Raw genomic sequence first — 144,179 nt, forward strand, 5'->3', positions numbered from 1 at the left:
CTTATTTCTGCAACCACTTGAGACCTTGATTTGGCACAATTTTTCCCAGTCAAAATGCAAAGGCCATCAGGGCATGGGTGTGCTCAGCGTGTGCTGCAGAATTGGGTGAACAGGAAAGACACTCATTTCTAGTCTGTGTCCCAAATTATGCTGCAGAAGCTGGAGTTGTTTCCATCAGCAAGAGCCTTGCGTTTCAGAGAAGCTCTGTGGTAAGTGAAGGATGCAAATGGAAGAATTGGAATATTCCTTGACTCTGTCTTAGCCTTTAAATTACCTGTACTGCCTGTCCATGTCTCTTTCGGTGGGACATGAACAACAATGCAGCTTAAACTGCAGCTTAAGCCTTGACCTCTTCTTCTCTCCTCTGAAAAGCAATAAGAAATGCATATCACTTCATTAAGTGGGGTGCACAAGCAGGCTGGTCCATGCATCCCCAAATTGTTGAGCCACCTTTCAGAAAGCAGGTGCTCTTTGAAAAGGAAGCTGTCCCTCTTGGATGTGAGTTTGATTTGCCTATCAAAAAGGCGTTCATATCTGGGGATTGTCACTCTGCAGCAATACAAATAATAAATCAGGTTAGAGAGGAGATGAAGCCCAGAGAAGAGAGAGGCTTTCCTAGGAGGTCTTGGGAGGGAAAGAGCCAAAGCTTTGTGTCCTGATTCCTAGTTCCCCATGAAATATTGCCTGTCATTGAAAAGTTCCCAATGGGAATGTGTGGCTGTGTGGCGATTCACTGAGTTACATCTGCTCAAGTTTCTGCCCATGTGGAGAAAATTATGCTCAGAAGAATAACTGTGTCTATGACCAGTTGCTGAGCTTCATTGCATCATCCCCTAGCATGGGGAGATCTCTGAGCCAGTATTTGTTTCTGTCTGGAGTGAGCCACATTAATCACCTTGGGAAGCAGCAGCGCATACAGCATCTTTCAAGGGTGTTGTGGCTGTGTCCTTCAATCTTGCTTTACAGTCCTGTGCTTGTGCTGGACCTGCTGCCAGCGCTTATCCAGAGCATCCCTGTGTGCCTGGCCTTGGACCTCAGCCTTGTGCTGGGCACCTCTGCCAGAATGGGGGTAATGGCCACGCTGCATGGCCTGCCATGGGGCTTTTGGTCAAGGGAAGCCACCTGCACCCAACTCTGGGGAGAGAGGGTTTCAGCTACAGCACCTTCTGGCCACCCTGATAACAAATTTCATATTGCTCCTGTATTTGCAGATGAATAGTTACGTATGAAAAAACTGAAGTTTGCCAAGGTTTGGATTCCTGCCAGGAGTGTGGCATGGCTGGAGGGTGTGAGTGGAAAGGCATTGGTAAGAGGAAAATCATGTCTGCTATTGTGAAAAGAAAACCCAACCCCAAAACAAAGAGAATTCTACTTTTCCATAGGCTAGCAGTAGGAGCTGCAAGTCTCTAATAACAAACCTACCTGTCACATGTATGGTCTTCTAATACATGGTGAAATCACCTTATTTTGGTTTGTACACACACACACAGAATAGCAAAGTGTTAGGAGGGATCTGGAAATCTGGGTGAATGAGAGGCTGCTGCTGAAGCTGAATTAATCACTTTGACTGAGTTGAACTCTGGAATAAAAGAAATAGCTGGAATCAGCCAGGGGTGAGGAAACGCACTCCATCTGTCAAAATCTGGCAGAGACATGATAAAATGCAATCAACCAAAACCAAAAAAGCCTTCCCCAAATCAGTTTTAACCTTCAAAATGGAGGTGCTGGTGAATCTGTTGTGTGGTATTTGTGAGAACTTGTATGTCCGTAAGTCACCACCTTGGTAAAAACCGTTTCAGCAATTGCTCAGTGCAGGCTGCCTGGAAAACGTGTGTTTTTCTCGTATTCACTTTTAGAATAGGCAGCATTCTCTCCTCTCATAAATATCATAAGCCATAATCTCACTTTGAGTGACTGTATCTGAAGTGAGGTTCATGTTGGGAATGGGGCTTGGGAAGACTTATGGTGCTCTTTTTGGATCCTGTGGAAATTTCCTGAAAGCTTTCACACCCTCAAGACACATCCATCCTCTGCTGGAGTCACAAATTTTTTCATTTTAGTTCCCTTTTTGTGGGACATGAACAACCATACAGCTTAAGCCTTGACCTCTCCTCCCCCCCAACTTTTTTTCATACTACAAATATGAAAAAACAAGGGTGGCTTCTTTTTCACACTGTGGGTGAAGTAGGATGAGTCAGCACAGACCCCCAGGCTGTTTAGCTGGGGATTTGTGCCAGCTCTGTGCCACGTCCCCGGCACTTGGCAACCAGCCGCATTGGCATACCCTGAGTCTGCAAACAGGCATTCAGTTCATCATAATCACACCAGAACAAAGGTCTCGCTGCTCAAATAACAATGAGGCAATGCTGTGCTGGTGGTGTAAATTATGCAGTCCAATCTTGGGCAGGCTGCGGGAAAGACAGTCTATCAAAATGCCATTACACGGCGTGCACGGCTTGCTGCTGCTGGTGGCCAGGTGGCCAGGTAGCTGCAGACTGTTAAATGACAAATTTAATGATAGACTCCCGAAGAATTACTGTTGATTACTCTTCTTGTATTTGTTTCAACCTTTCTCTCTGTGGACACAGACAGGCACAGAGCAAGCTTGTTTTAAATCACCCTCTAGCCCTGTATGAAACAATTCTGAGGGCCAGCTGGAATAGTCAAGTGTGGCTTTAAAGAAAATCTTTTTAAAAAGAAGATAAAGAGTATATATCTTAAAGAGCCAGATTGCCTCTCAGGAGAAGAGGATGGTTTGTGGTTGCAGCCCCTCCCTGCCTAGGGCTTCATCCAGGGCTGGGGAAATGGAGGAGGCTGGGATCACTGGCTTGAGGAGCCCCAGGCACTTTTATATAACATATAATGGAAAAACACACATGCACACATACATGTGGTAATAATATCCAGAGCATCATGTCTATGGGAGAGAGAGAAATTGGAGCCATTGCATTTTAAGTGACAACATGGCTATTAAAAATTGAAGCTTTATTTAATCCTATCAGATGACAAACAGGTTTTCTCTTGTGGGAGAATCCTCCTCACGCATCTGAAGAAACTCTTGTTTGTGCTGTGCTCTGTGCTTTTGGTGGGACATGAGCAGCAATGCAGCTTAAGCCTTGACCTCTCCTACTCCCCTCTGAAAAAGGATAAGAAAAATGTATAATTTCATTAAGATGGTTTGATCCCAACAGGACTGCAGTCTGCAGAGCAGCCCACTTGAAATTACATCGTCACCCACCACAAGGCGAGTACCCTTGAAACTTTGTCATAGCTTTTCCCAGTGCAAAGTGTGGTTCTTTCACATCTCCTCTGACTGCTTCAGCTACTAAAAATAAACTTGTCCATGTTATCAGGGAATAAAAGCAGCTGAAGTATCCAGGTAGCTTTTTCCCAGAAAAGCACGGAGTTAGAAACTGCCTTTTTTAAGGCATATTTTTGTTACGATCCATTTTGGACCATGTATTTGTTAATTTCAAGACCACAAATCCTAAAAGCACGTGTAGGACGTGGGGGCACGATGGGATGGGAGGCTCGAATGATGTGGGGCTCTAAGTGTTTGCACAGGGATGTCTGACCAGGGTGTGAGAGGGTAGGTTTGGGCAGAAGTCATGTACTGGTGGGTCTGATCCCATCTTGGTAAGATCCTGCGGACTCAAAACAAACTTTGGATGAGGTCCAGGAGCCTGTGTTTCACTGAGTCCAGCAGGCCAATCATTCAGGGTGACTGGCAACTAGTCTACTAAGTACTAGTACTAACTTAGTAGACTAACTTGGACTAACTTAGTCTAGTAGACTAACTTAGGCAAAGTTAGTCTACTTTCCTTCTGATCGATTACTGATACACTGAGATTATTAGTAAGACACCATTAGGAACATAGACTTGAAAATGTCATCATCAGTGCTGCCAGGGTTGTTGGGTTTAGATATTTTTGGGGAACAGGCTTCTGCTGTAATGTTGTTTTATGGATTTTATTTTATTTTTCCCCCTCATTTTGCCTTTTTCTGAAATGATTTATGAATGTCTCTGTCATCGTTTCATTCCTTCTGAAAAAGCTTTGTTTTCTGAAGAAGCTGTGGCATGTCAGATTAAAGTGCAAATACCCACTTCAAGGCTTTAACAAGTTCTGTGATACTAGGAGCCTTTGATTTCTGCATTTAATTATGTCTCATTAGATTATAATAATCCTGTTCTTCCTTGTTTCTTGAGCTCAGCTTTCCATACTTGTCTTGCGCTTGATTAAAAATGCCTCCTTTGCTGCTAGACTGGTAGTGAAATGAAGGCTGACACACGAGGGAACTTTGCATCTGGAGGAGTCTTATTTTTAACCTCTCAAACTCAGCACTCATGGGGCTCCAGGTGGCTTAGAACTTTTGTTCTAATATTGTGAAATCTGAAAACAAAACAGTCCCATCTGTTGGGGTAAGGTTCCCTGGAGACCCATCCCAGATGGTGCCCACCTTCCAACATGATTAAATTCTACAGTGCTGTATAGCATTTACCTGGGGTTTGCTGTTTAGACTTGTAATTACTCAACCCATAGCTTGTTGCCATTGTACTAATCTTAAATCCTTTATTTTATTTCTGTAAATGTAAATCCCATCTATTTGCCATTGCTCGGTAGAAAGGCATCAGGCAATAAATGGTATACAATAACATGGATGCAGTCAAGACGTCTTGAAAGTTATCTACTCACGACATGTCAGGAGGCACAGATGACCTTCACTTTCCTTTGTCTGTTTTTTTTTTTTCCCAGTCCTTGGTGTGCTTCAGACATGCCTCTCTCAAATGGCAATGGTTGAAATTCTCAAAATTGACTAGTAGGTTTTTAAGTACCTCAAGGGAAAGCAGCTTTTTGGAAGTCTAGTGTGCCTGAAGCTGCTCTCACACACATACAGAAAGGGCCATTTTGGGATTTGGCTCCCTGTTTTGTTTTCTATGAGCAAAAATAGATACGTTTATACCAGTTTCCATTCTTCCTTTGCATAAAGAAATACTTATCACCAGTCTGAAAAAGAGAAAAGTTAATCTGGAAATCTGCTGTTAAACATTTGCAACATATTTAGAGTTGCAAAGGAAGAAGTTGAATATGTGCTAATTTCTAGCTAAATTTGGCTAAATTCTAGTTAATGTCTTGGCAAAGCTTTCCCCACCTCCCCTTTTCTTTTAATAGCAGCAGTTTGAGTAGTGATGAGTTTGGTTTTGGCCTTTTATTTTTATTTTTTTTATTCCATTGTGGAAGCAGCTTTGTTGGCAGAGATGGAAGTAGCAGCACTTGACCCTCTCTCCTGAGAGCTGGGTGTCTGGGCGAGAAGGGCAGATCTGCTGGCCTTAATGTAAAGCAAAAAAAATGGTGTGTGGATAAGAAAAATTATTTTTGGACAAGCGAAAGAACTGCTGTGTGCAAACCAGTATTGGATTATGGAGAGGTCTTTGTGCTGAGGAGGGAGAAGCAGGTGTTTCCATGGGATGCTACAGTGGGTAAGACAATCTCAGTTTCAGAAACCCTGGGCCAAATATGTGGATTGTGCAGCTCTATTGCCGCCAAATAGAGTTACAGCAAGGAAAAAGTTTGCCTGGGGCCTAAATTCAGTGCTTTGTGGAAAATAATTTATTATGACCGACAATGCTATGAAATCCCTTGTGTTAAGTGCAGATGAGGTTGATAGTTACCTGATTTGTGTGTCTTGTCAATGCACTGTTACCAGGATTTTTTTCCAACCTGCAGATTTAAGGGAGATTTTTATTCAGTTATTTCACAAACTCAAATGAAAAAGTTCAGAATGCTATCTTCAGAAAAAGAAGAGCTAATGAGGTGTAATAAGTAGCTAATGCAGTGTAATAAGTAATAGGAGAAGTACTTGCAAAGAGTTTTTATCAAAAGAGCTATATGGTAGGTTCTGTTTTAGTATGTAAAATTAGTTATGTGATTAAAATACGGTTCTTGAGTTACCCACCAACATACAAAGCTGCAAGGAGACTAAGCAAAGAAACTGTTTTTTTTGGCATTATATATATATATGTCTATAAAATTACATTTTGAGTTGGTGCTTTGAGCACAATATCTGACTTTGAGGTCTGTGCTTTTCCTATCTGGTAACTGTCAGCTGAGGCAGTTGAGAAAGCTCCTGAAAATTTTCCAAGTGCATGCAGTTAATTCCAGTTCTAATCACCTTATTTCGGTTTTATTCCATTCAGCTCTGTTCAGCAGAGTGCATTTTCCTGCATGGTCTATGACTCAAGACCCTTGAATCATCCTGGATTCTTGGGATCATCCAAAAGATTTCAGATCTTATTCCTGAAGTGGTGATTTGGGATTTTTGAGATGAATGAAGCTTTTTCCTTGATCCCTATTTTCTTCTTCCCATAATGCTGTAAATGCATATCTGACTGTGGTCCTCCTCTGCCCTGGCTGTACCCACAGCCACACAGCTGGCTTTCCAGGAGGCTCCTCCAGAGTATTTCCAGCCCACTCCAACTCCTGTGCTGAAGGGATTCGATCACAGTGCTTGCTGTCATCTTTGGTCTGGCGGATAAAGGAAAGCGTTTCAATTCTGTCACTGTTAATAGGGTTATGCTTTTATACCCCAAGTGTTTCCAGCTTCAGAGAAGTGTTTTTGAAATCAGATTTAGATTCCTGTGGGGTTCAATTATTATTGGAAGCTGGTGAGTGATGGTGCAATTCATTGAGCTAATTACAATGAGGCATACATGGTGTAGGTCACAATGGAAGTAGAGCTTCCTGGAGTAAACTTGGCTTTCTCAGGAAGTCTTAAATGAAAAAAAAAAAAAGTCTTGCAAGATGTCAAAAGGGTCAGGACCTCTCGGTTGTTCCTTGTTCCCAGCTCCAGGGGTGATGCAAGGGGTAGACCCCAGGAGCTCCTGCAGCAATGGAAATTCCTGGTGGAACTCTGCCCAGCTGGTTTATGCCTGAAACCAGCTCCCTCCTCCAATGCTGCTGAAGCATTTAATAATATGGAGTATTTAAACACTGCAGTCACTCCTCTGCTCTAGTCCCTGTGGAAGTACCTCTTAAGGTAAGACATCTAATTTGTTTGCCACTAAATTCCCTTTGTTGAGGACTCGTACTTCATGCTGCCACCAAGTTTTTCCTACTCTCTTATTGTAATAATACATTTCATGCGCCTCTCACATTAGGCACAAGCTTAACCCTCTGACAAAGTTCACAAAGCCCATTTGCTGTGAGTATGGGCTTGAATAGGCTTTTTTGATTGGGAAATGACACACATCACATGAAAGCCACCTGACAGACCTGATACAAACAGAGTTGGGAAGGATTAAATTATTAATGTAATTAATCAACAGGTGGCAAATGAAAAAGGCAACCACAAGGAAATTAATTGCCTGTGGACAAACAAGTCACTTTAAACTGGCTCTAAGCTTTGTAATTGAAGTTTCAGGAGTGCATAACTTTGCATGGGAAGAAAACCAGAAAATGGATGTAAATGGTCGGGCATTTATGAAAGTAGTTTATGCATTACCAAATTTTATAATGTCTTCACTGTGTCACTGTTAAGTGTCCAGAATTATTCTTGTTTAATGAGTAAAATAAAAATGTTTAATGTGCCAGTATTTAATTTAAATAGATCAATGGGAATGACAAGTGTCTAAAGTATGTTTCTACTGTAGTAGCCAATACTTTGTCAGGTGTTGTCTTATGGAAGATATGGAACTAGAGAGCAAAAAGTAGGCTGTGGGTAAATGCTTCAGTTAATTCCCCTTGGAGCTTATGTCTCCGAAGTGGTCTTTGTGCAGGAGGACAGGAATTCCTTTTTCCTTTGCGAAAGAACAGTGTACTGACTGTCACAGAGGTAGCACAGGCAGGCCCATATTTCTGACTTCTGCTTCTGTCCTAAGCTCAGTTACCGACTCAGCCTTTGAAACCCAACAGTGATGCTGGAACAGAGGACCAGCTGCACCACCTCTGGAGCTCCTCTGTGCGTGAACACATTTAGGTTTGGGGTTCAGAGAGTGTGCATAGCTTTCTCTGATTGGGTGCTGTGACTGGATCCTTTTTTCAGTGGCAGGGATGCCCCTTTTTCCTGTGGCATCACTGCTTGACCGTTGTGCACACCTCTCCTACAGGGCTGGAGTGGATGCAGTGATCAGTGTGTGATTAGCATGTGGGTGTTAGCGTGAGACTGATTTTTTGGATGCTTTTTCTTATTGCACAATTGACCTCATTGCTCAGTTAGTGGCTGGCTCTGTCATGTGAATGTGCAAAGACTTCAGAAAAAGTACTTGGGGTTTATGAAAATGTAGAGCTATTCTGAAATAAAACCCTGCAGCACTACAGAAATGGTGATTTAGGATCTGTTACTAAAACCTTGAGCTGTTGAGCAGGCTCTTGTGCTCATAAAAATTCTCCATTATACAGATGTTTTCCACACCAGAGCAAAGACACTGGAGCCCGATGTCACGAAAATAAAACATGTCAAAATTCTGTACCTCAGCTTGTCTCACATGGAGCTGGGGGCGGGGAGGGGAGGAAATTTGCTTCTCATGAAATTGGCGTTAGAAGGATCACAACAACATGGTCTGTGGTATAGCACTTACGCTATGGCTTCCTGCAGTGATCCAGGCAAGCCTTGAAATATTTCTTCTTCAGCCAGCTCTTCTAACACAGAGGGAAAGAAGAGAGGTGGCTTCCTGGCTATTCCTCTGAGCTTTGGAGAAATGAGGTTTAGTGTTGTGCAAAGGGGCTTGTCTCTCCTGATTGTCCTGGCTGCTTTGGATTGCTTCCCTGTGTCTTCCTAAGCTGGTAGTGTTTTTTTATCTTTAGGTATTGGATCATATCTTTTAAGAAGATTGAAGGGAATTAAGTCTCCAGGCTCAATTCTCTCCTCTTCCAAGCAGCTGACAAATTTTAGTGTGTTCTGTGTAGCAGTTACTGGAAATAGCTGAACTCTGCAGAGGATGAACCAGGATCCATAAAAATGTTCTTCCTACTTAAGATGACAATTTATAATTTCACTGCAGCTCCCAACTTAACGGTAGCAGATTTACACAGGGTGCCATCCAGCTCTGCCTGGCTTTATAACCGAATAGCTTCACTGAATGGTGCTGGGCATCTGAAGAGGGTACAGAGTGTGGCAGTAATGTAGAAAGCCTCCGCATGCTTCTAGAACATATCGTCTTAATCAACTAGAATGTTTAATTAAAGTGAGCATGGCTTAGGAAATGAAAGATGATGCTTGCTTGGGAGATTTGCTTTTTTTTTTTTTTTTCCCTAAAAGGTAGAAGCAGAAGAAATTAGTACAGAAAGGCAGGCAGTTGGTATTGAAATGTAGAGGTAAAATAATCGATCTTGAAGATGAGAAGTAGTCCCAAGGAGGGTGGGTAGGGGGGAAGGAATGGAAGGGGAAGCATGCTACAGTATAGCAAGGAAGAAGGCCCTTCAGGAGGACACTAAACCACAAATATTTAAGACGGAAAACTTTCTCCTTAAACAAAAAAATTGAGCCTTGTATATCTATATAATAAATAAATTTAAGTGAAGACTATTTCAATACATATTTTTATTTTTCTATATAAAAAGTCTTTGGTTCAGTTAATACTCATTTTTACTGCCAAGTGCAGTATAGAAATCTCATGTGGTTGTGGATATGGTAACACTCAGGGACTTGGTAGGATTTAGTCTCCTTCCCAATCCCATAGGGCAGATTAGAGGTCCCCTTGCAGCAGGGATCCACCTTCAGTTTGTAGATTTTGACATGAGTGTTCAGCAGCTGCTCGGGTGACTTTCACATCTGGGAACTGTGGGGGAATAGAGATACAGGGTGCCACATATAGCGTGATCACTGGATGCAGGCCCTCCTCAACCATGAGTTCATGGTGTGCTGTTTTAGATGTGTCTCAGGCTGCTGGAAGGCATGGCTTGGTTTCCTGCCTAGCACAGAACCTGAGCAATAGAGAATTTGGCTTTAGGTCTTGATATGGGGTCTCTTCAGCTACATAGTACATGGTGAGTTTCATATCAATAAAACCACTGGGTTCCTTCAATTCTTAGTCATGATGGGGTACCCAAAAGGTGGTGTTTGCTTCCTCCTTTTTTAAAAACAGATTGCCTATGAAATTTTATATGCTTAACATCGCAGAACAATTTTTCTTTGCTTACTTGGTGTGACTACACAAAGTTTTGCAGGAAAATGTGCTGTGTAACTACAGTGTTATGAAATAGCAATTTCCTTTGGTGGGTTTATTCTCTCCTTCATAAGAATATTTAATCATCATTGATGCTAATGGGAATTGCCTCTTTTCGGAGAGTGTGCGGATTAATACTGAGATGACTCCCTCGCTGAGGCAAACACAGTGAAAAAAAAAAAAAAAAAGAAAAATTCTGTAAATAAGTATCTGCCTCACAGTAAGTTCTGTAGAAACTCATCCCCTCATATGTCCAGCTCTTTCTTGATATTTTGATCATACTATGAAGGAATGTCTTATAGATATGTCCTGCAAGACGCAGAGCATACACCACAGTTAGAAGAGTAGCAAGTACAAAGTCAGTTGAATGTCGTGCAATTATCTCCCAAATTATAAAGCACATTTTTCAACCACCATAGACTTTATAGAATTGCATTTTACATGAAAGAATCCCACTCCACCCACTGCTGACCTTCCTCTGGCTGAAAATAACCTCTGAAAAAACCCAGGACAATTCTAACTTACAGCTCATAACACTGGTTGACCTTCTGTGATGAAAACAGATCTGTGCATCAAAGTGTCACGTTCCTTTTCCCAAAGAAATAGGAGTACTGTGAAACTAGTCTATGTTTGGTTACAGTTAGCTGTATCGGGACAAACAGCTTTGTAAACCCAAAGTGGCAGATATGGGTCTATTTAGATATTTTAAATGGTTTTCTCCCCACCTAACAGCTGCAGCTGACTGAAATGCAAATAGCAATCTGGTTTCCCTAGGAAGTCTTTAACTCTTCATTGATGCAAACAGGAGTATAAATTACATGTAGAATTCACTTCTGTAGCTCTATAAATCAGTTTCTAACTGGAATTTGGATATTTACATGCTTAAAAAAAAAAAAAAAAAATCGGTTTTTCTCCTCTCTCAAAAACTGCACATAGAAGAAACCCTTTTTCACAAACAGATGAGCTCAGAAGTGTATTTAGTGCTTCCAGGTTTCCAGTGGTCTGGGGGTGCAGAATAGTCTGATTCCAGAAGCTAGAAGGGAATATGCAAACCTTAATGAACTTAATAGAACTGGTAAATTTTGTTAAGAACTCAACTATTCTTTGACTGAATAACTCGGGCATGAAGCTTGATGGAGCCTGGAAAGATTCCTGATTTAGGCAAAACGCATTTGGGTTTGTTAGCGGCTTTCAGATGCAATTTCCTCATGTCTTCCTTCCCGCTCAGGGAATAGTAAAGAAATGCATGAGGTGGCCAAGAAAAGGCAGGGACCTCACAGTGACAGTGGGAAAAAAATTGCCTTTTTTTTCCCCCTTTTTTTTTCTTTCTCCAGTAATCTGCTAATTTAGATGTATAAAAGCATTTGGGATCCAGAGCAGCAGACAGACGAATGTCTGTGAGGGCTTTTAAAATTGCCGGTCTGACCCTGTTGATACCAAATAATTATGATAAAAAGCTGATTGCTTTTTAGATTCTAAGGGCCTACAAGTGATTTTATTTATTTATTTATTTTTAGGAACATACTTAAAGTCCTAAAATATTTTGAAAATTTTACCTACAATGTCGCCTTTGTCTGAAAACATCAAGCACATCCAGAAAAAAGCCAAAGCAGGTATTAAGATACTGTCGTGTCATTTCTGATTTGCTTAATGATAAAAGCTCTAGTGAGGCATGCTTTGCTATTTTGTAAGGTTTGTACTAAGAATCCTTGACTCTGGTATGATTTAACCTGATTGTGACATAGATCTGTAAAGCAAATGAATATTTTACAGTAGAAAGTAAATGCATTATGGTATCGGGGTGTGTGTGTGTGTGTGTGCGTTGGAAATCACTCTCATCATTCTGAGCGCATAGTTTGAGCCACCTTCAAGGGGTTTTGCATCAGCTGAAATTGGGTGATATTCAGATTCCTTAAACAGAGCAGAGGAAAAAAACCTGGTGTGGTAATTAGAGAAAAAGCCTACACAGGGCTGTGAGAATATCCACACCTCTCACTGAAGAGAGGTGGGTCACAGTTTTGAAAGGCAGGCCCATAACGGGGTCTTATGCAGCGTAACAAACATCTGAATGTCAGACTTGCCTGAATTCATATTCCCTGCCTGGGAGATGGAAGGAGGAGGGAGGCAGAGGACACAGGCAATGGCACTCTCAGTGCTGGTTTTGTAAATCCCGTGGTATTGGGGCTGCTGTGTTGAGAAGGGGTGAAAGTCTTATGAGCTGGTGAGGCAGGAGAAGCTGAGTTAGTGCACCACTTAAAGTATATGGCAGGGATTACTGAAGAGTAGATTTTGGCTCAGAAAATGGGAGAGAGGATTTGAAGAAAGAAGAAAAGCTCTCTCTATAAGACATCTTCAGAAGTGTTTATTCTGCAGCAGTGAGAAGAACCAATAATAAGGTGTGTGCACATCAAGTATTTTAAACAATTCTAGCAAACACGATCTTTGACCTCCCTCATGGCCCCACCCCACCTACCCTCACCCCATCCCTCCCCCAAAAAAAGATGCTTCATGTGATCCAAATGTCTTTTGGTATCCTTTCTCTTCAACACCAAATACTTGCTCAACTGAATTTGCTGTTGTCGCATAGGAGGATAAAGAAAAAAAAAAAAAAAAGAAAAGGCAAAGAAAAGAGCTTGGGCAGGACAGAGGAGTTTTTCCTCAGCTCTATCAAGATGTCTTTTGTACTGAAATAGTACAGAAATTACAAGAAGTCTTAGAAAAATTATCCAGTCACTGGAGCACTTAATACTTCAGAATCTGCATTGCTTGCAAATCCTTGTTTAGTTTTGGCAGCTTTTCTAGATGGGATAGTGATGGAGGAACCGAATCCATAGGCAGGTCCACACCTTTGCAGTCACACTAAAAGGATAAACTGGAAGGGAAGAAAGGAAAAATAAAAAGAATGTAAGAAATGTTGTCTGACAGAGAAATTCCTGTCCCAAGAACATACACTTAAACAAAAGTCTCTGAGGCAAGAATTCCTGGCAGATTTATACAGAGATATATGAACTAATGTAATGGTAGACAGAGTAAACTGTTAAAGCTTAATTGCATTATCTGATATCAATGAGGGTAAAGACAGTGAGGTGATCATATGACATTTCAACTCTTAGAGAAAGAGCGTCTGCTAGTAAGAGAGAGATGGCACTGCAATCAGAGAGCTAAAATGGGAAAGCTGAATTGCATGTGCAACAAGAGCTTCTGACACCAGCAGTGATCTTAATCTTACTTAACTACAATAAAACTAGACACTTGGTCCCTCCTGATTTATATACCTGTGTTGTACCTCTTTCACACAGTTGTCACATGTTCACAGTACAGTTATAAACATCAGTTGGAAACCCATTAGAAACACATAATTTGCTACTGATAGAAACTAAATGATTTGATGTCTAAATAAAGTTGGCCCAGCTTAGGGGAAAGGAGCACCCTACATCTAACTTATTCTCAGCCGGTTGCTTTGGAGATGAATAATGTCCCCCTGTCTCATGGGCTCTGCCCATTGTGTTCCTTTCAGGTGCACTACACTGGTCAAAGTTTAATACAAATAAGAAGGTAGAGGAGGAGGGGGAAGGAAGAGGAGAGAACGTTCAGCTTCTGCTTCTGTGTTCAGGACACGTCCCCACCGCCTTATTATCACATCAGAGAGTCTGGACCTATCAGTACTTTGATTATGCAAAATATTCCTCCCCTAGGAATTTATTATTCCGCCATCTTAATTTGTTCTGGGGGCATTCATCAGTCTGATTCCCTATCAGAGAGAAAATTTGTTTTATTAGAAAACATTTATGAGCAGTTAATCCATCAACTTTATTTTGACCTTGAGAGGTCAATGCATAATTAGAAGGGTTTGGATTCCATTCTGATTGCTTCTTGCTCAAAGACAGCCTTGATCATATAAGCTTGGTTTTCCGAGGGCTGCAGTCCTCCTTTAATCTTCAAATGTGCTGCTGTAGACCCTGATAACTCTATCTGGCCCATAGAGTTTTCTCATAGTCAGGGAGGATGGAGCAGAGGGGGACCTGCAGGGTATGGCAATTTCATTACTGAGCATCAGCTGAAAATATCGGTGTTTTCAGCGCTGTTCCCAGGCTGAAAGTCAAAAACACAGCACTGCACCAGCTACTAAGAAGGAGAAAATATGACTGCCACTGCTGAACCCAGGACACTGTGGTTTGCTGGAACTAATAGACACCCACCAATCTGCACAGGCAGTAGGTCAGGTCCTCAGTGTGGCAAGGTGCCTGCAGACCTCTTCAGGAACGTGTATTTCCAGGGGAATGGGAGCAAACTGCAGCTGCAGCCCTCCTCAAAGTAAAACTCATTGATTTACAGCCTGCATCCCATGGAGGAATTGTGGAGACGGGTCCTGTAGCTTATGAATAGCAAAGAAGGGCCAGCATTATCTTTCCTACCTACAGGCCCCCTGCCATGAATAACTGTTTCATTTTTATTGCGTTTGTTTTTCTGGTCTTTAAGAATCCCAGCAATTATTACGTGGTCAGCAATATGAAAGGCATAAAAGAAATCGAGATCATTTACAGTGGGTTCACAAAGGCTCCTCTATAAAACAGTGGTCCAGAGAAATTCTGTGTTGATGGGTTCTATTACAAGTGGAAGGAATGAAACTTTGAAATACTGTTATTTCATCTTTATGTGACACATAATGAACTCAATTCAAATGTTGGTTTTCAATGGAGCATGAGATCTCTCGGAAATGTGGTGCCCATTCAAACTGAAAAAATAACAATGTGGTATAGAAATATCCAGTGTATTCTAAGGACATGATGCTATTACAGAGCTGAGAGATGGAAACAATTATTTTTTCTTTTAGATGAAAAGCCAAGAACAAGAAGTAATTTCCCACATTTTATGGTGTTTGTCTCATTTCCTTGAAAAACTTCTGAAACTAATTTCATGTTTATTTAGATTTTAATCCAGAAGTTATGAAGTCATCTTAATTAATGATGAGCTAATTCTAAGGCATTTTAGCAGCTAAAATGGTTGATTTAGCTATTCTTCTCTGACCAAGCTTTACTTATCAAAAACTCTCATCAGACTAGTCACCTCTGGCATTATCAGCGCTAAGAGTGTGAATTTGCAACAGGTATGTAACTGGCACCCCACCCTCCCCAATAAAAATAATATTAGAAAAAGAAAAGCCAGCCCAAGCCCCCTTCCCACCCCCCACCCCCCCACCCCCCCCGAGGTTCCTTTTATTTGACTCTTGGTTTGCCCCAGCTCTTTTTGAAGAGTTCTCCTGCTCAAAATATAAGAACTAGAAAAATTACTTCAGGAAATAAAATTCAAAACCTTCCCTCAGACCCTCACAGCTCCCTCTCATCTTCATTTGTGAGATCAAATACCATCTTCTTTTCAGACCACCTCGTTTTAGACTTACACAGCTGAGCTCTTCCTCCAAATGAGTTGTCTATTGTCCTTTTACAATCAATAGAAAGAAGCAAGATTAATCTCACTCATTTAAGAAGCCTGCTTTGTGATGAGATGAATGGTGCCCTAGAAGTGCTATTTCCCTTCATCACCTATAAAATAAAGTAGATGTCTCAATTATGTGAGATAAATCCCATATCAGTATTTAAAAGGAAATGTAAAACTGTCTTTGAGGCTTTCCTGGATGTTTGTGTATGTTCTTGGTGCTGGTTGCACCTCAGCCCCTCCTCCACAGACCAAGGAGGGCAGTGCCAGCTCCTCACATGGGAGAGGAACCTGGACCAAGGCTGTGCTGGGACTGAGAAAGGAATTGGAATGGTGTGAAGGGAGGAAGCAGGCAAGCATGTTAAGGTGGCCAGTGGTGGAGGAAAGTGAGAGAGGCCAGGTGAGAGGAAACACTGTGGGAGGAAGGAGGAGCCACTGTCAAGCTGGGAGTGTGATGGGTGGCAGCAGGATAGCTGTGCCAATCCAGAGCAAACAAGTGTCATGATCTTGGTAGACAGTCTCATGATTTAGGAATCTGGAAAATTTAAGTTGAATATCTGTATGTATCAACTGGTTTGAAGCAGGAATTATTTCATTTACATGCTCTTGAATATGACAGCCTGTGATTTGTACTGGTTTGTGCTCCCTGAGGCTAGCTTTCACTAGGCTGAATTCCTGGTGCGACCCCAAGTCCAATTCTGTCTCCTGAGTTAGGAGTTAGGGGTCATGTTCGTGCAGAGGAGAAAGCACAAAGCCTCTGCAGCACCTGAAATGGCTTATGCCTAGGAAGACAGGGAAGTCTGAAAACTAAAACCTGTTCTGTTTTGTGCTGCATAAAGAACATGTAGCAAAGCTTTGCCAGCTTTGGTATTCTTGAGAAAAAGTGTTACAATGCTAAAATGTCTAAATGGTATTTGTTCCCTCGACTTAAATTTCCCAGCAAGTTTGTGCCCAGTCTTGTCAACCTTGCCACACATATCTGGGAAAAAAACACAGTTCTTAATACTGTATTTTTGGTAAACCACCCTTTCATCGGCACAAAGCGCAGATGTGTATAAGCATATGTCTGATCTAGAGATACTGTAGGTAGATATGCAGACATAAAAATGAAGTGTCATATATGTGATATATATATAGTGGATATGCTTGTCCTTTCAACTCCATTAAAGTCTGTAGAAGGCATTTGTTCTTTGACAGACTGTAGGTTTTTTCAAAAACTTAACATACACTTTGGTCATTAAAGTTTGTTTTCTGTGATAGCTTGCAGACTGAGACCCTAGCTGGCTAACCTAATTGCTTACTTTGAAAGCTTCAGAGCAAACCCACAGCTTTCCAGATAGATAGAAAAAAAAATTGTTGGTATTAGATTATTGTCAGTACACTGCTTGCATGGCCTGCTTAGACTTTAAAAGGTTTTGGAGTGTTTTGAGTAGTCCCTTGGCATTGCAACAAAACATTTGATATGATCTCACATCTCGGAGCTTTGTCACAGCTGCTGTAGGAAGCCAACAGGTGTGATGAAAAACCTCTGGGTGGCAAAGCAGCCCTGCCCAAGAGGCAGGAATAGATTTCAGTGAGATCTGGGAGGACATCCCCTCTCTGCTTTGCACCTCAACCACCCATACAACTCCAGTAAATCAGGATATAACTTCTTGTGAAGGGGGGAAAAAATCCCAGAGCAACATAAGAAAGAACACAGACTGTCATCAGTTATTAAAGGAATCCCAGGGAAGCAGGTTAGGTGAGAATTTAGCCCACCTTTTGCTGTAGAGAAAGCAATGATGGTGCATTGACACTACATATGGCAGGACCATTAGGGATCCCAACTGCAAACTGCTGAATATCCCCCCATAAAATGATAAGAAAATATGCAGGGTTGGGATTAAACCCATCAGAAGCAAACACGGAAAAATCCCAGTGGATGACCAACCTCACAGTCCAGTGGGAGATGTTCCCATCCTTTGCTCAGGTCCTGACAGACTGCAGCTTGTCATGTACGCTGAAGTCAATCCATCCTACACAGAGTTTCTGGTACTTCCTGGTGTATAGAGGGACTAAGCTATGCACAAATTCTGGTCTGGATAAAGAGTAATGCCGTGTAGCTCTCTATTATTTCCTGGAAGCTGACAAAAGGGTTTGATGCTTGTATCTGTCAGCACGTGCATATCTGTCAAAAGCTGACAGAAGGGGTCGATGCTTGTATCTGTCAGCACTATCAGAGGGTGGGGTGGGTGTTATTCTTCTGTGGGTTTTGGTTTTTTTTTGATAGAGTGTTACTCATGAGGTCCTCTACTGATGATCACAAGTGAGTTGGAGAAGCAAGGGGTTTGACGGTGAAGGAAATTGTCCTTATTTGGGTCCCTTGCCCTTGCGTGCTACCTGACTTTCTGCAGCTCCTGTCTCAGCCAGGAGGGCAGGGGCTGCCCCAGCCTGTGCAACAGCTTGGACAACTCCACGTTGTGGTCTCTGTAGTAGCTCGACAGAAACTCTCGAGACTGAGGAGGATGGGGAAAAAAGAAAAAAAAACAACAGTCAAAGAAGGAAACGCACCCAGGAGCTAAGCACTGCTCCCAGCAAGGGGCTCAGTGTGGCTAGTTTTGGAGTCAAACAGAAGGTCAATATTCAAACACATTGAATCTCTGAAAGCCCTTACCTCTTGGTCCATTGGTGGGTATTTCCGACCTTTGCTTTTTCCCAGGCACTTTGTTTTCCCTCCTTCCAGTAACTGGCACCAAAAGCCTTTCTGAGGGTCAAACCTGTAGAGGATCATATTTTTTAAAGACCTCACTACCGAATAATCGTCCAGCTACTAAGGCATCAGTGTTAGCCAACAAGTGTTGCTGCCCACATCTCTCTAGATGACGGAAATACTGAGGACAGAGTGGGAAACAGCTTTCCTGTCTTGTGAAAGCTCCGGGAATTTGTTTTTTCCCACAAATTTTCTTTAGATGTGGCTCAAGATCAGAGGTTTTTCACAGTGTGCTTTACCTACACTAGTTAATTTAGCTAGTTTTTATTCTTCTTGTCCAGCATATAGGGTACAAGTTTTAAGTGTTGATCTGTAGGATGCCAGTCAAGGTCCTGAGCCTCAGTCTCAAGGATCTTACACAACCCAGTCCAGACTGTAACTCGTATTTTGTTGTCTGGTTTTGTTCAGCGATTTTATTAGTGTCAAACTGCTCCATGTATCCCTGTGGGATGGTAATGTTTTGATCAACTGACACTTGAAAAGAACTTTTTGCTTAAAAAAATTAATCTGCTCTTTCGCTGGAATTAGATGTGCTGTATTCTCAGGACATCATCAGCTGTGCTAAAGGACAGCTGTCCATCCTTCAGCTGGTGCTGATCCTGTCACTGGTCAGCACTGTCAAGGTGAGAGGGGTTAAAAAGGGCAAGCATCTATTTGCTGGTTCAGGCATGGGCTCAGTCCCTAAGTCTACTTGTACAGAAAAGTAACTGTTGTGTGACTACCACATGATGAGAAATATAACATTGTCAGGTTTTATGTTGATTTTTGAGTGAAGGAAGCAGTGTTCAGGTCTCCTGAAAGAACTGTGGTTTGATTGGTGATAATTTACCTGCACCTGAGAAGCTGGTGGTTCCATATCATTAGATCTAAATATAATTTTCATTCCAAAGATGGCATTAGAGCATAAACACTGTCTTAGCAGCCTTATCTGAAATACGCAATTTGATTTGGATGTCAAAAATTCAAAGATACAGGAATTTTAGATTAAGGCTTTAAAGCACATACTCACTAAGGAATGAACATGCAGCGTTAAGTATTGAATTTATTGCTGCGGGACTTGCAGCATGCATAAAACATTGGCAAGGTCTGGGTTTCTGCTATTCAGCAGATGTTTGAAAAGGATGAAGTAAAATTGGCTGGAATAGATTGTTAATGAGTTACAGACTACCTTCTTGCCTTAGGTCTAGCCGTACAACATGGGTGCACTTGCAATTTGCAACTGTACGTAAGTGAACTGATTTCTGGAGAAGGGTGAACCTTCTGCACATTTTCTTGCCCAGCCTTTTGTGGCAGGCCTGACCCTTGTTTCCTAATTTTTTTCAGTAGCTGTATCAATTAAAAATAAATAAATAATTTATTAAATAGATATATCGATGATAAATTCATTTCTGCTTTGGCCTTTTCCATCTGCTTGTTGTATGGTGAAGTACTTGAGCTGGCTTGCACTAATTTCCCAAAAGAAGCAGCAATACAGTGTGCTGGGAAAGGAAAACTGCAAAACTGTGCCCTAAACAATATTTCTGCCTCAGAAGAAACATATTGAACGAATTTGGGTAGGGGAAAAGAGGGTAAGGCAGCTAGGGCTGAATTCAATCAATGCATTCAGGCATTATGAAACTCTCAGAACCCTGAAAATGTAATTGGGCACAATGGAAGTATTTATTTTAAAATAGTGATAGTTTTAAGGCTGAAGTTACAAGTGAGCTCTTTAAAGCAGCCAGCAGAAGCCTCTCCTACAGGCCTGGTTACCTTTTCCTCCCTTACAGAGCGAGGCTGTGGGAGGTGCAGGGCTGAACTGGGACACTTGTATGCTCACCCTGCCTCTTGGGAAGTCAATACCTGATGCTAGAGGCAGGGTGGGTGCCTGTGAGGGCAGAGATAAACAATGCCACCACGAGGATCCTTCTCTTACCCTCTGACAAAATGTTGCAGTGCTCCAAGAGAAAACATTTTCTTAAGCACACTCCTCTAATCCTGCCTTTTCCTTTCCTTCCTGTTCTTCACAGCAGAGGAAACAAAGGAAATCTCCCCTGCGAGGCTGATGGATGTGGAGCTGCCTCCCTAGCCAGAGCATGGTGTGAGGAGCCAGGCTAGAGGAAAAGGCATTTTGTCCTAGGCTTCTGTTCATTACGTTCAGACACTTTAAAATTTTAAGCTATCAATCACTCCCTGTGAAAATGAGTTTGGTGGTTGGAGAGGTGGGAAACATCTCTTCAGTGCCATAGTGGGAACTTCATGCAGACAACTGACTAGTTTCCCTGTCCTAGCACTTTGTTGGTTACGCTAACGTCTACTGATGGCATTGCATGTAAAAGCCTTGCAACATTAGTTGATTTTCCTCATTTCTTTTCACTACTCTAATCTCTCAGGTCATAGAATCATAGAATCATAGACGGATTAGAAGGGACATTTAAAGGGCATCTCGTTCCAGCCTCACTGCAATGAGCCAGGGAAACCTTCCGCTAGAGCAGGTTGCTCAAAGCTCCACCCAACCTGACCTTGAACACTTCCAGGGATGGAGGAACCTACCACCTCTCTGGGCAGCCTGTGCCAGTGTCTTACCACCCTCATTGTAAAGAATGTCTTCCTTGTGTCTAGTCTGAATCTAGGTCCTCTTTAGCAGTGTGCATAAGAAGCAATGACCTAGTTGCCCATCTCAGCTGTGGCTCTTGCTAACCTGAGATGATGTGCAATTCTCTCCAGATGCCTGAGCCCTTCGTCTGTCTTCCCTCTGCTGTCTTCTTCCGCTGGCTCTGATTAGTACTTTCCTTCTGCCTGGGTTGATTTTACTCTCCTATAAAACGTTCACATAATTACTCAGGATGATGAACTTGTTGCTCCCTAGTGTTTGCAGTTCTGGGTCCTCAGGCTACTTTGTGACAACTTTAAAAATCTGTGGTGTACAGTTATTAGGCAATAATGACAAGGAGCGATCTATGCAATCTTTTTTACTGTGACAGTCCTACCGTAAAGCAACTACATTGTTCAGTGCATTTTTCAATTCCGTCCTAAATCTGTACGGAAGTGTGTGCTCCCACAGCACATTTGCATTCTTGGTGCCTCTAAAAAGTGATTGCATAATTTCATAGTTGTGTTTACAATCCATTTTTCCTGTCCAAACAAATAGGAGGCCGAAGTTTATTCCTGGTGTGTGACGCTGCTGGCTTTAATTTAGTTACAGAAAAGAAGATATATGTATGTGGGTGTGTATTTAAAAACCCAAGCAGAAGGCACTGCAGATGTGAGGAAGCAGTTATTCAAAGATCAGTAGTTCAGCTGTGTACTCAAACTCCTCCTCTATTTCATCTGCTTTGGAAAACAATGACTTCAAAAATGACATTGTCAAATCTAAAATCTTTCCTTTAGAAAAAGATTTTGGCAGAGCAACATTCTTAAGGTCCAAAGACCAGCAAGCACTCAACTCTCTCTTTAAACCTGCTGTCTAAATAACCAGAACCCTCCTGGTGAAAGAAACATTAAACAATCATGAGCAGAGGGGAGGCTGTGTTGGGTTGCTGGAAAGCCTGTGGTCTCCTTTCCCCCTCACTTTTCCTGACACCAGCCTTCAGGGAAGGTAAGGTACAGGCTTTGCTATTTCCTACCCCACATGCAGGCTCATGCTTTCTGCTTGCACACTGATTTGGCAAAACTCCCTACTGTAGTGCCAGGCTTCTCAACGCATAGATGTTCCAGGGCTCTCTGAGCCCAGCACTTTGGCTGTAATGGGATGATGCTTCTCCTGTGTAGAAGCTCAGTATAAAAGCTACTTACAATTTTCTGCCAGCTTAAGAGGGGAGAAAGTAATTCAGCCCACCTCCCACCCCTGCAGAGACTCTGCCTTCCTGTGGGGAACTGAGAAGAGTCAGAGCATGACACAGGCCATTAATCCCCTTGCATGGGGAAAGCTTCACCCTCCACGTAATGAGGGTGAGAAATGTGATCAGGCTCCTCATAGCTGCCTTTGCTAGATCTGAACCAAAGGCTGTGGGAAAGTCAATCAAAGTGCTTTCCATATATGAAAATGGGATTAGAAATGATATATTTGGTCCATGTTAAAAGGAAATTATTAAGAAACTATATGACCAGACAAATCTTCTCATACTGGGCAATTCCAACCCAGTGTCTGTCATTAGACTCCAACAAGAATATGGTAACAACCTTTAAGCCAAATTTTTCACACCTGACCCTGGGTCTTCAGGTTCTGGAGACTAACATAATGTTCAACACTCTGACGTGCAAATGTGTGCTGAGTTCTTACGTGCACAGCTCACCGCAGCAGAATGTACATTTTAAATGGTCCAGTGATGAAAGCAAAACAGATACCCATAGCAAAGAAGCACTGGGCGCCTCAGATCGGACACTCAGACTTAGCAGATGTGTTTTTACATAAAACTGTATGTTTGTTCTGCATCTGGTACAACAGATTGTGTAGGTATTTGTTCTGGATGTCGTGCAAAGTAGAGTTTGCATATGGGAATGTATGCAGTCATCAATTCACAAATGTGTTACATATGTTCAAATTAAAGGAAAACTGGAGGGGTGTTAAACAGACAACCCCAAGCTTTGCAAAATTAGTGTTTTTATCATTTTTTTTTGTTTAATTGTAATTAATGATCAAGTGGGGATGTACAGCGTGATCCCGTAAGGCAGAGAGTAAAGGAACAGACTCACGTGAGAGCTTCAGAGTAATTATAATGAGGAGAGACTCCAAGAAACTTCTGCACTTCATCCATCACAGTAGCTGGGTCACTTCTTAGCTGCTGTCCATCAATAATAAGCAACTGTAGGGGTAAAAATGCTAGTTATTTAGAACCAAGACTAAGGCTAACAGCATGGGGTTAAATTAGCATGTGACTCTGTACAGTTTTATTACAGATGAACTTCCTTTTAGATAGACTTTATTCTGTTGAATTTGTATAGATGGCAACTTTTTAACTCTGTGTGCACATTGTTCAAATGCAACAATTAAATCTCAGAAGCCAATCCTCAGTCTCAGAAAATTCTGAGAAAAAGAGATAAAGAAGGAATGTAAAATTATGATTGAGATTTATATTGTGTCTTTAGGAGACCTGGCATGGAAAGTAAGTAACAGAAAGCTTGTGTATATCTTAGAATAAAATGTTCAGAAGCTACTCAATTTCATGTTCAAAAGTGATATTGTGGCAATTTATTTAAAACTTGCCACCAGCCTCTCAGCCATGCAGCTTTGCAAAATTGTTAGCAAAGGGTTCTTTTTGTTTTGTTTTTAATTGAAGAGGAGTGTAGCATAAAGGTACATTGACCTCCATAAGCAGATGTTCAGACAGTGTATCAAAAGTGTCATGGAGTACCAATCAGTATTGCTAATAACTATTTCAGGCAGATGTAGTTTATATTTATTTTGAAGGCTTATTATGAATTATTAAGGTTTTGAGTGCACAGGCCAAGAGAATGAACATTACTGAGACCCATTAGTAAGCCCTGTGAGTGCTCTCCCTCTATCTGTGCATCTTACTGAGAATGAGTGCTTTTTGTTGTGCATCTTGTAAAATTAATCACTGTAACCATGAAACATGAGTGGTTACCAGTTTTACAAAGAAGATGTCGGTGTGCCCCTGAATGTTTAATAAGAGAGCTGCAGTCACTCTTCATTGGAAGAGAAGAAGAGAAATCTTCATGAGAGGGACAGCAGCAGGGCGAAGGCAAAGAAGGAGTACAGGTAACAGGGCATGGGATGTTTGGCATCTTTTACATGCCCCGAGTTCATCAGAACAGCCCCTTCTTCAATGGAAGAAGCTGATCTGTGCTGGAGATGAGGAGACATACCCTGTTTGCTCCTAGGGCCATACTGCCTGGGGACAGCCTTTGCTGCTCTAGGCAGTACTGCTTCCCTGTTACGAAGGAGTAGGAAGGCCAGAGATGAAAGAAGAAAGTATTTTCTCCTTTCTCCTGGAAATGGGATTGGCCTGCTTCTCGTCTTTGTAGTGCAGCTGAGACTGTATAATAGGAAAAGGGAGGACTGCAAAAAGACAAAGCTTCTATTTTCTTTTTGGATTTTCAGGTCCCTGACTAAACAGGCAACACTCAGTTCCACCTCCTTTCAGCAAAATTCTGTCCCACATAATGTAATCTCTGGAGATACTTGTTCATTATACTTGCTTATTAAACACCCTTTTACAACTTCTTACAGTAGGTAGACTTATGAACTGAGCTGTGGACAACATCCATGGGTCAAGAGTGCCCAAGTGTATATTTTGTAGTACTAAAATTTTGCTTTAGGTTTATATTTGTAAGCAATATTTTTAGTAATGGGAATATTCTTTAGATCTATGTGTTTACATACATTTTTTCATGGGAAAGATTATAAAAGACAGTTCAGTAAGAAATCTGAAGGAAGATGGGGGCAAAAGAAGGTATTGCTGCTCTAACACTGAGGCTAATTCCAGATCAGGATCAAACAAATGTGGAATTTTTTATGAAAGGAGTGAATAGGAAGTGAAGTGAAATTTCTAAAGCCCTGCCATTTTCTAAATGAATTTGTCAAAACTTCCCACAATGTCTCATGCTGCAGCTGCTTGTTTCTTGGGACCTGGAAGCCTTGTCAGCCTTGGCTGATGCTGGAAGGAATCCCCAAAGTCCCTCAGCAGGCTCATGTAGCCGCAGTTCATAGCATTTTCCTTTTGCATCTTTTCTGTCAGAAAACAGAAAAATCAACACACTTCTGCCAAATAGCCTGGTCATGTTATAACTGCATTTCCTATCAGCTCAGAGTTGCAGTGGGAAATATCCCAGCACCTCTAGTGATGAGGCCATGCTCATTATTGGGACTTTGATGAGCTTGGTTAAACAACAAGATGAAAATTACCTGTGAAGCAGGGTAATGAGTTAACCATCGTTCAATGTGGACAGCATACCAGCCGGGTGTCAGGCATCTCTTCTGGAGGGTCCTTATTTCTGAGGACGCCCACTGGCTGGATGTAATGACTTCATAAAAATTGAATTTCAAGGCAGCAGGGTCCTCATGGGATCGCTGGTGCTAATGGGAGATATTAGTCAGGTATCACAAGGATGCTGAAGATGAAGCCATGAGCCTCCCAAGATCTGTTGGGAGGGCTGTGCTGGCACAGTGGGAGGGGGCTAGAAAGCCAAATTTTGCCAAAATAGACACATTTTTTTGCTGTTTTGCATCTCTCACATTGACGATTGTAAAGGTGCAAGTGAGCTATTAAAAATGGTGCAGACTGCGGCCCTAGGCCATGTTTTATTCCTTGCATAACTCATAACACTAGTATCAGAAATGGTGTATTTTATGCTGATTGCAACATTAGTGTCTGTTTTAACTCTGTTTTCAATATGCCCTTTATCTGTATGATTACACCATATTTTACAGATATGTTTTTTAAGTAGAGTAGATTTTCTTATGCAAAGACATAGGCTTGGTGTCGTGGTTTAAGCCCAGCTGGTAACTCAGGACCATGCAGTTGCTCTCTCACTCCCCCCACTCCTTTCTCCCCTCTGCTCCTGGAGGGATGGGGAGGAGAATTGAAAGAATGTAACTCCCACGGGTTGAGATAAGAACAGTCCAGTAACTAAGGTATAACACAAATCACTACTGCTACTACCAATAATGATAATGCTAAGCGAAATAACAAGGGAAGAAAATACAACTGCTCACCACCCGCCTACTGATACCCAGCCCGACCCAAGCAGTTATTTAGCCCTTCCAGGTAACTCCCCCCAGTTTATATACTGGGCATGACGTGCTGTGGTATGGAATACCCCTTTGGCTGGTTTGGATCAGGTGTCCTGTTTCTGCTTCCTCCTGACTTCCCCTCTTCCCTGGCAGAGCATGAGACTGAGGAAGTCCTTGGTCAGCGTAAACATTACTTAGCAACAATTAAAAACATTGGTGTTTGTTGTTCTGAGGCAGAAAGTAAAAAACACAGCTGAACCCAGGACACTTGGTAAAAGATAAAGTGCTTCCTAGAGTTTCCTCAGAAAAACAACAGGCTTTCTTTTTTTTCCAAGGAGAGGAAAAACCCCCAGTTCTCCAGGCACAGCCCTTTTTAACTCCATGGAAACTTTAGGAGGCGCTGCATACACATGTACACCACCCCATGTAGCTTGGCTTACATGCTGGAGGATGGGATGAGGTACCAGATTCTCAGCATCAAGAGAAGAGCTCTGATTTTCTAGCTAGGCTATGCTCATTTCCCCCGTGTATTCCCCTGGGCGAGGCGCACTGCTTTTCCTCGATGCAGTGTCAGTTATAATTGAGATTAAACTGTTTGTTTACAGCTGGTAGCAGCTCTGTGCTGAGAAGTTTCATCATTTATGACATCGGTGTCACAGATGCCAACTGCAATAGCTGGCACTCAGCATCCTTCCACTTCTACAGAGTTCAAATTAGGTAACCCTAATTCTTCCTCAAGGGGTTGCTCAAATTCCCACAAATGTTGGCCATCATCCCCTGCCTCTAATTTCTCAAAGGCAAGGTCCGTACCTGGTACCAGGAATATGCCCGATCAGATGGGTCGATGAGGATGGTGATGATCTTCGCCTTGGGGATGAGGGAAGCAGCTCGCTTAGGGGCATCCTCAGAGTGGAAATAGTTGGCACTTTTCTCAAAGACGAGGTCAGTGGTGGTGTTGGAAGGAGTGGGGAAGAAATCCATGTACCTGGGAGGCGAAGGAACTCATTAGAATTAGCGAAAATGACAAAAGGGTCATATCTATCTGCTTCCTATTTCCTTGTAGGTGAAAAGGTGGGTTTTCAGACATAATGCTCAAGAAGCAAAGTTGAATTTCTCAGCTCATTCCAGAACTGGAACAGGGGGAACACATCTTGGCTCTTACATGGTACTGGTAATTGCTAAAGTTTGCATGAAGTCAGGTAATTAGGTTTCTCCTTTGATGGATGTGATTTTTGCATGTTCAGTGTTCAATGTTCAATGTCAAAGGGATAGCTTTCACCAGTTTGGAATGAGTTTGGTTTTAGCTGCATAAGAAAATGGGAAAAGCTTCAAAATATCAACCATTTAATTTTAACATTGTTAAAATACTTCATTTTGGAGCCAGCAAATCTTTCCTTTTAGACATTTTCAGAATGTAAAATTTGAATTTTGGCTTTGAATAGTCTTTTCCACTTAAAATTGATTAGAATTAAAAGTAGAAGAGAAGGTTCAACTGAAAGGGTGAAAAATTCAAATGAAGCAAAAGGTGAAATTTTTTTGGAGGTATTTTTGGGTCCCTTTGATTTCACTGAGCACCCTGGGGCTTCCAGTTTTGGTGGGACTCACATTTTTTTGTCCTTTCTATGGAAACAAAGTATGCAAGGTTCACCCTCTGCCCAGGACCCCACTGACTTTGGAACCTGCAGGCCAGTTTTGGTGACACCTGGCAAAAAGAGTCTCCGAGAGGCTGGCCTCTTCCTCTACGTGTTACACGGGGTTGCAGAGGAGAGACACCCCCCTGCCCCACCGCCACTCCTTCTTCGCCACGTGTATTACACATGTAATGTAGGATGGCCATGGTGAGCTTCCTCTTTATGTAGTACGGAACAACAAACACCAAGCATTTCTTTCCCTTTACGGTTTGTGCCACCTTAACCTGCGGCTGGGGCACAGCCTGCTTATATCAGTCAGACATGTTCACTCTGCACACTCTCCATGCTGTATGCCAGCAAGGAAACCACTCCAGATTAACCTGTGGAGTGTGATATTTATCTTACATTTAGGCTTACACACAAGGATGAGAACTGCTGTTCCCTGTGGAAAAAAAAGCCTTACACAAATGCTTTTCTTAGAAATAAATAGTAAGAGCAATATTTAAAAGTATGATAGGGATACCAGCTGAAATGCTCTACACTGTTTTTTTTCTCAAGAAGAGACAAATCAAATGTTACTTCATGAAAAGCCACTTTTGAAAAAAGTATAATTCAGTATAGAAACAGTTATGAAAAGATAGAGTTGCTATTCAGCATGAAGACAGCCATCATAACTGAGGTGTCGATTGTGTTCATTGATGAAAAAATAAGAAAATTGTGACTGTGATATCTAAACAAAATTAAGGACTTAATTAAATGCCCCATTGTTACAAATTAGTTTCTTTTTGTTTGATAATGTCAAGCATAACAAATTCATCTGGTAATTATGCTGATCACAGAATCACAGAATCACAGAATCCCAAGGGTTGGAAGGGACCTAAAAAGATCATCTAGTCCAACCCCCCTGCAAGAGCAGGGTAACCTACAGCACAGGAACTTGTCCAGGCGGGCCTTGAATATCTCCAGTGTAGGAGACTCCACAACCCCCCTGGGCAACCTGTTCCAGTGCTCTGTCACTCTTACAGTAAAGAAGTTCTTCCTGATGTTAACGTGGAACTTCCTATGTTCCAGTTTACACCCACTGCCCCTTGTCCTACATGCTTCTGTAATTGTTCCATTGTGGTTTACCCTGTATTAATAATGAATGCTTCTATTTTGTTATTCTTCTTACCAGTCAATTCCCTTGTGATAGTTGTTTCCATTGAAGAACTGAACTTCTTCAAAAGTTTTTGGACTAGGAAGATTGCTGATAATGGAAGGATGCATCAGAAGAAATAAATAAAGGGCTGTTGTTCCTATGACAACAAAAATATGCCATTAGGAAATAGTAAAAAAATCCCCACCTTTGACTTTATTCATTCAAGAAAGTACTTTAAATCAATGCATACTGAGATATACAGGAAAATTAGATTACCTTTTATAAGGAAGTTGCCTGTTGATGAAAGGCCTGTGTAAGCACAAGGGGCTTTCAGAGGGATGGGGGGGATACGTGCAGGCTCTTCCTCTTCTTGAGCTTTTGTCATTTCCAAACCCTGAATTCTGCTCTGTGATACAAGCCTGTATTGCTGCTGAAGGCATTGCTTGCTTGACTCTATTTAAACCTCTGACGCGATTTGGCCTGAACACCTTTGTTTTCAAAACCAAAGGCATTAACTGTGGGACTATGTTTTTGTTGCTCCCAGAACTGTCCTTTTGCCCTCTGTGCATTTGTCCTGGGGGTCTGCTACTGAGGAATAAAAATTCTGTTCCAATGCTACCAAGCCTGTATGTAGTAAGTATGCTTTCAAATCCCAGTAACAGTACTTATTCATTATTTGTTTGAGAAAAACAACTGGAAATGTTATATGGTGGTAACAAAAGTTTGGAGAATGTCTCTTTAAAATTGCACTTCAATGTTTTTATGCCATGCAAGCTGTCATTGGACTATGGATCAAAACCTGCTGTCTCTGTCACTGTCACAGTATTTCTGTATGATCTTGGATTAGTCAATTATTACCCTGCCTCATCATCCTCTTTGTGTAGTATGTCCACAGCAGTAATAACTATCTTGGGAAAGGAATTGGTGGCTTAATTTAAATAATGCAGACCCTCAGAGGTCTGCGGGGTGTTAAGTACATTTATTGCCAGTTAGGTTCTTAAACAATGTTGAAATAATTTGTCAAGGAAGTTAATAGCAATTCTAACACAGGGCAGCCTGACAGCAGCATTTTGTTGTACCAAGTGGGTGCAATTTTACTATACAAACAGTCGTCCCTGTCAGTTGGCAGTGAAGGAGTTACTGTCTGAATCTCACAGGGATTGGGAGTGAACCCTTTCTAAGGCAGGGAGTTGGTTTCAATTTACAGGACATACACAGATGCAAAACTGGGTGGCCAGCTTTGATTACAGATTCATTATTTCTTACCTGTTTTCTGGGGTCCTATCACCAGAAATTTGGGTAGGTGGTCACAAGTTTTGTCTCTGGACCAAATATCCCTATGTCGTTTATCATCACACGGGTTCTGAAGAAGAAAAGGCAGTTGTGTACATCATGCTGGGGTATTCTAAATGTTTGCATGTCTTTGCAGGTGGGAAGTGTTAGGGACTAATGCCAGAGCCTTATACTAAGTAGTAAAATCCCATATTTCCTCATGAGAGTTTACTCATGGCAGATATTGAGTGCTCTGGTACTGATCCATCGGAGCATTCAGGTACACAGGGACCAAACTCTCCGGTGTCTTCCAGGACCAGCCCTTCCAGGGGTCCCAGAGAAGTCAGTAAGGCTACACAGTTGTGCAAATCCTGGAAGGACTGGTGTCAAAATCCACACCCTGTGAGACTACTGCATTTCCTACTCTCCATTAGCTAGGCTCATTTCATGAACTCAGAGTTTGTAGGCACCTAGGTGGTCTCTGAGTAAAAATCAATGTGTATGTAATGGTTTTGTATGACTGAGGATTAAGTTCACTCATTAGAAAAAAAAGAAAATAAGAAAAAAGATTAAAAGATTGATTTAATCAAGTTTTTATTTGAGGTTAAAATGGAAACCTCTGAATAGCTTCAAGGCATTACTTTCTTAGGTGACAAAATGGTTTCAGATATATGGAACTTAGTGCCAATTTTAATTTACATAAACACCCAAAAGGAAGAACAAAATAGAAATGTGGAATATTATTCATCTCCTTATCTTCCTACTACCTATGAATGCAAAATAAAAATGTGTGAACAAAGGATGCCACAGAAAATGTTAGGATTGACTGCTTCTTAAAGCAGTTATCACACACATACTGTTTTTGCATAGTATCGGCTGGTAAAAGATACTTTTTGCTAGTGAATAAAGTTAACAAAATACAATGGAGAAAATCATTTACTGATTTGAATTGCTGCTGCTCCACTGATGCCAGTGGAAATATTATAGATTTAGACTTCTTTTGTGTCTGGACCAAAAATAACAGGGAAAATTTCTGCTCCTTTCTACTAGCATAAGCCCAGAATAACTGCCCAGATCTCTATGGCGTCACTCTGGATTTATACCAGCATAGTTGAAAGCACAGCTTGGCATATCATATTCTGAATAAGTGAAGAGGCAGACATCTGTAACAATGATCAGGTAATTACAGTGCTGAAGGAGGTTACAAGGAGGTTACAAGCATCACATTTGAAACAGTCTATACAGAAACCCTCTTCATTCTTAAACAGAACTGCCCATTCTGTGTTTGCTGCTGACCCCTCCGGCTCTCCCTTTTCCTTGCTGTTCCACTGAAGGGGTTCCAGGTGGTAGGAAACCCTCCTGGTAGCTACCGTGATCCCATGTTAGTGATTTCCCATTGAGGGGTCCAATGACTCTGCATCTCTTACACCTGGCTGGCTGAGAGCGTCTTATGGGTAGTGCAACATAATTAGTGAACACAAGGCAATGCATCAGCAGAACTACAAATGGGGAGGATGGGAAGGGAAGCTTCCTCACATATAAGTGGCAATTAGGGGCTTTTACCATGCCTGAGTTAGGGGGAGTGGCAGCTAATCCATTTCTGGTCAAAAGCAGTGGTGTCTCAAGAATATGTAAATAATCTAAGGCAGCGTGCAGGAAGACATAACGTACCTGAATGTGAAGGGGGATTATTTTATTTTTTTATAGGAAAAGATTCTTATTTCAACAAGTGGCTTGTAATTGGAGGAGGAAGAAGATGTGACATTACCTGCCAAAGAGGGTCTGTCTGCTCTGGAAAGAGCTCAAAGTACTTTTGAGCCAGTTGAATGGGGGGCAGTGTCTGCAGGTTCAGGTTAGTTGAGCTTTTAACAAAGTTGGCCAGGTTGACAAAGGTGTATAAGCCCAGGCGGTCGTTCCCATAATTAGACAAATGGGTCATGAAGATGCTGATCTGGGAGGCAAGAGAAACTTTTCAGTTACAGGGTATCAGGAGATAGCAGCATCTGGATGGAAGGGTGGGCACAGGGGCTCCAAGAGGTTTGCTAAACCCTGTACACACCCCACAACCCCCCAAACCAAAAGACAATGAAAATGCTAAACTAGTTGCACTTCCTGTCCTCTCTGTGCCTGTCACATCTCCAAACATGTCACATGTGTACTTGGAGATATTTTTGTCAATATTATGTTTTGAGTTCTTGTTACAAACAACATAGAAACTGTTTATTGCATGCTTTAAGTTTACTTTGCTGTTCCTCATCCCTGGGCAGGTGTCTGGGAGGTGCTGGCAAATGTGAGCACTCAGTCAGGAATCCCCAGCACTCTGGAACATCTGAGGGAGACAGTTCACCTCTCTTCAGACATGTAGGCAAAGCTTAATTTCAGGGCTGCTATTTATGGAATTAACCTGAAAATCTGACTAATACGATGTCTCCTATGAATGCAGGTTGGCTAATTTGTTTAAATTGGCATAGCTGGAAGTAGGTAAGTTCTGAAATGTAAAGATTTCAAGCCTTTGTGAATGATGGTATCTCAGCTAAATACCGTCACTGTTTTCTCCTTAAAGCCAGTAAGGCTGCCTTTTTGTCAGCCTTACTCTGGTTCTCCTGTATGTGGCCACTGCTTTGTAGATCTTATTTCTTTCAGAAGGATAAAGATAATTTGTAAGAATAACATGAAGAATTTATTTCCCAGTATTTTCTTTACATGGGGTGATTAAACTCAGTTTTGCAGCTGCAAAGGCTTTGTTTCTCTGTAGATGGTAATTTTTCAGCTTTACGAAGATACTATCAGACTGAAGTGTTGTTACTTGACTCTTCTACTCAGTGAACTGGCCTAAGATAGGATGCGCAATGACAGTGCAATTTAATTACGCTGTTATCAAGAAATAACATCATAGTGGTAATGTTGCACACACAACGCAGGTTGTTGCACACTTTTGCTGATGTGCGGTCCCAGGGTTTTGCTCTGGCAGAAGAAAGGGCTGATGATAAAAATACTATGTCCTGACTTTCAAAATAACCATGGAATGCAAAACCACATGCTTTCCACTTTCACCATCTTGCTCTGCCAAAGTGGCGCTTCTTTGAGCATTAGCCCACAATGTTTAAAATCATGACCATTAGTTTGTTAAATTATTGATAAGGCTTTTAATTCTTCTATAAAGTGAATATGGATGGAGCTTAGGACAAAGTGTTCCTTATGGCCCATCTCCAGTGTGTTTACCCTGTGCCCACTTTATTCCACAAAAGGTAATTTGTTCCTCACTTTCATTCTGTACTGAGCCTCTATTAAGCAAAGATTGTCAGCTGTGCAAGATCTGTGTTCTGTAGGCTTCACTTAACAAGAGTGAACACTGAAATTTCCCTAGACTTTGGGCAGGTCCATATGTAGTACCCCAGAAACAGAAGGAAGGCTGTGAATCTTCTTTGCGCTTGCAGTCTACTGACCTTCTCCATCACCCCCCAAAATATGCCAATACAAACATATCCTTTTTAATTTAGAGTTCAGCTTCTTCGCAATATGACAAATGCTTCCTGCAACCCAGTTTTAAAATTGTGGAAAACACAGGAAATGTTGATAGAGAATATTATCAGAGTGTTTTTTTATAAGTACTAGAGGGTCTGTCAATGACATTTAATATTATTGCAGCAATTTGATATTACTGCAGCAAATAAAGTATTCAAGTAGATGTACTTGCTCTTTTTGCTTTCTTTACACTTGAATTAGAATGATTTTTTTTAATGTTAAAAGGCACTTATAGAAGATGTATATTAGCTTATTTTCAGAGTTTCATTAGGCTGCAGCCCAATACAAAGGATCCAATTGATCACTCTTTATGGAGTCAAAAGATCTGGGACATCTCTCTTGACTTCTTTTATTTCATTGATTTTTTTTTTTTATTTTTTTTTAAGTGAAAATCCCCCAGATGTGGTGCATAATAGATGGGATAAAACCACAGCTAATTCTTTGCCATCTGTCTTCGAATCAGTTGAGACAAAGGAGATGGGTATTAACTGTTGATGTTTACAGCATGGAGGGACACAAAAGTTAGTTTTCATGCCAATGCCTCAATCCATAGAAAATGCAATAGTCTAGAAATGTGTTGAGCTAGCACAGTGCTGCTGTGGCGTGCCTTGTGGGTGGTGCTGGGCTGCACAGTGCCAGTGCACTGCTTTACTGGGCTATTTTGGTGTGCCCAAAAGGTCTTCAGAACCAGGCTTAGGGGCAAGAGTGAGGAGACCAGTGAAAATGAGTGACTGTCCCCTCTTGCAGTGCTCTATGTAAAATAGGCAAATAAAAGAGAATGAGCTTGCTTTTATACTTTCTGTGACAAAAAGCACACAGGCAGGCAGCACTTCATCAGGTGGGACAATGCTTTCAGGAGGGAGTCAGGATCCCGCTCTGTACAACAGTGCACTACAGAGGAAATAAATTGTTTCAGGTTCCTGAGGCTGGGGACAGGGCTCTGTCTGCCTGCTTTGCATTACTCTTGAGGTTAAACTAGCATAAGCAATCTGTGTTACACAAATGTGCAGAAAGATACTGAATAAAACCCCTTGCAGTTACTACACAGGCTATAGCAAACACATTATGGGAAGCGACGTCAATTCTGTGTTAGTTTGTTCCCCGACTGGGGCCAGCCCAGACACCCTGCAGGACAGCAGTGTTCAAGTAATGCTGTAGTTTGTTCTGATGTAGTATCTCATCAGCTTTGGCAGTTGGTCTCTGTGACATGAGGTTGTCTGTAAGCTAATGACAGGGTCGTCACACAATTTTACTATCTAGTTCTTTCTTCCAGGGCTTTTTAGAATCAGTTATATCCAGAAATTACAGATATACAGGGAATTTTCTATATGTAATATTTGTATTTGCATGCTTGAGTCATATACATGAAATGAAATCTAGGTTATCTCAGTAGAGGAAAATAAAAAGCTTGCTTCAAAATTATTTGAATATAAACAATGCTAGATCTGCTTGAAGTGTGCCAAAACTGCCTTCCCTACTCAGAGTTAGTGCACTTTCTCCAGATCCGTAGCTGCATGTACCTATTAATGCAGAATATAAAGGTTTATTTGCTCCTATAAGTGCCAAATTCGATACAGTCTTAACTAAAAGCACTCATTTTTGGACAAAAGTTAGTTAACGGACTCTGGAGGGCACTAGGATGCTGGTCTCCTCTAAGACTGGAAATCATATTTGTCTTTGTGTGTGGTAATCCCTCCAGCCTGAGGGAAATCTGCAGTTGTGTGTGTACAGGAGCTGATACTAAACAAGACTGTTTAATCTATGATCCCAGGAGTCTATGCTCCATAGCCACCAATGTCCTTGCCATTTATCCTAGTGAATTAAAACAACTATGAAATTCGCACAGAGCTTCTGGCTTCTCCTTGAGAATACCATATGGCTACGTTCCAGAGCAGAAATTCCTGGAAAAAGGACTGTTAGAGCTCCAGCTTTCAGCTGAAGTGTAACCCAACTAAGCTCACTGGTGTACCTGGCCAGTCTGAAGGATCACTAAGATGACCCAATATGTGATACTGGGAATCAAATATTGGCTCATATATGTTGATATTTGAACTTACGCCTTTCCATTGATCTAGCACTTGCGGTAGAAAACTCAGTTACAAAACTTATGTATAGATTTGCTCTACCTCACTCAGCCTTCAATAATTAAATAGGAGCATTGTTCCCTTTTATGTCCTTTCCTTCTGCTCATCCTTTGGCCCTTCCCCATTGCTGGAAAAGGCCAGGAACAGAGGTAAGTCTTATGTGTGAATCCTGCTTCTCTGAGAGGAACTTGTTGTTCACTGTCTTTAACAACTTTTTTCCTCGCTTCTGCACCTCTTAAATAACATTTGCAAGAAGGGACGAATTAACACATACAAAGTAAATCAGGAGTGTAGCTCAACTTTGTGCAAACCCAAGACACTGAAAAATACATGGTGCAGGATCCTGTTTTTGTAGAAATGTGGTAGCGTATTTCTTGCTCTTCTCTGCTCCTCTCTTGCATGAATGTCTCTCAGAAAAATGGATTTTGCTATTCCATCTTTTTCCATTGTGCTCAGAAATTGCTGTTGCACAGTTGCTCCAAGAGCAACCTCTAATAACTGGATCTAGATGGCAGCATGTTGTGTTTCTGAATGTGTAAATGGGATGTCATGGCTAAGAAATGCAAAACTGTCAAGTGTTCATTTACTAATACCAAGCAGCTTTATTGTAGGCTGACCACAGAAATACCTCTTTCTGTTTCAGGTGTTTAATATATCTCACATCTTGAACAGCATCCTGTTATGGATTACAGACTTGTCTGGTACCTTATGATTCAGAGCCCCATTCACTGATAATGAATCCCAGAACACTTCAGCCTTTAATGCAGCTGGTTGCGCAGCAGCACAAAAAGCAAGCTGGAAGTTAGATTTTTGTGTTGACAGAGCACTAATTTTAATAATGACAAATTCTTTTTCTAGAATTCAGCACTATTCATATTCATGGCTCTTCTGCTACTGGAGCAAAATAATTTATATGCCTGAAAACCACTTTTTTTTTACTTTTACTCTATTTCCACTCTGAACATATTTTTTTATATTTTGGTATTCTTGACAGGATAATCAAATATTTTTGAAACATGATATCTCTACAGGAAGCAAAAAAAACCACAGTGTTTGGAAAGAAACACTTTTGTCTTAGATTGAAGGGGAAACAAAAATGTTGAATGGCATTATATTTCCTGTGCCCATATTCATTACAGTGTCTACACTGGGAATATCCCAGTCTACATCTGTCTGCATTTCCTGGGAATCTAGTGATGGGAGGGGAAGCTGCGGTCAATCAGCAATATTATGTGTCATTGAGACATCCATACAATGTAATATGTCTATGTTGTTTAAACATTCCTTATTCAAAGAGCAGAATTGTTTCTCATTTACCCAGGAACACTCTCCTTCTATATTATTTAGTTGGTATGATTAAATGAATTCTTTTTTTATTGACAGGAAAATCCTGTGTGTTGCACCTTTCCCTATGAGACTAAAGTTGCTATGTTCATTATTTATTTTTATTTTCTAATATTTACCCAAGTCTCACTTCTGAAATAAAGGCTAAATCAAGACCACATTCCAACACAGTAACTGTTTCCCATGATACATACATCTTTGATACCCCTGGTGCAGAAGGTCCTAGATGAAGAAAGCCAGATAGGAGGTTCCATTCCATTAAATATAAATATATATATATTTTTTTTTTAACCTGAATTTAAGAAAAGTGGGGTTTTTTTTACTATTAGGCCATAATTTCAGAGTCTGTGAAAAACTAACTGCTGTTGATGAAGACATTATGCAGTCAGTGAGTGGCTGCACTAGGGAGGAAAAACAAAATGGATTTTTTTATGCCTGTTAATTTGTTGCACTGGTATAAGTGGTCAGTGGTACATCCAATTGTGACCGAAGTATAATGAGTTATATGCAAAGACAGCACTGCCAGTTACATCTGTGGGCCCCAAGAAAGCTTTGCAGAAATCTAGAGCAAGTCAGTCCTCCTGTTATAGCCACATATTTGCATTTTTAAGTGAAGTTCATGACATGAGAGTCTGGTTTGTTGCCATCTGTGTTTTCCCATTGAAGAGACTTCCTTAGACTATAAAATTCCTCTGAAACAACAAAAAATTTCAGACTTGAGAATAATCCCAATTTCACATTACACAAATGAACCAGATGAGAAAGGATTTGGGCACTATTGCCTGAAGTCAGATCTGTATGCCAATTGTTTCTGACAGAATAATAAAAGTATCTTCAAAGATCCAGCTCTGAGAAGTCTCAGATGGTTTTGGTCTTCAGTTTTCAAAGATTATCAAAGCAGTTTGCATGAGGAGGTAGCTATCAATACCCCATTTCCTTGATGGTACATGTTGCCTGCTCCCTTTTAATGTCTATTGAGCAACTATGAAACATTGGTTGAGGCTGTCAACCTCTTTGGTTATAGTCCTCTACAAATAAAAATCAGTTCAGCTTCAATTATTTTGTGCCAGTGCATAATGTGAGTAGTCCTTGTCACCAGTTTATTGTGCCAAATTAAATTCCACTCTGGCTGCATCCACAGCAAATGATGAAGCTTTCTCTATTCCTGCACTGCAATAAGGATAGGTGTCCCTTGCTGTTCTTCATGTGGCAGATACTGTGCTGAGAGTACCACCAGCACAGCAGGAGAAGATCTGGCCTGAGCTGGCCGGTGAGTGGCCACCACAGGCCAGCATTAGCCTACACCCTCTGCAGTGCCTGGAGTGGTGCGCCATGGGCAGTGCCTGTGTATCACTGTCTTACCTGCTGCTCTCTTATTTATGTGTGTTTGTTCATAAATGCCTGATATCTAATTAAACAAGAACATGGTTTAGTAGCATGTAGATGTTGCAGATAATACAGGAGGGGTCACTTTTTAGCATAGAATAGATATCTTTGCAGCAAAATTAATTACTTTTCCAGAATTTCCAAAACAATCTTAAGGGGCCTTTTATTTGTATGAGAGGAAAAGATGAAATTTCTTCCTGCTTGAATTGTATTTTAATGGACAGCGTTCTCTTTACTTGAAGAAATCTAGATACGATGTGCATGTATTTTAAGCAATATTAAACCTTAGTTATGTAGACCATAGAGGATATGATGAGATACAATTAAGGGCTTGCTCTACACATGTAGTACCTGTATGGCTGTGATTCCTGGATAAGAAGAGGAGACTCTTCCACTCTGCAATCTGTAAGCTACCAGACAGCATTAAACCAGGGGAGCCAGCTGTGGCCAGGCTGCCAAAGAGCTATTAACTATAGTGATAAATATTTATGAATGCTGCTTTTGAGCCAAGCTGCATGCTTGATTTGAGCCTCCCTGCATATGTACTGTGGTTCACGTGGGAATGGCCTGTCAAATTGCTCTCACCCGCTATGACCAGGGATTAAATTTTGTCATCTTGCACCTTGGAGATGTCCCCTGGCTACTCTGGGGGGTTCTAGGGAAGGCAATATTTCTAGGCAGAATGAAGCCAATCCTGATGTAAACATGGACTTCAAGGTTGGCAGAATGACCAAGTTCAGGAATAAAACATTTGTTTTAGTGCTGCAGGTGTCTAATGTGTTGCTGGGGGGCTGGCTGTGTTAATACCCAGAGAGGAAGCACAGTATTTCACAGATTAGAGTTCAATACAATTCACTTCAGTAGGACTTAAATAAGTCTGTATTTTCAGCTGGATCTTCAGTCATTGTTCTCTCTATTTACCCTTCTAATCAGTGAATTAAAACATAATCCTCTGAGCTGACTGAACTGTGGGAGAAATATGCTCACGTGTCTGCTGATGGCAAATAATGGTCAAAATGATAATTAATTTGGATAGGCAGACATAAACTACTTTCTGTGATGTTCCTTTTTATAGATGTGCTGAAATAAGGTCTGTTTCTAACTGTTTTGAATAATGGAGTGAATTATGTCTATTATCATTAACGTGGCACTTCATAGTCTCCAGGTAGAGGGAGGTAAAGTGTCTTGGAGCAATATTGATATTCCTTGTGGGCATTACTGCCCAGGGCCCAGCACAGCACACAGAATTGTAGAATTTAAGTCATTCCACTCAAACTAACCTCTCTTATACATACTAAATAAGAGTTTTCAGCAGGATACTTCCTTTCAGATGGCAAAGAAATGCCAGGCAAGCTGATATAGATTGGAGCTACAGGAAATTTATCATTTGCTTTTATAAGTGTTCTACTGTCATGTTGCTATTCTAGCAGTTTTATGAAGAGCTGACTGCTCTATGCTATAGAGTGTTCATAAATGATGATTAATTAATCAATCCATTTTGGTGGCCTACTCTGAGCAAACAATCCTCAGAGTTAATTTAATTCTTTGCTCTTGTTTTTTTTTTTTTGGGGAAAAAAAACCCTGCAGCATTCTCAGTTCACTAGAGGATATAATATTCTCAAATCAGCCATTTTCCAATTAATTTTGAATAGCAGACACAGCAAGGAGATTTTGTTCTTGCCCATTTACTTCTATTAAGGATTCGTTTTCAATAATCAGAGAATTCTGAGTCAGCTCATTTTTACCTTTAAGGCTTGCTCCTGACACTTTAATAAATTATCCTGCGGTGTGTGCTTGAAGGTAACAGATTCTTTTTCCCTTTACCCAGTAACCCTCTTGTTGACACACAGCCATTTATTACTATTTCTGCCATCATCTAACTTGCTGGGAAGTAATTCTGGTAAAGTACCAAAACTCATGGTGTGGGGTATCAGCTTTCATAAAGAAGAAAAATATAATTGAAGAGGGAAGGGAGATGTGTTATCCTTGAAATATTTTATTAATGCTCATAGTTTCAAGCTAAGTAGTTTCTAAATATGCTGCTGAAGGCTTGAGTTTCCATGGGATAATATTTTCCTCTGCCAGCTCTTTGCAGTTGGGATAGCCATGTAGGATGAAAGAAAAAAGAATTATTTTCAAAGATTTAAAAGCCTGAGCGAGGTTGAAGCGGATTTAATCATACACCTGCATTTGGAAGATAAAAGTGGCTTCAACTTTTATGATTGTATTATATTTCTATCATGTTATCAGTTACAGGACCTTCAGCTGCAAAAGGAAATATCTATAGGGGAAAGGCTGACTGTGCTGTAGATACAGGACTTTTGTAGTGTGTGCCTGCTTTCAAAACAAATGTATGTTGATCATATTGAACCTTACTATATGCTGTGGCAGGAGTAAAACAAGTGTTTATGATGCCAAACCCACATGAAATGTGGGTTTTTTTGGAATAAAGAGATTGTCCCTTCCTCCTCAGGCAGAAGCTAATGACTGCATCATGCAGGTATACAGCCTGCTCAAGCAGCTTCCCCTGGGATGCCCCTGGGATGGCACCCCCCTGTTCCTCTCTACAGCGAATTAGCATCTGGCCACTCTTGTGCTCCACTGCAATGTTCATTTCATGCAGTGAAACAGTTCTTTACGTTGGCCCAGCAGGCTAATGGGCCCCAATACAGAGAAGAATCAGGCCCAACTCTCTCTCCTTTTTCATTTGATTTGGTATGTTTGTGACCATTTAGACAAATTCTGACACAGCTGGTTAATAACAAAACTCCCTTTTAATTTGGTAGAATGAAGACATCCCTCTTGTCATGCTGAGGAGGAGCATGCCTGTCCCTGTAGGCCTGCTAATGGTGGCTCAACCAGTATTGACAGTTTTGTCGTGGGGAGGTTGCATTTTCCTGTTCCTGAAATATGCTGAGATGCTCTGTTCACAGAGGCCTTAGCAGCACAGCGTTATGAATTACTTTTGTATTGCAGCATATTTCCTACAATACCCAAGGTTATTTTTTATTCTTTCTACAGCTATGCTCAGAGAAACAAAGCAAATAAAAGGAAAAATATTATTAACAGTCAAGATGTTTCATAATAACACTCCCAAATCTCTGGTGGAAGGTACAAATTAACCCCTCTCTGCATTTACTTTTAATATTCTGAAGCAATAACATGTGGTTCTCATCTGTTTTTGTGGTGAGTGGGAGCAGGAAACAAGAACAAAATCTTCAAAGTATGGCACATGTGGGACATGCAGAACCTAGATCTGACAGGCTGGATATGAAAAATAACCCTTTAGTTATGGTGAGAGTTTAAAAATGTAGATGCGTTTAAGTGGCCTTCGAAATTAAAAGTATCCCCATGACACTGACAAAGAACAAAGAAATGCACCTTATTATGGCCTGTCTGTAGCTGTTACTAAAGTTGAGTTCGAACTTATTTTTTAACCACCAGTCCGATTTCACTCTCAACAACCAAATTCCTGCAAAAGAAGCTGATCTTCTGAAAGTCATATTCCACTTTTCATCTCAGATTAAAGCTTCTTAGGGATGTTTGATTGAAATAGGAAAAGGAGATTTTTTTTAAAAAGTGCTTAACTTTTCCCTTTTTCTGCTACTATTCTTTTTTAAACTTTAAAAATGGCTTGGTCTGTCAACTGCAAGTGTCTTATTTTGTTGGCTTTGTGGACAAAACCATTTTGTACAGGGTATGCTTGTGTCTCTAGATAATCTGTGGTGATGCAGGTATAAATCTAGGTTAAAGAGATTTTTATACATGTATGTATATATAAATAAAATGCAGGAATGACCTGTGCAAGCTCTTTATGGTAGAATTAATAAAAGGAGACAGTGGGAGTCTGAATTAAAACACCCCTTGAAAAGAAGAGGAAGGGAGGAGTTAGCCCAGACATGTTTATGTGTGTAACAAGGAGGACAAGGAAGGAGGGAATAGGAAAAGAGAATCATCTCATGAATTAGGACACTGGATATAAGTAAAAAGCTGATTTTTGATGGAGATCTGAAGTTTAACTACCTCTCTGTGGATATCTGGCCTTGTTGATTTAGGCTGCAAAAAATCTTAATTGACTGTGTTCAACTGTGACCAGGACAGATATGGGAATGGCTTGATATGGTGGGGGTCTTATGTGGGATTTAATTTCCTGTGAGGTTTTCTACTGTTCAGTTGTTGCCAAACATTTGGTCATATTTTCTCCATGCAAGGTCTACATCTACTTTGGTTTCAGCATTAACTGGACACTGTCTTGTAGAAGGGGTTGGTGGCTGCAGACCTGAAATGGGGCTGGAGTAGAGCAGAAAATAGGGAGGGCACTGCAGGAAAGGGATGGCAGGAGTAAAGGTTATCCTTTAGCTTTTCCAGGTGAACAGCGAATGAGAAGAACACACACCAGGCTGGTGAGTACATCCAATTACCTAGTACATCTTGCTGGTTCTTCTAAAGCCTGGTACACTTGTGTTTGTGTTTGACTGAGGTTCCTTTTGTGCTGTCGCTTGCTGGCTTAAAAAGCTCTCTGGTTTAAAAAGGTGGGGTTTTTTTGTATTTTGTTTTGTGGGTTTTCTTAGGAGAAATGACTCACTCTTGTTTGTAGGGGCAATAATATTGAGGGCTGTATTTAATAGCTTATCTTGGCTATTAAACCTTTATGGCTGTTCTTTATTGTCTGTGAAGCAGGGGAGTAAAGGAGATGAAGTAGAAAAGAGATACTGGAAGACCTTGGGGATGCTGAGGATGTGATATATGAAACAATTTGTAAGAGCATGCTTTAAATATATCAGAGCATTTCTCAGGAGACTGAACAAAGGGCAATGGTCAGAGAACATGGACTGAACCCACTTAGTCTTGAGCTTAACATCTGGATGTGGAAAATCCTCCTTAAATTTAAAATCCGGTGGAGTTCCCTAACCTTTCATATGAGAAATCTGATTTTTCTGATGAAAGGATTTCAGTTTAGGAGCTCTATGTTCTGAACATTTTGGGGTTCCTTAATTATAAATTTTCATGTGTTTCATTTTGAATCAAAGGAAAGGATTTGCCTTGTTCATCCCTTTTGCTCACTTCACCTCATGTTCCCTGTTTGTTCCTGGTAAGGGGCAAAGAAAAGAAATATTGCACAGCCCTTGTGAAGTGAACAAAGAGGAAGGGACATTTTACAATTACATTCTGGGAATGGAGACACTTATTCTAAAGGACAGCTAAGTTAAGAAAATAGTGAGAAGCGGAATTTTAAACCTGCTGAACATGACTGACATGCTGAAGTCCTTGAGGTGCTATACAATTTTTTAGAGTTATATAACCCAAGGAAGTAAACATTAAAAAAAATAACTTTGGAAGCAGCTCAGAGCACTGCAAAAAGCTTGTAAAGAACTGGCAAGCTTCAAGGAGAGAGAGAAAGAAATAATGCAGTTCAAAATGGTTTAAAAAGCAAATAAATTTTGCAAGTCTTAAGCTGGATCTGTTTTATCTTTGGAAGCAGTAGAATGCTGCACAGCTGCAGAAAACCTAAATATTTTTTTCACAAGGGATTGGGTTGCTGAATGCTGGTCAGAGACAGAGCATTTTTGCTCGCATTTCTGTGGCTGGGTAGTGTCACCTTCAGACTGAGGACATGGTATTCTTCCTGTCTGATGTGCTTTGGTATTAAATTCCTGAAGATATGTCTTAAGTAACAACATACTTTCTTAAGTAGAGTGTAGTGTCTGGTTTTAATATCCAACTACAATTTACGCAGGCATTAATGCTGGTGCAGCACAGGGGTAACAGTCTTGCAAAAAGTTTTATTTTAGTATCAGAATTAGATAAGGCACAAAGCAGTTTGATGCAAGTTATTTTACATTTATGATTGATTTAAGTTTGAGATCTTTATCTTTTTTCTTCTCTTCCCTTGCTTGTTTCTACTGAAGGTGATAATTTTTATGATTTATTTTCACGACTGACAGGGCAGTGCTAACGCTATGACCTTTAGGAGTTCTGTCCTAATTAGAATTTAGTGATGTTGTTTGTCAAACTACAAAGTAAATAAAGTCTATGATATATAATAATATATAATAACATAGCACTGACTGAACATCTGGCTTTGATCAGGCAAGGAGAAAAAGTATTTCAGTTGAACATTTCATTGTAGTTTTTTTTTAATAAAATAGTATATACATATATATAGTATATATATATATATATTATATAAAATAGTAAATGAAAACTCCAAGAGTACAGTAATGCCTCATTTTCTGCCCCAAACTGTACAAGTATTGCTTATCTGTAAATACATTTGAAGCTCCTTGTTACTGTTCTAAACCACCAAATGAACAGGGAGAGCTAGACTGATACCTTTTCAAGGAGTTGCACTATTTAGGTTTATTTCAAACCCACTCTGTTGAGACATTTTCCACTAACTTTAATGAGTTTTGCTTTGAAGTGTTTATGCAAAGAATAAGCCCCAAACTATAGACTTGAACAGCTTTCTGCATTAGCTGGGTCCTGGAGAGGGCTGTCTGGGATTCCTCTAACCCTCATTAAAACTCAAAGAAAAGATGGTCTGTTTTCTTTCTGTCTTGGTGGAATTTATCCCTCCTATGCATACTACTAAATCATCTCTGCCAGACATGACTCATTGTCGTGGTTTAAACTGATCCACACAGCTTGTCCGCTCACCACCCCCCCCCCCCGGAGGGATGGAGAGGAGAATCAAGAGAATGTAACTCCCACAGGTTGAGATAAGAACAGCCCAGTAACTAAGGTATAACACAAATCACTGCTGCTACCACCAATGATAATATTGATAAGAGAAAATAACAAGAGAATACGATACCACCGCTGTACGAGTTCGACCCCCCCAAAGAGACAGCGTGCCCTTCCGGGTAACTCCCAGTTACCTCCCTGGGCATGACGTGCTGTGGTATGGAATACCTCTTTGGCTAGCTTGGGTCAGGTGTCCTGTCTCTGCTTCTTCCCGGCCTCCCCTCGTCCCCGGCAGAGCATAAGACTCACAAAGTCCTTGGCCAGAATAAACATTACTTAACAACAATTAAAAACAATCGGTGTTATCAGCTCTCTGCCCAGGCTGGAAGCCAAAACACAGAGCTCGCACCAGTTACTAAGAAGGAGCAAAACGGCTCCTGGTAAACCCAGGACACTCATCTTTAGGATTCATGAATAAGAAAGTGAAACTATCTTGCTCAGCCACAGGGGATTCAGTAGAAGCCATTTAAAACAAAAAAGCATTGGAGGATCCCCTTGACAGTCTTTCTGCAAACTCTTTATCCTAATGTAGTGTCACTTGGGATTTCCTAATATAACCATCTATGTAGTATTGCTTCATGGAAGTGCAGACATTTTTGGTATATGAGCTTGATATTTATTTGTAATACAGTTGCTGAAATTGCTAACTCAAGCCTGAGTAGGGTTTGTGTAAACCACCTGTTTGCTAAGGCACAGGAGAGGAAAAAAGAGAATTTGCCAGTAGCTTTCATTGGTGGCATGATTTACAGTCCAGAAAAGCTAGCAGACTTAGTTGCAGGTTCCTTACCTGATGCAAAATCTTCATTATCTCCCGCATGCTCCCTGCCGAGGCCACTTTGTGAACTTCCACATATGAAGTACATGGAATACGCATACTCATGGAAGAAATAACGTTGCAATTGATGTACTGCAATATCCCTGTTACTGCTTGCCATTATTGTCAGGAGTTGCAGTCTGAGCCTATATTAGTCTGACCCTACATTAGTTGTGAATAAATTCTTCTTATCTGATACATTATTCCTATTTGGCAAATTTGCTTCCCCACATTTAATTATTCTTGAAATGTGCTCCAGTAATCAAACTAGTTGAAAAAAAGGTTAATCAAAACTAGATTATTTAAGTTGCACTCCTACTTGCATTTGTTTGGGGGGATGGGATAAAAGACTATAAATGGATGTCATAACAGCCTGAGGAAACATAAACTTCTCTGTGCTGCCATTTGCAACCCATCTCCGTTGCTCAAATTCTGTTATAAACACAACTACAAATCATGTCCCTGCTTTGCGCCTGGAAACCCTCAGCTACATCATTCAGGCGAGTCTTTTTCATTCATGTGATGAAAGGAACCATGATGTATTACTTGGTTGTTTAACTCTGCTGGGGGATGGTTCAGTTGAATGTGATTGACTTATTAAATGTATTGATGCCAATGCAGAGAACGCCTTAGGCTGGGAGTTGTAGGGCTGAACAGCTGGCACTAGTCTTGCTGCAAATTAGAGTTGTTCTTGACTTTGGTTCTGTTGTGCTTTAGTTGTCAGGGTTTTCTTGGGCTTTTTGGTGGTGGGGTGGTTTTTTTTGTTTTTTTTTTTTTATTTTTATTTTTGGGGAGAGGGGTTTGTTGTTGTTGTTTTAGTTCATTTTTCACTCTTTGTGCTAAAGTTTGCTCATCAGCTTGTGTCACCACTTATTCACAACCTTTCAAGTTTCTGTTTCTTTGCCCATGACATCTTAAGCTAGAAGACCAGAAATAGCTGACTTTTAGTTTGCTTTTAGACAACTGAAGAGCTGGAATCCACAGCAAATGGTGATGGTGTAGTGATTTTAATCAAGGCACCATGATTGTTTTTAAAATTTGAAACAGTCTAAAGACTGTGTTGGAGTGTGTGTGTGTTTTCTCTCTGCTCTATTTAGCAGAAGGTAAATATGGCGCCTCTTTGTACATTTTTTTAGCTAGTGTTGTTAGTTTGCTTCTTAATAAGCAACAGGTTCATGTAAATGTCTCTTCAATGAGGCAAACTGAAAGTGAGAGAAGACTTTTGGTTTTAGTGCTCCAACAGCTTTGGTCACTTCCATGTGGCAGTAGGAGATGCCTTGCAGCAATGATGCTCTGTGTGTAGGTGGGGATATGAGATGTGGAGTGTGCTACTCCTCTTCATCCATTCGTGGAGTAAGTTCATGCCTACATTGCTTCAACAACATGGTGTTTCTGGACTTATGTCTCAAAAATATACCAATTATTTTGCATGTCTGCTTCTAAGTATCTGAAATAGTGAGAGAGCTGTCTTGTTGGTTTTGAGGGATCTTTTTATGCATGACACTAGTAACAACATGTTGCACACTCAAGGTCATGGATTGAAAGAATGGGAAAACATGAGAATTGATAGCTTGCTGCAAATGGTGTTGGAGGTCTGCAGAGACTCAAAGCCAAAGCACCCTTGTCCAGACTGGCTTTTGGGAGCAGACCCTAAAGTAAACCACTCTCTAAATCCAGGTCCAGGGTTTTGATTTGGAGGAAACTAGGCAGCTGCCTACAAAAGAGAAGCCAGGAACAAAGAGGCAGTTGTGCAATGTGTGGGAGAACAGCCCTTACTTTAGCTGCTTTGGGAAAATGTCACTGAACTGCACAGCTCACTTTATTTCTGGTTTATAAAGTGTATTAGGAATTATTTATGAGTTAGCTCATTTTTATGGGGAAACCATCTACATCTAGTTGTAGAAAAGGTTCTGTGAAACCAGATACTCCTTTTGTTTGGTTGTTTTTTTTGTTGTTGCACCTGTGCTTTTCAAAACAGGCAGGGTAGTGAACAGCATTGCACACCACAGGGCAGGTAATGAGCTGCATAAGTTGATATCTAACACAATCTTGGACTCTGGAACATGATCTTTTATGGTAATAACACACCTAATTTGTATGTCACTTCAGCTGTCGTGGTAGCCTGGCAGCTCTGTGGGTGTGTGGAGGGGTTCCCTTTGCCCCAGCTTGTGTGCACAGAACTCACGCTGATGCCGGTGACAAGTGCACACACCCACTTGACACCAGAGCCAGTGAGCAGGAGAGCTTGTGCAACTGCGTGGCAGTAGAATTAATAGAAGCTATTTCTGCAAATCTCCTCCACACCAGGACACTGGTCTGTGTTTTTAAAGAGTAAATGAAAAATATTTTTCAACAACATCAGTAATGCAAAAATAAACAATGTTACAGGCAATCCCTGTACTGCAAAACATGAAGTAGGATAACTGCAACAATGTATAAAGCAGCCTTTATGGTGGGGGTATGGCGCATTCTGGTTAAGATTTTATTTTACGGATATGGTTTCTATCCATGGACTACATTAGGCATCTTGTTCAATAGGACTCAACAACAACATTTTAAATTATGGTTTTGAAAAAGCCTTTTTGTTCCTGACAATTGTTCTTTTCCATAATCCATTTGGAGAGCACACACTGGCTTATGTTGGACTGCTCGCGGTAATCCCTGGAACTGCACAGGTTGATATCCAAATACTAAGGAAGCTTATTAATGAGTGAAAAGCTTCTAGGGTTATAAGATGGGAAGTTTCCTGTTGCTTTTGCAGTATGTACTGCTGCCAAATGGGAGACCACATAGCATTCAAAGCATACTGTTTTATTTAACTGAATTTGTAATTGGCCAATGGAATCGGCACTCTATTGATCCTTTTCAGAAGATACCATAGATTTTAGACACTGATCTGTAAGCTTCTTCAAATTAACCACCAAAACACTCCACCTTTTCTTACACTGAATAGAAGTCTTCCCATTTGCTTGTTGTGTGCTCTCCAAACTTGGTATTTAACAAAAGAAAAAGGGTGTCTGAATGTAGATGATTTTGGTTCCTACTTACACCAGTTTCCATCTGAGATAAGGCTAGATTTTGCTTTTACTGTTGTCAGTCAGTGCATATTTCATAGGATAGTGTGCCAGCCTGACTTGAATGATGGTGGGGTTTTGTGGTATTTCTTACTTCAGCTCACACAGGATTAAATTGTTTCTTCCTGTTTGAATAAGCACTCATGTTAGAACAGATTCGTGCTTAACTCTGAGTTAGGGAAGCATGTGTCAGTATTTCACTTGTGTCTCTTATCTCAGTAAAATATTAGGTTTGACGAGGTAAAGGTAGAAAATCGTAAAAGTGGGAAGAGGGAATCAAACATTAACAGTGTAGAAAAGCTGTTCAAGTACCACCCCATAATATATATTGTACTCGCAAGTTATTGGAACCTAGCTTGGTCAAAGCAATGACTTAATGTACTAAAGAAAATCAAAGAAAATCTTCCTCCCTGTGCTGCCCCTCCCCCCCCCCCCCTTTCTTTGGAAGATAACTCTGTTGTGAACATCACAGATGCATGATTAAATCTGGCATGCTTTGCTGGCTGTTATGTATTGCCTTCCTAAGAAAGGTCCTGGTTTTGCTGCATCACTCCTGAAAACTAAAATGCAGATGGTAGAGCTGCTTTTCTCAAGCATTCTTTGTGCCATGCTCAGCAGGACAACAAAAGCACCCACCTGCTCTGCAAGACCTGCCTAGGGAGGGATTTGGCTCTTTTTTGGGGGAAGCAATTGGGCCTGGCTGAAGGAAACCTCCTGTGGGGCAGGCACAAGGAGCTGGAGCTATTAGAGCTCCCAGAAGGAAGGTGCTCCAGCACCTCTGAGCTTGGTCCTGCTGGGGAGCTGCCCGGAGTGCCCAGGCTAATGGACTGTGGAAAGTGTAATAAATGATGGCAGAGGCTATGTGATTTGTTCAGAGTTCAGTAGTAGCCTTTAAATTTTAGACTAATTGAAGGGCTACCCTTCTCCATAGCCTCATCCTGGCTTTGGTAAGAACATTTGGACAGAATTGTTTAAAAGTTTGAAAAGCTGAGATTTCTAATAAGCAATTGTGAGATTGTGACTATCAGGAAGAAAAACCTGACATGAGAGAAACAGCAAGCTGGAGGGAAAGAAGTCAGCATGCTTACAGGCTTAGACATGGTGAGTGATTGAGGAACTGTGGCTACTCAAAGTATCTCTTGTGGAGTAAGAACATACTCTGCTACAGACTGCTGCCCTGCCTAAGTCTGAGGAAAAAAATGGATAAGTGAAAGGTACACAGCTATTGGTCAAAGATGATGATAATGTGATAAAGGTAAGGATAAATTCCAGCAGCATTCCAGGACAGAGATGAGCCAAGTTGCACTTAAGAAAACTATGGGAAGAAAAGCCAGTCTGAGAGGACTGCAGGTCATGGAAAGACAGGATAAAGAACAGAGACAGGTTTTATTCTCAAATTAGTTGTCATGTGTATGGTACAGAAAAATTCCTAATTGAAATGTCTCATTTCTTAAAGCTCACTGGATCTTTGACTCAGAAACCAACTTGGCTCCCCAGCTAAAGTTTGCCTATAAGCATTTAATTATATAATACTGAAATCTATATTTAGATCTCTAAATAAAAGTGACCTGGATTTGAGAGTCAGCTTCACCTGAAGTTTCTTTAACTCTGCAGAGAAGTCCACGAGTACAGCAATTTATAACCACTGAAAATTAGGCCACCTGGCAAGACACAGGGTGTTTTGTGAGTGGTACAGCTTATTAGGGTGCGACAGGATGAAGGCAGGACAATGAAAAAAAATAATAGATACATAATTTTTTTTGTTCTCATCCTTTGTCCTTCCACCTCTATGGTGCTGTTTTAAATGGCACCAGACTGTTGTTCACATCAAGAGAACTGTGACTTCAAAGTATAGCATTTATATATCAAAATATAGCATTAGCTTTCCTCCTTGATCCTTGATAAGCCCAACTACATCATGTTGTCATATTTGTGTGTGCATGTTTATATTAACATTGCACAGTTCAGATTGCTTTGTTAGTTGTGACTAAATTGAGTGATAGCTCTGAAAATCATCCATAAAGTCTGTGGCACTTTTCATTAAACCTTTTATATATATATATATATATATATATATATACACACAAACATATGTGGGTGCTTGTACATACATAGGTTTTTTTAACGTGCACATATACATACATATATATAGTTTAGGGATCATGTAATGTTGACAGAGCAAAAGACATGCTGCACTGAGCAAAGCAAAAAAGTTCCTTAGAAGGTTATGTGCTGTTGGGGTGTTTTTTAGCTTCACAAAACCTATTTTGAAGTGCCAGTGGTGGGGAAATGGTATCAGGCCTGAGCCCAGGGGTTTCTATGGCTTTCTGTCAGGAGTGCCTGAAGACCCAAGCATATGGGAAAAAGGAAAATCAGAATAAAATCACTGAGTTTTTTCTACGCTCATTGTTTTTTTTTCTGTCTCAGACAAGTCAGTACACTCTTCTCTCACAGGGACCTGGTTTCAGGCTGGGAAACAGGATGGAGCTGAAATTAATACATTTTCCAGTAACTTATTGCATACAAGTGTAGTTAGAAATTAGCAGAACACATTTCACTCCTTTCCTCTTAAATTGCTCGTTACCTCTGAGCAAGTGATCTTGGTTTTTATTTCCCAAATGAGATCAAAGAAAACTGATCTCCTTCCCTTTCTCCCTCTTTCTCTCCCTCCTCCCCGTTTGTCACCTTGTCCAAAAAATAGCAAAAGAAGGTACCTACAGGATTCAGGAGAACGGTGAGAAAGAGTTCACCTCCTTGGATACTTTTGTCCAGCTCCTGAGGACCCCCAGGATATTCCTTGTAAAAAATGGTATGAGTGAAAAGGCCACAGGTCTGTCGAGGGAGCACCTGAGAACAAAATAACAGCGCCATTTTGACATTAACTTCTTTTGCAAACTTAACCTGGCACAGCCACCCAAATCCCTCCATCAACTCAAGGAAACAAAGCTGCAACCCTTTCTGCCTCTGTACTCTGATGTGGCTATTCGAGGTCTCCTCTGGGCCTTCTGTGCTCTTGTGGTAAACAAGCATGTCCCTGCAGATGTGGAGGTTTCCAGATGCCAGGTCTGAAAAGTTGTGACACACGTGTTGAGCGTTCATACAGACTCTTTTATTGAGCTCATGAACTCATCGTGTTTGTTTACTGGCTTGTTCAAGAGGAAGAAAACAAAAAGCCAAACCTTTCTTTCCCTCAGCAAGGTTAGTTTATTTGCAGATAAATAGTGCTTCCTGGTCATCTTTGCTATCTCAGACCACTCATCTTACTGTTCTTGAGACAATGAACTGAATTTGTACTCAGGGCTTCAGACCACAAAAGACCTGTTGCTTCATACTTTCCTCAGTCCTGGAAACCATACTGAGCCCTCATTCCTGTTTGTGAAATGTCTACAGGAATGGGGGGATGCTTGTGTGAGAGCACAGGCCAGATCCAGGCCAGCTTCCCATCACCTCAGGAGCTGAGAGGCTGCGTGTCTCTGAAAACAAATTTGTCTTGGAGAGCTAGATAGGTTGGTTACATTAGTACCCAGGTACTATCAAAGGGTTGTGGTCAAGTAAAGATAGCAACTGTCAGGGCTTACAGGTATTGCCTAATCCCTGCAGAGACGTAATTCACCTGGGGAAGGCCTTTGGTTTCCCTCCAGTCAGTGTTTTCATTTTTCTAGTCAGTTAAAAGGACAAAAACCCCTACTCTGAGCAGAGCATTTTCATATGTGTGTAAATGCACAGCTGAATTTGAGTCCACTCCAACAGTAATGGGGCTCTTTGCAGTAACTTCTTGGTTTTGATTAAGACATTCCTTTTGTCTTGTTCAGGGAATCATAATTTTGACTTTGGATGCATAGGCAATACTCAAATCAGCCAGGAATATAAGCATCCTGGGACTGCAGTTATGCATGTTCAGTTCTTGTGTTTTACCAGCTATAGGGCTGCAGTTGGCTGGTAAGTCAGGCCAAATAGTTTTGTACATTTTCCTGCCTTTCATGCAGTTGAAGCATGTATGTGAGGAGCCTTTTCTCTTCTCACACAAATGGATGGCCTGGAGGAGTCAATCGTGTCTCTGGCCCCTGGCTCTGGGAGTTTCCAAGGCAAAGCGCAGAAGGAATTCTCAGCCTTGGAGAAGTGTTATACTTGCTGGAGGAGATTGCTCACAACTGCTCACCTTCCTTCCCAGCTGGTGGGTTCCTAATCCTTTCATGCATAAAGATGAACCAGAGCTTGAAACATAGGTCTTAGGCAGTTTAATGAATTTCAAAATATGCATTTATAACTCGGTTGGCAGTTGATGGAACTACAAGTACATTCACTTTCTGAGGTTTACATTTGCAGTTGCCCGAGTTATGTGATTTTTTTTTTTTTTAAGTGGCTGCATAATAAATACACTATTTTGCATCCTTACAAATCCTTGGTCACAGAGAATTTTAATGATTGCTGTAAAACTTGAAGCATTTGGTAAAAATAGCATACTTTTGAGTCACTTAAAGTACTATTGCTATGAAGCATGGAAATGCAGTGTACCATGATGCCATTGTGGATGAAGCCCCGTCTGTACCGTGCAGGCTTCAGGTGCGGGTATTCTTCTGTGCTGGTCACTTGGATGTGCCAAACCTTCTTCCAGGCCTCGTAGAGTTGGATGTGAACTGGGTAAACCCCAGAGTGGTGCGGAGCCACCGCGTATCCCATGCCAGTTGGTATGCCATGCTCCTGCAACACAGGAGAGAGAGGAATACATTTTGGAACAGAAAAGGAACATGTAATTATTCAAAGCTTACTTCCTGCAGACAGCTGGAAAGCTCTTGTCCTTGGGCAAACTTGTATCTGTTAATATGTAGCACAAGCTAAAAATGGGAGAGAGATGAAGGGAACTGGAATTACAGTTCGATAGCTGTGGAGTGAGAAATAATCCTTTTGGATTTTGTTGCGTTGCTGTTACATGGGATAGGTTTGCCTGCCTGTTCATTATATACTGTTACTAAGGTATCAAACAGCATTAGAGGAGTTAACAGATGGAAAAAATAGTTGCAGTAACATACAGGATTTTTTGTTTCCTGTTTCTGGAATATAAGCAAGATTCTTTCCTGATTCAATTAATAAATAGATAAATATCCCTCGTAGCTTCTGAATCCGGTTATATTTTTCCTATGATATTAAGATAGTAGCAAAAAAAAGCTGGACTTTGACTGACATATTTTTCATTTCATAAATATTTCACTCCATTTCTATGAGGAAACATGGGCATTCTCATGAATATAATCTATAGGTTATCTTGAAAATATCTTCCAATGGCACAAAGACATAGTTAATATGCAGGCAGAGAGAATTAGGGAAGAAGCTTAACTGTGGGCATGCTGAGCATGTTTCTTTCACTGCTGATGTTCTCTTGTTCTTTGTTCTGTTCCTCATCCCTTCTGCTCCCAAGTCAGTGTGGGCTCTCTGAAAAACCCCATCTGATGAAGAGGGCTGATTACATCTATAGACCAGGATATATTTAAAAGTGAGCAGAGTATTTCAAGTTTAAGCTTCATATGAAAATGAGGTAATTAGTTTAATTGAGTTGAGTGACTGTTCAGAGATGCATCTAGTGTCTCTTACCAGCTACTGGCATGAAGGACGATTGCGGTCTGCCTCTTCTGCCAAGGCTGGTTTCCAGCAGGTCCAGCCAAAGCCCTTTTCCACTTTCTCACAGCATTTCCAGGTTGCAAGAGGGTCCCACAGCTGTGGCTCTTACAGGATCCCTTCCCACACTCTGGGTGTTAACTGAATTAATTTTACTCCCAGTACTACAGGATACCTCAGCTGTTTCCTATTCATGTAAAATTGATGTTCAGAAGGAAATAGCTAAAATGAGAGATTATGATTTTTTATGTTTTTTTTTCTGTCCTTCCTCTTGCCCACATTATCCAAGAACCATTGATTAATTCCAGGAACAGCAGGTGCTGCTGGGCATCTTCAAGTACTTTGCAAGGAAAGCATTGTGGTTCTTTGACAAAAAAAAAGTTAAACCTGTAAGCCACACTTGTTTGTCCATCACATAATGCAACCAACTTAAAATTATCTGTTCCTTATTAATAAAGATCTTAGGTTACTGTCTGATCTTGAAAAAAAAAAAAAAAGACACCCAAACTCATGATTTTTAATTTACTGAGAACAAAATGTAATTTCTGCTTATTAATGTTGTTAACTGCCTGAAAGGCATGAGTCAGTTTAAGGGTGAAATGAGATGTGTTAATCACTCTTTTCTCTATTGTTTTTCTACGAATGTATATAAGGGAAAAAACTGTATCTAAACGTTTCTGACAAATCTAGCTATTTATTACTCTGCCCAAGTAACTGATGATGGTCATGCTGTCAAATACACTGTGCTAACTGAAGTATACTGTATTAACTGGAATCTCCAAACCTTAACCAAGCCTGTGTTAGGGATATACAGACACATAATGTAAGGCAGATGTGTTCTGAGCTAGAGAATGAACACTGCTCTGAATGATATGTCTGTTTTGCATGGACCAAAACGTGAAAAATCCTGTGTTTCTACTTCCTTTTTGCTGCTGGTATTGCCATAGCAACAGAATGGTGACATGGTAATCTGCCATTCACAAATATATTAAGGCACCTTTTCATAAGTTCTTAATAGAAAGAGCTAATTAGCCTCTGAATAACACTTACACACTACATAGTTCAGCATACAAATCTGTATCAGTCACTCAGATACTCAATGTGACCTTAAGAAGAAACAACTACCAAATAATCAGATTTTCTTCGGTCAGTTCTGTGTTCAGTTTACTCAGGTAAATGAAATATTTTGTGTCCTCTTTTAGTGATTTCTGTTGCTTTCTCTCCTTTCTTCCTCTCATTTTGTTATTAAATTTAGTTTGGGATTGAGACCTAACATGTTACAGGAGGAGTGTACATTGGAATCTAAGCCATTGAGCAGAAACAGGAGATACTTATACGAAGTATGTTTTCTTATCTATTCTACTGAACAAGATTTTACATTAAAGACTTCCTTTAAAAAAAATAAAAAATTCAAAAGTTTTGTGCATGTATTTGTCTACTTTGGAAAATTTCTGAACCATTCTGTCAATGAAAGCAGCAGTGTTATGTATGTTCCTTTACATGCTTAAGCTGGGACCACAGAGCCAATGATTTTGGACAGCCTAAATTTGTATTCCCATTTCACTTGTGCATGGGAATTTAAATGACAGTATAAGCTGAAGCTGCAGCAGTGTATTGGACAAGTTCAACATTAGAGAAGAATCTCTGTTGCAACCAGTGGGATGCAGGGACATAGATAGTTAAAAGAGTTATTGCATTTTTAGCAGGAAATTCCCCAAGTTGTCTCTACTTCCCATGCATTGGTTTGTTTTGTGATGCAGTCTGGGAGCACACCACCTGCCTTCTTTTAAGGGCTAGACAGACTAGAGTATGCTCTTCATGAGTACACCTCATGTCCTCAGGCACCAGTGAGATTGTGGTAGGTGGATCAGACTAAAACCCACTCGAAACAATCTTCTCCTGATGCCTGCATGTGGCCACACTTCTGGCCAGTGCAATCATACTGATGCACCCAAACCAGAGAAGCTAGAATTGGAAACTCATACTGCTGCCAAGGCAGCCTGGATCATCTTTGCTCCCTTCAAAGTTCCCATGAGTAGGACTGGTACTTTTATGGGGGATCTAAATGGCTGAAGCAATCTGCCAAGACTGCTTCTCTCTCTCAATTATCAGCTTGGTTCAAGCAAGTGAAGATTTACTTGAAACTCCTAACCTGTTTTGACCTCTTTCTTGTTTATACAGCAATGAGCTGTGATTGCCATGAGTCAGCATGTGCTGTGTGTGCTTTTGTGTTTGTGGAAAACCCCCTCTGCTAGGGAAAAGGCAGGTAATGCAGAATGAACACTGGTCTCCAGAAGGAGATATATCCTCAGTAAGTAAGTTTGCATTCCTGTAGCAGTTTTTCTGTGAGCGCATGTTGGAAATGTGAATAAAAAGCATCCTGTGTAAGACTGACTATTTATATTACCAGGAACATGCCTTAGTCGTCGTGGGGGACTTTAATTACCCCGATATTTGCTGGAAGACTCACACAGCCAGTCATTCACAGTCTAGGAGGTTCCTCGAGTGCATTGATGATAATTTCTTAATGCAAATGGTGGACGTACCAACTAGGGGAGCAGCGCTGCTAGATTTAGTACTCGCCAACAAGGAGGGTTTGGTCGAAGTGGTGACGGTCAATGGCAGCCTTGGCTGCAGTGACCATGAGATGGTGGAGTTTAGGATCCTGTGTGGGAGGAATAGAATACCTAGCAAAGCCACAGTTCTGGATTTCCGAAGGGCCAACTTTGGCCTCTTCAGTCAACTGCTAAGGGAAGTCTCATGGGAAAGTGTACTAGGCGGTAAAGGGGCTCAAGATAGTTGGTTAGCATTCAAGGACCGCTTCTTCCAAGCTCAGGATCGGAGCGTCCCAATAAGTAGGAAGTCAAGTAAGGGATCTAGGAGACCGGCGTGGTTAAACAAGGAGCTGCTGGGCAAACTCAAGTGGAAAAGGAGAATCTATGGATTATGGAAGGAGGGGCTGGCCGCTTGGGAGGAATATAGGACAGTTGTTAGAGGATGTAGGGAGGCAATTAGGACAGCTAAGGCCTCCTTGGAACTCAATCTTGCTAGTCGGGTTAAAGACAATAGAAAGGGCTTCTTCAAATACATAGCAAATAAAACTAAAACAAGAGGCAATATAGGCCCACTGCTGAACGAAGTGGGTACCCTGGAGACAGAGGATATAAAGAAGGCAGAGGTGCTGAATGCCTTCTTTGCCTCTGTCTTTACTCCTGCAGACTCTCCCCGAGGGCCCCGGATTTCTATAGCCCCAGAAGGAGTCAGGACAAAGGAGGAGTTTGCTTTGGTAGATGAGGATTGGGTTAGGGATCAGCTATGCAAACTGGACATCTGTAAATCGATGGGTCCGGATGGAATGCACCCACGGGTGCTGAGGGAGCTGGCGGAGGTCATTGCTAGGCCACTTTCCATCATCTTTGGTAAGTCATGGGAAATGGGCGAGGTGCCTGAGGATTGGCGGATGGCAAAGGTCACACCAATCTATAAGAAGGGCAAGAAGGAGGACCCGGGTAATTATAGACCGGTCAGCCTTACCTCCATCCCTGGAAAGATGATGGAACAACTTATTCTTGACTCCATCACTAGGCATATCAAGGATGAGGGGGTCATTAAGAACAGCCAACATGGTTTTATGAGGGGGAAGTCATGTATGACCAACCTTATAGCCTTCTATGAGGAAGTGACTAGGTGGAGGGATGATGGTAGAGCGGTAGATGTGGTTTTTCTTGATTTCAGTAAGGCATTTGATACTGTCTCCCACAGCATCCTCATAGATAAGCTGAGGAAGTGTGGGCTTGACGATCAAGTAGTGAGGTGGATCGAGAACTGGTTGAAAGGAAGAAGGCAGAGAGTTGTGGTCAATGGCGCAGAATCTAGCTGGAGGTCTGTGACTAGTGGAGTTCCTCAGGGGTCGGTGCTGGGACCGGTGCTGTTTAATATTTTCATCAATGACCTGGATGAGGGAACTGAGTGCACCCTCAGCAAGTTTGCTGATGACACAAAACTGGGAGGAGTGGCTGACACACCAGAGGACTGTGCTGCCATTCAGCGAGACCTGGACAGGCTGGAGAGTTGGGCGGGGAGAAACTTGATGAAATTTAACAAGGGCAAGTGTAGAGTCTTGCATCTGGGGAAGAACAACCCCATGTACCAGTACAGGTTGGGGGTTGACCTGCTGGAAAGTAGTGAAGGGGAAAGGGACCTGGGGGTCCTGGTGGATAGGAGGATGACCATGAGCCAGCAATGTGCTCTTGTGGCCAAGAAGGCAAATGGCATCTTAGGGTGCATTAGAAAGGGAGTGGTTAGTAGGTCAAGAGAGGTTCTCCTCCCCCTCTACTCAGCCTTGGTGAGGCCGCATCTGGAATATTGCGTCCAGTTCTGGGCCCCTCTGTTCAAGAAGGACAGGGAATTGCTTGAAGGAGTCCAGCGCAGAGCCACAAAGATGATTAAGGGAGTGGAACATCTCCCTTATGAGGAGAGGCTGAGGGAGCTGGGTCTCTTTAGCTTGGAGAAGAGGAGACTGAGGGGTGACCTCATCAATGTTTACAAATATGTGAAGGGTAGGTGTCAGGATGATGGAGCTAGGCTTTTTTCAGTGATATCCAGTGATAGGACAAGGGGCAATGGGTGTAAACTGGAACATAGGAAGTTCCACGTTAACATCAGGAAGAACTTCTTTACTGTAAGAGTGACAGAGCACTGGAACAGGCTGCCCAGGGGGGTTGTGGAGTCTCCTACACTGGAGATATTCAAGGCCCGCCTGGACAAGTTCCTGTGTGATGTACTGTAGGTTACCCTGCTCTTGCAGGGGGGTTGGACTAGATGATCTTTTTAGGTCCCTTCCAACCCTTGGGATTCTGTGATTCTGTGATTCTGTGAACTTGTCTGACACAAAACCCCCAGCTTATGATTGCATCAAGTATTACAAGTCCCTGTTGAAATGCAGTGACAAATAAAAGGAAACAAAACCTCAACCTGTTATAACACAGCTGGCATTCTTGTTCTTAAAGGTCGATGCTTTACAGAAACATCTAGCATTGGCCATTGTCAGAGAAAAAATAAAACGGCAAGCTTTTACAGTTCCATGATTCTATGATTTTAATTTCTTAAATCTCATGACTACTGTAGATCTTTTCCCACAGCCAGTTGAACTGCAGGATTTCCCTTGGTGTAAAGACTTTTATTAGATGAAAGAGTTACCAATAGAAACTCAGATAAATTTGCTAAAACTTTTGATTTTGTCCAACAACAGGGGGTAGAGTAAATGCAGTACTTAAAAGATGTTACCTTCTGAAGTTAAAAGCTTTGTATAAGCTTTGCATATTTTTAGTACTGGAATTTATTTCTAATATTGATGCACATGGGTGAGATTTCCTATAAGAAATACTGTATTACTCTGCCAGTTTAAAATACTTTTTAAAGTTTTTCTCATTTGGTAAATAAATTTGCTACTTTCTTGCTTGTCAACACTCACAATGTTGTATTTTATCCTTTATGGATGTATGTCTTTTGTTCTCAAGGGCTACATTTCTGGGTAATTTTTATTGAATAAATATTACAGCCTTCAATTCCTTTTAAATCAATTCTAATCCCTAAAAATGTGTTGAAAAGCTCTCTAAGCTAGACAAGATGGTTCAGCAAACGTGGTGATTGCTATTGAGATGACGGGGCTCTGTGTGTTGTTGGTATTTGCTTTCACCTAGCAGACAGTACAAGGGATCTTAACTATACAGGCTTTCTGGTGTTGGTGCTGGATCCAGGATTGCCTTGAACATGAGAAAAGCCATCTTTTCATTCTTTTCATTAGTCTTACATAGAAGCCTCCCAGATATTGCCATGATTCCTGTTCTAGACTTGCTTTGCACAGCAGCAGACTACCAAGAGGCAGGGAAGATGCTGGGGTTTAAGATCTTAGGTTTCTGAGGATGTGAAATGAAGAAAGGCAGTCCAGCATGGCAGAAGCTTTACATGGCTCAGAAACACATAGACTCTGCATCCCTCTGGTACCAAATGAATCTGGAAGGTAAAGGCAGTCTTAGAGATATGCTGTCAGAGCACGCTCTTGATAAGGAAAAAAGTACTAATGGACTATTTCAGAAGTATCTTAAGGTTAGGCAAAATAAATCTCATCCTGCCTGCAAAGTACGGTGTTATCCTATATATGCAGACAATTTACAAAACATTTTTAGAAGCAATCTCTAGTGGGCATATCTCCTTCCCAACATTAACTACAGATATTATTGATGGGACAAATTGGACTCTCTTTTCATCACATGTAAATACTTTGCCTTTGCTATGTGGTCACTGGTCTTCATATTCTTGGTATTTAACTGGTATATTAAAAGCTTATTTCTTTGTGGTTGGGGCAGCTCAAAAGGAAGGGAAGAGGAAGTTCTTCCTTTTAGGCAGAGGAAGTGCTGATGTGCATCAGTAGTTGGTTTATAAACAGACGATTGAAGCCAAGGAGGGTTACTAGGCAAGTTCCAAATTAATTTGTTTTGTATATGTCTTTCATTACTTCCTATCAGATCACAGCTGTCTTTTTAGTCGACGATAGTTTTTGTCTATTTCTGCCATGCTTTGGGCACATGTGGGCCCAAATGGGCGCAGAAGATAATCATGTAGCAAGCAAATCGAGGGACAAAATAATGAGCTACATGCTTTGTCTTCAATGTATTCTACTTGGTTTTGTCGGATAAGGAAGTACAAAATGGGAGAGGAAGGATATCTTGTGATTAAAGGATGACAGTGAAAACTTGGTTTGTTTTGGTTTTGGGATATGTACTATCAGATACTTCTGTTTGTGCAGTCCATTTACCTATGTGTATTGACTGCATTGCCTATAAACAAGGAGAATAATATGTGAGATACCGGTTTGCAAAATGTAATCTAAGGCTTAATCCATTAGTGTCTTTGGAGGATTTGGGAATCTTCTTATAGAAATAAAAACCCAACCACTCCCCTACCTCCCCCACCCCACCCCAAAAAAAAGAAAAACAAAGAAACAAGAAGCAAAAAAACCCACAAACCAACAAAAGCCCCAAAATATTGCTAGTCAAATCCAGCTGATAATTAAAATAGATGTTATTTGACATTTCCTTAGCCGGGCTCTAGAGCATATAACCGTATTCATCTTCATCAGGGACTGTAGCAATAGGACAAGGGCTAATGGGTTTAAACAGGGGAAGTTCAGGTTAGGTGTAAGGAAGAAGTTCTTTACTGTGAGGGTGTTGAGGCACTGGAACAGATTGCCCAGAGAAGTGGTGAATGCTCTATCCCTGGCAGTGTTCAAGGCTAGAGCCTTGGGTGACATGGTTTAGTGTGAGGCATCCCTGCCCATGGCAGGGGGGTTGGAACTGGATGATCTTAAGGTCTTTTCCAACCCTGACTATTCTAGGATTCTATGATCAACGTAAATTAGATGACACTCGGATAGCAAAGTTCTGGATAGTCTGCAACTCTAACACAGTTAAAATCTTGTTCCTCTGAGAAGAGATTTGACAGCAAGAGCTGTGGGAATGGGGCTCTGCATGCGGCAGCTTTGGGGCCTGTCACTCAGGCATGTGTAGACAAGGATTTTGCCAGGCAAAACTTCCCATGCTTCCTGCTGGATCCAGAGCAGTTGGACAAGAACATTTATGGAAAATGTGAGAAAGTCTCTTCCTTGCACCAACGAGACATGAACCAGTAGAAATGATAAATATCTTAGTACCACATAAAACAGAATCATTTGGAGGGCTCTTGCTAAAGGCAGTTTCCTGGTTCTCAAGCAATTTACATGTAAGGGAATCCTTTAAAGGCTGTTGATTTTACAAAGCCCCAGTTACACAAAGGTATACACATCTGCACTGAAAGCAAGACAATTAGATGCTGATTAGCAATTCTATTGCTAATAAATTCTATTTAGCATATTTATATATTCATATTAATATTAATAACATTAATGATATTTATTATTTATGAATATTAATTAATATTCTTATCAATATTCATAATATTATCATATTTATCTATTTAGCTATTCTATCTAGCAATTCTATTGCTAATAACCAAAACTATTTAGACATCTGATTTCTACATGTATCTTGTGACACGGGCTTCCGGCAGGCTGCAATTGTAAGCCCCCGTTTTCTAGAGCGTCATTACAAGGTATGAATATATCCATGTAAAACAGAACGACGTCTTTTCTTTAGCTGCATCTGTAACACCTCTATTTCTTGCCTCTGTTCAGCAGCCTGTATGTGTACTCAAGCTCCTGCAAACCAAAGATTATGCATACAGTGTAAATACAAGAGGCAGTAACAATTATGGGTATGTACATTTATAGCTCTGTGTGATAATACTCATTAAATACTACTTCAGGTGAACTGGCTTGTTTCATGGAAGGACATCCCTCTCATGAAACCATTTCCCCCAGTGACAAATGTTAACCCCAAGTCTGATGCTGTCTTGCATGGAGAAACTGCTGATTGTGAAGGGATTTGGGTGCAGGTTTCAGGACAGTGTGATTTGTTTTATCTTTCTTCGAAAATGATACAGCCAGGAGGTGCCAACAGGTCTTAAACAAACAGAATTTTGTTGTAGTATTTGGGATCTTGAAACAACCTTTACTGTACTTCCCAGGTATAATTACATGCTCTCCCACCCTGTTACCTTCTTACCCATGTTTAAAATAAATGAATGAAGAAATGCCATGCCAGGTGAAGAATTAATGTAATCATATTTCCAATTAATTGCAACTTTCCTTACAGCAACACAAAATGTCTGTACCTGCAGCTACAACTTGAGGTGGGAAGATATAGTCAAACGGGAAATGCAAGAGAAAATGGCATCAGCATCAAGCTGTGTTTCCCTGAGTGAAATACTAATTAAATATCATAGAGCATGAATAGAACATGTTTAACAAAAGCACACGTATGTATTGTTCTAGATCTCTAATTGAAATTTGGATCCACACTGTGAACTCAAGGAATAATGAAAAGGGGTTTGCTTGAACTCTGGAGGACTTGTGGAAGTGCAGCTGTAGAACAGAGTTTCTTTCCCAAATAAGACATGACGCTGAGGATGAGAAAGCATGGGAGGATGCAGAACTACTGTGGAGTCTCTGATAAGTGACAGGAAGGTTGTCATAGTGGGAAGATAAATTTCTCCCACAGAGAGAATTCCACAGAAAGCCTTTTGAAAATAAATGTTCTCAGAAATAATTTTACAGCTGATATAGATTTAAGGTTAAGAAGTTGGTGCAACCCCTGTCCAAACATTAGCAGCAAATAAAACAGTAATAGCAGCAGCCTTTCATAGACATTAGCTCCATATTTATAAGCACCCTAAAGAGCCTCTACTCTTCAGTGATCACAGGGACATGGGCTTTATCTTTCTGTAGTTGAGGTTGCAAAGAAATTCTATTACAAGCCCTGTTTTCAGGCTATGTTATAGATTTTACTCCAAAAGGTGGTTTGACCTAGAGGACTTCATGCTCCCTGAAAATAGGAGGAGAATTTCCCCTCAGGTTTAAAGATGAATGGACTGTGTATTTTTGAGATAGAGACTATTTAAAAAACTACTCTTGCATTTAAAATCCCAACTGTATTTGGGTCTCTGGGCCAGGCTACACAAAAAACATGAACAGGCCATGCTGGTAATGAAGGCTGACAGTAAAACAGAACTGTAGACAGAAAAAGAAGTCTGTGCTAACAGTGCCTCTGTACTAACTCCCTGGAAAACAGATAATTGGAAGGGGGGAAATATGACAAGAAGAGTAAACAGCTGAGCCATTTTTCATGAGTTTTATTTAAAGGTTGTTAGGAAAATATTTTTGTAAACAAAGGAATAAATTGCCTCCAACTGCTTGTTCAGGCAGCTGCCTTGGCTCACATGAGGGATGGGAGGAAGGGGTAGCTGCTGGCTGGCCTTTGCAAGCTGAGGTTTGGTTTCCCTAAGCAGCAGAGAAAGCCCTGCTGTGTCACTCTGTTCTTCAGAGTGGCTCTGGTTGCTTGGCATGTCTATGCCTTCTTAGAGACCACACAGTGCCTTTTCCAAAGAGAGCATTTGCAGGTTTCAGGTTTTCTTTGTCATGCTCAATAAGCAAGGAGGATTATCCTGAAAGGACTCTAAATGGTACAGGTACTCTGAGCTCTCGGTAACGCTGAGAGGATAGCTCTTGTAAGTTAACAACCCAGATGAACAAAAATGAAACTTTATCTGTCAATATCAGCAATAGGTTAGCTATGTAAAAAGCATATTTTTCAAGCAGGTCATCTAAAAAAAAAAGCCCAGTGAAATTCAGCAGCTTCACTTCCTTGTTTCATTAGCTTTAAGATTTCTCACAAACTATATACAACACAACATTTAGGGTTCACTGTAACTTTCTCCCTTTCCTATTGAGTATATTTGAGGAAGCCGATAACCTGTGTATAAATCCCTTCCTAAAGCTTAAAATGCCAGCTGATATCTGCTTAGATTTCTCTGTTTCTGATCCCTGTGGTCTTGCAAAGGTGCTTGCGTAAAGGGCTGCTACCTCTCCAGAAAGGCCCTGTCAGTGAATAAATATAAGACAAAATTCAGCCCAAGTTTTAGTCACAGAAAGGCTTTTTGGGGGCTGTCTTTCCAATCTTGCAGCCTTATTTGTATATCTATGTAAACATATTTCTACTTATAATATAGATAAACATAAAAACAGCTTGGAAAGCATAACTGTAATATGTCAAGTTATCCTAGTGAGCCTTTTGGTAACTTTTACTCACTATTGCAAATTCTCTGTTGAGGATCATCTGCTCCACCAGTGACGACTCATTGTGGAAGAGGTGAGGTTGCATGTGACTCCACATATGGGGAAACCACCAAAATTCATCCACAGATCTCAACAGCAGGTCATCACCTTCATCTTCCTCCTCAGTCCCTGCAAAAGAAAGGAAAAGTAACAACAGAAAAGCCCGTAATTGTTTTTTAAACACAGAAGAAGCCACCATAAAACCTATGTCCTTGGCCTGGACGTGTCAGTGTTCCTGGCATGGTGTTAACTGACAGTAATTCTAACAAGAATTAGCTTTCAAGGGCTGATTGTTGTGCTGTGTAGCATGCCAGGAGCATTTAGAAGTTCAGGTTCCAATGGAAATTGGAGATCGGATGGACTTGTACCCACTGGTACCCTGCTTTGGTCCTGCCGGACACTGCATAGTTGTAGCTGGACAAGGCGGCATCCCGGAGAACTGTGTGCCAGTTAGAGAATACTTTAGGTTGGAAAAAACCTTAAAGGTCATCAAGTACAGCCCTAAAGCTAAACTAAACCGCTAGGTCCACCACTACGCCATGTCTCCAAGTGCCACATTTACATGTCTTTTAAATACCTCCAGGGTACTGGGCCTCTTCCCTGGGCAGCATGTTCCAGTGCTTGACAACCTTTTTTTATGAAGATAAGCTGAAGATAAGCTGCTCTGGATGTGAATAGAAAGCACTTAGCTAAAATATAAACAGTTATTTGTATATTTATAGACAAAGGAATATTACATAAAACCAGTCTGATTTTTTGGTGTTATTTTTTTATTTTTTATATAGTGTCTGTGATCTTAGAAAACCAACAAACTACATTTTCTATATTTGCTTTAATTTAATGTCATACTATCTCTTATCACCATAACCTGACAACTTGGCTTTAACAGGACAAAAGAGTGTCAGGAATATTCATGCTGGTTGTCAGGTCTGAGAGTGGTGATTTTTTGAAAACTGGCCAGAAGATGACAATCAATCAAGTATTTAAAAAGAAACAAATGCATACATCTGTTGTTTTCTGGTTTGTCCAGACAATAATGTCACTGTCAAATACAAAATACAGGAATAAGGAAAACATATGGGTAAAAATGAAATCTTATCAATGCCAAGCACTTCCCCCAACCCATAGCTACTCTAATATTAGCCTCAATAAATTGAAATCTGATAATTTCTGGTGAAGTGTAAAACACGTTGGCAATAGTTTCTAAATACAATGAAGTGGAAGACATGAAGCTGTAATGTCAAAGGGGTTCCAAATGTTGTTTCCTATGCATCTGCATTCAATATTTAGCCAGGTTTAATCTTTAAGTAAAACCAGTAAAAACTCCTCTGTTAGTGAAGAGTATCTGCTTCAGGCAGAAGCAAGCATGTGTGGTTAGAACAAAGAAAACCTTCCATTTGTGAAATGATACAATGCTGCTTCCAGCATCTGCAGACAGGTGTCTGCAGCACTTGTTTAAATTAGGAAGGCAAAGTTACATTTCATTAACTTCACCCTGAAATTATTCAACAATATTCAGTTTATTAGCAGCCTTCCCCCTTGTTCCTTTATTATTTAAATGTTTTCTTTTAGCTTCAGTTAAAGAAATAATTGTCAGGAGCAGTCTACTGATGCAAACACAGATATCTTGTCTTCTTACAAGCCTTTCAGTGCTTTGCAAAACTCATTGGCAAGGAATGTTTCATGGATATCACTGTTTACTTTTGTGGCACGAGGCAGGAATGTACAGAGGTGGCTCTTCCGTGCATTCACTCCAACTCTGTTGTTTTTTTTTTTTCACTTTGGCAGTGGTTTTTGAAGAGTGCTACTACACAAGCAGAACATTACTTTGAAACTTTCTCCTGGTGTCACTGAATCACTTTACTCCCCTCTTTGCAGCACTCTGCAAGTTCTAAGCAAGTTGCTCCAACTGATGGGAGCACTGCTGGAAAGAGAAAACAACCTTGTTTACTAGGTAATCCTTTATTGAAAAAAAAAAGGACAGATAGCTTGCTCCTTTTGCAAACATCTGCTCCTTTGTGCAAGACTTCTTGTGCACAATGTGCCTGGGGGAAGAAATTTAACATAGGCTTTCAAAATAGGACAGAAGAGAAAGGAATTAGGAGTATGTGAAGCCGTTAAAGATCTCTTTGGTAACCCAAAGGTAGAAAACTGACAGGAGGAGTGAAGAGAATAAAACAGAATATTTGAAATATATGAAAAGCCACAATCACCTGACTTAAGATTTAGGCTGAAGTATAATCTAGTGCCTTATTAACATTTGGAGTACAGTATGGTTCTTGAAATAATTTCAGTATTAAAAACTATATTTTAAAATCTTATTTTTCCTACTAATTTCTTTGTAAAATTAGATACAACTAATCAAACTTGTCACTCTGTTTTACAGTAACAAAAATAAAACAAGATAAAGCATAACACTTTTGAATTTAAAGAAAAACAGCCACACCCTTCCACCCCCCATAATAGCAGAGCTGAAATCGAATGGTTGGAAGTTTAACGTTTGGTGGTGGTGTTGCTTTTGAGGATAATTTTCTACACAGGCCTTTAAAAAGAGTGTTGTTTGATCTTATAAATGTTTAATTAGTGTTATTTCAAAAAAATTCATACCAAAGTTTAATGGAGCATTTAGTGAGTACTAATATTGTTTAAATATTTTATCCCAATCCTTATTCAGAGTATCGGAGGCAAAACAAGGGATTTTGAAGTTTTAATTTCTTGTGCAGTCAACATTCTTTATGTAACTTTCCATCTTCATTTTAATGTAAAATCTGAAAAATGCAGAATACCTACAAGCAAGGAGGTGAACATGTATGTGTTTTGAGATGCACTATGCACTTTACACAGGTATGTAACAATTCAAAGTTTATTTGCACATAATAAATGATCCCTTATTTTAAAACTTCATCCATAACTTGGACATCTCATTTGAGCTCAAAACTGAAACTAAGTTTGAAGTTGCTATCAATAACCTTACAAATCTTAAATGCAAATCCAGAGAACATTTTAATTTCTGTTGCCACTGCATGAACAAGTAGAAACATGTTTGCTAGAACCGCATAGCTAGTAGGGTCTGCTCAGTTTTTTGCTAATAGCGTTATGCCTACAGTGCGTAGTTCACCAGTGGCACAGAAGGATGTGGTGGTGGTGAGATGATGAGCAGTGAGGCTGATGTGTCAGCTATTGTAGTTATGTGCAGGCATACCAACTGGGATTGGTATTTGTAGTACATATGTCAGCAACATCTTCTGATAGAAATGTAAAACTTTAATCTGCCAACACATTCCCACACTTGTCTCCCTCCTGTAGTCTTAAAATGATCCAAGTTTTGGAAAGGAAAGAACAAGATCACACATTAAGGAAATCAGTAAGGCACAGCAGTTGAAATGCACAAATAAAATGTTGAATATCTGATACTAAAAGCCGCTCTGAGTAAACAAGCCACATTTACGGTAGTTAAAGAATACCTTTCCGTGGTTTATTTCTAATGACTCAATGAAGTGTATATGGTATGAAGAATACTTTGAAACCTTTCCGCTAAGCTGATATGACAAAACGCCACCACCAAACTCTAAATGAAGTGCTCACTTAAAAACTCAGATGCATAGCTAGGTACAAGCAGCAGCAGGTCCCTTAAAGGGGGCAGTGACACGCTTCAATTCATGGAGTAGTTCTGCAAACTACTAAGAACTCTTAATAACTCTAAGAACTCTTAAGTAGTTCATTTTCATAATCCTCAAGAGTATTGGGAAGACAGGCACACAGGCACATCTCCTATTTTCTCTCTCTACAGCAGTAGGAACTCAGAAATTGGTTAGCATTTTATCAGCTGGGCAAGGAAACCTGTGACAACAATATGGGGGCCTTTGGGATGAAGGAAGAAAAGAATGTATTGGCAGGTGAGGGGGCTGATTTTGTTGAAAGGCTGCATGGTGTATGCCAGCCACTGTTCATGTCATAGTATTTATAGTATTCTTCCTGAACTACCTTTCTCTGCAGTGGACACTGTAATGACTGATACCACCTTTACTCTGTAGATGGCCACAACTGAGCAGCATCCTATGGTACAGCGGCTCAGAGCCTTGGGCTACTTTTGTTTGTTTTGATGTGTTATGTGTGTGCCCAATTAATCTCCAAAGGAATAACTACATAGGCAGGAAAGATGAAGTGAGGAGAATGCTGAAGTTCAGTCTCCCAGGTTACTTTCTGATCACAGGTCTGCCACTGGTTTGTTATATGACCCCAGGCAAGTAATTCCACCTCTCTCTACATCTTATTTTTCTCAGGCTCTTCAGCCTATATGTTTAGTTCATAAGGTTTCCTGGGCAGCAGTTGCTTAGCATTGCGTGCTTGCGCAAGGGGAAAACAGCATGGACTTCGAAAGCAACAGGGATGCAAATACATCATTCTCTACTCTCTCTACATTCTCTCTACTTCTCTCTACTTCTCTCTACTCATCCCTCAAATGCTTCCTCATCTCTCCTTCTTCCAGGGACCTTGTACTCTCCTAACAGGTGGTGAAACAGAGCCATGAGAGCTGGGTAAGCTCATCTGTTTGGTGTTCAAATACCAGCTATGAAAAGGGAAATACAAGCTACATCTACTCTGTGAGGGGTGACCTGCCTTACTCCACAGCTACTGCATGGCCTGTGACGGCTGGGGCTGCATCATTCCAAGCTTTTAAACTTACCTTCCCATCCTTTTGCTGCTTTAATGCCTCCTCCTCTGTTCTAGATAAACGTCTCAGCTTCCCTAGCATAACTCGGTAGGAGTCGCTAAATGTGGCTGAATGGGTTGGCAGCTGAGGATTTTGGAGGTGATCTTCAAAGGTCGGAAGGCCATGGGGCTTAGAATGGAGAAGGACAGGAGGTGTCTCATTTGGAATGAGTCTCTAAGTATCTCTTTTTTTTTTGCCTTAACAGTACTGAGGACCAGCACGACTCAAGTGGCAGCAGAGGGAAGCCTGAGTGGAGATACTGCAAAGTATTAAGGAGAGAGCAAAGGAGGAGGGGGAAAAAAAAATTAAAAAAGTCGCATTGTGTTGTGGAGAAATTGAGCAAAAGACAGGAAGGACTCAGGAGGAGGAGCTATAAAAATGCCTCATCTTCCACAGAAAAACAGTCCAAGTGTGCAACTCATTACTGCACGGAGTGTGAAAGGAGCAGGGTTTCAATACAAATTTCTTTTTGTTTTCTTTTATCATCCCTCTTGATTTGCAGACCACTGAGATAGATGACCTCTACAGTCATAACAAAATGTACATCCCATTCAAACACTTCTGCCTTTTCAGAGGTTGAGAGACATGATTTTTGTGATCTTTTGTATTTTATCACATCTATCGTACTGGAAAAATCCTAGTATGTTTTATATGTTGTCCTATCTTTAGTGAAATTATCGATATCTGAGCAGCTACTTTGCCTCCTTTATAACTCCAAGATTTACTACTACAGATCTTTCAGAAAAGCATCTAAGGACATCTATATGTTCCAGAGAAGCTCATACATGCCGTTGCCCCTTTGAACACTGAATTAGACACTGATGCTAAAATGGTGGAGCATGTATTTCCCACTGCTTCAACAAGTCAACATGTTTCTTTAAAATGGCATATTTAAAGCTAGGTTTAAAATCCTGATACCTATTTAACTGCCACCACCTGAAAGCATGAAGTACCTTCTTACCTGTGTGGTAAAATTTTCCTGAAAATCCAAGGTTGAAGGTAAAATTTGCAACCTGAGTGCGCAGTAAATTTTGAGTCTTTAGTAAAGCCTGAAATAAATAAGAAATTAACATGCATTTAGAAAAATGAGTATTAATTTTTGGAATGCCTCATTTTACAGGTTATGTTCAATTGAGGAGATACAAAAAAGAAGACCTTGTTAAATGTTTCACTTTTTATTTTGGGCTTGTTCTTTTTTATAAGACTATTAGAGTGAGCTTAATTTGCTCTATCAGTGTTTGATGGTCTTGCTAGTCATAGTACCTAAGTACCAAAGGTGGTGATAGTTCTGTACCTCGGACCAAAATACTGAACACTGTTTGCAGTGATCTATGGCAGGACTTGAATTCTGTCATTCAGACATACTAAATCACTAAGCCACTCATGCTTTGGGTTGTTAATAAAGCTTGATGAAATGTACTTAAAACCCAAAGTAAAATTAGGAATGCTACTTGCTATTCAAAGGTAGAGGTGTTGGGATTTACTTACCTGAAGAAACATTTTTGATTGTGTCTGATTACCAAATTCATGCTAAAGTGTGAAGGAGCAAAACTCCAATTTCGACCTATGTCAGAAGCAGTGTTTGTGTCAGAAATGAAAACCCACTTTTTTTATTCTGTCCACCAAGCAAAAGGTAAGACCTGTCTAAGTGACACGGAGGAAATGGGTATTGCTTATAGAAGAAATAGGTGTCTTGGTCACCATTTTTCTTGGACATATTTCCAACTATTAGAGAAAGGATGGTTCAGCCTGCATGAGTTATCTGCATTTACTGTTAGTTGTCAGCTCTGCACTGCTGCTAAAGATAGTCTTTGCTGAACAGATATCTGTCTGCTTTCAGTCGCCAGCCCACATAATCTGGACGTGCTACATATGTGAGATGGATAGTGCACTTATCTCTCTATTGTGCTTGCCAGTGTTGAATGGGTTATAAGCTCTATTTTCATCAATTTTCTGTGTCTCCATTATGTGGCTCTTGAGAACTTTTCCCATCATCAATTAATAACGTTTCTATTGATTGAATGTTCATGTTCTTGCACAGTTCAAAGACAAAATGAATGCAGTGATTTAAGCACAGTCTGAGTCCAGCTAATGTTTCCTTTCATTTGAAAAAAATCACATTTTGTATGGTCCTTAGTAATTTCACATAACATTACAGGAAAATAGCTTTACATTTTTGCTCAACCCACTGGTTTAATTTAAACAACAAAACAACAACAAATTCTACTTATGACCACAATCTAAATGCATCTCCAGGCCAGTGTAAATAATGAAATCAGGGTTTAAGTGGCTGAGGTGCCAACTGGTGGCCTGTGCAATCATCATCCAGAGTGAAGCCGAACTAAACAGGTCAGGTTTTGGTGGTCTCATGATTTATCAGATTTCCTTTGTATTGCAGTGTTTTGGCAGGTGCTGTCAGTTTCTGTCAGTATTTGCTGTAAGGCATTAGATGTTTAAAGTTACTGACTCCCACCTAAAGAGGCATATTGGGCACCCTACATGTTGGAGCACAAGCTTCTTCTGAAGCATCATTTGCTAACAGCTGCCTTCTAAAGAGGCATCCCTCAGGTGCCAGGCAGCTCGGGAATGTAACACAGGATATTGTCAGACTGTGCATCTGCCTTAATTTCTTAAACAGAAACATTTCCTGGGTGTTTAGGAAGATGTAAAACAAAGCGGTTATTGGCTACAACACTCATAGAGCAAATTCCTTCCCTTGCTAATGGAAATCAAGTAATATAATGACAGTAAATCTTGTGATTTAGAATTTAATATTAAGATAGCAGTATGGTTTGCAGCCTATCTTGCCAGGCATTTAGCAAGTGGCTTATTTCAATCCTGTGACAATTTCACATATGGGACTATATTTACATAATATAAAACAACTAAATGTTCACTAAAATGCAAAACTATAGAGATCAACCCCACTGTTAGCAAAGACATTGAGAAAAATCCCCAGTTGGTGAAAAATGGCACTAAATTGACACCATTAAATTCACAAGCATAGAATCTGAGTCACTGTATTTAGAACATAATTTTCTAAGCAATCTAGATCATTTTATTGATGTTGAGAAAGACTGATGGTCTGAGCAAAATCAATTCAATTTTCCTTTGAGGAATGAACATCTTGAGAAATTATCATCACTTAACATATAGTATAAGAAGGTACATGAAACAAATATCATTATATCTTGTTGATTTTTCTCTTTGATTTCCCTCACACTCACATCTCAATAACATGACAGAGCTGTGGGATAGGCAGATGCCTTCCAGCCTGGTGTAGTCTCTTTAAAAACACAGAGCAAGAATTAAGATGTAAATCCTGTAACCTGCAGTGTGCCAAGCATTCTCTGTCAGAAGGGCGAATGGGTAACTCAAACTGGATTTTGCTTGGTCCTAAAGATTTCTTGTAGTTCAATTTCTTTATATGCATGTTAATATAATACACAACTAAACTTCATTTTCATGACCTTACCTGATTTTGATAATAAGAAGGTGTTTTCAGCTAGTCAGTCCAAACATATTTTGTCATTACTTTCCTGTTTGGGCTGGGGGGTGGGGGGTGGGGGATTAATGTCTTCCACATCCTTAATCTAAAATAGCAGTCTCTGTTGATGTGATTAGGGTCTGCTTTCCCCATTTTTAAAAAACATATATTCAAACAAAATTGCAGATGACTCATACTGCCTTCAATGGTAATTTTGCAGAGATAATGAGAGTTTTTGTCTCCTGTAGGTACAGACTTTAAGGGCACGCAGCATAGAAAAGTTCCATAGCAGGAGAAGAGCAGGCAACTTTCTGCTGCAAACACTGCTGCGCAGGCAGTCCTGTGGTTCCTGGATGAAGCAGGATGGAGGAGCTGCACATCCCTGGCATCCAGAGCCCAACACCTTTCTGTGATTTACGCAGCCTTCCTGTGAGACTCAAGGTGTTTATTTTATTCTGAAGGGTTTGCAGGATGCAGAAGGGCTATTGAATTTTAACAACTGGGAATCCTGCCCAATGCCAAGTGCAAACACGTCTGTTCACATTCTGCCTGGTCCTGCTGTGCTGTCCACAGCTCCCTTTGGCAGCCCTCATTCCCCTGTCCCACCTCTATCCCTTGCTGACCTCAGGACTCTGCTGCTGGCACTGAGGGAAAGGTGGTAGGGACTGCCCACAACTTCAGCAGAAGAGAAATTCATACAGATGGGGTTGGGGGTGGGGAAGGGGAGGAGGTAAGAGCATGGCAAATCTAATTTTGTAGAAAATATTTTTCTCCTAAATATTTCATCTGACCACAGTATTTAAGTTATTTCTACCAGTGTGCGTCTTTTCCTCAGAGTTGGTGGGATTGCCTTTTTTTCCTCTGAGTACTGGAGTGTAAAAGAGATGTAAGTGGAGGAAAGCATGTGACAACACAATTAGTGCTCCCCATTGAACTCATAGGGGTATATTAAAGCAACAGCTGGAACTCACTGTTGCTTTAGTTTCAGACAGTTAAATAGATCATGCTAAATATTTATTCTTCTCCATGGAAAGAACCATGGAGCACACCTGCACATGGACAAACAGGCCTATCTCACTGCCAGGCTAAGTAAACTATGGGTTTTTTTTTGAGGTAAATCAAGCCATTCTTTCAAATACAAAGCCTTAATTGCCTGAAATCTCTCAAACTTGTGGGTTTCATTTTATTAATTGATTCTTTGCTTTGTCAATGAGGCTTCTCTCTGACAGCCACAAGATATGGTTTCTTCTTTATACTGCATTTACATTCAGCAGTCTTTGCTGTTAATCCATGTAAATACCTTTTGTAGAGTTGAAGCTGCAGTGTCTTTATAATTGGTGCATCTATTAAGAAGAAGAGATGTTTTCCTCTATGTCCTTGTTAATTAGAACTCTACCCTTCATTTACATTCTAAACTTTTTGGGGCAAAATCTGCAGTAGCATTTCGTGCCTAATAAGAAGCAATTTGCTTTCCTTTATTAAGTACATTAAAACTTCATGCCCAGACATCAGTGACTGTAAACATTTGATTCTGCTTAAATTTAATGCACCAAGGCATTTTGCTCTGCCATATTAGGTTTATTTATGTGCTATGTTCTGGATTGTTAGCTGCTAATGAGGCTTCGGCTCTTATTGCTCTGAGGCCTGAACACTAACCTCATTTTAATGAGTTCATTATTTGCTGCCTTCTGAATGGAAGACTACAAATATTCCTTTTAATTAAAGGTCAAAACACCTCTGGCTAAGGAAAGTGTAGAGGTTATCAAATCCTTAGAGAAGGTAAAAGAATGACTTTTTCTGATTTTGATGGCAGGCATGGGAAGGCTGGCTGAGGTAGAAGGTGTTTCACTGGGGACCAAAACTCCAAATCTAAGCTAAGTGATAATGACACTAAAATGTGGTACTAGTCTTCCCAAGACTTTGTAAAAACAGCAAAAAAAAAAAAAAAAGACCAAACCCAACAAACCCAAAACAACCTCCTGAAGTAATTAAAAAGGCTTTACTCTTAAACCAAAGGTCTGCCTGGATCAATACTGCTGCTAAAGCATGAGCCCTTCTTTGCATATGCAATGATTTGTAGGGTGCAGAGGACACATGCCAGATTAATTAAACCAGCAAAGGTTAATCTCATATTTCTTATCGGGGAAAGTGAGGCGAATGTGATCAATATTGGCGGCTTTTTGTAGGGAGCCAGAGGTATAAGCAACAGTGTGTGTGTCTGTGCAAATGCACATAAATGGGATTGGTGATCCATTTCTTTGAAAATAGAGAGTGGAAACATTAGCCAAACCAAAAAAGAATTAAATACAGGAATTAATACACAGATCCTTGTCCTTCATCCAGCATTTACACCTGGTCATCATTTCAGACGCAGGCTAACAAATATTGGTTCATGTGCCTCTCATTCCAGAAACTGCTCACATCTAGCGTTAGAGACAGGGAGGATATTCGGGAAATAAGGGACCAGTGTCTGTGAGAACAGTTGGTGAAAACTTAAAATCCGGTTTTGGAGGAAAATCCTAAAACCTTGTAAAACACAGAGATTGTTTAGCATGAAGACTGATATTGTCAAAATGTCTTTCTAGCAGCCCTAAACATTATTTCTGCAAAAAAGAACCAAATTCCTGACTTTGGCATGTGTTGTAGGGACCTTCCCAGAGTTGCTGAATGTGTCCAAGAGCATCAGGAGAGGCCTAGGAGGGACCCAAGGTTTGCAGGACTCAATATTACCCCAGTGTGGAGCAGGAAGCCAAGCGTTTCTTTCAGGGCTCCTGGTCATGCATGTGGCCTCCCAGAGGCAATATTGCAAATGTGAATTTTGGAAACCAGCAAAAACTCAAGGTTCATCTCTCTGTGGCAGGGATCTCTGTGGTCCTGTGCCAAGGGGCACTCCACTATGCGGAGCTGCCTAAGGAAACACGATCCCAAGTTACTCCATGGCCAGTCTATAAGGACTGCACAATGTGGAGGGCAGATGAGAAAGATTGTAGTTCTTCCTACAGTTTAGAAGGAGATCAAGGGAAGGAGGGGAAGTTTGATATTTCTGCTCTTCGGTGTAACTATAATTTGCTGTCATCATGAATTATTTTGTTTCCACAGACTCATTCTAGGAAGCGCTTCTGGTGCAGGAGGATGTGCCAGTGTCTGGCATGTCAGCGCTGCATGACCAAGGTTACATTGCCCCATCAACATCCTGAGGGATATGAGTGAGAATCTTGTAAAAAATGGGCTAACTTGCCATTACTCAAAGTCATCATTAATTTGGGAAGGGATCCTAGCACTGGACAGTGATTCCACTGCTGCAGGTTTGTTTTTTTTCTTTCATATGTGTGTGAATAAAGTATATATATATATATGCTCATTACATACAGTTATTTATATGTACAGCAGAAATAAAATATGTGCAAATATAGAAATGTAAATAAACCAGTAAAACTTTTTATACATGATGTTTGTATGCATTGCATAGTAAACAAGATTTTTGCCTGGGACAGGTTGCCCAGAAACAGTGAGGAATCTCTGTTCTTCAAGATATGATCTGATCTAACTTTGAAGCTACCTCTGCTTTGAGCTGGGGTTTAGACTAGATCACCTCCAGAAATCCCTTCTAACCAAAATTATTTAAGATTTGATGACACTTTTGCCTGGATTTTTCACTTCAAGACAGTTTTCTCAGGCTTGTTAATAATACCAAGAAGCCTTCTAATGCATTTATTCATTTTTGTTCTGAACATCTGTCCTTAATGCTTTTGCAGTTATATAGCCTGAGGTTCGTTCCCAAGCTGCTCTGTGAAATTTGCTGGTGGTCTGTGGGAAGTTGGAGAACTACAAAGTAGTAGTTTTGCTCTTTATTTCCAGCTGCAAGTTTGTAGAGAAAAAAAAAAGCAAAGAATACTTTCAGCAGTGCTTTTTCCACTTCAAGCAGCTGCTGTCAGGATGTGATTTTTGATCGCCTCTTCCCACTCCCTGACATAAATTTACGCTAAAAAAGAAATCTGACAATGTCTTATGTGGTCTTGTCAATCTTCAAAGCAAATGCAATCTTTGTAGGACTATTATGAAATAGTAATAATCACAATAACTATCATAAAAATGATGTGAAAAAGCTAGTTACTGTTTTTCTGATAGGAAAACTGAATTTAAAAACATTAAAAAAAAGGAAGAGATATCTAGCCTGGCTTCACTGACAGGGTCACTGCAAAGCCAGGACTCTAGGTTCCCTAGTTTTTAGCTTTCAGTTTGGAGCACAAATTTCTGCCATAACGGGGACAATGAAATCAGTTGTATCTGCACTTCTTAAAACCTAACTCAGTGAGAAATTTATAAACCTAGTGAAGCTGAGTCATTGATTCCTGTGTGGTGAGGATTTCAGCCCACTTTGCATGCTTGTAGCAGATTTTTAAATCAGAAAGTTCTTTCATACTATAATATAGGTATTACATTATTGACTTACTGGCTAGATTTTGAAAGGAGTTTGGGGGTTAGTCAAAACTTAAATGGCATTTTGGAATCCCATTTGGCTACACCAAAGCTGATTCGAATAGCTGTTAACCAGGCCCCAGATCAATGGACAGCTCTCAACCCTCACAGATTTACATTCTCTCTTCAGACACCTTTCGCCCAGGAAATTCCCAGTGCTGGCTGCAGACCACTTACTGCAGCCAGTGGGGCAAGCAGCACTTTGGCCATTGTCCTGCCTTCCTGAGATGTGGGACTTCACTTTTTTTTTGGTATTTATTTCTGTGAAGTACTATGCTAATCTGTAATGCTACATAAATAATTAATAGGGAGGGCTCTGGTGGTGCTGAACACAGCCAGCTCTGTCTGCAGATCTATTTTTTATTATAGAGCTACTCCCTGAGTCTGTTTAGCATTTCCCTTGAGTAGTTGTCTTAGTGTGAGGTCTGAGAGGATATGTTTTGCTTTCATATGTAATATGCTTATTGCAAACAGCAAAATTATTTTTTTCTTTTATGAGTTGAATATCTAGTTTGTCAGATCTGCTGCCATTTTGTGACTCAAACCTAAAGTCAAGAAACTGTCCAGAGTCTAATTGCATATAATTCATCACAGAGGAATGCATCTGTTCCAGTAAAGGTTCCAGTAGTTTGAGATGAACTAGATGAATCTGGTGATGTTGCGGCAAGTTTACTATCTACTCATGACTAACTGGCTAATAGTATCACCTGCGAACGCAGAAGGCGGCTTTATGGTTAAGTATTACAGGAGAGTTGATGCTAGGACAGTGACACAGGTACCATGGCATTGAGACCACCTTGCCCAACTACACACATTAATAAATAAATAGCCATGGCAATTATTCAGTCTCTCTTCTTGGAAAAAGAAATTCACAGCCACCCATCTTGTACTTGTTAGAAGATCTAGCAACAAAAATCTCAAATGAAGAGCAAGGGGACAGTCTAACAGGGTAAAAAGTATGAATTAAGAATAAAGAGCACTAATGAAAAGCAGGGTTTCTTTTAAGCAGGACCATGTAGATGAGCCAGTGGGATTGCTTCCAATTCTCCAGCCGTATCTGGCTGGGGAAGATCAAAGGCATTAGGCATGGTGGTGATCAGCCACAGGCCCTGCTTCTGGTGCTGTAGGAGCAGGGTATGGCTGCACTGGTTACCTGCTATCAGTGATTGCTGTCCTATCTCGGTGTTACTGCCACAAAGATTTACAGCCTATTTGGGAAATCACTGAGGGTCTTTAATATAAATCACTACTGACTCTGAAGGACATTTTAGGAATACTAATGAAATCTACTGGCAAATCCTGAAAAGGTTAAAACCAGCCCATGCCCAAGCTGAGAACATGTTGCTCTTCCCTGTGGCTGGGGGTTAGAGTCTGCTGGCACTAGCCCTGCTGCTGGCCTGCTGCTGTCCCTGAAGGTTGAAAGCAGCGGGGACAGGAGCCAGCGGCACTTTCAAGCAGGGCAGTGAATGGGCTTAAAACTTATCTCTTATCAATTCCGATTTTTCAAAAGCTTAAGCATTTTCAGCAAAAGAAATCTCTTGAAGAAAGCGCCAGCTCCCATGCTCCCTACAGCTGTAGTTCTGCTTGGCCCGTACAACAGCTGCACAAAGAAGAGATACTTCTTGCATCTTTCCCTGTATCCATGTCTGCACAAGGCAGGTGGGGTTTGTTCATCTGCAATTCCTTTGGAATGCTAGCATGAGAGAGGCCAGAATGCAGAGGCAGAACTGTCATCTAGCTCTTGATCAATCACAGAAAAAAAACCCAATGCTAAAATAAGTAATGAAAGTGCAAACCATCCCATCTCAAAGCTTTAAAGGTACAATGTCTAGATTTAAAATAGTATGTTAATTAAAAATTCATGTTCACTGATTGGGATCATGTTGCAGCAGACTGTGCTGGTGTCAGTCATTGTGCTACACCTTATTAATAGTAAAACACAGAGACAAGTACTTACAGTTCCTCTTAAGTAATTTTTTGGGCTGTGCCAAAAAAAAGAACAAAGTCTCCCCTTCTTTGGCGCAATACAAATACAGAGTAAAAGACAAGTGACGCTGACAACTGTATTTTCTTTTAGTTGTATATGCTGTCTTTTTTTCCCCCTCTTGTTCCTTGGTTGTTCAGCATTGCTTCTTTGAGCAAAAAAAAAAAAAAAAAAAACAAAAAAAACAACCCACCCACAAAAAAACAACAAATGAACAACAACAAAAAATAACACCCAACTAAAACCAACAAGAAAAAGAAAACGCAACCTGTTATTAGTGGGCACTCAGTTGTTATAAACTATTTAAGGGATGGACTAATAGAGACTACCTTATTTATCTTCTTTAATTTATGGATTTGGATGTACTAAGGTTTAATCAGAGTGGTTTTCTGCTCCTTTACTGCTCTTGAAAATTATTTACTTGGGTAGCTTGTCATTAAAATAAAAATTCCTCCAAGTTCTCATCATGGATATTTATCTCAAAATTCTGAACTCCTACCAGCAATCTCAAATGTCTACTTTAAATTTACTGCTTAAAACCTGACATATATACTTTGTGGAGGAATTAAGGTTTTTTTTTTCAACACACATTCAATCACAAAGGAGAGATTGGAACAGAGGTGATATATACAGAGTTCAGGTCTGCCCTTCAGTTTTCAGAATGGGTGTGTTTGCACAATGATGGATATAACCAGTGCCTGTAAGAGGGTACTTCCATATGTTTAAATGAAGAGATTCTAAACCTTTCGGACTGGGAGGGGAACAAGAAAACTGCAGCAGTCTCTGATTTCTCTGTTCCTGTTCCTGCTATTACTGGTATAAAATGGGAATATCCAAAATATCCAAATACAGGAGCAGAAACATGGCTCTCCAGCATTTTTTGGTCTGTGAACAGATATTTTAAAATTCTGACTTTTCCAATTTTGTCTTTCTTATTAATTGCTATGTTTCCTTATAACCCCTTCTAAAGAATGCAATGAGAGTCACAAATAATTCACTCATACTATTTCTTTATACTTTTCACACCATTTCTAGCACCTATACATCAGCTGTGCTGTGTCTGGCCTGTTTTTTTTTTTTTTGCCCTTTGCAAGTTTGTCCATTGCCCACCCTCTCCATAAAAATCAGAAAAATCAGAGTCCAAGTCAAAGATAAGCCAAAGTAATTTTAGGTAAAATGAGAACAAATCTAAGTTCCAGAGGAAATGCTTCAGGTGTGTGATTAAAAAGTACCACCACATCATTTCAAAAACTGGGAATACTATATTCAAAGCAAAACTGAAGTACTGCCCTTCTTTGGATCACTCTGGATTAGGGGCTTGAAAAAAAATTCAACCTACACCCCTGAGAAATCAAGTGGTGCAGTGTAACTGTTAAAAAGTATGAAGAAGTCTTTCATCCATCTTTCAGTGTCTTCATAGGAAGGAAAGTCCTGCTAACAAGGAGCCCTTCCATCTGGCGCCACGCCCAAGGTAGATCCAGGGGCAGCAGAAAAGTCCAGGCGTCTGTTGGTTTTGACAGATGAAGCTGGATGCCCAGATCACTCGATGAGTTTGTATGCCCTGTTATTTAGGATGTCACACCAAATTATCCCAGTGGTCCCCCCTGGTCTTCCCAGCTTAACACTGTATATGTGCTCAGGGCAAGCCAGTGCATCCCAAGCGCCCTGAGAAGGGAAAATGACTGGCTGCTTCCTGGACTGTGGAAAAGGCCCTGAGCAACAGTAGTAGCTGCCTCCTCACCCCAGCAGTGGGAGGTCTGGCAGGGTATTTCAGCCACCAGAAAGAAAAAGAGGGTTTGGGTGAACTTCCTACTGGCTGATGGAGCTCATCCCTTTCTGGATGCTACTAAATCATTGCTGACAGGGATGACTTATCCCCAGGGCTCCTAAAAATGCTTCTAACAACCTTTTTTGGTATTGCAATGCCTTGAATTCTCCCAAGCATCACGCATCTGTGAAGTATTTCATGTTAGAAAGGTATGCTTGGCTATCTTCAAGGTCCTGATCCATGCTTTTCTAAATTACACAGGATGAATGCTGTGCTATGCTGTAAGTACAGAAAGTGAATTATTTGGAAGGGAGAGTAAACATTTCTAGCAAGCACTTTTTAATCAGAAAGTGGTTACTGTTGTCTTATACTACATGTTTTCTTGGCTTCCTTGCAAGAGAATGGTAACATAATTTTGAAATTTCTTATTCTTTTCCCCAACTTATCATTTGAATGAGAACATGTTCCTGTAGTATATGGAGCCTTCCATAGGGAATGGTTTTTGGTGAAAAATTCAGCCCACACCCTAGAGGAAAGGTGTGTCTTCCAAGCAAAATAATGTCTGATAACAATAATAATTCAGTGAAAATGAGTGTTTCTAATCTTTGTCATCCCTTTGTAGGTCTCACAATAGTTGAAATTTTGCTTTTTTCATTTTTTCTCTGTTCTCACATACATAAGAACACCAGCTGTCAGTCTTTATGGTGACCAAGTTTCTAGCAGTTAAGACAGTGAAAAAAGCCAAGCTCAACAGTACATTAAGTGCTTGCATAGTATTATCTCAGAAAACAAAAGATGCACAGAAAGAGGGGTAGGGGGATATGTTTGTATTGGTTTTAATTTTAAAAGTATTCCTATTTCAAAGCCATTCACATGTGTTTTGGTGGTAGGCAGAAAGTGGCACTACTAAGCCAGTTAACTTTTAAATCTAGTTGCTTTTGATCTTAGTCATTATAGGTACTACTCTTCTCTCTAAATAATTCTATTGAAAACTTTATAGCTACTTGCAGTATAAAGTATGAATCAGTGTAATTTATGATCATTAAACTGAGAAATATATGTTCAGCAAAATATCAACCTTTTAGTTATAGGTGTTACACTGAATTTCTACTCATTTCTGACATGAGAGGTTCTATTACTCTCCTAGTTGTGGAGGAGTGCCATATTTTATATGGGAAGAGCAGGTTAAAAAATCATAAGTACAGTATTGTTCTGACAGGTTTTGCTGGGCTAATGCTCTGCTACCCAAATGGAATTGTTTAGCAAGGTGTACATTCAGATCCTGGAAAGAATTTGCAGCAGAAAGTTGATAAATTGCTAAAAAACAGGTGATATTTTTCCATTGTGGAAAATCTTCCTTGCTCCTCAAGCTCTTCTGTGTGCTCTGCATTCCCCCTTCTTTGCTCCCTCTCTCTACTTGGGTTTAGCACACCTCAAACCTTTGCTGACTAAGGTTATAGCGCCAGCAACCAGCCACTGAAATGACTAAACCCAGAATGGATTCAAACCATCTAACCACCAGGCTTTAATCAGATTAATCATAGAATCAGCTGGGTTGGAAAAGACCTTTAAGATGATCAAGTACAACCATAACCCCAGCACTGCCAAGGCCACCACTAAACCGTATCACTGAGCGCCCCGTCTACACAGTTTGTGAATACTTCTAGGTACAGTGATTTCACCACGACCCTGGGCAGGCTGTTCCAATGCCTGATCACCTTCTCAGAGAAGAAGTTGTTCCTAATATCCAATCTAAACATCTCCTGGCACAGCTTGAGGCCGTTACCTTTTGTCCTATTGCTTGTTACCTGGGAGAAGAAACCAACCCCATGACAACACAACCTCCTTTCAGGTAGCTGTAGAGAGTGATAAAGTCCCCCCTGAGCCTTTTCTTCTCCAGATTAAATCCCAGCAGGTCCCTCAGCTGCTCCCCATCAGACTTGTGCTCCAGGCCCTTCACCAGCTCCATTGCCCTTTTCTGGACCTGCTCCAGCACCTCAGTATCTCTCTTGTAGTGAGGGGCCCAGAACTGAACACAGGATTCAAGGTGCAGCCTCACCAGTGCCCAGTACAGGGGGATAATCACTGCCCTGGCCCTGCTGGCTACGCTGTTTCTGATATGAGCCAGGATGCTGTTGGCCTTCTTGGCTGCCTGAGCACAAGCTGCTCACGTTCAGCTCTGTCAACCAGCGCCCCTGGGTCCTTTCCCATGAGCAGCTTTCCAGCCATTCTTCCCCAAGCTTGGAGTGTTGCATGGGATTGTTGTGGCCCAAATGCACTTTGCCTTGTTGAACCTTACGTTATTGGCCACAGCCCATCGATCCATCCTGTCCAGATCCTTCTGCAAAGCTTTCCTATCCATCAGCAGATAATAGCAGAAGAATATTGCAAGACTGGTTTTAACCATCCTACAGTGCACTCTTTCCAGCCTTTTGTTTACACATAGATCTACAGGCATATACCTGTGTCTATATATATATTGCAATTAACTGCAGCTTTTCACGTTTACAAGCTTGTTCTCTTACACTGGCACAGTACAGAATATTGCCCAATATAGCAACAAAGTGAGGACAAGTACTTAGTACATGATTCAGCCAAAAATTTTCCCCCAACACATTTAGTCAATTAAACCTCATTGTACCTTTATGTCAGTGGATAGTCTTTATATTGCCTTCAGAGTGCAGTATACAGGGCTTGTTAGCTGCGCCACCCAATGAAAAAAGTAACAGTGAAAGACTAATAAACTCCCTTTTCCAAAGACAGTTTCCTCTCACTCTTCACAAAATCTTGGGCATAAATTATCTGACATCCAAGTCTCAGGTAAGAACCTACTTTTTGGAAATTTCTAAGCCTCCCTTCGATATTATCAATGTATGTATTATCAACCCAAAATGTTTCCTTGTATTAAGCAAACAAATGACAGGCTGTTGCTAGTCTGAGGCTTTGCTGAGCTTTGAAATGTACAGGCAGCCTGAAGGCTGAGAGTAAATCCCTGCTGGTCTGTAACACAGGGCTGCTCTCTAAACACCCACCTTGCAATAGCTGCAGCAGAGATGGGTAGCTTTTATTTCCGGATAACGTGCTGGCAGCATCTTCCCAGTTACAAGAGGAATAATAGTGAAAGCATATGGGAAACCTTATTCCCTTTCCTAATAACAAATACAGTGGAATTACACTTTGTAATACCACAGACATATTTATTTATGATGCACATAAATCTAGGGATATGTTACTAGAAAGACACATGCAGAGCTTTTTTATTAAAAAATTCACATTCTGCAGCTGAACCTATTTTTTTAACAGAAATGCATTATTATTATTAAACATGCAAAGTGTAGCCTCAACAGTTCACACTTATGCCTTGAGCTCCATTAAAGATTTCCTAATTAATAAGATTATATTTAGTCTCTATTAATTATAGAGACATATAGATTAATGCTTATTTATCCATGCATATTCAATTAATTTCCTAACATTTGTGCTAATTTGCTGAAAAAAATACAGTAAATACTATTACAAAGGTCTTCAGTCTTTACAGCCCTTAGGGATTAAATATTACTGGAAAATGTGGCCTCCTCCCTCTCTGAAGTCCTGAACTCACAGTCAGAGCTGCTGTTGCACAGAATATTTCTAAGACCAAACCGCCTCGATATTGAAATCAGTATCAAAACTTGTATTACCTAAACTGATCCTGATCTTGGCTTTGCATCTACACTATTAATGAGCAGGATAATGCACAGTTCTACAGAGTTCTGAGGAGTTTAAAAACCCAGGGAATGGAAAATTATGCTGAGATTTACCCTATTAAAACAATTGAATCTTTACCAAAAAAAGCACTTGTGCTTTCAAGAATCACTGACAGCTTTAAGGGCCAATATTTCATGAGTTTTGAGAAAGGCAAGCAAATACGGTATGCTGTCAAAAATGTGAACTCAAATATTCTTTATACAGCCTTTACTTGGAGGTCTGATGTCTTGGGGTGAAAATCATAGGTCCTTGAAGCCCATGACTTTGATTCGATCTGGGCAATTCAAATGTAATATTGAGACAATTTTTAGAAGCTGCTCAAATGTTGATATTTTGGATTTCATATATAATGTAAATGTTATGATGATTCCGGCTTTTGCATGAAATGAAGGGGCAGTAAAAACCTGAAATATCCATTTCCTGGAATATTCTCATGTTAGAAAATCTCTCAGCGGGGTGTGAATTATTTTTTACTATTTTTTTTAACTTCTGGAAGATCAGAAATTCCAAAGCTATATTTAATTATGATCTTTTGGAATATTTAAAAAATAGTCTTCAAACGGTCTGGTTTTCCAGGCCTGAGCAGATGAGCTGGCAGAATAGAATTTTGTTTAAATCACATTGCAGTGAAACATTCTGAATTTAATAAATAAACATTTTGCCACAGGAAATTGTTTCACTGGAGTAGTCCAAGTTGATCGAGTAACAAGAATATCAACTTCATTTTCCCATGCTTCGCCACTTTGCCATTTTGGAAGCATTTTTCACCCATTTAGTCCAAGGATAGATGGCTAAACAAGTTGGAAGGAAGGAAATCTAAAAGCCTAAACTCTTTGAATTCTTTGAATTTCAACATATCTTGGTCAGAAAGAATTGGGAAGGAGGTACAAGTTTTAATACATTTAATTTGTGACCATTTAAAAATAAATTAAAAATGCCAATTAAATTACTACATCAGTTAAAAACCTGAATCACTCTTGGATAACTAATTCAGCCCTCTCCAATGAGAAGTGTTGAAAATAGCGTGGATGCTGTGCTAGAGAAGCTGAGTGTGTCTCACACCACTGAGCCTGCTTCTGTTTGGGTGCTGTCTGCATTAAAACATGAACAGTGGATTAAAAGAGTGCTGGTATTATGAAGAAAGAATAAAAAACATACGAAAGAGTATTTAAAGAAGCTGTTATAGCTTGGTAAATGGTATGTACCATTTGAGCTGCTGAAGGAAAGAAAAATGTCTGTAGGTTTATTTCCTCAAGGAAACATCATACCAGAGATTAACACTGAGGTGATGTTATGCTAATAGAGTATGTTTGGGGATGGGGAGGCATTGCTTTCTTTCAGGTGAAAAAACAGCCAGTTACTGGTTTTGCTTTTCCAAAAAGAGCCAGAGGTGGGATAACGGCTTTACTGCTCAAATGTGCTGCCTGAGAAACGAAGAGGCTATTCTGACATTCACTAGCTTGTCGCAAATCTCACTGCTAATTAAATAAAAATGGAGATTCATTTTAGTAAAAGGTATCCAAGGTTTAGGAGAGCTGGTCTCACAAAAAAAAAAAAAAAACACCATCCAACCAACCAACCAACCAAACCCCGCCAAAACAATTAACAAATTAAGGGAAAAAAAAAAAAAAAAAAAAAAAAAGAGTTTCACTCAACTTCAAGAATTTCAATTTGCTAAAACTACTTTTCTTCCCATCCACAGAACCGCCCTTGTGAGCTATATGGGCTTGGATGACAGGCCTGGGTAAGACAACCTCTAACTAAACAGGCAAAGTCACTCTTAAATAATCTCTCAGATCTGAAGGACAGCACATTGTCTTAGCAGTCTCTCTGTGCCAACCTTAACTGGAAACACAAGAGCTTTTTATCATATGCTCTGCTAATCAATGCTAAATGCTGGAGTCTTAAATCAGAAACCTTTAATGCATGCAATGTGTTGCAATAAATCAAATCCTAATGAACCAAAACACAGTTCAGAAAGCTCCAGAGTATTTTCACTAATACGCTGATTTGCAGGAAATTATGAATAACTTATCCTTTCATTTACTTGTTACTTTTGAAAATGAAATTCAATTAAGGTTTTAAAGAAAATATAGGGTTTTTCCTCCTGGCATTTCTTGAGAAGTCTTCTTAACTTCTATAAAATATTCTGCATAAAATATTGTAACTATTGAAATTATAATTTATTATACTTAATATTTCCATTACAAATTTAGACATTTCAGCTACAGGAGATGACACTAAATAGCCTTATATTATAAGATCATAATTGCCAATGAGACCAAAAACTTATTTTATACTTTTTCTTGAGAAATGAATTCATAGCACTCAGAAATCATTTTTATGTAATTATTGTAGAACTAGTGAGGTTTTTACATAAGGTCATATTAAATAGTAAAACCAAGAACATGAGAGAAATATGATTTCAATAAATGGAAAGGCACCTATACAGTAAGGGTTTATGCAGCTGAATCTCATAGACAGTTAGAAAACTTGATTTTAGGACGACTGCATATTCTGGCAGAAAAAGATGACTAATTGTAAGCAGAAATATTACTTCATTAGGACAATGTTTCCAGAATAAAAGGTTGACAGCAAAATAAAAATGTTTGTAGCTTCCTCTCTGTGGGTGATGCTGCCTTATGGGCAGTAGTTCTCAAATTACTTTTCTTTCTTATCTCAAAAAAAAACCTCATAGGAACATTGCCTGGTGCATTTGGTCCATAAGGTTATTCCTCTCGCCTCCTGTATTTATGTAGAATCATAGAATAGAATCATAGAATAGTTAGGGTTGGAAAGGACCACAAGATCATCTAGTTCCAACCCCCCTGCCATGGGCAGGAACACCTCACACTAAACCATGTAGGAATTGTAAATTACTACATTGTAAAATGTAGTAATTGTGTTTCCTGCCTGCAGAAAGCTATTACAGTTGGATACAAAGCTGTGCTACATCCATGTTCATCACTTGGAAAGGGTACCACTGCGCATTCAGAACAGGCACCGCACAATGGATATGAAAGCAGCAGCGCTAAGAAATGTGTGGATAAGACATTAAAGGCCAGGAAATGAAAATGAAGGTAAATTAAAACTGATGTTGGCATTCCACTACCAAACTAAGAATAGGCTGACAGCGAAGAAGCAGGGGGATTTACTGGAAGGCCTTGTTACTGTTAGCATCTGTGCGGCAGTAAACAAATGGGAGCAATCCCAACCTAGAGAACAAGTAATCATCTGTGCTGGCAGCAAAGCCACATGAAAGGAGAGTCTGTTTGTCAGGGGGCTTAAGAAGTTGGGGCAGCAATATGGGGTGCCCTGCGTAACAAAGCAGAGGGTTACATTTGAGGCAAGTTAGCATCTAGTGGTCCATGGTCATGGAGAACAAGCTGATCTCCCATGTATTTCTGGTTCACCCTGCTATATATCTTGGCAATGACAAAAAAAAAAAAACCCTAAACCTAGACTCCGCTGAAATGATAACAAGTACTGGAACTTGACAATGCAGACAATTCAGTACTGCTGGCGTATAGGTAAGATGGTGTGCACAGATGTTAGCCTTATTCAGGAGAAAGAGTTCACCATCTTGGTTCTTGGCATTATCCTTTGAAAGCCTGAGTGATACTGCATTGTTGCAGGGTCTTCTATAAAGTGAGAGACGAGTCTCAGACATTTACCTCTTTCCAGGATCACAGCTCTGGTTGGTGAAACTATCAGCCATTCCTAAAGGATAAATTGAGAACTCGCAAATAACAAAGGGTTTACCTGTCACTGCTCTTTGTTTTAAGCTGAGAACCTTGATTTGTGTTTCCACAAAGGGCTGGAGAGTTTCCATGCCAATAGTCATACGTCAAAAACTGACTATCAGGTCTAGCTAGTTGGCATCTGGTGGAAAACCACAATGCATCATGCAGTGTTTCATTGTAGCTCGTGCTTTCACAGCAAACCCTGAATGCTTTGCACCAGAATATTATCTGGTGACAAAAACATAAAAGTCAGGATCATTTTCTCATCAGATTTGATTCTTTGTGTATGTGTTTATGATCGTTGCAGAAAAACCCAAGTAACTGATGCATGGACGTCCCCTTCAGCAGTGAAATAACTATATCAAACTGTCACAGTTTCAAATGTTCTATGAAGTTGTTCATTTTTTTTATTTATTAAAGTAGCTGCACATAGACCATATAAAATTTCCTAAATAGAATAGTTTCTTGCAAAGTGAATTTCTCTAGACGAATCAATGTGTTTGTATGCAAAGCACTATTCTCCAGCAAACACTGATGAAAGCAATATATGACTCATTCTAACTCTTCCACACTATGCATGACTCATGTTGAATGATGGAGGCAGAAGGTCATTTGTTCTTATGTCTCTGTAAAAGTATTTGGGCTCTGTATATGGCCAGAGGAAAAGCAAAAACACATGAAAATGGTCCATCTCTTTGAGGAAAGCCTAAATCTTCCCAGCTCAATAGAAATGGTGAACAGCTCACTAGAAACGGTGTTTACATCCTAGATTTTAGAATCATAGAATCACAGAATGGTTTGGGATGGAAAGAACCTTAAGATCATCTAGTTCCAGCCCCCTGCCATGGGCAGGGACACCTCACACTAGATCATGTTGCCCAAGGCTCTGTCCAACCTGACCTTGAATATTGCCAGGGATGGAGCATTCACCACTTCTCTGGGCAGCCCGTTCGAGTGCCTCACCACCCTCACAGTAAAGAGCTTTTTCCTTGTATCTAACCTGAACTTCCCCTGTTTCAGTTTAAACCCATCACCCCTTGTCCTGTCATTACAGCCCCTAATGAAGAGTCCCTCTCCAGCATTCTTGCAGGCCCCCTTCAGATACTGGAAGGCTGCTATGAGGTCACCATGCAGCCTTCTCTACTCCAGGCTGAACAGCCCCAACTTGCATAGCCCCTTCTTTCTTTAGATCAAAGTAATTTTGTTCTGAAATAAAGCTGGTGTTTAGCTTTAAGATTATTCTGTTGTCTGCATCGTAATCTGATTGTGATTTACCACTTTTGAAGTTCCACATGCTGGCATGTGATGCTTACCTTCAGGACTGATAATTAACAGTGTCCCTCTACTAGAAAATATTTTTGCACTTCAGAGGGACACCAATCTCAGTGTTTGAGGTGCAGCTCATATTCTGCCCTCTGCATAAGATGGCATTTGGTAACTTTTACCTAGAAGTCCTTACATTATTTTGACTATATGGACGGAAGACAGGTGGAAACGCATAAGATTAGAGGCGAAAGCATTAATTGCAGGGGGCTATGGCCATATTCATAGAAGAGATAAAGAAGGCCGTAAGATTTAATTTTGGTGAGTATATGTGTTATACAGGTATATGGTTATACTGATTGTTCAAATGATACGTGTAAAGATTTGAAAACAGGAATAAATGAAGATTTGGTTTCATTTTATGTTATGATACAGAGGAGGGCAGAAAATGCCTAGCTAACTATTGCTAAAAATTTTGAGTTTCAAAGTTCTCCTTTTCTTTTTGAGATTTTCTATATGATCTCATCTGTTTGTCTGTCCTTCCATCTATTCACTTTGTTTCCCTGTTACTGAGTATTGCCATTTTCAAATCATTTGAATAATGCCAATGATGCTAAATTGAGCTTTTGCTCTAAGGGTGTTTTCTGCTCACATTTGGATGACAAAGGCATATTTAAAGTTACTTAAGAAACACTGCTACTAAAATAACTGCATTATATACAGCATTCATGGTAATGTGTTTATTGCTGCATCAAGTGCTTTTAAAGCAGTAATTGTGACTGCTTTTTAAGTCTGAATTGCCTAGCCTTTCTAGAAAGATATTTGATAATTTCATAGATTCTTATTTTGCTATACAAGAAACAATTGTTATTGCTTCTTTTTAACTAATATGCATTGTTTTAAAACTCAGGTTAATATGGGCCTCTTGAGAGGCTGATATGAACTGCTTCATGTGGTTTGACTCCTACAGATTCCCTGAATGTTATGAAAATGATTTAAACTGAATTAAATGAAGCTAAATTAAACAGAATACCATGTATATCCTGGAAATATACTCCAGTATGATACAACCTATGCCTTCAGAATTACTTTGGAGAAAGGATCTGAGAAATCAGTACAAATCCAGGAAATTAGTGGAAGCATAGGCAAAGGAATTTGTCAATAGTGCTGCTGAGCACAGGCTGTGAGCACTAGATCTTTCTGAATTAGACCAATAATGAAAAACTCTGCCCTTTCCATATTTTAACAGGTATTGTGCTGGTTTTTAACAGTTTAGAATTGTTAATCTTTTAAAAACTTAAGTTCTGTTGAGTTCTTATTGCTAGTTAAAAAGAAGAATAATGGATGATTTTTCTCTGTTTTGCTTGGTTTGTGAAAGAGTAAACCTTTTTTCTTTTGGAAAAAGAAAGAGAAAGGGATTTGTGATAATTCTGAAGTGCTTGTACATCAGAATCAAATTGCCCTGCTTGGAATCTTTTAACTCTACAGGCAAAAAATCCAGTGCATCCTCTGGGAAAAAAGAACACTGAGTGAGGAAAACACAGGAAAATCTTGCTGAGACCATGTGATAGAAGTACACCTATAACATGTGGGGCACATGGAAGGAATCTAATTGTCTAAACTCATGAAATGTAAGAATTAGATCAGAGACACCAGAATTTGTTTTCTGGCAAGACTCTGTAAAACACTGTCGAGACCTACCATATCTTCGGTGGGAAATCTGGCAGATAAGAGAACTTCAAATCTATTATAATTAAGACAGGGTGCTTGGCCAGACAGTTAATCCACCATGCCACCAAGGAGGAAAATAAATGTTTTGCTGATGGCGAAAGAATGGATGAAAGAACAGGCTTTATTGAAACAGGAAAAAAAAAATAGTATGAAACATTTTGTGTGATATATCTTAACAAGGCACTTGAGCAGTGTTCAACACCCAGATTACTGCAGAAAGAACTAGGGGATTCAAGTGACCTAAACAGGGAAAATATTGAATGAAGTGTCATCTCCACCGAAGCAGAATGGAGCAGACACTCCCATTTTTAGAAAGATTGTCTGATCGTTAAATTTTTCTTATAATACCTTATCAGCTCATTTTACATTAATTTTTAATTTTTTTAAGACCATCCAAAAGTGTGAACTCTAGCGTTTTGCTTCATGATTTTCTTCACTGCCACTCTCAAATGCTTTAAAAGGTGACAGTGGAGCAACACAGCTTATAATGACTGATGTTTGGCTGTCTCCTCTAGCTTTCTATGCTCACACATCTTGTGTTTTTATTTTCTTCTGTGTTGTCCATTGGTGTGATTACTTCACTGGCAGGACTTTGTTATTACAAAAAGACTATAGGGATGACTGTTTTATCTCATCAGCAAGGAATCAACTGCTGTTTGCAGCTTCTGCTGAAGGAGAAAGCTGCAAATGAATGAACAAAAAAAAAAAAAAAAAAAATTGGGTTACTGTTATTTCCATTAGGACCTTCCCTACAGGTGGGTGTGAGTGCAGGATGGCCAGAAGAGAGCAGAGCATCCAGAGAAACTCTTCAAAAACCTGAGTTAGAAATCCAAGTATCTGTTATAATCCTCCCAGACTCTTAATTCTGGTCTTGACCACTGCTGGCAAATTTCTATAGAAAGCTGGGCAGATTCCGTGACACTAGATGCCAAATTCTGTGAAGGGATGCAGAAATACATTCCTGTCTGTTGTTAAATAGATTCCTTATCCACCTGGCTGGCTTGAGTCCATAACAGCAAATCCAAACAGCACAAAAGGTAAGGCATCACAGCAAAACTGAAGCAGGAACAAGCATTAGTCTACAACAGTTTAATATTATAATCCTTCCTTCAAAAGGCATTTAGACTTTGCATGGACGGGGAGGAGGGTTTGCACACAGCAGCGTGGAAAGCTTTACCCACCCTGTGCCCACCTGCATCTTTGTACTGACTATCCTTCAGCCATGCCTGGTGGCATGGCCTGATGGCATTTTTAATTATTACAACAGAAAGCAATTGTTCATGCAGAAAGATCAGAAAATGCATATGCTGGAGAGATTCAGTTATGGAGCTCAGCCTCCTGCTAGGCCAGCACACTTCAATTTAGAATTACCAGAAAAGATGCAACTCCAGCATGAATTCCTGTCTTTAAAATACTAAAATGAACAAGATATCACAGCCTTGAAGTGTTCAAGGCATTCTAATGATGATGAAGGTCAAAGACAAAGTGCAGACTTGTGGAAGTGATGAGTTGTCAGACACTAATGTAATGCTTATTTCCACTGAAGTAAGTGGACTGAAGCTTAGAGTGGAAAAAGATGGGAGAACGCAGATGGGCTTTTTGGTGCTGCGAGAAGGAAGGACTACAGTCAGCAGTAACCCAAACGACATTCCCAAGCATGTAAAATATTGCACTAGGTCTTACTATAGCAACAACAAAAAAGACTTTAGCAAGTTCTTGCTAATGTTTGGGTAGCACAGCTCTGTTTGTACTCAGTTAAAAGGAAACTGTGAAGGCAAAAGTTCTTTATTTTCTCAGTGTGGTAATCCCAGACACAGCATAACCAGAGGTTTCTAGGCTTTTTATTAAGTCACTGCTGACAGTGATCATCGTCTTGTTGTGTAGCTGGGAACCAATGTAATTTGCAAGTACACAAATAAGGTAATTCTGCAAATTAACTGATGAATTCTTGAGTCTTTTGCCTTCTAAAATCCATCACTAAGATAATAGATTGGCAGGAGAGAAAGGGAGAAATTCATTTGCAGAAGCTCACTAGGCTCAAGATAGATCCCTGCAAAGCTTGGGAAAACAGCTTTCTGTGGCTCTGCTGACTTCCTGTTTAATTACTTAGCCAGACATGACCTTGCACAACTTCTGTAATACAAGGACTAGGAGGTCTTTTGTGGTAAGCAGAGCCTATAATAACTCTGTTCTCTAATCTCTGTTTCTCTAGCTGATGCCACCCATTGCATAACTATACATATCCCTGAAGAACCTAATTGAGAAATGGCTTTGTGAGGGGATAATAACATTGGACTTGTAGGAAGTAATTACACAGGAACAGTGTTACTTGTCTTTTTATTGTTACATAAAAATACTGTTATCAGAAACCTCATTTCTACTCACATGCCCTTTGGGTTGGCAGTTGTTACGTTTGGTCCCTGGAAGAAGGAAAAACCTAAGAGGCTGAACAGAGTGATGCTATTTACCTGTATTTTTCATGCAACTGGGAGGTGTGTAACTATTCAGTTGTATTCTTGTATGCACCTGGGAATCTGCCATGTATGAAGGCATTCCCAAGGAACATGAGTGTGAGTGGCAACTTAGGAGAGCCTAGCAGGGAGTCTGTATACTTCTGGAAAGTGAAACTACGCTGCTTGCAGTGACAAATGGCGAGAACTGAAGGAACTGGAGAAGTAGTGACATAGCGGCATAATGCAGTGGATTGTTTCGTGCTAAGAAACTATTTCATTACAAGCCCTGCATTATATGGTTCTCTTGTTTTGTTTTGGAAAGCACTGTATAAATAACAAATATTTTATTTTGTATTGGTGATCTGACAGTTTAAACTTGCATTGCAGGGAACAATGATATTATTTTTGAGGTGCATCACATCATAGATGTAGACTGGGGGGGCTGGTCGTTGGTTGGATTTTTCTTTTTTGGTGGTGGGTGTTTGGGGTTTTTTTTGGTGCTAAATATACCGGTAGTATGCAGTTCAGGAAAGAAAGGAGATGGTCCAAGTTCTGCCACATTTTGTTGAACAACATGCAGATACTGTGATAATCCCTTTAGCTGTTGGAGTCATTCACACTTCCACCCTTATCATACCCCTCTAGGATAAGCACAACCTGCCCCTAAATCTCATGTCCTGAAAACACAATCCTCTCAGAGCACCTGGCCATAGCTGCTGCTTCCAAATGCACAAAAGTACTTTGACGCCACTTGCACATCAGCTTCTTAAATGTCTCCCTCTGCTATATTTGCCTTTACAGCAAAAAAGCTGCTCTGCCTTAAGGGATGAATAAAGCCCCAATGGTTCTTAATTGCCTTCTTCCCTGTCGTGGTTTAAACCGATCCACACAGCTCGTCCACTCACTTCCCCCCCTCTTGCCCTCCCCGTACACCCGGAGGGACAGAGAGGAGAATTGAAGAGAATGCAACTCCCACGGGTTGAGATAAGAACAGTTTAGTAACTAAGGTATAACACAAACCACTACTGCTACCACCAATAATAATAATGCTAAAGGAAATAACAAGGGAAGAGAATACAACACCTCAACACCAGCCAACCGATAACTCACCCAACCCCACCCGACCGAGCACCGACCCATACCTCGTCCAACCTTGCAGTTTCCTAGCCCTTCCAGGGTAACTCTCCCTTACATCCTGGGCATGACGTGCTGTGGTATGGAATACCTCTTTGGCTAGTTTGAGTCAGGTGTCCTGTCTCTGCTTCCTCCCGGCCTCCCCTCCTCCCTGGCAGAGCATGAGGCTCAGAAAGTCCTTGGCCAGAATAAACATTACTTAGCAACAATTAAAAAACAATCGGTGTTATCAGCTCTTTTCCCAGGCTGGAAGTCAAAACACAGAGCTTACACCAGTTACTAAGAAGGAGAAAAATGGCTCCTGGTAAAGCCAGGACATTCCCCAAGTGGCTTGGGAGGTTGTTTGCTAACTGGCTGTAATTATCCTTTATTGTAAACTAACTAATGTACACTCCGATTTTGGTGTGATGATGTTCATTAGCAAACATCCTGTTTTGAATGTGTATGTATTCTGGGAATGTTCAGTCTATTAGAATGGACTGATTTCTGTCACAAGTGTAGGTGAAACACCCTGAAGAACAAACCTGTACGTAGTAACTGATCTGAAATGAAACCAACAATGTTAAGGACAGAATATCAATGGATGGTCAAGTTGCAGAGAGGATTTGCATGTGAACATTTTCTAAAAGTGAGATACAATTTTTATTGTCCCCAAAAGATTGTTTGATGGGAAGTTTGGTTATGAGCCTGTGCTTGCAAAAGATTTCTCCCCATGGTCCCTATTTGTGGCATAATTTCTTGTTAGAAGTGAAGAAAGGATTCATCTCCTGAGCGGTACTGTTGGTGTTTTTGTGATGGAAGTGGGATGCTACTTTTGCACTCAGGAAATGTGGATAGAATGGAAGCTTCCCTTCATACCTTGACTCAAACATAATCTATAATTTAAGAAAAAGTCTGAGTCCTAGCAGATGATTTTTCTTGCTATTTTCAAGATACTCAGCAATGTGGACTGATCAGTTTTCAGATGGATAAATGCATGCAGCATGTAAAACTGATGCTGAATGCTTTTTAACAGCTATAGTTCCACCATCTGCCTCCTGCTCAAGCCCCTGTATCTGGAATTTTCTTCCCTGTCTTCCATAATAAAGATCATTGAAGTGGGGCTGCTCCCCCAAGCACAGGCTACTAATAGCTAGTAATATTGATTGCTGGATAATGAAGGAGGCAACTTGTTTTTTTTTCTGTCTAGTGAGATTATTCCAGTCAAAAGTATGATTTGAATTTCCAAGTGACTCTCTGTGGACATTCTTTTTATCGTAAGAGAGGCTCTTTACCCAATGCAGAATAATAGACTTCCTTAGTGGAGCAAACTACATCAGGAAGAGATGCTCTCAAAATTGTACAGGTGGAAAGCTATTGCTGAAAACCTTGTTCCACAATAGCCTTTTCAGTTATATTTCCTCTTGTATACAAGCCCTTTCTCAGAGCATTTTACATATAATTCCAGAGAGAGCACTTGAACACTAAGCTTGTGCACAGCGCTCACATCTCAAGATACCAGGCGTTGCAAGTGCCTGATGATAGAAATCAGCCTGATGAGCATTCATATGCCTGGTTTGGTTAATAGAATTACCTGATGTATTCTAATGTGCAAAATAGTTCTAACTGTATATGAGACTACTGCTTTTTCTGGGTGTTTTGATATTTGTCTCACTGAACTGGATGAGGAGGCCGCTGAATAGAGAAGTTGTAGAAATGGAAATAAGAATTAAGTAACAAAATAGAAATATGTGTTTAAAAACAAAAGGCTCACCTATTGCTCATGGAAGTATTGGGGTATTTACAGGAACAAAACCTTTAAAGGCTTAAGAATGTGATGTTGCATGCTTAGGAACTTCAGCTAATTTCCGAATATGACAATTCCCACATGTGGAAAATTGCAAGGAAATAATTGTCATGCTATTGAGTCCTGTCCAAGTTGCGCACATCTTTGAAAGTTACTCTAAGCAAATCTAATGATACCCCTGGATACTACAGACTATGAAATAAGTTTCAAAGAGCCTCCAAAGTCTGTGGGCTTTTCAACCATATCAGGTGTTTATGTCATTTGCTAGTTACAGGCTGTGCTTCCATCCTGCCACTAGGAACTTTAAACGCTGATCTGCCAGTCTGCTAAGGAAAATTTTCTTGCTATTTTTTTTTTAAGTCAAAATGTGACTGTAAATCTTCCAGGATTTTTTTTTTCTTTTACTCTTTTTTTTTTTTTTTTTTAAATATGGTGATAGTTATGTGAGATTTAAAAAGGCAACCATTTTCTATTGTTCCATTTACTTTTCAGAAATACTGAAAGGAAAAATAAAAAAAAATGCCTATTAGATGGTATTTTGTATATGCTGCAGACATACATGTGTAAGTATGTGCACAGGGGAAAACAAAATTAATGCAGTGTAAAACATGGTTTTATCTAAAAATTCAGGTATCTTAGCAGCAAACCTGCTTGAGAAACTGAGATCCTTTTATTTAGTTTAAAGAAAGATCTCTCATGTCAGATATAAAAAGTCTCCTTTGTTACTCAGGTGCACTAAGCAACCAGTACCTTTGCTATATGCATTACTGTATCAGGCCATCTCTGTGTACCAATGTACATATGCATACATAAATACATCTCTATGTATGTGGGTAAACAGACTTGTAAAGTAATCTTAAGTTACAGTTTCTGTATCTGCTAGCTACTCTCATGCACTTTCAGCCTTTACCCAGAAATGGAGCTTGCCAGCTTTTTCAGGCTTTGTCTCTTTTTAAATATCCATTTGCATACATGGTATACCCCAGTTCTTACCTTACCTTCACATCATTGATGTTCATCCTAGTTCCCTCCTTCCCAACAAAGATGTCATCTATGTCAACCAGAATATACCTGTCCAAGGACAGGGTGAGCTTCTTCCCCGATAGGAAAGAGATGGCATCAATAAAGATCAGTTTGTGCAACCAGAACGTCAAGTTGTTTCCAAAGAGGACTCTCTGAATCCCATCATGAAGCCCCAAATCTTGGATGACAGTTGCATACAGAGTAGCCTTTGGCAATGCTGCAAGGTGTGGTCTGGAGGTCTGCAGCTCAGTTAAAAGAACAGGTTGATATGTGGAATGGTTAAACTGGAAAACTGTCCAGTCTTCGCCAGGCAGTGGACCTTTTTCAACCCTTGGTGCTTTGGTAATGCGCAGCAGGGGAGACTGAGAGTTTACCATACAGTCTTTGAGGGCCACATTATTGTAAAGATGTAATGGCAATCCTTTCAATTTTGTACTGGGGGAGCTGTTTTCATTGGCTTTATGAAAACCAATTATGCTAACACTGTATTCCACACAGTATTTTTCCAGAAGTTCTCTATTCCATGAGTCCATGGATACATACTTTAAAATATTCTCATATATAACAATCGTGTATTTTCCTCTTCCACTGTCTGTGAGAGGGGGAATCTCCCCCTTAGCTGGTGCAATAACCATGTGGTACTGAAATCTGCTGGACTCGAGGATGGCTATGATGTCTTGCCCCAGCTGGGAGTACTGGCTTTCCACAAACAGGAGGACGGTGGGATCAGTTTTAGATGGATCAATTGGCTTAGCCGTTTTCAGCTCCACAGACCTGTATGGTAGAAGCTTGAGGTCTTCACAGTCTACTTCTCCAGTGGTTTCCACAAAGCCCATTTCCTGCTTGTAGCCGGTGTAGAGGTAATAGGCAGAAATGACAATACTTGCCAAGCAGAAGGTTGCCAGAAGAATGACTAGTGTTCTGAAACTTCTGCGGAACTTCACAATTAGACTCATCTTTCGCAGGACTTTCAGCTTCTGTTGGACTTGCCGCTCTTTTGGTTCTCTGTTCCTAAAGTACCATAGGAACGAGGAGATGCAGAGGTGCCAATTCCCCTTCCAAGATGTTCATGTGACCATTGCAGTGCATTTATGAAGCTGTCAGGGATGTTATGAAGTTGCTGGAGTAGGAGGTCAAAGGATCCAGAAAGCTAAATTGTAAGAGGTTTTGTCAGAAAGCAGCAGCTGCCAATAATCAATGAAGAGGACTTTTAACATTATCTGCAACAAGGAGCAGAGGAAGAGTAAATAAAATAAATTCCATAAAGCAATTAAAAATGCATGTTGGTAAAATCGGTGATTGGTACTGGTAATCTTAGTTAAGAGGAAAGTTTATGAACAGTTTGAGGAACACTCGGTGTCACTTGTTTTTTTTTGATGTATTAAGATAAACTGCATTAAAGAGCTCTCCCATATTCCTAGGGTATAAAGTCTGAACATAACTTTTTGAGGACACGTATCTTTTTATTTATGGACACTTTCTATCTAAAATGGTTCCTTGCTATCACAAATGTGAATGACTGAAGATTGCAGGACAAAATTAGGATAAAGTAAATACTTTTTAAATACTGGGCCATGTTCCATGTAATTTTCAAACTTCAGAAGTATTTTGAAAGGGGCAACAAATTCTATGTTGGACCATGAAACTAATGAAAGTGAAGTGAAAGGCATGAGAGGAGTATGAGAAAAGATTTGCAGAACTTTTCTCTCCAGTTTCCATTCTGTACCTGGAGTTGTCAGTACTTTACAGCCCATTTAAAGGCTGTCTGAAATGACTCCTCTAGCTGAAGGACCAGGACTTCCGTCTGTCCCTGCTGTACTGTACGGCTGAAGTGCAAGGGGTTTAAACCTGATTGCCTGGCCAGCTCTGAAACCCTTGTGCAATTCCTGGTAGTTCTACCTAAACTTATGAAAAAATACTATCGCTAAGAGTAAACCACATGACTCAGAGGCAATTAAAAATAACTAAATAAATAGCCAGTGCTGCTCTATGGGCTGACACAGGAATTAACATCTTTCTGAATTATTTATATTGTTTACTTATTGGAACAATGTGAGACTCTAAACAATGAATGATTTTTTGAGCTGAAAGGAAGAAACATTCTAGTCAGGTAGTTGTTAATTGATGTGTCCTCCTCCATTAACTCATATTACACTTTTGAATTTCATTCTGGAAACTATTCTTTCATCCTAAACTTTACACCTAAGACTGGAAAACGCTTGTAAGAAACTGAAAAAATCATCTACCAGTATATTTTAGGAGTCTGGTACACAGTTCTAACAAACCTCTTGATTGTGTTGGTTCAGGATCTTGAAAATGCAAGTGAAAAGTTTTATTTTTTCTTGAAATGCTTTGTATACTCCTCTCCTACTGCTTTTGGAAGCTTGTCAAGCAATGAACAGAATGCTAAAGTCGTGAATTAATAAGTCTACTTGCCCATGAGAGGCTTGTTGATGCTCTCACAATACAGAGGGAGTTGTTGCTGAGGCTATTTGTGACTTTGCCAGGTTCAGAATTCTATCTGCTTTACCTTTCTCAGAAGCTTGCCAAGAGATAGTACACCTGTATGGTGGGCAAATCCATCAACAGCCCTCCTTGGCCCTCAATGGGCCAAAAGGTGGGCAAGGTGGGTAGTTTATCAGTGGACAAAAGTTAACAGAAATGAGAAAAAATTGTTCTGAATTTAGTAATGTCTCACATATAAGAAGAAATAAAAAGAAATCACACCTCTCACTAGGAAATGAAAATCACCCTGATAGTTGTAAGAATATTTGCCCCCCTTTGCTGCTTCCCTTGTTCTGCAGTTCTGTCTGCTTGCTGGAATCTTGCTCCCTATTGAAACTCCAAGTAAAATTTTATCAAAAGATAAAACTGTATCAAGTGTAATATCCTCTGTGAGGCCATGTTCTAGATTTGGTGACATCGACAAGTCACTCAGCAGGACTCCGAGGGTTTATTGGATCTGGAGGATTGCTCTCCGTCGGAAAGGTGGGTAGTCTCCCCACAAAACAGCTAATTGCACCAAGCCTTAAATTTGTTAGCATGAGACAGGCAGGTATCTTGGAAACAAAAATTAAAAGCCCCTCTCGGATGCTGCAGCCTCTGCTTTGTTTCAGCACTAGAGGGCAATGTTTTCTTGCTTTTTAGCAGAGGACACCTGCAGTCTATACACAGAGCAGAGAGCCCTGCCTGCTGCCAGGCATTTTCCAGAAGAGTCTCAAAATCCTCAGGGCAGGTAAAACACCTTAATTAAGACTCTTATGTGTAAAAATAAATAAAACATAGGACCTCTGCTCTAAGAAATCTGCCACCAAATCACACTGAATGCTTACTAAATGTTTGAACCTACACCTGGAGTGCAAGAGAATAGCACGCCCGGAGAGCTAAATTTGCATGTTTTTTCCTCACTGTTCTGTCCTGCTGGATCTCCCAGGTACTGACGTTGCAAGCTGTCTGGATAATGAGCCAGATCTTTGCTGCTGCTGTTGCTTGTATTACTAAATGTAATATGCAAAACTAAGTGGAAATGTAAAATAGGAGAAGCTCCTGACTTTATAGCAGCCAAAGCAAAAATATGGTCTTCATTCCAAACTATTTGATCCAAATAACACTGGTAAAATCTCTTCCAGTTAAAATGCTAGTAATCAGATTTAATATAAGCTTATAAATCTGTTGTATGTAAATGGTGTAACAAGTGCCAATATTCATGATTATCTAAATGTCTAAATACTAGAACTGATGAGGAATTTAAACTACAGAAACCTGGCATTGGAGCAGATCTCTCTTAGTTTGTGCATTGTGTTTGAACTGCTCTTTTGAACTGATTATACTGTTAAAAAAAAAAAAAGTGTGAAGTAATTAAAGTTTATGAAAATAAATCAGCTATATTAGCCATTAGTGGGACATTTTCCAATGCATAATTGGAAATTAAGTGTGGTTTGTGCCTTTGAAACTTTCCCTCATAAAGTTCAACAGCTTTCTATTCACTAAGAAATTCAAATATCTTAGGAGTATTGCTATGCTATATTCATTTGAGAAACATGAAAATAGGCTATATTTCATAGTTAGTGTTACTAATGTTAGTTTTATTTTAGAAACGGCTCGTCTGAGGTCCTGTATTCCTACGGTCACCAGTCAGCATTCATTGACTATTCAGGGGTAAAGCCCAAAGCTGTCTACACTGGATCGTGGTTACACTCATCCAGATCATGATGTAGATCTTCAGTCTTGCATTCAGCTGACTTCTTAAGCATGGGACCTTTCCTCAAAGAGAAGATCTCTGCAGTGTATCTTTGTTGTGATGCATCTGCAGCAATTGTAATTTTTCTTTAGTTCAATCAGCCAAAGAGAAACAGAGGTTTCAAAATTGCTGCCTCCTTATTAAACACTACTTCCTGCTTCCCCTTAAAAAATGCATTTGGTTGATGATTAAAGCATACTGATTTTGAACATTGATTGAGTGGGAGATTAGGACTCAACTGTTTAAAACTGATGGCAATATAGTGAAGAGAAACAGTCTCATATGAATACCATGTGTTAACATTGCATCAGGAATCAAAACTGATTCTATCGTGGTCCAGTTCCTATACTCAGGCTTTCTCACAGGGCTTAGTGATTTAACAAACATTTTGATCAAATTAGGTGCAACTAATCAAGGTAGGACATACATTGCAGAAAACAGTTACACATGGTGAAAGTAGCTGTTAATTGCTCATAAGGGATAGCTGAAATAATTATCACTTGGGTAAATGGGTGAAACTCCATTAAAAGTGAAAGTTGCTGCCTTCTATCATCCCTCTGGAGAAAGAGGTGATAAGTGAGCAGTTTGGCTCTGGCAGGAGGCTGCCAGCCTGACCAAAGGGCAGGGTCAGAGCATTGTCTTGCAGGGCTGTTGTAAAGCTCTACTCCTTTCCTTACCCTTTCTTGTAGGTAGGGTAAGGGTCTCTGGTCTAGTTCAACTTGTGGAAAGCAGAGATACTGATGTTAAGCAATAGTTGTATTTATCTGCTCTGTGGATCAAGTTAATAGACTTTGCATCTTCAACATGTAAGAGCATGTTGTTGATGGCAGTGCAGAGTAGAGGAGCAGGATGCTTGCTAGATTTGTATCACTGCAATACAGTTGTTCCCAGTTTCCTGTCTGCACCAGCATGCAAGGCTGCTCTTGTGGAATGCTCTATGAGTAATCCATCTGGAGCCAGGTCAGAGGTTTCTTTCCATCCTACTCCAACAGAATTCAGAGTGTCTTTGTTTTCTATATCTAAAATTTCCCTTTAGGCTAAAAAAAATATTGTGAACTTTCCACTTTTCGTTCCTTTATAAGCTTGTATGACTTCTGCCATTTATTAGAAGCCCAATGATCCATGAAACCTACTTGCTACTCCTTACATATGACTACTTATTCAATATAGAAACAAGCAAACTGATTTAAGTGGAAAAAATTGCTCCTGTTGACCGTTAGCAAAAGTTCAGGGTTTCAATTCATGCAGAGGGAAAACAGCTATTTTTCTCTGAAAAGTTTCCAAGAGACTTTTTTACTGATCTCATGAAACTTGGGCACTTCGTGAAAGTGTCCTTTTTCAAGATTTGCAAAGTTGCAGTGTGTTTTGTGTTTATAAACAAGCTCATAGCTTGTCATAGGTTTTAGAACACTCTTTTGCCTAGGATAAGGGCTTGTAAAAAGCTGTTGCAGGTCTTCTAACTTTGTCCTACCTCCACCTTATAATTTCTGAGTGGAGAGGCTGTTCAGCACTTTCATGTCTTGTTTATTTTCAATGCATAATTACCTCTAAGTTAAACCACCAATATTCCAATATTTTCAAAAATTTGATCAGTCTATAATGCACATGTAATCTTGTGTGATTCTAGAAACCTAAATGATGCCATAGGTTGAAGTTGATAATCAATGAATATAAAAAAAAGTGCTTCAAATACCTCAATAACTTGTGCACTCAAAGCTGGCATGGTTGTGTGCATGAAACAGTACTTAGAAGCTAGCTATTTGACCCTCTTGACTTCTATATTTCTTTGGCTCTAAACTCTTCCAGATGATTTCAGAACTTGGAGATTTGAAGAAAAAAGGCTCCCTGATGGAAAGGCAGCTAAAGGTGTATTTGGAGGTAGGTTTCATACATATATGTATTCCCACATGTGTACAGGTATGTGCGCACACACACCCCCCCCCACCTTACAATGTGTATAAGATAGTTGGGGAAAGTGGGGTAAAGGTACTCAGGAAGCTGTAAACTTTTCATGCTTGAAAATCTGATAACATCTGATAGCTGCAGACAGATTCATGCAAAGTTAACCATTTGTCTCTCTTCAGGACCACCAAAGTTGATCTGGATTTATCATGGTTAGTATTGTCAAGTATGATCTGCAGCATGCTAATAGAGTGGTTTATTTTCAGTGTTTTACTTGTCTGTGGACTGAGTAGGGGAATTGTGATCAGAAAGAGCCCTGTAAGAATTATTTCTATTCCTTTAATACTCCTAAAGCTATACAGATAGCCACCACTGCCTTGCCACACGTCCCGCTTTCTGGAACACACAATGATACACGTACTGTTGCAACAGCATACAAGCAAACATATTTTGTTCTCATTATTTCACATGTGATCTGAAGTAGCTGACTCATCAGTGGTTTGGGTTTGGGGATTTTCTCTTATTGATGCTTTTAGACAGGTAACTATAACCAGGCTAAGAAAGTTGGGACTATTCATCCTGGAGAAGAGAAGCTGTGTGGAAACCTCAGAGCAGCCTTCCAGTATCTGAAGGGAGTCTACAAGGATGCCAGAGAGAGACTCTTCATCAGGGACTATAGTGATAGGGCAAGGGGTAATGGGTTCAAACTTAAACAGAGGAAGTTCAGGTTAGATATGAGGAAGAAGTTCTTTACTATGAGGGTGGTGAGGCACTGGAACAGGTTGCCCAAAGAAGTGGTGGATGCTCCATCCGTGGCAGTGTTCAAGGCCAGCTTGGGCTGAGCCTTAGGCAACATGGTCTAGGGTGAGGCATCCCTGCCCATGGCAGGGGGCTTGGAACTAGAGGATCTTGAGGTCTTTTCCAACCCTAACTATTCTATGATTAATGAGACTCCTCACAAAGATATTCTACATGAATCCATGGGACCTTTCTACAAATATGAACTAAAAAGACTGTGAGGAAGGTATTGTTCTTTCTGCAGATTCACACAGAATTGTTGCCTCCTTTGATGCTCCAGACCATATGTAAGACTTTTTTGCATTGCTTAACTCCCGGGAGAAATTTATTGTAAGACCCATTAGCTTCTAACAGTCCCACAGTCATTTGGGCTACCTGGAAATGCACGTAAATATCGCATCTGTGGTGTTTCAGTGACATTTTCTTCAAATGTCACAATTTATCAGTGTTTTTGAATGCAAGTAGTTGTAATATTCCCTCAGAATTGAGATTACTGAATTCTTGAGTGTCAGGTGTGAAACTAGTAATAATAAATGTATAGTCTTAGGAGGACCATGCATGAAGGGAGAACGTGTACTTCTTGTTTCTTGATAAAGTGGCTCTAGTCACCATTGTAGCAGGTAGGGGTGTCCTGGGTTCAGCAGTAGCAGTCATTTTTCTCCTTCTTAGTAGCTAGTGCAGTGCTATGTTTTCATTTTTTGGCCTGGGAAGAGAGCTGATAATGCTGATGTTTTTAGTTGCTGCTCAAATGTTTGGTCTGACCAAGGACTTTCTGAGCCTCATGCTCTGCCAGGGAGGAGGGGAGGCCGGGAGGAAGCAGAGACAGGACACCTGACTCAAACTAGCCAAAGAGGTATTCCATACCACAGCACGTCATGCCCAGGATGTAACTGGGAGTGACCCGAAAGGGCTGGGGACTGCAGGGTTGGACGAGGTATTGGTCGGTACTCTGCTGGGGGGAGTGGGGTGAGTTATCTGTTGGCTGGTGCTGAGGTGTTGTATTCTCTTCCCTTGTTATTACCTTTATCAATATTATTATTGGTGGTAGCAGTAGTGATTTGTGTTATACCTTAGTTACTAAACTGTTCTTATCTCAACCCGTGGGAGCTGCATTCTTTTCAAATATCCTCTCTGTCCCTCCAGGAGCAGGGGGAGGGCAAGAAGTGGGGGGAGTGAGTGAATGAGGTTTGTGGTTGGGTTTGAACCACGACAAGGGGTTAATGACCACATTCACCTTTTGTGCAGCTCCCTATGTGGCAAAAATGTTGTGTAACAATATCAAAATATATCACTTTATCAAAATATACATAATGTTTAGATACTATTAGGCAAAACATTTAGCTCTGTGGCCAGACTTAAAATAAAAAATCTTCTCAGTGCTCTTTCTAATAAATGTGTCATCTTGCCTGAGTGATTGTAATAATATCTATCACTTTTCACCAGTAACTCAGTAAACATTCAAAAAAGCTAAATAACATTATTCTTGGGTAAAGGCTTGACTTTTTCAAGGTCATTTGACAGACCCATAACTGAGCTGGAAGCAATAGACACTTAACTCTTGCATACTGACCGTCCACAAACAGATGTTTGTACAACCTTCACAACATCAGGAGAAAAATAATTGAACTTCCAAGGATCAAAATAAGGTTTTGAGATGATCTGAAAGCCAGAAGCCTATTGCTGAAGCCATGATCCAGAATGATCATGATCAGATCCAGAATGTCATGGCAGAAGGTTGTGGCTGAAAACACAACAGAGATTTCCATGGTACAAAGTTGTGTGACCTACAGGATCAAGTCCTTGGAGCTGATGCTTACTTTCCCAGTGGAGTTAGTGGAGAGTGCAGGTGTAATGAATGTGCTGTGGTTGACCCAGCCCTTTTGAATGAAGCTGGTGAATAAGAGCAGTCTTCATATGTTTTCCTGAGACAGCCTGTAAAATATTCCTTCTGACTTGATGCAACAGATCTTCTGATCTTGCTTGGTTAATGGCTCTTCATCACTTCTCAATTCATACTTTAATGCTTCAATTGAAGCCAATTTAAATTCTTAACTTTTCGAATAAAACTTTAGTGAGATGCTCTATCAGATATTTTTTTACTGTTTTCTACTTTTATAAGGCTGTCAATTAGCCATCCAGTTTCAATAGAATGATTTGTGTGGTGAATTCAGTTGAGAGACAGCTTTTGTGCAATATAATGGCTGTCTAACTCCTTAAAGTCAATCAATGCAGTAGTCAAAATCTATACATCTTGTTTGATTATATATAGAAGCTAAGGCATGTAAAAAAAAAAAAAAAAAAAAAAAAGCTTTCTGTGGTTCTATTAGCATCTAGATAACTGCAGGTTTTCTGTATCTGTATTTTGAAAATTTACCGAGGATTACAGATTTGCTGCATAGCTATTGAAACTTTTCTTTTTGGAGCTTTCTTACCCCCAAAAGGTTAAAAGCTCCATTTTTAATGAAGGGGCCATTTGCCTCCAAAGACATAGTCACAGGCTCTGGAACAGCTTATTAGAAGCTAAACTCTTTGGTCTTTATACTTCTTTGGTTTCCCACTCTTTGGTTTCCTATTACTTTTATGGGACTGAAAAATATTTGCCCTCATACAAGATAATTAAAGTGTCCCCATCTTTATATCAATGCCAATATATTTCACTAAATAAGATGCTTTGTAGTATCTGTATCCTGTCACAGGGACTAGTTGTGAGAAAGTCTGATGTGGTCATATGTCTGCTAGGAATTAAAAGGAGGCCACTAACTTATATGAGAGAGAGACTACTGCTCTCACATAGTAATGTTCTGTTACTAATGCACAGGAACTCTATTTAAACCCAGATAAAAGGACTTTGTACCTAAATCCTTACAGCAACACATTTACTACATGAAATTTGAAGAGGTTTACTCTGAGCTTACTCAGACCAGATTTCAGTCAGCTAGAGACTGTTTTCAAGCTCTGGGTACATTAACTGTCATTATAATAGCTTCCCTATGGTTATTATTTAAGTAAATTCTACTGAGTATGCCCTCCCCATTTTCATCCATGTTGGCTGACAGGTTTTGTTGTTATTGAGAGGATTTGGTAGAAAAATAGATAGGAAATATAGTGAGTTGAGTCCCAGCATCATCTAAGTTGTGACAACCTAGCAGGTCTTAGCCAGCAAGTAGTGGTGATGGCAAGCAATGGATTTCAAGCAAAGTAAGACAAGCACAGTGAATGAAGACAGAGTGGCTCCCCACATGCCACAGTCTGGGTTTTGTGCTTTTCTAAAAGTGTGCTTTTGGACTTCTAAAGAGCATCGTTCTGAAAAGGAAAATTCAAACAGTCATTTCTACCTCGCTCATAAAATACTTGCATTAATCACTGCTTTATTACATGACAGTTTTGGGGCAAGAAGTTATAATACCTCTCCTGTCTTTTTCCATAAATATTTAAATTGCTTTAATTAGACTCTTAGTCCAGACTAGATTCCAGGCTGTTGTTCAGAAAACTCTGTATCTTATTACAAGTTCTTTAAAACTAGAAGGATTAGCTTTCTCTAGGAACCAGTTATGGCTGCACATATTACTGTTGTCAGTAAAACTAATCTAGATGGAAAAACTTCCTAATGTTTTAAAAATACTACAATACCAAACTCACTTGAATGTATTTAAGTAGTTCAGACACTGCAAAGCAGACAAAATAGTCCAAGCAATGTTTATGGAAGATATTAATACAAATTCAACTTCTTTTTATCTTTAAATGATTGAATGGGTATTGTTTGCCTGTTGGGAAGAAAGATGCCTAGTGGTGAGAGGAATAAAGCAGGTAGCCAAAGCTGAGTTTAGTTTCTTTCTGCCACCAACAACATGTATTGCCTTCTGTAAGCCACTGATTTTTTCTTTTTTTTTTTTTTTCCTTCAGTACTTCAATTTTCCAGTCTGCATTGTGGGAATAATACCCATTTCTGCCTTTACATGGACAGTAGCTGTAAAATGTTTGAAGTTGTTCGTGTTTGATCAAATGTATAAGGTGTGGATATTGCAAATGGTGCATATAAGAAAGCCAGTACAAAATTCATGCTGTCATGTGCAGCCACATGTATGTACAGTGTTTGCTTCCTTTTCTTTCTTAGTCTTCATACCCTAGTTAAATAGCTCTATGTTTATTTCTGCCACTGTTTTGTGGGGCTTCTCTGAGAGAAGCCACTTTGTTCGTCAAGTGGAAGATGTCTTTTGAGATTTCTGATGTGTCATTTGTGACCTATAGATACTGTTTTGCTTTTGGTTTATAATATAAACAAATGCTTTCTTTGGAAAGATCTAATCTTTATTTTGTCTAGATAAAGTTCAATTTAGAAATGCCACTAGTAGGGTAAGGGTCCTCTTTGGGAATTCAAGGGACTTTTTGTTGAGTCATGGGAAGCTCAAAGACTGGAACTAGAACTAATGCCATTAGAGCTATGTGATAGAATATTGAGGCTTTGATTAAACTGTTTTGATGAAAAATCTCCAAGTCTGAACTACCAAGGCGTTAACTTATTTTTGGAAGCAGAGTGTTTGTGACCGTACAGCCCCTGCAGCAGGCTGGAATGAGTTGTTTCTTTACATACCTGTTCTCCCCTGTGGGCTCGGTACACAACTATGTGGTGTTTTCTAATATTAATCTCCAGTATGCACTTGGAAGTGGAAATCCAGCTTGGGTTTCTATTTTATGGTAAGGTCTTACAAGCCAACAAAATGATGGCTCATTAATTGACATGATGATACACTGTAATCATAAAATTCTAGTTTAGACACCATATGCATAGATAATTAATTTTCTGCCTGAATGTACATATTTTCCATGGAGGAGAAGGCTTTCTTGGAGGTACTTTAGTTGAAAATCTGAATGTGCAGAATGACTGCTGCTGATTTGTGCTGGCACGTGGAGCTTGCTCCAAAACTGATTAAGAGTTAGTCCTATGGGAGTCTGAGAGTGTCAAGAGTTGGGGCATGCACTGTTTGCTTTGTTTGTCATGTGGACAGTACATAACCACAGAGGCCTCTTGATTTTTAATTGTGATTATTTTTTTCTTTCTTCTCCCCCCCCCCCCGTACAAATTACAGAAACATGAACTGTTGCAGGTAATATAGAAATAGTAAGGTGTGGGAATAGAAGGTGCAGTTGATGTTGTGTTAGAATATGAAGTTCCAGAATCACTGCTTTTCAGTTACTAATGAGATAGAGTGACCAATTCCTCCTTAAGGTCTGTCAATTCAAAACGAACCTGGACCCTCAATTGCTAACAGTAGTTACTGGTTTGTACTGTGCCCTGTGCAGGAAGGAATTGCACACCCACAACAATGCAATTGTGTGGGGTAGGATGGTGAAACCATTTAAAATGGCACAGCAAATACAGTCTACTGACTAGTAATGAATAACTTTTTAAAGGAAGCTCTGAGGGCTTGAAAATGAAATGTGACCAGTAAGTGTCATTTCTGTATCTTTCTCAGAAGTCTAGACACTACTGCATTTTCCTCTCATTTCCAAAACTTTCTTTATGAATCACTGACCACCTGCCCTCCCCTCTGGTAGTTTAGGGGGTGATAAATATGCCAGTGAGAGAGAACAACTTCAAAGAATACCCTGAGGATCTGGAGCTTGAGCTCTGGCCTTCTCCTTGCAAAATATGGTCCCATGCAAAAAGAAAGGATGTTGGAGAAAACATCCCCTGAAACTAGAACATAGAGGTAGGTGCATATTTCATGGCTGACTGTTTTAACTTTCCAAAGTCGCCTCTTTTATGGCCAGCAGCTACTATTAATTATTTATCAGAACACTTATTTATACACTAAAAGCTAAATGCAGTCCTTTCAGTGGAAGCCTGGCAGAGTGCGGGCTGAAATAAGTAGCTGTGGATAGTCCTCCAGGAGGATTTGTTTCGTGCCCAGTTGTGCTCAGGGAAGAGCCCGTTAGCATTATTCTGTCTGCTGTGTGTCTGATAATGATTATATACATATGGGAGATTAAACCCCAGCCATTAGTAAAACCCTATAGCTGTAGATGAATCAGCCCTGAGCATTAGCTCTGCGTGCATTTCTCTGTGCTCTTGTGGGCTGTGACAGGATGGCAGATGTCCTTCTCATCCCATGGCTGCTAAGAACTAACTTTGAAGTCACAAGACTGTCCTAGCAGAAATTCTGCACCAGCAGCTTTGGGTGCAGAAGCATGCACTCTGTAAGGTTACCTGGAACATGGCCTGGGACAAATGCATCAACAGCTGTGCATGTGCAGATTTGAAATTGTTGTCTCTGTTACACTGTTTTAGGGCTGTGCTAGGGAATACCTTGTCTTAGTGTGTTTTGGGGGAGGAAAGAAACTTGCATGGTAGCTTCCCTGTGACATGAAGAAGCAGGGAAAACAAAGACTTCCCTAGGTAGTGAAAAGCAAACCAGAGATTTGGCAAGTTTTCCCTTGGCCAAGCTAAGTAAGCCATTACAGTTCTTACTTTATCAGCTTCCAGGGAAGAGGAGGGAACCCCTTTCTTTTTGCTTCTTTTCTTGTGAAAGAAGCTCACCCTGCCCTGGGTTTTACTTCTGTATTTGTGCTGGCCCTGCAAAACCCATCCTTACAGCATATGGGGGAGGAACATTTTGTTCATCTTTCCTACACTTTGGGAAAGCAGTTGGGACCCTTCCTGTAGCCGGAGGGAAGGAAATAGGTGTAAATACTTCTTTCAGAATTGAGTTTACATCATCTCATCACAATACATCTGGTGCCAGTTGTGTTTTCTCCATCAAATACTGACATGGTTGTGCTGTTGCCATGTGATTCTGGTGGCAGTACTATTTAGATAAAATATTATTAGTTTTCTATAGCAACTGTTAATTTCAGAAGAATCTGGGATTTCATTGTAATCATTACTGACAGTCTTTATAATAAGTGTTTGGGATTGACATGCATGGGTTTCATTTTCTTCCAGCAGCTGAGCTTTTTTATAGCCCAAATCAAATTTTCTGATTTAAATGTTGACATAGATAGAAAATAATAAGTTTTTTATCTTGCACTCTTCTGGCTGGCTTACGCTTCATGAGGGGCATTGCTTTAAGATCTCAATAGGAGAAGAAGATTTGTTGCTGTAATAGGGGCATTCTTCAGCCTTTCTCCAAATGTGAGACTTCATACTCCAAACAATTTCCAGCACAGAGACCCTCTTTCTCCCATAGTCCAGTGCTCTAATGGTCTTCAACTGTGTCCCAGGCCTGAGAATAGGGGATCTGCTAAACTGCCACCTTACACTGTATTCCTTAATCTTTGCAAGTGGTTTCAAACCCAGGCTCCCCTCACCTTGGAAAGCATGGAGAGCCCTTGGCTCATCTTGAGCTCAGCACCCTGTTCCTGAAATGATTCTATAGGCAGGGGAAACAGCAGTTTTCTGCACAATTATGAGTTATCCTTTCCTTCAGCCACCCACGCACCCAGCTTGAAATGCTTTGCTGCTCTTGGCCCAGGGTTTGCTTTGTTCAGAAAAGCCAATTTTTCAGCCATGGAAAGCAGCTTCTTGGATGCACCTAAGAAGCTGAAGCATTATGAAAGCTTTGCAAAGTAAACACTTGATGGAAGCAAACATCAGTGTATACATGTGCTGAAGCTCAGCCAGCCATGTGGTTGGAAGCAGTCAGATCAAAACTGTAGGCTAAACCAAAGATTTCTAAACAGAAATTATCTATTGGGGCGGGGGGGGGGGGGGGGTAAGAGATCATTATATCCTTTCCCTTATTGCTTATAGAAAAATACAGTGAGAAACAAATCTCCTGGTGGCATATGGTCAAATGTAATTTGTAACTGAAAACTCATAGTCACAACTACTGGTAACTCATCAGCATTTTATTTGATGATTGCCCTGGGTTTGCAATATGTATCCATGTTTTCCTTCAAGTATCTCATTATACCTCTGAGATAATTCCTGTGCTGTAAGGCTTCAAAATAAAATAATAATAAAAAAAGTCTTCACTATTAGCATATTTTTCTCCCAGTTATACTGAATAATAGTTGAACTCCAGCAAAACTCATGATTCCTGCATGCTGCCACATCAGCTAAGTTTGATCAGTGCCATTACAAAGAGCAATATAGCAGATATCTCAGCCTCTAAATATCCATAAAGTTTTAATAGGACTTCCAGAACTTTATAGTGTGAGCTACCAGGGTGTTCAGACTGAAATGGAATTATACATTGAGGCATATGTATGTATCTGCGGTCAGTCACTCAAGCATCCTGATCTGGGCTTAAATCTAACCCTTTGGATTTGATTTACTTGAAGGAAATGTAAGTTAGAGGAGTGTTTGTCTGGCCTCCCAGAAAAAAGTGCTGTCAACAAGACATTAAGATACATCTGCTTTTATTTCTAAGGCTTTCAGACATTAGGCATTTATTATGAATCAAAAAAAATGGACATGTTTTGAGGAAATGGCACAAAAACTAATACACAATATTAAACTTCTGCACAGAGCAATGCCATTAGGAACATCTAATCTAGTTGAGCAGATCATATTATTTGAATCTGTAAGATTCAGAAGAAAACTGAAAGCCGAGAATTTCCTTAGTTAAATGTGACTTGGCATTCCTCCTCACCTTCCCCCCCTTCTTTAGAGCAGCATTTCAGAAAGCAAGTCAGACAGACAGTGCAGCTTGGCTGGTGGTAAAACTTGCATGATGAAAGTATACAGACATGATGGGGCAAAACAGAGAAGCACCTGGCAACATTCCCAACTATTTAAACTTTATGAACAAGGAGATTCTGCTATTCTTCCACAAGCTGAACATCTTATAGCAGGAGGATCATAAACTGAAGAGACGGGGTGCAAATTACTTATATCTTTTTTTATCTTCTGCTGTGGTTACATTCAGAGATATAAAAGGCAGAATAACCTGCTAGGTGGGGTAGGCCAGATTCTGCAGCATTTATTCACAGGGAGGAAGAGTCCAATCAATGTGATTGAGAACTGCAGAAGTTAGTAAAAAATGACATAGTAAATTCCCTAGGGAAAAGAGAACTTAAGGAGTGTGGATTTTCTAGTGCAGTGCTTGAAGGAAGGAGACTTCCTCACCTCTAAACATTTCTCGCTTGAGTGTTTATTCCCAGCAGCAATGACTTGGAGCCAGTGTGTCAGCTTTAAAATAAAAAGGCAGGGCTGCCCCTGTGTTCTGCCTCTGTAGTCATCTGAAAAGCAAACACTGATTTCTCCAGTTTACCTCTTACTACCTGAAACAATACTTGCTTCCACATCATGAATGATCATGCTGCTTAAAAAGAAATGTTGCTGACAGATGTTGCTTGGATATCAAACCGCTGGAAGATCTATGTAGATCTGTGGGTCTTGGGTTCCTCAATATACAGTTACTCTGACAATAAATAGTTCATGTTTACTATATATCCCCGTAAAGCTTTCACATTGTCATTTTAATGCACTAGTTTTGCTTAAATTTGCTAAATGGTAGCAAATAAAAGCAAAGTGTATGAAGTAGATGAAAGAAGAATTGCAGCCTTATTCTCTTTCTTTCCCCATGTAACTCCCATGCTATAACTTCTGTTGTCTTTCATATATTTAGTCAGACAGCTGTTTCCCCATGCATCTATTTACGTCAAGGGCACTTGCATGCAAACATGGCAAAGATTATCTCAAACTTTCAAATAATCCTTTGATTGCCAGGTTCTAGGCAGCTTTCTGAAGTACTTACTATACATAATCAGGCACTGTGTGGATATTTATACCTGTTCATGAGCTGTTTACTTGTCCCTGAGTATAGGCACCATCTATATAGTTGTGTGAATATATACCCAGAAGTATAGTTTAAGGTAGCAGTATGTATGTGCAGAAGCTGAACAATAGCTTACCTAGAGAAGAATTTCTCTTCCTAGCGTGCAGGAAAGAGGCATCTGCTATTCAAATCTCTTCACATGGCTCCAGGTAAACTAGGAAGTTTTCAATTGATAGCAGCTGTCTGAGCAGCATCCCAGGAAGATTCCTCTTGCTCCAGCCCCAGTAACTGAACTCTACCAGTACAGTCACATCTCATTTATACACAGACTCCTTTTCAAAACAAGCAGCCAGCTGGAATGATTCAAACCTCTGTTCAGCACACTGTTAAAAATGCAGCTTCCTTCTTGGATGTGGGGATTACACCATGGAGCAGCCAGGCTACAACAAAAAGGCTGTGAGAACTATTTAATCACCCAAATATTGGCTGCTCCCGTTACTACTACCGGCGCTGCTGCTGTGCCTCCTGTTTGCTGTAGTCAGCCTTCCTCTCCCTCATATCTACAAGAGTATCAGGGCGGCTTTGCAGGGTTGTGATTGGCAGAAGCAGCCAATTCCTTCAGCTAATCAACCCCCAGACTTTCAAGGACTCTGAGCTGCTCTGATGTCATTCCAGCCGAGGGGGAATGCTTCATTTGAGGACTAGGATGTGGCGGCAGAGGCTAATTTGGAGATGAGCTGCATTCCTCTCCCGCTGCCGTGATTGATTAGATGCTCCAGGAGGATTTGCATAATCTGTCATTGTGCAGTTGGACCACCTCCCCTCCTGCCTGCCCGCCCAAAATGCGGGAGGAAAATGCCACTTCCAGCTTCTGATTTTACACGTGGAGTCTGTGACTGAAAGCCTAGGGAAAAAAGGAAAGTTGAAAGAATCATTTTTAGGTAGGAGAATCTTCGAGCCCCGCCCTCCCCACAGCTCCTCACAGTACCCCAGATGCTAAAGGAGGCTCAAGAATATTACAATACTAGAAGACTTTTTGGTTCCTACTCTTGTTAGGTCACTGATAAGATCACCTGGTAAAACAGGAGGTAGCTCTTAATACATGGTCAAAATCAAGCAGAGGTTGCTCAGCAAGTTGATTACCGGTGATCTCCCTGACAGCACCTCTAGGTGAATATTGGCAAACATGCAGCATTCAGAGGTGTATTTTCCTACTGCACGCAACACAAATTACATTTATTTGTTGCATAATTTCTTATTAACATTCTTTATCTCATCCAGCTGGAGATGAAACCTACTTCCATAGCCAAGAAACATGATTATTATATGACTTTAAATTATATTACAGAGGAAAACCAAAACACTTTCTATATTAAACCCCTTCAATTTTACACCAATCAAATTTTCAATTTTTGCCAGCTTGGCACCTTTCACTCCAAAACCATTCTTTCTACAATATACCTTGGAATTGAAATTCAGCTAATTTTGTGCAGCATATGTGAGGAGAAAATAGTTTTGTTCAAGGAGACTGGAACAAACCCTTTCTGAGATGATGAATGATGCTGTAAACTCAGATTTGAATCATAGGAGGTCAGTTCAAACTTTCATGTTTCCAAAATAGTGTAAATAAATGGTATTCATGCAGTTTACTGTTTACATCCTTCAGCTGGGTCCTTCTCCATGGAAAGCTATTTGCTCTCTGAATATCCAGGTTTCAAAGATGGTAGATATTCCTAGCTCAGGACTAAATTATTCTTTCTGGCTAAATTAGAAACTAAGGGAAAATTAAAATTCAAAGTATGTCTGAGTAATTTCCTGCAATTTTTGATTACAAGGCTCTCACTGGGGGTCTCTTAAAAATGCCTTACACCTATGGCTGGCTCTGGATTTGGGATTTATTTTCCAAAGACTGTTGCAAAGGTTAGGTTTGGGGTTCCCACTGCAACTGGGTGGTGCATGGGTGCCTCCTTGCATCCCGTGTGAACATCAGAGCTTAAATCAGTCTGTAACCAAAACCTTCGAATCAAGTGAGACATTCTGTTCCCAACATAAAGAAGACTTTCTGGTGCAATTGGTCAAAGGCCACATAAAATGCGATAGCTTCCTATTACTAGTCTGATGGTGCAAAGAGTCCAGTGGTTTTGTTCCTCTCTCTGTTCATATACTTGACTCTTAGCTGTACTGTCAACACTGGAGACATCCCTTTGAGCAGAAGGGATTGGCTGCAGGGTGCAGGTGTGCTTCAGGACAGCGCTTGGCTGCTGCCAGATGTACCAGATGTGGTGGGAGCAGCACTCTGCCCCTTTGAATCCGCTGCCGCAGATATTCCCAGGGTGGGCCGGCAGCTAAGTGGTTATCCATACCCTTGAGAAGGTATTTTAATTCAGATGCTAAAGTCACTCTTTCACATAGACTCCCTGCTTAGTACTATGTAAGTTAACAAGACTTTGAATCAGATTTTGGTTTTGGAAGGGGCATCTACATTTACACTAACGGCAACTACTGAAAATTCAGCATCCTTCTATTTAGATGCTTGAATCTAAAGCTAATAGTCTTTTATTCTAAGTACTATCAAATCACTACAATGTCTATGCCACTATTTTTAACATATTTGTCTTCACAGCACATTATGGGTAGAAAAACACCATTCCTGCAATTCTGTGCTTAGAAACATGATACAGAGCAAGTGACTACTTTCAGAAACTAATATGTAGAATATATGGTCTCTCCCTGCTTCACTCTTCTAGGCTAGTTGAAAACTTTCATCGAGATATTTGGATTGATGTTTTGTTGTTGTTATGTCAAGCTTTTGTTTTCTCTGACTGCCCTCAGTTTTCTCACCTGTTACTGAAGTGCTCTGGTGATACTTTAGTAGGTACTCCCTACTTCTCCTCTCAAAACCTACCTTGCAGTGTGAAGGCCATGCTTCAAAATTAAGTTGACTAGGATACATATAACTGTCTCCTTCAGCTAGAAAAACTTAAACAGTCTTTACCAAAAGATGGCTTTTGACATTGACGTTCATAATGAGTTTAAAAAAACAAAAAAATGAATATTGCTCCTTTAGCTGCGGAGACTTCTTATGAACTGCCCTTTAATTTAACAGCAGTGTGTCTTCTATTAAACACACAGAGTAGTTCTGCAGCTGGTATAAATTGTCAAAACGTCCATTGATTTCAGAGGAACTATGACAACTTAATAGAGTTATAGATTAGTCTCTAATTCTCTAGCAGCTCCTCAAGATATGCAGAACTTAATTACACTCACATCAAAAGTGCAAGAAACAGAAACAGAAAGGCGTAGCAGAATGATGGTTTTTTTTCTTTTTAGAGTATTCAAACATATTTCATTGAGAAAAGTGTTTTTGGGGTTTTTGATGTTTCAACAATTTGTTAGGGTTTTCAATATGAATATTTTGGCTCTGCCCCAAATTGTGTTACAAATGTGGGGGTGATATATAGATACACTTGGAGCTGAGTTTCATGTTTGTCAACTCAAGGCATTCATGTCTTCTTCTGAAAGTGCCTGCCTTGTCACTGGTTATTCTTATTTCCCAGATGACAGTGGAGAATATGCTGCTAGTAGTCCACTTAAGCATGAAGCACTGATTTGAAGCAACATCAACAGCAAAAATTATGCAAAGTCCTACAAGCAAAATAATAAAAACCATGTAAGCATTAGATTCTCTGACTTTCACCAGCTACAGTTTCTATTCAGCTTCTGTTATCCTCCACTGTTTATGGTTGGACACACTTTTGCAAATGATGAGGGCAAATCAGTGCATACCAGTACTGTAATGACCTTTATCTCAAACTTTTATCCCTTTGTAAAAGAACTTTGGTACCCTAATTTGGCTTTGTTCCTGTAAGGCTTCAGATGTATTAGTTTCAGAGACTGTGTTGGTATAAACTTATGTTGAAGTATCTCTTAAACCAACATACATTCATTAACATCTGGCATTAGAGCTGCTCTGCATCTTTGATGGCATTACTCTTTTATGTCTTAAGTACTTACCCAACCATAAAAATGTAAACTCTGGTCTCTTAAGTATCTAGATACTATCAAAGCAAAAAATGAGTTCTGCTAGATCCACAGTCTGATCTGTGTCACCTCTTCTTGAGTTATCAGCTCCCTGTGACACTGAGGCAAGGGTTCATGTGTGAGAGAGAAGTGTGTCTCTGTGTATCCAGAAAGCCATTAGGGCTCTTTGCCACAATTTTCCTTACAGAATCCTTCCTGGGTTCAGCCTGAAGTAAGCAGAAAGCTTATGGTAAATAGATGGGGCTAGGACTGGAGCTTAGGAAGAGAAGAAATTTTTCCTCAGGCCACGCTTCAGTGTGGCAGGAGAGATTGAAGCACCGGGGAAGGTTATATTCTGTTCAGCCCCCCTGTGATTTGTGTTTGTGCCCGTAATGCCTTAGTAATGTACGGGAGGTGTTTTTAATCTGGTCTGCTTTTATGAACACTGTTCTTGTGACCTCCCTGCCGATACACAAGTCAATGAATATTTGTAAAACCTTACACAAACTAGAGTAAAAGAAGATCCAGTTCATCAACTGCCTCACTCAGAAAAGCTTGCTGCTACCTCCACTGCATTGCAAACTGTTGCAAATATGAACATTTGTTGATCTAGGAACTCTGGTAGCACTCCCATTTCCCCTTTCTGTGGAGGTATGAAGAATCATTTACTGTATTTCTCCTGTGTGACTCACAAAAGTTATCCTTCATCAGAGGTCATTATATAGTTTCTCTCATCCCCAGTACTACAAACAGTAGAAGTATTATCCTCCACATCAGAAGTGGCCTTCCAGTGCCTGCTCACAACACAGCTTCAGGTGGGCAAGTTACGTATTTTAATGGTAACACATTTTGTACACCATTGCTTTACAGCAGCTTGAGGAACTCCTTGCTCCTGCCGTGATTTGTGCTGATCTGTCATTTCCATAAAATGGGGAGAATACCCCTTGACATGCAGGGTCTGTGCTGCAATAACGAAGGGGCAAAAGATGTCAATTCTACCCTGCCTCCAGTGAGGGAAGAGGCCAACCCAAGAGACTAGGCAGCACTGCTTATGTGGAGGGACTGGTTCTTGCTGAGGGCCTTTAAACCTTTCTGCATTCTCCCATCCAGACTTAGTGGGGCTATTCTGGGAAGAATTAGAGCTAAAGGAGTAAACCAGATTGTGCTCAAAAGAAAGGTCTATAATTTTGTTATTGGGGAGTAATATACATTCTTCTCTCCCCTGCATTTTAAGTAATTATGGTATCATTTTAGTAAAGAAAAAGAGAATTCATTCCTGCTGCTCTACCACAACACTTGGGACTGTGAGAATAACTGTCTCTGTAGAATTTCAACATTTGGTCATCGTGTGCCAGCTGGATATCTGAGCCTTGATGGCTTTCTAGATAAAGGGAGAGTAATGGGGTTGTATCACTGTGGTGTGTTGTTTTTCTCATGGATAAATCAGCAAGTCAGTACTTTCTCCTGATGGATACATTAGCAAGTCAGATCCAGGGGTTGATAGCTGTCATGGTTTAAACCCAACCACAAACCTCGTTCACTCACTCCCCCCTCTTTCTTGCCCTCCCCCTGCTCCTGGAGGGACGGAGGGGAGAATCGAAAAGAATGCAACTCCCACGGGTTGAGATAAGAACAGTTTAGTAACTAAGGTATAACACAAACCACTACTGCTACCACCAATAATAATAATGATAAAGGAAATAACAAGAGGAAAGAATACAACACCTCAACACCAGCCGACCACTAACTCTCCCCCCTCCCCATAACCAAGCACTGACCAATACCTCGTCCAACCCTGCCTTCCCTCCCTTCTGGGTAACTCCCCGTTACATCCTGGGCATGACGTGCTGTGGTATGGAATACCTCTTTGGTCAGTTTAGGTCAGGTGTCCTGTCTCTGCTTCCTCCCGGCCTCCCCTCCTCCCTGGCAGAGCATGAGGCTCAGAAAGTCCTTGGCCAGACAAAACATTTGAGCAGCAACGAAAAACATCGGCGTTATCAGCTCTCTTCCCAGGCCAAAAAATGAAAACATAGCACTGCACTAGCTACTAAGAAGGAGAAAAATAACTGCTACTACTGAACCCAGGACAATAGCTTATGCAAGAAAACAAAGAATATAAACAGGGAAGTTGTAGGTAAGATGCCTAGAGGAATGTGACTTCTGACACAGAGGAATCCAGTACAACTATTGGCAAAGCCATTATCACAGAGAACATCATCCATAACACTAAGTGATAGTATCCAAATGTTAAAACTAAGCATTTCTTTGATTCTTAAGAATTAACAAGCTTAAACTCTTACTTTAATGTATTAAGTGGGGTTTGGTTGGTTTTTGTTTTGTTTGTTTTGGGTTTTTTTTGTTTGTTTTTTCTTTTTTTGAGTCATTCAAACTGGAATGATTCATAAAATAGTTTAATTAGACCATACCTCCAATGGGAGTCCCCTTTAATGTGTCTATAGAGGCTCTTTACTGTAATCCACTTCTGAATAAAAGGTGAAAGCAGGAATTAAATTTTCAAAGGAGAAACTACAAAGAGCATTTATATTTCTCTTTTTAGTTTTTTAGTTTTCTGTCTTTGTGACCTAGGTATCAAGCTTCCATTACACTCTAAGGATGACTTTTTTCTATGTTAGCTCTCATGGGCATAGCTTTTTAGGTACCCTAATTTAACACTTAAAAACTCCCTCAAAGTGAAAAATCCATTACTAAACCACTTTCAAACTGGTATTCTTGCATTACTCTAATAAATGGATCCTGTTTTACAGAATGCTTTGTTTCACCTCTTAGCAAATTTATTTTAAATAATCACATTATCATTCATTTTCTTCATTTAGTCCTATAGGAGGAGGCCTCATGCTTATGAGCTACCTCTGCTAATGCTCCAGTTGGTGGGGGAGATCTTGGTGTCAAACAAGGCTTTTGTGAATCAGTTTCAGTTCTCTTCTCCTTTGCAAATTGTTGCTGGTCTGCAGCGTGTTTGTGGTACTCAGAGGAACTTGGGTCTTCCAACTTTTAAAAAAATTGATTTCCTGCTACTGATCATTGGCTGTATGAATATTTGGTGTGTCTATAGAGCCATTTGTTTTAAGGAATTGTGTTTGTCTTCAGGTGTGCAAGCATGTTTGTCTCAGTACCTCTGTTAGCTTTGATGGGATTAAATGTGCAAGTAAAATCAATAATCTGGGACTGAATTCTCTATGTTACAGTAAGTGCTAGCTGTTTGTTGTGGGAACTTTATCATAACTTTCAAAAGTATGCTGGGATTTTGGCATCTTCTCCAGTCTGGCAGAAGCTCTAGCTTATGCTCATGCACTGCGAGTGGTCTCTTAATTTCTCTTGTGAGCCACAACATGCTATACTGAACTGCAGTGTTTCACAAAAGCCACTCCAAACCATGAAACACCACATCAACATGAAAAATGGAATTATTCTCTCAGAGGTCTACTTTTAGACTGATGCAGTGCTGCTGTGTATCAACATTAAGGAAAGCCCCCACAAGTCTGGGTTCAACAAACGGGAGGCTAACATACTTCAAGATGTTGTAGTCTGACAAAGGAAATCAAGATCATTGCACTGACTTTTTAGAAAGGTGAAATGTCTCTGTGATGTCTAAGGAGAGTAGAGTTAATAAGCTGAAGAAATGCTTTTCATGTCTACCTGCTGTTGATTATTTTTTCTTGACGTAGGAATTGCAGACTTTCAGCATTGTTTTCTCAAAATATCAGGCAGGCGGCAGAAGGAGTGTTGGGGTTTTTTTGGAATATGCAGTACAGTTCAGTGAGAACATTGCACTCAGATTCCTTTAAGAAACATTATTTTCCTCATGGGAAGAAATATTTTTCCTTGATCTTTAGTTAAAATGATAAAAAATGTGGATGGAGCAATCAAGAGCAAGAGCACTCCAAGTGAACAAGCTCCGAGTAATTGACTTAACCATGATCATGCTCATTCCTTCTCATCTCATGCCACTCATGCCCAACAGGCTACATTTGAAAGTATCTGTTTCTATCTACAGTGATGTTTTGGAGCTGCCTCTTTGCTCTCTGAGGAATTCTGGGTACTACAGAAACAATATTCAAAGCGTTGTTTTCCTGTTCCTGTTTATACCATTGATGCTACTCCTGGGTTGTGTGCATTTTGGTTTGGGTTATTTTGTTTAGACATGGCAAAAGGCATGCACACTTTGAGCAGGGACTCTGTGAACTGAGATAATCATATAAATGATAAACATTAGTAATAGATGTATTTGTTACCATATGAAATGTAGGCTTGAAAGAAATAGATGAGATGATGAGAGGGCAGTAGTTTGGATTTTCCCTGATGGCGTAACGCTTTTATATTAAAAGCATTTTAAGAAAGTAGATATGATACTAAAAAAAAGAATAAAGCAAAACCCAGTATGCATGCTTATTTTAAATCTATTATATTTTGTGCTCCCATAGAGGGCAGTATTGTATAAAAGATAGGTTTAAGCCACGTATTAGGAATCTGCCAATTCATCTTTGTTAGTATACTTTAAGGGAAATTGCTGTTAAAATAAATTTGATGCAGAATTTCCCTTCAGTGAGGCTATGACTAATGTGTACAATAATGCACATCAAACCACATAACAGAACCTCATTAAAGGTAAAGGAAGTTAATTTTGTAGATTACCTAATTGTAGGTCGTAATGGAAAAAAAGTCAGGTTTTACATTACTTCAGATTTTCTGTTCAGTAAATGAGTCACTGTAAGTGAACTCTTTTATTAAAGTTGATTGGACAAACCCAGAAGAAAAAGAACACAGGTTTGTGTTGTTAGTCCTGGGAATAGGACTTATAGAGTGTTATGTCTTGGGCACAGTGAAATCATATGCGTTTCTGTATTGTATCAGGTAATTTTTTCCTGTGGAATGAATGGGTGAAGTTACTGTGATGATTTAATTTACTTTTGTGCTTCTCTGGTTTTGATGCACTGTCAGCACAAGGCCACAGACATCAATGTTTCTCAGCCTTTTAGTGTGAGGTGTCCCTGCCCATGGCAGGGGGGTTGGAACTAGATGATCTTGAGGTCCTTTCCAACCCTAACTATTCTATGATTCTATGATTCTAGCCTTCTAGGTAGCTAAGCATGGAGAGATCCATGCCCCTTTAAAATAACCTCATATTATTAAATTTCTTTCCTATACTTACTCACCTGCTTCATGAGCTCTACTGTTGAGTTATGTCACAGTAAGTTGTTTGCATTGTCTACACCATATATAAGTGAGGGTACAGGGGTCTAAGTTCGTGTATAGTCATTGGAGAGAGGTGGGTTCCCCTTTCAGGGGAGTGAGAACCTCATAGTTATATGTCTACAATTAAAAAGTATTAAGTGTCCCCAGTGTTTCAAGAAGTACTGTTTCAGGCAATGACAAAAAAAATAGTATGATGAAAAATCCTTTACAAATGTTCCTAAAAGATTCAGCTGGATTGGAGATGACTCTGATTAGGTCTCAAGAGGTGATAAGTTCCCAGGTTTTGACTGAAATCAGACTGGTTGAGGTATTGATGAAGGCCTGAATTAAACAGTAATAACTACTGCTCTGAATACTACACTGTTTACCTTCAAACTTCGGTTAAAATGGTTTGTTTAATGAGTAGTATTTGCTTAAGACTTAGGGGATCTATTCTTTCAATTTACTGCACTTAACTGACGTTAGGCAGAAAAATAAATGTCTTCTATGAAATGTGGGTAGGTCACTTACGGCCAGGATTCTGTATTTTTATTAATATTAGTATGTAGCACCTTGAAAGATAAAACCACAGGCTGAGTAGAACACCTGAGGTGAGTATATCTCACCTCAAGGTCCTTTGCTCATTCATATAGAAAAGCCTGTTGGAGTTTGCTGGGTTGCTTCCCCATCTCTGTTCATGAGCTGGCTTGCAGTTGAGCATGTGTGTGCTTGGGGGGAAGACAGTCCTTTGGGTGTTGATTAGACATGATACAGCTGAACTGCAAGGTGGGAAATGTGGTCTTAGCATGGATGCACCCACAAAGAGCCTTTTCAGGACAAAGATGCTTCTCATGTGTAAACAAAGGTATCAGAATGTGGGACTACTACAAATTGCTTTAGTTAAGTATGAAAAGCTACATGTATTCTCCCCCTAATTATCTCACCTGTGCTGTATAATTACAGTGATGATTACATTTCTTAAAAGATCCGTATTCCAGCAGTGACACTTAAGAAAATTCCCACAGTAAATGCTATGCTCAACCCTGAAGTTCAGTCAGTGAGGTTTAAGGTTGTGGCTCTAATTGTTTCACTAAATGTTTACCAAAATAAGTGGTCCAGGGAGGCTTACATAAATTTCTCATTGCTGTTATCTCAGAAATCTTCACGGAGTAGGGAAAAAAGCAACCAACAGGAACAGATACAAAAAGAGTTCTTCAGTCCATTGCATGTGTTTTACTGCACCTGTAGGGATGTGAAGCCTCATTCCATCTGCCAAATATTCGTAGCAAAACAAAGGATAACAGACAGGGTATTTTAGGTATCTATGGTATGATCTTACTGGATGCCATAGTTCACTGAAGGTGGACAGAAGGTGCAGACTGAATGCAGAATATTGTTGAGAATTGACTGTGAAGAGAGTAGAGCTTATCGGGGGTGGTGTGGCCTTCATGTAGGGCACTCCATACAATGTCAGCTTAGAGAGGCAGTGTCAGGGGCAAAAACGGTCCACTGACAAGTACAGGGAGAGCAGCAAGTCTGATGTAACTTTCACCAGAAATGTGACAAAATCTCGTAGCTAGCTTAAGGAAAAGTTATAAGGGGGACTCTATTAAATAAGTACTGATGGTAGTTAGTGGCATTAGCGCAATCACAATGAATAAAACAGATTCAAACACGTCCACTGTAGAAATCCACTAATGATAGAGACAGGGTAAGACAATTCTCCTTTTTTTAATTTTTTTTTTTGTGAGTGTGTTTTGATTTTTTTTTCTTAACTCTTTTCTTCTTATTCTTTCTTCTTTTCATATAACAGCTCTAAAGTCCAAGAAACCCTATTCTTTAATAATGAAAAATGCCAAGATTAATTCTGTTGCCAATAGCTTGGAAACACCCCAGAAATCAGGAATGAAAAAAAAGAAATCTTTGTCCAGAACTCAAATATGGGCTATCCAATATCTTTGCATATAAATGCACATATAGAATCATAGAATAGTTAGGGCTGAAAAGGACCTTAAGATCATTTAGTCCCAACCCCCCTGCCATGGGCAGGGACATCTCACCCTAAACCGTACCACCCAGGGCTTTATCCAGCCTGGCCTTGAACACTGCCAGGGATGGAGCACTCACAACTTCCCTGGGCAACTCATTCCAGTGCCTCACCACCCTAACAGGAAAGAATTTCTTCCTTATATCCAATCTAAACTTCCCCTGTTTAAGTTTTAACCCGTTACCCCTTGCCCTATCACTACAGTCTCTAATTAATAGTCCATCCCCAGCATCCCTATAGGCACCCTTCAGATACTGGAAGGCTTCTGTGAGGTCTCCATGCATCCTTCTCTTCTCCAGGCTGAACAGCCCCAACTTTCTCAGCCTGTCTTCATACGGGAGGTGCTCCAGTCCCCTGATCATTCTCGTGGCCCTCCTCTGGACTTGTTCCAGCAGTTCCATGTCCTTTTTATGTTGAGGACACCAGAACTGCACACAATACTCCAGGTGAGGTCTCACAAGAGCAGAGTAGAGGGGCAGGATCACCTCCTTTGCCCTGCTGGTCACGCTCCTTTTGATGCAGCCCAGGATACAGTTGGCTTTCTGGGCTGCGAGCGCACACTGCCGGCTCATATTCATTTTCTTATCGACCAGCACCCCCAAGTCCTTCTCTGCAGGGCCGCTCTGAATCTCTTCTCTGCCCAACCTGTAGCTGTGCCTGGGATTGCTCCGACCCACGTGTAGGACCTTGCACTTGTCGTGGTTGAACTTCATAAGGCTGGCATCAGCCCACCTCACAAGCGTGTCAAGGTCCCTCTGGATGGCATCCCTTCCCTCCAGCATATCAACCGGACCACACAGCTTGGTGTCATCGGCAAACTTGCTGAGGGCGCACTCAATCCCACTGTCCATGTCAGCGATGAAGATGTTAAACAAGACCGGTCCCAATGCCGATCCCTGAGGGACCCCACTCATTACCGGTCTCCAGCCAGACATCAAGCCATTGACCACAACTCTTTGTGTGCTGCCGTCCAGCCAGTTCTTTATCCACCGAGTGGTCCATCCATCAAATTGATATCTCTCCAATTTAGAGAGAAGGATGTTTTGTGGGACATTGTCAAACGCTTTGCACAAGTCCAGGTAGATGACATCAACTGCTCTGCCCATCGATCAGTTGCATAACCCCACCATAGAATGCCACTAAACTGGTCAGGCAGGATTTCCCCTTAGTGAAGCCATGCTGGCTGTCACCAAGCACCTTGTTGTTATATATATGTGATGTGCAATGACAAAATATGATATGGCTGTATATATATATGTCATGTTATATATATATCTCCAGACCTTGTATCTGAAGCATTGTCTTCAGCTAGAGGCCCAGATGCAGCTGTAGGGGCTCTCCCCTTGCTGCCATGGAAGTCTGTGCTGGGAGCCACCACCTCCTCTCTAGAGCTATTTTCTTCTCTTCCCTACTGCGGGAATCTGGACAGAGTGGAAAAGAGCAGGTTGTGGCTGTCTGTACCCATCAGGCTCCAAAACCAGGTAGATTCAACCAAAGGGAAGAATTATAGGAAACTTGCAGTTGATAGAAGGTCTGCACTCTGTAAATGACAATTTTCAGTTCTTAGCTAATTCGATATTTGGTGGATTGTGTCTTTCCTCACTTCTGTGGAGTTCATCTCATTAATATGCATGTTTAGTGATTATTTAAAAGTGAGTTAATGACGCTTCATTACATTTGTATCCCATCAATCTACATTACCCTTATTTAATATACTGTAGCAGTGGAGTATTTCTGTACAGTCACATCTTAGATTTGAATATTTGTGTGTTCTCGATAGATATATTGTTTAACGCCAATTAAATAATTTCAACATTTTCAACTACTGTTCAACACAGTAAAGTAGTATTTCAAAACACCCATCTATATTGGGAAATACAGGAATGCATACATTGGATCAAAAATAACAATTAAAAGATGAACTCCAATAAATGTCTTTGAGGCTTTCTAGAAAGTTTTTAAGGTCACGTAGATTGCTGAAAAGGGAGGATGACAAAGAAGAAAGATAAATATTTGTTTTGCAATTAAAATTTCTGTTCTATTTATGGCTAAATTGAGGCCCGACATTTCGAAATTAGTAGTATAAGTGGAATTGCGTTCAACTGCACCTGATTCAAATGTGGTATTGACAGACACACACATTACCAGTGAGCAAAAGGTAGCTCTAGCATTTAATCATGGGAGAGGAAAAGAACAAAGAGCTTCCTGATATACACAATATCTCAATTTCCTTTTTCCTTCTTTTTTTTCACTCCCAATTTACTAAATGGGACAAGAATAAAAAAGGGTCTGCTGGTTTTTTTTTGTTTCAGATTCTGCTTTAATGGACTTTAGTCAACCTTCTGCTTCCTGCTTGAGGCTGTAGTCACTTTCTGATCATCTTTCCTTTCTCTGTCTTCCGAGAGCTGTCTGGAAAAGTAATGAACTATGAGAAAACCCCAAAGACTATATAACTATATGAAATTGTTGGGGGGTTTTTTGTTGGTTTATTTTTTTTTATCGAATGCAGATTTTAGTAAATTCCAGCTAATCAAATAATATATTTTTCCAACATAGATTTAATTTGAAAAAGAACTAAAAATGTCTTATAATGGGAAACTGTAGCTTTAGAACAACTACTGTCTCTATTTTATATACTTATGAAAAAAACATGAACACCTCACGTTTTTTAATAGCCTATAATTCTCCAATAATTCTCAATAATTCTCCACCACTGTTCTTTTTATTGCTGTTATTTTGCTGTTGCAAAATCATCAGTAATGATGTATGTGGAAAATGAAGATGTGGCAGTAACATGCATTGAAAAGTAATGTAAGTCGTAAATCAGAGCACTAATTATGGCAGTGGATCCATCTTCTGTTAGATATGAATTAGGCGTGGACTAAGGATATTAGTATTTGGGGCATATAAGGATGCTGGGGGGGACGACTCTTCATTAGGGACTGTAGTGGTAGGACAAGGGGTAATGGATTCAAACTCAAACAGGGGAAGTTTAGAATAGATGTAAGGAAGAAGTCCTTTACTGTAAGGGTGGTGAGGCACTGGCACAGGTTGCCCAGTGAAGTTGTGAATGCTCCACCCCTGGTGGTGCTCAAGGCAATGTTGGACAGAGCCTTGGGTGACATGGTTTAGTGCGAGGTGCCCCTGCCAATGTCAGGGGGGTTGGAACTACATGATCTTAAGGTCCTTTCCAACCCTAACTATTCTATGATTCTATGATTTTCTTCAGAACTCTGCTGTGCATAAATACAACTAATTTGCATGACCTCTGCATTTTGGATGATCCTAATGCAACATGGACATAAGAATTTTAGGTCCATAACTTTAAAGGCTTTCCAGAGCTTGTTGTGAAGTATTATAGGACTACTTCTACAACAACTGAAATGCTGCCAACTGAATTATAGTTGGAAGAGGAAAACTTGAAGAGAGATGGTGTTAGTAATAGAAAACTAATGTAGTAAAGTGTGTCTTTAAAGCTTAGTCATTCAAAAGTTTCACTAAAGTTATAAAGTTTGGTGGGGTTTTTTTCTCCAAGTCATATGAGATTTCCACCTTGCAGTGATAGGGTAAAAATCTGTTTAAGAACTTGTTGTTTTGATTTGCTTTTCATGGAATATAACAGCTGGAAAAATTGGAGAAGAATTTTAATACTTGTATGCATGGTATAAAACTACAGAATTATTTTCATTCTGCACAAGTCTGGAGACAAAAACTTATTTGGGGACATTGCAGAAGCTCTGCAGAAGGTCTTTGTCCTGCCTCCTGGTCTTGCTAGAAGAAAAAAATCCTGTCCTCCCACCCTTTTGCTGCAGCTCTGGCTCTGCTGGCGCAGGGGACATCAGGGTCTGATTGTCCCAGGCAGGTCCTGAGCACCCTTCACCCCAGCTGGTGGTAAGGAAATTGCACGGTCAAGTACAGCAAGCTGTCGGCTCTTCAACCTCTCATCCAAAACGCTGCTGGGTTGGAAGCCCTCCAAGTCACAGACAAGTGAAGCCATCATGTTAACAACCAGGAGGTCTATTGAGTAGTTTCCTGCCTTTTTATCCTAATCTCTGCCTTTCATGGGCACTGCAATATGTCTGACAGAGATCCAACTTCCACAAACATGTTCCTTCTGCCTGACGCATTCGCATGTTGACAAAGAGCACAGACGTGGCTGAAAATCACCTAATTTGAACACAGATACATCAGAATAATTAAAATATATTGGAAACAAGCCAACACAACTGCAAAATCTGCAATGGCATATGTGGAACTATTTTTTTCTAGTAGAGGTTTAGAGGCCTTCTAGTGTATGTCTGGGAGACCGACAGTTCGGAATGGAGAACGGGTGAAAACACAGATAGACCTAACCAAAAGATCACTTGTTACTAACTGCAGTGTGAAGATAGTGAGATTCCAGTTTGGTAGAAATAATTTCATTTCAGGTGATGTTGCCCCTCTGTTACACTCTCGTGAGACCCCACTTTTGGAGTACTGTGTACAGTTCTGGTGTCTTCAGCATAAGAAGGACATGGAGCTGTTGGAGCAAGTCCAGATCCAGTGGGCACCTGTATGTAAGCACCTCTATCTTCCCATATGAAGACAGGCTAAGAAAGTTGGGGCTGTTCAGCCTGGAGAAGAGAAGCTGCATGGAGACCTCATAGCAGCCTTCCAGTATCTGAAGGGGGCCTACAAGGATGCCAGAGAGGGACTCTTCATAAGGGACTGTAGCGACAGGACAAGGGGTAGTGGGTTTAAACTTAAACAGGGAAAGTTGTTTACTGTGAGGGTGGTGAGGCACTGGCACAGGTTGCCCAGAGAAGTGGTGAATGCTCCATCCCTGGCAGTGTTCAAGGCAAGGTTGGACAGAGCCTTGGGTGACAGGGTCTAGGGTGAGGCATCCCTACCCATAGTAGGGGGGTTGGAACTTGATGATCTTAAGGCCCTTTCCAACCCTAACTATTCTATGATAAATTGAAGTTTAAGGGTGTACCTGGTGCGGTATACTTTCTACAATTCAGAGATCTTACGTGTCTGTTTCAGTTAATATGTCATCGGGAAAAATTGCCCTAATTAAACTTATAATAGCAAATGTAGAAGGATTCAAGATTAACTGAAGAAAGATTAAAAAAAAAAAAGTTTTAAAGTCTTCATTGATTCTTCTACACTACTTATCTTGTTCTGTGGCTACAGAGGTGTGCAGATGAGATGTTAGTAGCAGGAGATGCTATTTAAGTCAGGATTTCACATCCACTTTTTCAGACACAAAGAACTTGTAAAACAAATGCAAATCCAAGATGAGTCACGGCCTTAAATTCAGTTCAGGTAAACAGGCAAAGTCAACAACCTGCCAAAACACTGAACTTTCAGTTGCTCAGCTGTCCAGACAGAGTTTACATTATTGTGCACACAGGGCACATAGCCTTAAGATGTATTTAAAAAATCACAGTGGTTATTGCTTGGATTTATCTGATGTGATTGCTAAAATAAGTAGACTTATTGTTGCGCCCATTGGGGGAACCAATTCTGTTTCATACAAAAACCCCCTCCATTTCAAGGAAATGCTAACTCCATTTAAAGACTAAATTAATTCCTCACCATTCAAATTCTGTTTGTCAATGACCAGAGAATATTCACAGACAATAGCCTTACTTAATAGTAATTCAGGACTGCCACACAGTTTGCTGTACTGAAAGAATGAAGCAAAGTCAGCTGAAACAGAAACAGGTGTTTCAGACCCAGCAAGAAGATATGAACATTAAATCTCTGCTATTAGAAAGCAAAAATCTCATTTTCTCAGTGTTTAAACTTAACATTTTGTGGTTGCTATGCTCTCATCTCTGCACCTACTTTGAACCACAGCTAAAAAAAAGCCTTTTCTGAAGAAAAAAGCAGGCCTGAGCTGAAGTAGAAACCAATGTGAGACCATCCTGTAAAGTTTCTCTAGTGATGTTCTCTAGTGGGTAAAACTTGATACTCAGTAATATTTGAATCTATCAGTCTGAGGAACCAACTAGCCCTTTCCTTCCAGCCCACTGGACCATGTTTGGTTTTCCAACACTTTTAACATATAGTATCTTTTACTAGGCTTATACTATCAGTGTTAACATTATTTGTTTCAGAATATAAGCAAGTTGGAGATACTAATAATAGTAATAGCTGTTATTCCCTTCAATATACATGAAAACAGATCTAACTCTCAGTAAAAAAAAAAAAAACCCACTGTGCAATAGCTAAAAAATGGCCTGTGTTCAGATGATATATCATAAGAGTGCTAGGATGTACTCTGGTGTTCAGAAAGCAGAAAGTCAATACTAGCAAATGGTCTAAAGATATTCCAAAGCTTTAATAAACATATTGGTGAGAAAAGAAATGTGGGAAAGAAAGAGCACCCTTTGGTCAGCTACAAGCATAAAATTGTAATGATAGATTTCTTTCAAGGACACATTTGCAATAACAATTTAGGGAAAATAATAGAGGTAACATTAAAACAGAAAGAAGGAGAGTCACTTGTGAAATGATCAAAATTCTGCATAAAGGATAAAAGGTGGTAAAAGAGTTGAGTGCTGCAGCTGAAGAAGACTTAGAGGGAAAGGGGATGAAGCTCATAATGAACAGTTGCTAATCTCTGGTCCTGGTTCAGGTCAGAAAGCATGGCACAGCTTTAGCAATGGTGGCACTCTGGCAGCTCATGGTGACCTGCTCTCTCCTAGAGCCCTGGGGCTTAACCATGGGCTCAAGATCTAACACAGACAGGCAAAGAAATACTATTGCTTAAGGCTTGTGCAGCTAAACGCAGAAAGCATGAAGCATTATTATGCAATTCCTAACGGCAAAGAGGTAGACAGGATCACCTCGTATGCCTTATTTCATCTCTATATTGATTGTTTCTGTGAAGTGAAAATAAATACTGATAGATCCATCTCACTGCTCTCAAAACACCTTAAAAGAATCATTCCTCAAGGAGGAATATTAATTAGTCATACCAAAAATCCTTTCCCCTTTTCTTTCCTCTTTTACACAACTGTGTGCATGCACACGTGCTTGAACTTGGGATCGTTAATTCCTCTTTATGCCTTTGAACATCTTCTCCTATGTGATTCCTCAGTTTATCAAGTGTATTTGCTGTTTATTATATGGGTGTCACTTCCATGCCTCCATATTGAAGCAGTAAGGAAAGAGTGTACTTATCTATAAATATCTAACTATAGCAACAATAAAGATAGTGAGGGATTATCAAGTACTTAAAAGATGTAATGAACTGAAACTAGAAAAAAAGTAAATTCATTTTATGCATTAGGAGAAAAAGGCATTCTTAAGGGAAGGTCAGTCCTACAGTGGGATAACTTACATAGAGAAAGTATCATCACTGCAGAGGTGATGATGTGAATATTAGATATGGTATATGAGAAAGTAGAGAGGTATAGAAAAATAAAGCTGTTGTAAATATTTTGTAGAAAACATTAATGCACTGATGAGCAGCCAGAGGAGAGAGCCCAATACTTCTTTTCTGTACTTTTACTGTATAAGATTATACTTTCATGACACTAGCAGTTGTTAATATCAATGGGAAGGGAAGCAAAACAAGATGATCTAAGAGGCCCCTTTCAGCTTTAACATCTACAGAATTCATTCATCTCCTTGACACTGGATTGAACTCACCCTTCTCTGATTTATATATCCAAAGTTTTTATTTTAATGCTCTTGTATGTAGGGTAAAAATATTATAGCCTGATAGGAACTTTAAAAAGTTGCTTGCCATGTGAAGAAGTACATTCTTACTGTTGTCACCAGGTACTGCTTATTTTCTGCCAACTCCCCAGAAGTGCGTTAAACACTCAGTAATGCTAACACCAGTAATAAATTATTATCCTGTGGTGCAATATATGCTGTGCAAAGCCTTTTAGCCATCGTAAAGATTACTTCCTGTACTGTCAGATTTCTATACTGTGGGATTACAAGGATTTATTTTACTGAAAAGAAAAAGCTGTCTGCTGATAAGATCACATATCAAAAATATGCAAAAATGTTCCTTTTACAGTTGGCTAAGGCAGAGACTGCATTCTTCTTTCCCATCCTTATTTGGAGACTCAAAAAGTATATAGGTGCTAATGCAGAGAGCACCTCACCAACCTGTTTTCCTTGCACTCAACTACACAGGGCAATTGTCTACTTCCATTCATAAAAGGCAATGAGAAGGGGAGTAATTCTTCTATAGGAACCACAGTGTGCTTTGGGCTAAGATTGGTGTGCAGTATTGGGTACTTGCTCATTTCTGGAAAACTGAAACAGTCAGGAATAAAATATGGCCTCTCTCTTTTACTCGTAATATGCACACTGAGATGAAAGAAGAAGAGAGTGGGAGCTGGAAATAGGCAATGTGTCCCTCTGCCTCTTCTTGAACAGTTTTATGGAGCACATGCACTTCCTAAGGGTGAATCCCTTACCAAGAAATTAACAGAAACCATTTTCCTGGGGGATAAGAAGTATCTGTTCTAACTCAGATCTGATCTAACTCAGTATAAATGGACTAAATGGAATGGACCCTTTTCCTGCTCTTCTGCTGTTAAAATTGCCATATCTGGGAAAAGTAGAGTTTCAGTGACAAGGGGAGGCGTATCATCAGGTGTTCTATATGTTAATAGCTTCATTGACTATACTTGCTGGAAAAAAAGGATGTGCCCCAGGGGTTTTGATTTTTCCAGCTAGGACATTTTTCCCCTAGGACAATAAGCATCAGTTATTTGCCCAGTGCAGATAGACGCATCCAAGATGTTCAATTTCCAGCAACTATAAGGCAGCAGGTTTGGATAAATGTTGTTATTTCCTGTTTATTTCTTGATTTCAGTCCTTATTTTTCCTGGAATTATCTTTTGTGTTTTGTTTTCCTCAGTAATACGCACTATTTTGTAAGCTTTATTTGCACAAGGCAAACCAGACTCTCTTCTATTTTGTAACATCAATATACTCCTCTCCTCTTTTAAAATTTGATAGTCAAGAATGCATACAATACAGAATTTGTGAGGTCCTTGCATAGTGATCTTATATCTTCATCCACCCCTGTCTAATTCTTAAACTCTCTGCTGTCTTGTTACTTAATTACACATTCCTTTCAAGTTTATGCAGGAATCTCAGATTTCTTCCTAAGCATCCCGTAGAAAAACCAAAGACACATACACCTCAGTCTTAATTTCTTCTATCACTGACTAAACATCGATACTTGGGAGTCCTTTTTAATTTTTTTCTTTTTCCTCAGTTTTTGACACCAGGTTGTAGGGCTGCTGTATTTCAGGTGACCTGACTGCTTTCTGACCTCTCAGTCCTCATGTACCAACCTCCCTTCCTCTCTTCTAAACCCCTTAATATTGAAGAATTCAGACAGGTGATCTCATGACACCTTCTGTATATAATTATACCTTGAGGTTTCTCTGGAAAGAAAACTACTACTTGCTTGGTGCTCTTGATGAAAGTGCCTTCCTGCCTAGAGCAAGGTATAGGTAATTTATTAGGACCAGTATACTGCCACAGGCAGGGATGCTGCTATGCTTGCCTGAGGAGGCTACATGCAAATAAGCTCCTTCTCCCTGGAAGCCAGGCTCTTCTCATTTGGAGACTCTGGTGTTTAGGATTTACGAAATTTAGGCACTGGTCAAGAGAAATCGTGAAATAATGGAATATAGATGAGGGATGAATGAAGCAGATGTCAGGTCTGCATTGCAACAGAAGTGTAAGCAGACACATTGTGGAGCCTTTTTAGTAGGATACACGTTTAAAGGCATAGCAGATTCAGTAAATTGCTTTTGTAATCTGTGATTTTACAATGTATTGAAAGTCTCATTCTCTGAACTAGTAAATTTCAAATGGAATATCAACAGTCCTGTTTCACTGCTTTTCATGTGAATTTGTTCTGAGACCATCAGCTTTTCTCTTGTCACTGATTATTGTTAGGTACTATCAATACAATATCCATGACAAAACGACCACACCACTGGCTAAAACATTACTACATTCATCTGCATTATGTGTGATGCTGTCATGCTACATTAAGTGGCAGCTGCTACTCCAGTCCCATTGCTGATGAGAACCTGAGGACTGTCATGCTTTCTCTGTATCACAACAGCTGCAAGCTGAGCTGCACAGGCAGCAAATTTTCTCCTGTGAGCTACCGTCATGTTCAACAGCTGATTAAGACTTCAGTATTGTATATGTATCAAAGGAGGGTCAGAACTTCAGCATGAACTGCACCCAAGTTTTGCAGGTACTTCTTCTCTAAAATCCTAGATCAGAGAGAACAAAACCCCAAAGGAGATGGGAATGCAAAGATAAGCTCTCGCCAGTTGTTCCCACCATCATCTTTTTCCCCGAAATGAGGAGCCTAGGAAAATCACATTATGTTCTTCTTTGTAGAGAGCCTAGGCATTGCTCAGATCCTGTAGCTCTTCGCTTTTTCCTCTGCTGCTTGGTTACTCTTCCCTGGGCTGAAAAGCCTGGCTCAGGTACCAGCGCATACAACAGCTGAAGGCAGCCCACTCATTCAGACTATGTGCAGGTCAGAAGACTTGCCAAAATGTCCACATTGACATTATGAGGGATTTAAAGGGAGCAGATATGACAGCTTATAGATATGTACATGTTTCTTAACTGTAGTCACTGTAGTAGGTGTAAATTGCCTACGTTTTCAGAACACTTTCTTATTTCCATTGACATGCCAGTGAATTTCTGGCAGTTTTCTAAAGCATGATAATTTTGCAAAAAAAGCAACCAAACCAAAACCCCTTCAAGGGAACTTGCATATCAAATGCAGACTGGTATTTAAAAATCCATTTGGCCTTTATCATTCTTTTTGTTCTGTGCCACAGTGTCTGTCCTGAGGGCAACAGCCAAATTAATTAAGCAGCAATCCTAGTTAATGTAACTAATGCCTGATTTAATCACATTATATATTATCACTCCCTTTAATTTTATAACATGTCTCTCTAGGCTGAAGCCAAGCATCCTCTTTGTAAGTTCAGATTCGGTTCTGAAATGAGCTTACAGGTCTTGAAGATTTTTCTTTCACTGCTCCTGAAAACTCTTGATTTGTCAGCCTGCCTTCACCACTAACATACATGACAAGGTTTTATTTTTTTTGTTCCCATTTATTTTGTTTTATTCCACATTGCATTAAAAGATCCCAGATCAGTCACATAGAGTTATGAAAATTCTTTTGAATCTCATGGGCTGTTCCAATTTTTCTTTGTAATGTCTTTCAATCAATTACACCAAAATTATCAAATGAAATAAAAGTCTTCTCTTCATTGCAATGATCTTAGCAAGTAACAGCGAACAAAGAATGAAAAGTCTCCAGCACTGTGGGGGCGTCCTGAAGTCCAAGCATCTACCCTTTTATAAATACAGAGAGAATGCTAAGTGCTAATGATACATCGGACACAGAAAACAGACACCAGCAGGGGAAATTTTTACCTGCATTATTCCAACAGAGCTTTTGAAAATAATTATGCCTTTTTTATAGTTTTTCAGTAGATCTGCACACCTATTGTATTACAACTGTGCAATTCCAAGTATGAAATCACTAATTAAAATGTATTCACAGCAAGGTTATTTCTCGAAATGAAATAGTTGGGGCGGACACAGAATACTCTTGAGACTACTTTAGCCTTTCACCTATCAATAAAGTGCAATGGAGAGACAAGAAAAAAAGAAAGATCCTGATTCCAAATTATTCTACTTGCATGCTTGAAGAGTTATGGGTGAGAGACTTGTGGTTTATTACCATACAACAAAACTATTTCATGATATTTCACCTTTCCATCAGCTCTCCAGAAGCATGTTCATTGTGGAAGTCTCAGAATGGAGGAAAGGAATTGCAAGGAAAATGATAGAAAGATTGTTGAAAAACATTAAGCTGAGAAGCTGCTGCTGTCCCAGATATGAAAAGGAGCAGTTGCACTGAAAGCTCCTGCAACACATCATCTGGGTATGTTCCTTGTCTGAGCAAAGCAAGTGCTTGCAAGTGGGAACCAAGGTAAATGGGAAAATGGAGGGAGCACAGTTACAGGTGAAGCTCCTCTTGTAGATGAATATGTGCTTAGAGATATCACATATGATTTCCTGTGACAGCCCTGGTGGATATGAACCTTAGACTTCTAATTTTATTGTAAAACCCTGTCATCAAAGTTGTCGGAGAGCATTTTATGTCCCTCAGCCTCCATCACCAAATTGTTTTGTATTTGATCCAACTGTCTCAGTTCATCTTGTGGGCTTATGAGCTAGGCAATGAGCATTAGTCAAAACAAAGTGTTTAAAGCAATTCAGAACAGTTACAGTAATTAAATTTGGAATTGTGACTATGAATATCAGGACTCTACTTTTCCAAAAAGTTGCCTACAATCAGCAAACAACCTTTATCAAAAGCACCAAATGTTTGATCAAAACATTCTTTTGTGTTGAATATTGGCTGCTCATGAATAATCTGAAGCCAAGAAATGAAACACTTTATTCATAAATAAGGCAGAATACTAAATATCTAACTTCAAATTATGTTCCTTGATATCTCTTGCAAAGAGCCTGAAATTATTACAGAGCCATGTTGCATTTTCTCAGTTGTATAACTTGCCACAGGAATCCAGGTGGTAGCTGGATTTCAGTCTGGATGTGATGAAAGATATAAATTTAGAGGTCCAGAGTAGGTTGGAATGTGATTTCTCCCATAAGGAAACATATTTAATGTGGGTGCTGACAGAAATACTAATACAATTGGTGCTGCCAAGTTACCACCCAACAAAAGCAGAAAAAAACATAAGGAACAAGCCTGCTGCTTTCACTCATTTGAGGGAATAGAACTTGTTATTACCAAGATACTAAGGCTCAGAGGAAAAACATAGCAGATATGTTTGATTTTGATTTTATCTGTGTGGGTCTAAAGATGTTGGTTAAACAATATAACTTTCCACACAGGATGTTTGAGAAAGGAATGTTTTGTTATTTAGTCTCTGGCATAGAAATATGCACAATGTAGAAAGTTTCCATATGTCTAGTTGAAGGTGTTGAGTTACACTTACTTTAGAAGCTCAGAAGAGCCCTGGCCTCAAAATCATAAACAAGGTATAATAACAGAGTCAGTTATACTGAGATGGAATGAATGATTACCCAGCATTTTCCATAAAGATTAGTTTATAGTATGTTCTCATCTAACAGGTTCAGGAATTCAGCATTTAAGGTTGTGGACTCACCCTTTCCCTTATTCATTTATTCCAATGCATTACTTGGCCTCAAAGGTTCTGCCAAGTTTACACAGAAATTACTTGCTTTAATGTTTAATTAGAAAACTTAGTCTAATTTGCAAATGTAAGGCAGGGACTTTTTTATCAGGATGGAGAAATAATGTCAGGTAGATTCTTCCAGAGGTTTAAAGCTGGTCTAGTTTATCTGTGGAAATAACTTGGGTTTTTTAAGTGAGCTCAAAAGCAGTTGAAATACCTTCAAAATTTTACTGGGTGGTTGTTTTTGTTTTTGTTTCTGTACCCACTAGAACTGGAAACTTACTGCCTACTGAGACTACTGCCACACCAGCCTGACATACACGAGCTGGCTTTTAGCTTGAAATTCAACGCAACAGCACTTCAGTTTGAAAAATCTTTGTTTCAGGAGAATTTTTGCCTGACTTAAATCTGAATCATGCTTTATTTGTGTAATTAACACATATTTTAATTTCAGAAAAATGTGTGTGTACACCAACTAATTTTTCAATCCTCCCAAAAATGGAACAGCATCTATACATAATGATGCTTGTCTATTTGTTGACTTGGTTGTCCAAAAATTAAGCTTTTTCCTAGGCATTGGTACATTTTTCTCCCAACTAGTTCTGTGTTGGGGCCTGGAGCACATCTGCCTATGAGGGGAGATTAGCTGCAGGGCTTGGCACCAGCTCAGAACCCTGGTTTGCCTGTCCCACAGATGTGTGTGTGGGGAGAATGTCGTGGGTGACAGGGTGAGAGGAGGTGGCATAGCAGGCCGGTAGCCTCTGTTGTCTTGATAAACAGCCAGCCCCACATCATTGCCAAAAAGAAGTCCTTGTCTTCCCAGTATGGAGCATTTGAACTCAAAAAATAAGTCCTTTTAACTTTTGAACTTTTTAGAGGTCATGAACTTTACTCATGAAGATCTGAGGCAATACAATTCAATTCTCTGGTGATTTTCTTCTCAGTCATAGACATGAATCACAACCATAAAAATTAGATCAGGGCATCGACTTTAGAAGTTGAATGCAGCCATGAGTGAGAAATAATAGATCAAATTCTGTAGTTCACAGGTTCGTTATCAGAGTAAATTTAAAGACAAAAGAGAACTAGGGCAAAGGAAGATCTAGGGCAAATCTGTGGACTTTAAATTTCTCAGAAGGATTGAGAACTAGTTCTTCTATTTGCATGCTGACAGTGGATATAATGGAAGGTAGATCTGATTGAAAGTGACTAAAATTACACTGTTTAGAGAAGATCAGATTCACAACAGTTTCAGTTGTTGATCAGGAAAGTAGATCTTGTTGCAAAACATCAAATGCTTTTATGTCCTGAAAGATACTAAAACAACTCAACCTCCCCCAAGATCTTTAATTATAAATAGCATGCAAAAAATCTTAAGCAAATTCCTAACATTTTAAAGGCACATTTAAGGTTTAATTGCAGGAGCACAAACAGAAATTAGAATGTTGGTTCACACTGCCTGTGTGAACACTTAGTAGTAAATGTGAAGTTGTGTATATCATTCTGGGAAACCTTATTGCTTGTGAGATCAAAACAAAGGAGGATCTGATCCAATAATTCTTATATGAAAGCAAAATATACAAAACTTTTGTTATAAACAAAACTTAAAGCACCGTGTTTCCAAGTGCTGTAATTAATTAAAATGGGAATTAATGAGAAAAAATATCAAGAATAGTTTCTGCTTATCCATGTTTACTATGTAAAACTTGGAGCCTTTTCACCTTGGAGCTAAAGAAGAGGAAGATGTAATAGGATATTTAGAAGAATGGCTTTGCAGGAGACTCTGAAGTGACCTCTCTATTGCAGTGGAGTCACACCTGCATAATAACAAAAGCTGTCACCACCACAGATTAGCTTCACACTTTTCCCTGCAGAAATTGTCCTCAATACTAAAAGGAAACACAAAGAAGGGATAGCCCATCCAAAGGAACAGATTGAGGGCAGGATAATAATAAAACACTCTTATGAAGGACACTGTTCAACTTTTTTTTTTTTACATATGTAGATGGGCTGGCTCCAGATGTGGAAAACTGTTAACATGCATTCTGTTCTTCGGGAAAATGTAGAATTAATATTGTTATAATTGTCAAGAATTATAGTTTTTCTTACTTATGTCAGGGTATGACTGGAGAAAAACCCAGTGTTGGACTGTCCTGTGTTCAGCTGTAACAGTTATTTTTCTCCTTTTTGGTAGCTGATGCAGTGCTGTGTGTTAGGCTTTAATCTGAGAACAGTGCTGATAACACACCAATGGTTTTAGTTGTTGCCAAGTAATGTTTACCCTGATCAAGAACTTCAGTCTCTCATGCTCTGCCAGTGAGGAGGGGCACAAGAAGCTGTGAGGGAGCAGAGACAGGACACCTGACCCAAACTAGTCAAAGGCGTATTTCATACCACAGCAAGTCATGCCCAATATATAAACTAGAGAGAGTTACTTGGAAGGCCCAGGTTGCTGCTCGGGTAGGGATGGATATCGGTTGGCGGGTGGTGAGCAATTATATTGTGCATCACTTGTGTTTGTTTTCTTTTCTTTTTCCACTTTTAGTGTCATATTCTCTTCCCTTGTTATTTCCCTTATCATTATTATTATTGGTGGTAGCAGAAGTAGTTTTTTATTATACCTCAGTTATTGGACTGTTCTTATTTCAACCCGTGTCTTTTACATTCTTTCAATTCTCCTCTCCATCCCTCCAGGACCAGGGTTGGGGGAGGAAAGAAGGTGGTTGGTGTGAGCGAGGGCTGCATGGTTCTGAATTACAGGCTGGGTTTAAACCACAACATGGACCTATTTTGTTCTTGGTCCCAAGAGTGAAATTAAGATGCAAATGAAGTCAAGCACTATAATTGATAGTTTGTTTATTACAAAGCAACAGTTATCATAAAAAAGGAGATAGCAATAGGACAGATTAAAAAAAAAAAAAAAAGAAATGAAGCAGGAATTTGGGGTGTAGAGAGATAGGCACCACAGTGGATCCAGCAGTGTCCCAGTGGTTCATGATCATTATCCTCAGTGGTGGGAGTCCTCCAGGGTCCATAGTTGGTATCAGGATGGTGGGAGTCCTCCAGGGTCTGTAGTTAGTGTCAGAGCAGTGTCCCCAGGAGTCGATAGTAGTCATTGGAGGTGGGTGTCCTCGTGGAGGTGTCCTTGTAGAGGTGCTCCTCATGATAATTACCTTTTCCACCTTTTATTATGAGTTGGAGGGAGTACCTCTGTTCTTAATGTCACATACTACGTGTTCTTGGTGGACAAGTTTCACTGGTCTTGCAGCCAGCTCTAAACTGCACATCTGCAGCAGTTCTTGGGATAATGGGCAGCAATTCCTCTCACCAATCCCCAAGATAATGGAGGGGTCTTACCTCAGCTCCTCACACCCATCTCTCAGACAATTGTCTCTAGAATCCCATCTCAGCTTCTCATACCATTCTTTGAGACAATGGGCAGTGGAGTATGATTTCGGTTAATTTTCTCACAACTTAGAACTATTGGGATCTGACTTGAAGAAAAAGAACTTCGTGATATGCTCCAGATGAGAGTTGTGTGTTGTATAAAGTAATAGAAAGAAAAGCAGTGTGTGATTACTGGAAGCAACATTCTTCATGTGGACAATTTGTTGCCTGTTGGACTGAGATCACAAAATAGTTTAGGTTAGAAGGGACCTTAGGTTAGAAGGATAAAGCTCATCTAGTTCCACCCCCAGTGCAATGAGCAGGGACACCTTCAACTACATCGGGTTGCTCAGAGCCCCATCCAGCCTGGCCTTGAATCACAGAATCACAGAATCCCAAGGGTTGGAAGGGACCTCAAAAGATCATCTAGTCCAACCCCCCCGCAAGAGCAGGGTAACCTACAGTACATCACACAGGAACTTGTCCAGGCGGGCCTTGAATATCTCCAGTGTAGGAGACTCCACAACCCCCCTGGGCAACCTGTTCCAGTGCTCTGTCACTCTTACAGTAAAGAAGTTCTTCCTGATGTTAACGTGGAACTTCCTATGCTCCAGTTTACACCCATTGCCCCTTGTCCTATCACTGGATATCACTGAAAAAAGCCTAGCTCCATCATCCTGACACCTACCCTTTACATATTTGTAAACATTGATGAGGTCACCCCTCAGTCTCCTCATCTCCAAGCTAAAGAGACCCAGCTCCCTCAGCCTCTCCTCATAAGGGAGATGTTCCACTCCCTTAATCATCTTTGTGGCTCTGCGCTGGACTCCTTCAAGCAATTCCCTGTCCTTCTTGAACAGAGGGGCCCAGAACTGGACGCAATATTCCAGATGCGGCCTCAC

At 40.2% G+C, this 144,179-nt stretch overlaps 1 protein-coding gene across 8 annotated transcripts; it reads right to left on the reverse strand.

Moving 5' to 3' along the window:
• Positions 1-309: 309 nt before the first annotated feature.
• Positions 310-115,928, reverse strand: LOC136017777 (bifunctional heparan sulfate N-deacetylase/N-sulfotransferase 4-like). 8 transcript variants are annotated; one of them, XR_010614083.1, is made up of 17 exons: positions 115,523-115,928; positions 98,700-99,874; positions 71,088-71,175; positions 65,387-65,541; positions 53,547-53,732; positions 51,750-51,878; positions 31,829-32,011; positions 30,055-30,151; positions 28,822-28,945; positions 26,830-27,004; positions 25,192-25,362; positions 23,019-23,128; positions 18,252-18,354; positions 17,978-18,093; positions 5,672-5,720; positions 1,423-1,579; positions 310-364 (listed from the first exon to the last, which is right to left on the reverse strand). XR_010614083.1 is itself a non-coding variant. In XM_065686383.1 (16 exons), the coding sequence occupies exons 2-16, from the start codon at positions 99,678-99,680 to the stop codon at positions 1,559-1,561; spliced, it is 2,688 nt and encodes an 895-aa protein (XP_065542455.1). In that variant the 5' UTR covers positions 99,681-99,944; positions 115,523-115,928; the 3' UTR covers positions 1,422-1,558. The 8 variants fall into 8 exon arrangements, 2 of the variants coding, with proteins under 2 accessions (XP_065542455.1, XP_065542467.1); XR_010614078.1 differs by having other exon boundaries at positions 98,700-99,944; XR_010614088.1 differs by having other exon boundaries at positions 311-364; positions 17,529-18,093; positions 98,700-99,944.
• Positions 115,929-144,179: the final 28,251 nt, after the last annotated feature.

Source organism: Lathamus discolor, chromosome 1 (assembly GCF_037157495.1).
Source record: "Lathamus discolor isolate bLatDis1 chromosome 1, bLatDis1.hap1, whole genome shotgun sequence".
Taxonomy (NCBI): domain Eukaryota; kingdom Metazoa; phylum Chordata; class Aves; order Psittaciformes; family Psittacidae; genus Lathamus; species Lathamus discolor.

Coding starts and splice junctions, on each gene's coding strand:
- LOC136017777 (XM_065686383.1), bottom strand. CDS start 99,680: ATGAGTCTAATTGTGAAGTTCCGCAGAAGTTTCAGAACACTAGTCATT. Junction 65,542..71,087: donor AGGAAAATTTTACCACACAG/GTAAGAAGGTAC, acceptor TTTCTTTTGCAG/GGACTGAGGAGGAAGATGAA. Junction 53,733..65,386: donor TCAACAGAGAATTTGCAATA/GTGAGTAAAAGT, acceptor CCTGTGTTGCAG/GAGCATGGCATACCAACTGG.